Below are 122261 nucleotides of genomic sequence, written 5' to 3'. Positions count from 1 at the left end.
TAGTACATGTATATGTTTCATCGAGAACCCTATTGTAACCAAAATGGTAAACCTTCTCGCTCCCATCTTGGTATGTCCACTTGTGCTCATGGCAATCGAATGCAAAAGTATGAAATTTAAATTAGAAGAAGTGAAAAGGTTCAACGAGACTCTGGACATGTCTTTGCTGATCATGTGCAGGTACTTTTACTTTTGCACATAACAGATCGCTCTAATTTGGATTTCCCAATCACTTCTTAATAACGTATTCTCTTGATTAAAAGTCGAAACCTTTCTGTTAAATCAATCCATTCCGTTATCATATATTTTTCTTCAATTCATTTTGGATATACCTTGTAGGGAGCGTATGGAGAAGAACATGGCAGAGACGATGGAGAAGAAGATGGCAGAGATGATGGAGAAGAGGATGGCAGAGATGATGGAGAAGAAGATGACAGAGATGGTGGAGAAGTTGGCAGAGGAGAAGAAGTTGCAAGAGGAGAAGAGGTTGGGAGAGAAGAAGAATTTGCCAGAGATTAGGAAATTGGCAAAGGAAAGGTATAACTCCGTGCGCAGAAAATATTATGTATGGAGATTTGCGTAGCCTTGCAAGAGTTGGGCCAACTTCATCTGTTTACCATGTTTTCGGAGAATTGAGCTCGTGTAGAAAAGAATACTTCAATTCAAGGTTAATTCGATAATTCTATTCATCCTACAATGAGGGTATATATACAAGTACGAAGGAGTAGCCTAACTGTAATAGGAAACAATCTTTCCATAATTACAGGATATCCTAATTAAATAAAATCCTAATTGCATACAGATTTACAGCGATTCTACACTCCCCCTCAAGTTGGTGCATAGATATCTATCATGCCCAACTTGTCAACTGAGCTGTCAAATACCTTCCTGGACACTCCTTTAGTAAGAACATCAGCTAATTGCTCCTTTGAGTTTACAAATGGAAAGCGAATAACCTTTCTGTCAAGATTTTCTTTAATAAAATGACGGTCAACCTCCACATGCTTTGTTCTATCATGCTGAACTGGATTATGTGCAATCTCAATGGCAGCTGTATTATCACAATGCAAATCCATAGGCTTTTTAAGCTTGTAACCCAGGTCCTTCAAGACATTACGAATCCATAATATTTCACATACTCCATGTGCCATACCTCGGAACTCAGCTTCTGCACTTGATCTGGCAACTACTTTTTGCTTTTTGCTACGCCAAGTGACAAGGTTCCCTCCAACAAAAGTGAAGTACCCAGATGTAGAACGTCTGTCCGTTTTATCACTAGCCCAATCTGCATCTGTGTACCCAACAACTTCCAATTCATCTTTTTTCTGGAACAGTAACCCTTTACCTGGCGCCCTCTTCAAGTACCTCAAAATACGAAATACTGCATCCATATGCTCTTCACTAGGACAATGCATAAATTGACTAACAACACTCACAGCATAAGCAATATCAGGTCTAGTATGTGAAAGATAAATCAACCTTCCTACAAGACGTTGATACCTCCCTTTATCAGTTGGCACTTGATCAGGATAGATAGCAAGTCCGTGATTCATCTCAATGGGTGTCTCGATGGGTCTGCAGTCCAACATCCCCGTTTCAGCAAGTAAATCAAGAACATATTTCCTCTGTGAAAGTGAAATCCCCTTCTTAGACCTTGCAACTTCAATACCCAAAAAATACTTCAGTTGTCCCAGATCCTTCATTTCAAACTCCTTTGACAAATACTTTTGTAATTCATTTATCTCTTTTGGATCATCCCCTGTAACAATCATGTCATCAACATACACAATAAGAGCTGTAATCTTACCACTCTTGCGCTTGATGAACAAGGTATGGTCAGAATTGCTTTGTCTGTATCCAAAGGCTTTCATGGACTTTGAAAATCTTCCAAACCAAGCTCTTGGAGACTGCTTCAGGCCATACAAAGACTTCTTCAATTTACACACCTTGCCAACGTCACTTAGGTAATTCTTAACACCTGGGGGCACATCCATGTACACTTCTTCTTCCAAATTCCCATTAAGAAACGCATTCTTCACATCAAACTGGTGCAAGGGCCAATCTTTGTTTGCTGCAAGTGAGATTAGAATCCGGATAGTATTAATCTTTGCCACAGGTGCAAAAGTCTCCTCATAATCAATCCCATAGCGTTGTGTATATCCTTTGGCAACCAACCTCGCCTTGTATCTATTAATAGTTCCATCTGCATTAAGCTTCACAGTAAATACCCAACGACATCCTACAGTCTTCTTTCCAACCGGCATAGGTACTAGCTCCCATGTTGCATTCTTTTGGAGAGCTTCCAATTCTTCATTCATCGCCTTTGTCCATTTTGGATCCGCCAATGCATCCTGCACGTTACTAGGAATAGATACAGTAGATAATTGATCAACAACAAGTGCATGTGACCCAGAAATCCTATGGTTAGACATAAAATTAGCTATAGGGTATTTAGCTTTGGCTTTGATATCTGGTTCATATTGTTTCTTAGGAATTCCCTTGGTAACCCTTTGTGATTTCCTAGGTTCGACACTTTCTAACCCAGAAGACTCATTACAGTTTAGGGGTACCTGAGATGGATCATTCTGACCGGGATCTTCAGTTGGTGATGCAGAAGGGGAAATATCTTGTGTGTGAGCTTCAGATATGTCTTGATTTTGATTCAAACTATCCAAAAAAGTTGTCTCTTCCGTCTCGGAATTCACAACACTCTGTTCGGCAGTTACATTTTCTATTTCGGAATTCGGGACACTTCGTTCGGCAGTCGCATTCTGTTCGGCAGTCACATTTTCTGTTTCGGAATTCGCAACACTTCGTTCAGTAGTCGCATTGTCTATTTCGGAAATTACAATGCTCTGTTCGGCAGTCACATTGTCTGTTTCCGAATTTCTACCTTCAAATCTATCCTCCAAATTTTCCAAGTCTTCAAAGACATCAAAATCAATAATAGAACGAGAACGAGGATTCCCTTCACAACCTCTCTCCCCCTGAAGGGAAGACTGAGAAGCTCCCCCTGAGTAGTAAGGCTCGGATTCACGAAAAGCAACATCAAGAGAGACATGTATAGTGCCAGTAAGAGGATCATAACATCGATAACCCTTCTGGAAGTCAGCATAACCAACAAAGATACACTTACGGGCACATGGATCAAGCTTGCTGCGTTGAGGCTTGGGAATATGAACATAGGCTGTGCACCCAAACACCCGGGGCTCCAAATTAGGCATAGAAGGGATGGTCAAAAGTGTATGAAGCTTCTGATGAGGATTCTGAAACTCAATCACCCGTGAAGGAGTACGGTTGATAAGATATGCTGCTGATTTTACTGCTTCTCCCCAATAGGATCGAGGTACATTCATACCAAACAAGGAAGCACAAACAACTTCCATCAACTGCCTGTTCTTCCGTTCTGCTAAACCATTCTGTTGAGGAGTATAAGAATTGGAGGTTTGATGACGAATTCCATGTGACCGGCAAAACTCAATCATAGGGCCATTCACAAACTCTCCACCATTGTCAGACTGAAACACTCTGATGGATTGTTGATACTGAGTTGCCACCATTTTGTGAAATTCGGTAAACATTCCAAATACATCACTCTTATTCTTCAGTATTGACACCCATGTCATGCGAGTGCAATCATCAATAAACGTTACAAAATACCGAGCTCCAGAAAGAGAAGGAATTTTCGCAGGACCCCAGACATCGGAGTGAATCTTCATAAAAGGAACAGGACTTTTATTAAGACTTGGTGAATATGAAATACGGTGACTCTTGGCCAGTTCGCAGATGTCACAGTGGAAATCCAAATCACTAACAACTGAAAACAATTGAGGTTGCAGCTTCTTAAGATAACGAAAGGATAGATGACCTAAACGGCGATGCCATAACCATACAGCTTCCTTCGCATTCTCTACCCCGTTGATATGATTAGCCTGTCCCAAAAGATGCTTCTGTTTCTTTCCAGTCTCTGTCAAATCCAGATAGTATAATTTCCCCCTTCTAACACCATAACTAAGAATCCGTCGAGTCAGAATGTCTTGAAACACACAGAAAGACGGATAGAAGGTCACAATACATGCAAGAGCTAAAATAACTTGACCAACAGACAAGAGATTATAAGCTAGTGATGGAACAACTAAGATAGATTCAAGGGTTAAGGTATCAGATAAAGTAATAGAACCTTCTCCGGTGACCGGAGTTGGAGTACCATCAGCAGTAGAGACAATGTCTTGAGGGGAATGTCTAAGGTTTTTCACAAGACTTGGGTCATTGGTCATATGGTCAGATGCACCTGTATCAATTATCCATGTATTATTCAAAGTAGCCTTACCCTTCATACCTGACTGCGCTACATTAGCGGAGGCATTGTCGAGATGCTCTTCCTCTGTAGTAGCAATAGCCGCCTTGCCCGGATTCTTTCGCGGTTTCCTGGTGAAGTCCCACCAATCAGGGTAGCCAATCACTTCATAGCACCACTCCTTGGTATGACCTACTTCCCCACAGACAACACATTTTTTGTTTGCGTATGGGTTTGGTTTATCATGAGGACGGCGTGGAGAAGGACCTGAGAAGCCTGGAGGAGGACCTGGTCGGCGTTGAACGGCCATTGAGGAATTTGGGGTTTGTTTGTTTTTTTTTTTAGGTTTGGTTTTTCTAGGGTTTCAAAAATTCAGGGATGGCTTGATTTTAATGGTGGTGGTACGCAGCGGTTTGTGGTGTGCTTTGGGATTCAGGATTCAGGATTCAGGATTCAGGCAAGTTCAAAGGATTGAACCTGCTCTGATACCAAGTAGAAAAGAATACTTCAATTCAAGGTTAATTCGATAATTCTATTCATCCCACAATGAGGGTATATATACAAGTACGAAGGAGTAGCCTAACTGTAATAGGAAACAATCTTTCCATAATTACAGGATATCCTAATTAAATAAAATCCTAATTGCATACAGATTTACAGCGATTCTACAGTCTTGCTCCAATAAACTTCATTAGGGATTTGTTCTTCGTACAAGACCAAGACGAGTGCAATGTTCATTAACATTGCATAATTGTTTGCAGGAATTTATAGTTTTCCGCTATTTTTTTCAGAGGAATCATCGATTGCCATATGTTTACGTGTATGGTACGCTCATAATATATTAGTAGCAGAAAATCATATCAAGTTTCTGGCTGGAATGTTGATAGGTGTATAAACTATAAAGATCTTCGCTTTTGTAATTTAGAATGAAATGACCTTTTTTTTTTTCCCTCAAAAAGGGGTGTACTAAGGAAGTTCCTTAGGATTATTTTGCATAGAATCACTACAAGAAAATGACTCTTTTACCGCGCACATTTTACGGCGTGCATTAATGCATGCCGTAATAGGCACACATTTACGGCGCATTTTCACGCAGGCCGTTAATACCCTTTCTGATATGGTCTTTTACGGCGTGCATCTAATGCGTGCCGTAATAGACACACATTTACGGCGCATTTTAACGCAGGCCGTTAATACCCTTTCTGATATAGTCTTTTACGGCGTGCATGTAATGCATGCCGTTAATGTCATTGTTCATTTAGTCTTTTATGGCATGCATTGATGTGTGCCGTAAAAGTAAAAGGCCAAAAATTTTCACTAAAGTTTTTATTTCCCTCCATCTTTTCCCTCTACACTTTTCATTTTTATTTTTTTCATTTCATAACACAGCCTCGAGCCCTCGTTTCTCACTGCCTCACTTCCAGTCCACGACCCTATCTCATTTCAGTTTCTCTCTCTTCCTTTCGCTCTCTCTTTCTTCACTGGCCTCTCAGTTTTCTCTTCGTCATCGACAATTCGAGATCGCCAAGGAGACCGCCAAGGACTGGGTTAAGCTCTTCGTTTTCTCTACCTTCTTCCTTCACACATCTCTCAGCCGGAGCTTCCTCCTTTCCCTCCAGGTCCATCTCTGCTGTTACTCTTTTCTTCAATCTTGTTTTCGTCGGTTTGTTTTGACTTAATCTTGCTCAGTTATCATCGTTGTCGTTTATTCTTCTTAATTTCATATCCAGTTATGATTATTTCAGGAGCTATACTTGGAGAGATGCCCAAAATTTCAGGAGCTGTAAGTCTAAAAACAGATGATAAATTTTATTTGCCATGCACTAGGTTTGTGTTTGTGGTTTCATTTGCTTACTTGTTTTATGCTTACAGGTCGATGTATTTGGAACCATAGCCTATGTTTCTCAAACTTCTTGGATACAAAGTGGGATAGTTCGTGATAACATACTCTATGGGAAGCCAATGGACAAGAACAAATATGAGAAGATCATAAAAGCTTGTGCTTTGGTAAGGACATAAATAGTTTTGATCATGGTGATCTTACTGAAATAGGCCAGAGGGGAATTAACATGAGTGGACAGCAAAAGCAAAGGATTCAGCTGGCTTGAGCTGTCTATAGTGATGCTGATATCTACCTCCTAGATGACCCATTCAGTGCAGTAGATGCACACACTGCAGCAATTCTGTTTCATGTAAGAAAGATGTAGTCAGCGATATTTTGAGGCATAGTCTTATTGTAAAACAGGTCACATAATATGAATGGCTTATGTAGGATTGTGTCATGGATGCTCTAGCAAAGAAGACTGTGATTCTTGTGACTCATCAAGTAGAATTTCTGTCAGAAGTCGACAAAATTCTGGTATGCTTTGGCTTTTGTTAGAGATTAATGAAGACTTGACTTGTATTATTTATGAAATCACATGAATATTTTGTTAGAAAAATAAAAGACAAATGAACATTTTCCATGTATAATTTCATTTCCAGGTAATGGAGAGCGGACAAGTTACTCAATCCGGAATCATCGATTTGTATGGAACAAAAATCTTTTGGATGAACTTATCAAGTTCAAGGTAAGATTTTCCTACTGTGAGGTACGATTAGTTCAAGGTCCAAATTATGTCGTTTCAGTTCCTTTAGTGTACGAGACACTTTACAGGTATGCTCTTTTTTTTTTTTTTTTCCTCCCTCTTCCTTTTGGTGCTACTGCAGCTGTGCTTTTTATTGATGTAAAGGATTTCTATTGCATTTAGTTAAGTCCTTTGGAATATTAAGTAACAGTATCTAGCTTATCTAGATTTTGAACGACATACCTAACTTTTCATTTATTTTTTTGTATTATTGATCTGTTTCTCACTTGTATGACTGGTTTTCAATTCTGAAACTTTATACTGTAATAGTAGCAATAAGTGATGAACCCTGCTTGGGTTTGTTTATCCAGATCTTTAAGTGTTGCACTATTATCCACCCCGAGCTCTTCTCTCTCTCTCCTTTTTTTTTTTTGGTTTAAATTATTTATTTTCTCTTGCAGGGGGATCCAGAAACAGATTTCTACAAGTTCTAAAGCTTGTAAGCTTATTGCACTTTCATTCCTAAGGATCAGTTTGGCATACATGGAGTTTAAGAGAATTTATGAGGTTGAATTACTATGCATTTTTGTGTTGTTTAAATCAAGCTATTTTCTATTCTCACGGGTGATCTTAAGCACATAAAACTAAAACCATAAAAATATTTGGATATTAGCTCGTGCTGCGTTGAACAATTCTCACTTTAAGCCATACTGTTTCTTTTGTGTAATTGCATTTACTTAATCCGGACAGATTGCCCACCTCAAATTTATATTCCAGTTTTCCACACCACAGAGGTAAAGATCACAAGTTTTACTGAAGCCCAGATCTCCAAATGAAGAACCCTGGTTCTGCATTTGATATTATTTATGAACACTGCAGAGTCATGTTCCGTGGCATTGGTGTTCTGAAGTTTGCTGCTTTGTTAGGTAAAATCCATCTTCAATACTTATAATTCAGTGTTGCTTTTTATCTCAGAATTGAAGAAAATGTTGTAAATATTTGTGGATAATCATGTAAATAGATGATGAGTAATAGGTGCCTATCCCTATAGATTGGTGATTGATAGGTTGTAATTGTAGGAGTGATTGGATTGTAAATTAAGCATTACCCTTTTGTGTACACCATGTAGTCCTATATAAGGCTCCTCATGGTGAGATGAATAAGACACACAATCTGATTCTCTGTGTCCAAACTCTCTCTCTCTCTCAGAAATTTTTCTGTTTTACAACACGTTATCAGCACGAAGCTCTAACCAAAGCTCTAGCCAAGAAAAAAAAAAAACCCCCCTGCTGCAGCCTGTTTGCACGCCCTGAAACTTCTTGATCGAGACCTCAGATCAAAAACTTTCCTTCATCAAAGTTGTTCGTCTCTGCGTCTTCTCTTTGACCTCCAAATTTCAGCCCTATTGGAGTAGTTTTGAGACCTGTACACCATTTAAAGTGGGAGCTGTCCAGAAGAGGCGAATAGCTCTTGGATTGGCTGAGAAGACAACCTTCTCAGTTCTGCACACATAAACTGAAGATTTATCCATCCTTCATCAAGTAATGTTTTCCAAAACTAATTTTATATTTATGCTTCTTGCTTATTGAGCCTATTGATTGAATATGAAAAATCACCATAATGCATGAACCCTACCAAATCCTACATGATTTATTTACGTGGTATATGTATTTGTATATATTTGTTCATGTGTTTGGGATTGTTTGATTGGAAAACAAAAGAGAAAAATTTATGGACTGCAACTATATATCTGTAGTACTTGGTCCAGTAGTACCAAATCAATATCAGTAACATCAATTCAACAAGAAAAAAAAAAAACAGATTATGCAGTTGCTGGGATTCGAACCCAGCTAAAATAGGTACCAACTCAACATGTTGTCCGCTGTACCACTATGGCAAGTTAGTATGTGTTAACACTAATTAGTATTAATTCTGCCAGAAGCAGATTTGAGGCCAATTAGTTGGTGATTGATCAACCCGTGATTTGATTTTGATTGATTTTATCCAAAGCAATTACCATTGTAATTTATGCTCATTACCACACTCACTTCATTATCACATTGAGACAATTCTGAATTATTGCCTGAATTATGATAGAAGAATTATGGGCTTAAATTTTGGTTACACAAATTTGAATCTGCCATTATAATTATTTATGCTAGAAGCATTATGGGCTAAATTATTACGCGATTATTACATAAATATTGTGCCAGAAGCATTTGCTAAATTTATTACCTGTACGTAATGCCAGAAGCATTAATGGGATTTGAACCCATTTCCTTAGGTATATAACCGCTGCATTAATTTATTTATGTTACGATTTAATAACGTATATTGAATTTGGTTTTGTTATAATTGTGAATATTAATAGAGGCTGAGTCAGAAGCTCAAATCAAGCCCAAAGTCATAACAACAAATTCGAGCCAGAAGCTCAGGCCCAAGTTGCAAGGCCAGAATAGCAGCTCACTACATGTTACCATGACAAAAGTTATGAATCTTCTCAAAGTAGGCTCATCCAGTTGGATGCGATGTCTAGGTAAGGTTCAAATGAGGCTGTGTACTTAAGCGAGCCTCGCTCCACCTAAACCTCATCCTTCCTTACCTGGTCGTATTCAATTGGAGTTACCGAAAGGGTTGAGTAATAATTTTTTATTCCTTGGCAGACCAGCCTGAGCCCAGCAGGCCCACTCTCCCTCCGTGGGACCAAGCAGCCCAGCATGCCTCACACACCATTTGACTTACGCATGAAAGCCCGGGTCACGCCTGCAGACTAAGCCCGATAGGCTTCACTATCAAGCCCACTCCTTCTTTGGTCCAGCAGAATCAAAATAAAAATGATTTCATATTGTAAATAAATTCACCATATCTAATATGTGTAATTAATTGCCAGAAGCATTTATTCACATAATTGTGTGATAATTAATATGTTATTTTACTAGCATGCAATTAATATCTCAATTGATTTATGATTTCCATTTATCCAATTTGTGAGATATTATTACAATTTACCTTTTTCAATATTATTGTGTTACTTGTCTGAATTTTCGCACTAGAATATATGTGTAGAAAATGCAGGTACCTAATGAACTAGAAGTTCTAAATGAACCCGTAGTTCATATATAAATCGAACTTGTAGTTTCGATAATGCCGTTTAAGAAACTTGAAGTTTCCTTTCATAAATTCACCACATATGATAAAACCAGTAGATTTTACATGTCTAATCCGATTTTTCATACCATGTTATAGAACCTGAAGTTCTCATAACTTGCTTATGGATGATATTACCCAAAGCACTAATATTATTTGTTCATTTCCTGTAACAAATGTCAAATCTCAACATGTTTGACTTTGTTGCATTGGAGGTCTCCAGAAGAAACTATCTAAAGTGAACTCAAGATGTGAAAATTCATCTGACTGCAAAGAAGATGAGATCAACAATCGATATTGACAATGTCGTCACTGAGGCTTTTAAGGCGAGTGCCATAATGTTCATAAAGAAACATATGGAGACAGCACTCCAAGTTAAGTACCCGATTAAGAGGATACACAGACTCTTTGGGTTGCTCTGGAAGAGCACTTTCACCATCAGATGACCATTTTCTTGCTTGAAGCAAGACATGATTGGCAGAACAAAAAAAACCCATATGACCGTCATCCACGTGGCCAAGGCCCACGTTGTGGGAACCGTGATGCCCTAACTCAACAAGCCTGAGCTGAAAGGAACACTAGTCAGGCCTGTCGCCACCAGAATCAGCATGATCTTTGTTATCGATGTGGAGGAATTGACTGCTGGTCCCGCACCTGTTGTGCGATAGCCGAAGCAATAGATGAGTATTACGCCGGTCGCGGAACTCGAAATACCAACTTTATTAAAGGGTCATTTTCTATTGATTCCACACTAGAGATCACGAATTTTCAGGCAGTTACTGAACATACCGAGGATTAGAACTCGAAGACATGGGTATAATTGGCCCCTTGTGCCATATCTATTTCATCTTAATGAATGAAACATCTTCGGATTTTGGTGATTTATGTTTTCAATTATTTTTGGATTATAGAAATGTGGTTATGTTCGAATATATTTAATTCAATAAACTTATTCATACATGTGATCCATTGAATTAAATAAATGAATAGGCATATTCTGTGGGGAAGTTTGTTGTCTGGTTAAAAGTGCTATTATGCACACCATACTCCCAGATCGGAGATATTTTTCAAACTTATTGTCTATTCATACCTCTGTGACAACCGTATCAGGCCAATCCAACCTGATAGAGGATTATGGCAAAACCCACTATATGTTGTCCAATGGTACTGAACCTACCATTAATGAGGCATTATAATCTCCACGTTCCAGAAGAACGTTATTGAGTATTAAGGATATTCGAACCAACGGTTATCACGCTGAAACCACTGAGAAAAATGCGTGGAATATCTTTGTATAATCTCCGAGTGTGTAGCCAGAAGCGTACATTGGAGAAATTGAAATCTGTTAGCTAGAAGCTAACTAATTCAAGCAACTACTTGTTATGACATGACCTTTTGAGACACCCAGGTCAAAGTATGATGCACTGTATCCTCAACTCATCGTAGGTGCAACCCCTTCTGAATAAGGGTCCTGTATATAATGACACACTATGCCATACTCGTTAAGAATATTTAATACTAGACTATCATATGCAAAGACTAGTACATACACCACCATTTTTCTGCACAGAATGCAAGGGAAATTTGTGGACATATCCAACCACCATGTGGACCAGTTAAATATTAATGGTTTTGGTTGATGTATCGACAAAGTGATCACATGTTACACTACTGTCCATAAGAAAATACTGCTTTTGCTAAACTCTCACCCAGATCATGAAATTGAGGGTTCACCACTCGGATTATCCCATAAAGTCTATAAGACTTGATAATACCGGAGAGTTTACATCGAAGTCTTTCGATGATTATTGCATATCCCTTGGGATTGATGCTGAACATATAGTTCCCTATGTTCACACCCAAGATGGTCTCGCAAATAGAATCTTGGTAATGCGCACCAAGCTCCTAGTTTTTGTGTGGGGCTATGCAATCTTGCATGCAGCTATGTTGGTCCCGTTGAGGCCCACTGCTACCCAACCTTACTCCGCGTTACAGTTGGTGACTGGGTACGAACCTGATGTTTCGCACTTACGCGCATTTGGGTATGCAGTCCTTGTGCCAATTGTGCCGTCACAACGTACAAAATTGGGTCCTCAACAAAGGATGGGCATACATGTCGATTATGAATCCCATCCATTATGTGCTCTTTAGAGCCCTTGACAGGCGATCTCTTTACCGCTAGATTTGCGGATTGTCACTTTGATGAGACAGTCTTCCCGCCGTTAGGGGGAGATAAGAACGTTACCGTTCCTGATGAACGACGTGAATTGACGTGGAATGTCCCCACTATGTCTCATCTTGATCCCCGAACCGCACAATGTGATAATGAAGTGCGGAGAATTCTAGATCTACAGAGTGTAGCCCAAAATATGCCAGACGTTTTCTCTGATCTAGCTAAAGTGACGAGATCATATATACCTGCTGCAAATGTGCCTGCAAGGATAGACGTCCCTGTAGGATGTGTCGTCCCAGATGGACGAGGTACGACCATGGCGGCTAACCAATCATATGTCCCTGCCTAGAAGTGAGGTAGACCATTAGGTTTGAAGGATTCTTATCCCCAGAAGAAGGTAAACTTGGCACAAACGAATCCTCTTGACATCGCAATCTCAAACAGATTCATCTCACGAGATAAATCCGGATTATGGGTATGTCCTAGAAGAGACTATGTTGGGGGACGCTCTAACATTTGAACCCACTCCCGAGAATAGAGAAATCTCGGTAAATTTAGTGAGATTTGGAATCGGGTTGAGATTATCATCGATGATATATTAGTATTTGCGGTGGCCACCGAATCTATAATATGCGATGACCTCGAACCTTGCTTTGTTGATCAATATCAATGAAAAGACGACTGGCTAACAAGGAAATAAGCAATCCAGGTCAAAATAGATTCCTTGACAAAGAGAAAGGTGTTTGGACCTGTTGTTCCTACACCTCCCCATGTTAAACCCGTAGAATTTAAATGGGTATTTGTAAGGAAGCGTAATGAGAAAAACGAGATTGTGATACACAAGACTCGTCTAGTGGCGCAATAATTTTCTCAACGCCCTGTGGTTGATTACGAGGAGACGTATTCTCCCGTAATGGACGTCATAACGTTCCACTACCTTTTCAGTTTGGTAGTTTCCAAAAAAAAAAAACTGAATATGCAGCTTATGAATGTGGTCACAGCTTATCTCTATGGGGATCACGACACAGAGATATACATAAAAGTTCAAGAAGGACTTAATATACCCGATGCAAATAGTTCTAGACCACGGAACACGCTATTCATTAGTTTTGAGGCGTTCACTTTATGGATTGAAACAATCCAGACGGAGGTGGTATAACCGTCTAAGTGAATATTTAATCGGGATGGGATATGTGAATAATGAACTATGCCCATGCGTGTTTATTAAGGAAACAAGTCCCTAGTTTGGTATTGTGGTGGTATATGTCAATGACATGAATTTGATCGATACTCCTAAAGAGATCAAGGAAACCGCAAAGCACCTGAAGTTGGAATTTGAGATGAAAGGCCTTGGGAGAACAGATTATTGTCTCGACCTGGAGCTCGAGCACAGTGCAGATGAAAAATTTGGTCCATTAACCAAATTACATCTAGAAGATGTTAAGATGCTTTAATGAGGATAAAAGCAAGCGCACCCATGGTCGTCTAAAGTCTAGAGAGAACCGTATCGTCCTGCAAATGATAACGAAGAGATATTGGTGCCAGAAGTCCCATATCTAAGTGCAATAGGCGCATTATTGTACTTGGCTTAATTCCCTAGACAAGACATCTCATTCGATGTGAACTTGTTAGCTAGATATAGCTCTGCGCCAACACGCAGCCACCGGAATGGCATAAAAGACATTTTTCGCTACCTTAGAGGTACAGCGGATATGGGCTTATTCTATCCCTATGCATCAAGGAATGGATCAAACCCCCTTGATCCTCAGAATGATGCTCGCCTTGTTGGATATGCTGATATAGACTATCTATCAGACCCGCACAAGGCATGTTCCCAGATTGGTTATGTCATTGGGAATACTGCAATTTCTTGGAGGTCTACGAAATAGACACTTGTTGCTACCTCTTCGAATCATGCTAAGATACTAGCTCTTCACGAAGCAGTATGTGAATGTACATGGCTAAAAGCCGTTACAAAGCATGTTCGAAGCACATGTGGACTGATGTGGACTGCATTCCACCACTGATGAACCAACCATTATCTACGAGGATAATGCTGCTTACATAGAGCAGATAAAGACGAGTTTCATCAAAGGAGACAACACCAAACATATTGTACAGAAGTTCTCCTTCAATTATCAACAACAGGAGCATTAGAAGATTGAAGTTAAGCAGATTTGATTTGAAGACAATCGTGCAGACCTCTTTACCAAGTCACTACCAAAGTCTACATTCCAGAAGCATGTTCAAGGTATTGGTCTACGTAAACTATCTGAATTACCTAACATGTAATTTTCAGGAGGAGTCGAAATCAGGGGGAGTATCCTGAAGCATACCCACTTGACCATCGTGTACTCTTTTTGTCCTTCGTCCAGGGTTATTTTGTCCCACTGGGTTTTGTTACCTGGCAAGGTTTTAACGAGGCACATCTTTAGCATGGTCACCCCAATTATAGTACATCCTGAAGATGCTTTGATTTGACATATATGCATTTGCTCATCTTTTCCCTTCGACCACGGGTTTCTCCCACTGGGTTTACCGGGCAACGTTTTGGTGTAGCAACTCTAATGCATCCCTCTCGTAGACATACTACCTACTTATGGTGCTGATAAGAAGACTTCACCTATCTTTGAAGTTGTGATACTGCTACTCCACACTCAAGCGCGTTGTGCTCTTTTTCTCCTTCGACCAAGGTTGTTTTTTTTCCCACAGGGTTTTTATTACTTGGCAAGGTTTTTGACGAGGCAACTTAGAAGCGCTCAGCCTATGCAACACTATTGACATGGAATATCCAAGGGGGAGTGTTGTAAATATTTGTGGATAATCATGTAAATAGATGATGAGTAATAGGTGCCTATCCCTATAGATTGGTGATTGATAGGTTGTAATTGTAGGAGTGATTGGATTGTAAATTAAGCATTACCCTTTTGTGTACACCATGTAGTCCTATATAAGGCTCCTCATGGTGAGATGAATAAGACACACAATCTGATTCTCTGTGTCCAAACTCTCTCTCTCTCTCTGAAATTTTTCTGTTTTACAACAGAAAATACCATTATTTGGGAAATAACAGCTAGCTGGTATGTAATATAATAAGAAGAGTTAAAGTACTAAACTTTTATTTACTAAATCAAGTTGGGTTGTGTGATTCGATGTGTTTGTGTGTGTCTGCAAAATCTGTGTAGGGTAGTTGCATTTGTTAAAATGTATGTGCATTGTGACAGTAAATCATTTATTTAATTAAAGCAGAAATTTTCACTATATACCTTGAGAGGCTTAAGCAAGTCCCAAAATTTATAAGTTGTATTAGACATGAAGTTTTTTAGGATTTAGTTTGGCTTTCAGTAAGTTGGTGCTCTGTTTTGGCTTTGCTTATGTGTTTGGATTGTTGGTGCAGTACACATAATGGATTGAGAGGTATGTTTGATTTATACTTTTGATTTGCTTTCTGGTGATGATGAAGGTTATACATGTTGGTTTTGTGGTCGTAGTGGAGGACTAGACCTCACATTAATAGTTTTCTTACTTTATTCTCTAGGCAAGCCCAAACTAAACCATTTGATTTGTGCAGAACAAGAACTTTGAATTGATTAAAAAAAAAAAAAAATCTATATCAGTATGTGTTGTGTAGATATGCATTTTAATTGGCTTTTAGTCTTTCTGGATTTGCTTCTGCAATGTCTATCATTTCTTCTGTTTTGCACTTGTGAAAGAACGAAACACTCACTTCTCAATGCATGTTGCAGTTACTATTCTATGCATGGACATTTCAAGAAGCTGGATGAAGAGATTAAAAGGGGAGCTGCATCTTTGGAAGTAGAAGCCCAACTATCTCAGGTTTGCAATTGTCGATCACTTCAAAGTGGGACAGTTCGTGATAACATACTCTACTTGATTGATGTAATGACTACTGCTTCTTGTACATTTTTAATTGTCATTTTGTAAATTAAATTACTTATAACGATAATCTGATTGAAATGTTTCTCTTACATCTAATTTGTCATATGGATATGGTGATACAAATGTCAAATTGGTAAAAATATAATTTTTTTATTATTAAAAAAACCTTATTTACGGCGTGCAAGCTGCGCCTTAAAAAAGAACTCAATCACTCTTTTACGGCACACATTATACGCCTTAAATAGAAAGTCTTTTACGGCGTGCAACATGTGCCGTAAATAACATGAGTGACATTTCCGATATCACTTTGACGGCGTTCTTGGGTGCACTTTAACGGCGCATTTTAGTGTGCCGTAAATGTGGTACGTCTTTTACGGCTCCGGCATTTACAGCCTGCTTTTGTGTGCCGTAAATACCCTTTTACGGCACACATTGTGGGCAGTAAAAGACCATTTTTGGTGTAGTGAATGATTAGTGTGAATGGGAATAAAAAGAAAATTAAAGTCGGCAATTTGCTCAAATCGCCTTGTCCGAATTTAGGCATGCTTTAAAACAACATCCGAGATCAAAATACCTTTCCAAATTAACAGTAGGTGGATTAAGTGAGTGGTCGTCCAACAAATTGTCCGGCAATGTTTTTGTTTTTACTGTCAGATTAATTGACAAGCTAATTTTATTACCTTTTATTATTTAGAACTTTGAATAAGGTCAGTTTGTTCATACAACTTGCAGTTAATCAACTTGTTCATTTTGTTCATACAGCTGCAACTGCTGATTTGCTGTTTCTCACAACAAAATTAGCCAACCACCGTTTCACCCACACAAAAAACAAGAAAAAAGAAGAAGAAGAAGAAGAAAACATGCCAACCTCATAACTTTGAGATAGTACTTCATGAATTATAATTATAATAGAGTCATCCAGCTACTCAAATGAAAGATCATGTCAAGTGGGCTCTACACCAAATCTGCAAGTCTTCATCTTAACTCCATAAGTCACATTGGAGTTCATAACTACATTACTACAAAAGACAGCTTTATGCTCAACTACATAAGCCTATACTACTACATCTTTAGGTCGGGCTCTGTAATATTCATCACCTGTTACATGCAAATAACAGAAAAGCGTTAAGGCAATGAGAGGATCAATTAACATGTAATCAAAGGTAATCTTGCCATACATTGTCAATTTGCTGAAAGGGTAAAAGAAAGAAACGATGAAATTCACAGAGAAAAAAAAAATCAACGGCATGAACTTGGTTTCAGGTTTAATGTTTGAGTCGAACAAATCTCTCAGTAGTTTCCTCCTCTTCCTCTATTTCTCAAGTCTCCCCTGCACACTCTCCCTTCTAGAACTGTTATTGCTGCCTTGTGAGTTCACTGAAATGTTTTCGCATTTCATGTATTCTAAACTATATCAAGAACCATTTGTGCCTAAACATACATATCTTACAAATTGTAGACAACCAACCAAATTATGTCCTGCAATCTGCCAAAACAATACATTTCCACTGTCTGTGCTCTTTTGATATTCTTTTTGCTGCCAATTTAATCATAGTAAGTGGTAAACAACTACTTGCATGCCTATCTATACACTTAGGAGTTTCCAGCAGTAATAGGAGAGGAGAAAAGATGTTTCCTTTAGAGTGTGGGACAGTGGGAGGCACAACACTTGAGACATACGAAATGTTGAACAAAGTCAGACTGAGGTTTTGTTTTCCCAGATGTCAGCTTCTTACAGTACATCATGTCAACAAACAGAAATGTTATAACTGCGAAAGGCAACACTTTCTCCAAAGTAAAACAAGAACAGAGAGATACCGAAGAGACTATAGGATGAAACTAAAACTTAATCAGGTTTGGAAAGTCTTGATCATCCTCTGAATAAAATTGACCAACAAGGAGTTAGTAGGAACAATCAGGCATCTGAATCCCCTCTCTGTTGCAACCTAGCAATCTGATAGCCTTTTGTGTCGCCTTAGATTGAAGGGTTCGGCCTCAAAACCGGGTCCAAGAACCGGCTTTGAGAGATTTCAGGGGATAAAAGTACGATGAATTGCAGAAGTATGTGTTCCTAATATATAGCTTTCTGTTTCTCTCAAATACACCTATCATCAACCTAACGAGGATACTATTCCTAATATTTCATAAAAATGGAATCTTTCACTGTATTTCATGCTTTTTCCTAAGCACACAGTTGGCAACAGACACAAACCAACTTCAACTTCTTCTACAGAACTTCAAATATCTTAGAAAACCACAACACAGGTCTATCATAAAACTAAAAAATCCACAAACTTTCTCACAAATTCAAAAATTTTGATGCATTACAAAGCAGGAAACAAATAAATAAAAGAACGAGCTTTACCAAAAAAAAAGGCACATACCCAGAGATGAGGCTTCACTTATCTGAGAGCACCTCACGTCTCTCCTTCTCCATCAGCCTAAAACAACCAACAGCAAAAAGAGCACATAAAATGAGTGAAACTATTAAGAGAATCCAAATGACAGAGCTGACATTGTATTCTAGGTTCACCTGTTCAAATTTTCCTCAGCGCGTTGACGCCCTTGGATGGTGTTGATGTCATAATTTGGTTCGACAAATACTTTTGACTTTTCAACCCATTCCACGCGGTATGCGTTGAAATGTCAAAGAGTCCACGTAGGACTCTGACCTTTCAACGCACTTAAACCTTTCATCGAGAAAGAAAAAATAACCTTAAGATGGAAATAATCATGACTAGCGAGATGCCTCACTTTGGTACTCCAAGTCTCCAACCTTGGATCTCTACCTCTTAAGTCTTGGACGGTCACCATGTGATTGACTCACCATCTTGGATGGCAAGTCAAAAGCATATCACGACCTCACTACTAGAATAGCATAGTCCAAAGGAACCAAGAGTCTCAACCCCCAAGACCAAGAGTTCGACCCCCAAGCTTAGAAGCCTCGACCTCTAAGGATCATGACCACGAGCTCCAAGACTAAAGCCTCGACCTCCAAGCTCACGCACATGTAATCGTCATGATAAGACATGGAGCACCAATCAAGAAGCAAATCTTACCTAATTGGACAAGTGTCACAATCCCATGACCAGCATGGCCACGAACGTGGGTTGAAGATGATGTCATTAGAAGAGACCATAAAATGGTGACATCTGTCACCCACTCTGCCACCCACTCGACCAAACCCATGCTGATGGCATGTCAGAAAAGGAGCTGACACCCTTATTTTCAGGGCCAAGCCCATACTCCAAAAGTGTACCTCAACCACCTCCAAGCCCTATAAAAAGAAGGACTCTTCCTTCATTCGGGGTCTTGGAATCACTTTCCAAAAATACCAACAAAACTTCTCCTCCTTCTCACTTTCTGATTTGATCATCGGAGCCTGACAGGCCAGCACCATGTTGAATCGACCAGTCAACCCTATGGAGAGAAGATAAATCCCACATCCAAGATCTTACCCTACTACCCCACCTAGGACTTCAACTTTCTCTTCTCTCTGAAAGCTATGCCAAAATGCATAGTCCTTTCCATAGAGCTCCGCCAACATCAGGTGGAGGAAGCCCAACATCAGGTGAAGGAAGTCCGAGACGAGACTATCAGTTTCACCCAACAAGGAGCTTGGGAGCCCAACATCAGGTGGAGGAAGCCCAACATCAGGTGAAGGAAGTCCGAGACGGGATTATCAGTTTCACCCAACAAGGAGCTTGGGAGCCCAACATCAGGTGGAGGAAGCCCGTCGTGAGGCCATCAGTTCCACCCAAGAAAGGAGCTTGGAAGCCCAACATCAGGTGGAGGAAGCCTAACATCAGGTGAAAGAAGTCCCAGACGAGACTACCAGTTTCACCAAGAAAGGAGCTTGGAAGCCCAACATCAGGTGAAGGAAGCCCGAGACGAGACTATCAGTTTCACCCAACAAGGAGCTTGGGAGCCCAACATCAGGTGAAGGAAGTCCGAGACGAGACTATCAGTTTCACCCAACAAGGAGCTTGGGAGCCCAACATCAGGTGGAGGAAGCCCAACATCAGGTGAAAGAAGACCCAGACGAGACTACCCGTTTCACCAAACTAGGTAGCTTGGAGACCCAACATCAGGTGAAGGAAGCCCGAGGCCATACCTTCAGTAACAAGTGCACGACCAGGGCTACTCACGTAGTCAAACTAATCGAAGGAAAAGATAGGCCCACTTGAAGAAAACAACCCCACCACTTTACACTTGGATTTCAACGGAACTTCCGTTGACTCGTTGATGCCGAAATTGGCACCAACAGATGGAAACGAAGGTAATACACAGCGGAGGAAGATATGATGCAAACAGCAGCGACCTCAACACTTTCCCCATTTTATTTTTTATGACAGAGTGAGAAACCCTTCACTGAAAATGATCTACATATGAAGCAAGTAGAAATGGGCTTATTTCATTACAGAGTTGAGGTTTTGTCTTTTTATGGTTTTGCTTTTTACCTTCAAAAGTTAAGGTAAAAACACTTTTACTCTGAGATTTTATTCATCCTCTGGAGAACTGGGCAGAAAATGACATTCCTACGTAAAAATTGTTTCTACAAAAATTAGTCAATTTCATAACTATTATGTCATATGACTATGAGTAACCATGTCACTACTTTCTTCTTCGTCTTCCCTCTCTATTTAACTTCGTGCTTGGGAGTTGGGCACGTTACTTTTTCTTATTGTTGATAGTTGATACAATATCATATGGGAAAGAGGAGTTGGGCATGTTACTTTCTTAGAAAAACCAAGTGATCAATATCTACCATTCTTTTCAAGGTAAACGGAGTCCCGATGGGTTGCTTTGTTTATTCATTTAGGGTTCATCGCTTTGGGTCTGTTTAAATAGATATGTACACACGTCATTTAAAGAAAGTTAAAATTAAGGGATTTCGAGGTAATTGTTACAGGTGCTACTCAAATAGTCAGTTGATTTAGTACTCAGTCGTGCTCAACTGCCGTTGAAATTAGATCCAAGAGTGAAAAATCCATGCTTATTATTCTCTATCCGTGGATTTCATTTAAAGAGCAGTTGTGCGCAACTTATTATAAATTGCACTACTTAGTATAAATTAATTTACTATCAAAGCACGACTCATTGTTAAAAATACAATGAAGCTGGAGATAATGTATATTGTAGGAGCTTTTAAGTGTGTATGGGTGGAGAGTTGAAGGAGCATAATAACATGAGCCCCTCGAAGTATAAGTCTATTAGGGTTGTAGTCCAAGTTTAGGAGACGGATTTCTCAGGATCTGTTATTTTTTTTCCTTTTGATACTTTTCGCTGCACATTAATCACAATAAGTTGAAAACAACCATCAAATCAATGCAGAGATTTGAATTTCTTGTGTTTCCAGCAGTTCATAGGAAGGGATGGATTGGGGAAGATCATGATATTACACTACATAATGAAAAATATTGAAAAGAGTTTCTAAGGGAGTTGAAATTGAGCTGGATAGGAGTATCTTCCATTTCATAATAAACATCAATCAGGAGCGCAAAGAACCAGAATAAGTCTATGCTCGCCGGTCTAGTTGTGTACTGCCAAATCTGACATTGCTTAGTTGCTTGCTTGGGAAATATCGTGCTGAAATGGAATGGTTTAGTTCAATTTAATCTTCTTTCCCTTATCATTTACCTTTCTATATATAATACAATAATAGTCCAGTTCTTTCCCTCATCTTTGATGAATCCTTGATTTGGAAGATGGGATCCATTTGGGACTACTTAATAACTTTGACTTCAATCAAACTAAACCCATAGAACTGTCTATCAATATGGTAATCCATTCATCAATATATTTAATTGGTACTTTGTGGCCAAACAAACAAGAGAGCTTTTCCTTGACCAGAAATATTGAGGAACAGAGGCCATGTAGACTAATGAGGCAAAAAATGTCTACATAAGTACGTCTAAATGTTAATTAATTAAAAATAAAATTATTAATATGTCCCAGCTATATAAAGACCACTTGACATGGGAAGGACAACATGAGAGCTTACCAGAACAAAAGCCACCTGAGGCTTGCTTCAGTTGCCACTGGAGCTTCTCTGTAAATCAACTTGCTATGCATTCTGAAAAGATGACTTAACTATGCAAAGCTGGAAACTGCTGATTATCGCTACACACTCATGGTTCATGAAGTTCGTCAGTGTCTGAGCTCCATCTTTTGAAGCAAAACAACCCTTCAAACTCTTGCATAGTCATACCAAAAACAAATGGTATGAAGCTAAAAAAAAAAGGTAAGATAAACAAAATCGAGTTCCCTTAAACAACAACTGAAACTTTCCAACTTCCCTTAAAACAACATTATAGATAGGAACTTGGCTGTTATCCCGCCATTTTTCTGTCTTTAAGGGTATGTAGACTCTGGCTTTTTAGTTGGTCATCTAATGCAATGAACCTTCTATTTCAAAAAAAAAAAAAACATTACAGATAGGGAAAGACTCCATAGTAAACTATTTTGGACGTCGATTGGACAGCCCTATGACCTCTACTTTCTTCTCATGACATTACTGTGAAGTACGAGAGAAACTCAAGTGTTTGTAACAAAAGTCGGCTGGTTATTCTTATGTAATCTACTCTATGTTGAATCAAACATGTCAACAATTGACTCAAACTACGCATACATCATTAGACTCCAGATTTGAAGAGGGACAAAAATTTGCAAAATGCATATGACCACACACTTTCAACAGAGACATTTCATTTCAGGTTTCAGCACAAGCAACATTTCAAAACGATATTAACACCATAACGAGTCTTTGCACAAAAGTAAGCATTCATATCAGCCACATAAAGCACTTACTACATAACAAGTGTTTGCCCTCATATCAACCACATTAGTATTGTCCAGGTTTAAGCAGTTATCTAACAACTATTTCTGTCCTACATCTCTAAAGTTATGACTCGAAACAATTCACATCGAACACGCATCCAAGGCTTGAACCTTCATCACCTGTCACATGTTAATAACAAACAGGAAAACGTAAGTAAAGACTCTAAAAACAGTAAGAAAAATTATACCATACTTCCGAGCATTGTCCATGTTCTCATGACAATAAGTCTTGCCTATCAGACCTAATGCAGTATCAATATTCTGAGACTGTAAACAGCAAGTAAATTATATAACTTGGAATATTCAGAGCATAGAGTAAACACTTATATTACCTGGGTTCCTCAGATGCTTGTAACACCCCTAACAATTAAGCATAAAAAACCCGTATAAATTATAGCTTGGAAATTACATAAGATTTCACTAAAATCAATGGAATATTGAAAAAGAAGAGTAAAGAACTACCAGTGATCCCAAAATGAAGCTTCTGCCATTTCACTTGTTTCATCCTTTTCCAACTTCTCCTTAACATCCTCCAACATTCTAACATTCTCCAACATTCTAACACAGAAATACCAAAAGCATATCGAAATCTGTAAACTTTACTGAGAACTCAAACTAAAAAATCAATTTCAGATAAACCCATGTACGAATAATATGGAAAGATGAAAACTTTGTCAAGAAATTTGAGATTAAACGAACCATAGTACCATACCTCTCGTATTCCTCCTTACGAGCAACCAATCTGGTAGCTATTTCCATTTCTTGTTTCATCACTTCTTTGGTAAGATTTTGGAAATAGGACTGGAGCCAAAAAGATAGAGGAATCACAAAACTCCATTTTGACTTGAAAGAACTCATTTTTGAGGATGAGTGCTCTCTTCTCTACTCTACTCTGGAGTTTGGACACTGTGGAGACTGGCGTGAGAGACATAGTAATGAAGGAGCTGACATTAACTCATTAAGTATTGTTTTCATTGTTGACAAAGATTCTGAAATTATTTTAATACTTTGGATATATAATATTAATTTTGAATTTCCAATGCCTTCACATTTTCGGTCCATTTTATATGAGATAAATATGAGCATAAACATTGTGAAAGAGATTTTTTTTTTTTTTTGAGGAAAATGGAATATATTCCAATGATCGAAAAGATCATAACGACTGTACATGGTCAATTTAGGGGATCCAAAGATCATCCATTACATTTATTGCTCAACTAATTGCACAAGCAGTCAGACTAAAACCCGAAAGACTTTTTATTTTATCGTATGGGAAAGAATAATAGGGAGAAAGAAAAATTAAATTCGGCAATGTGCTTAAATCGCCTTGTTTGAATTTAGGCTTGTTTTTAAACAACTTCCGAGATCAAAATGCCTTTCCAAATTGACAATAAATTGCCCGGCAATGTTTTTGTTTTTCGACTCTCGAATTAAATGACTAGCCAATTTCATTCCCTTTTGTTATAGAACTTTGAATAAGGTCATTTTGTACATAGGCACTTGCCAAAAAAAAAAAAAAAAAAATTAAAAACCATGCCATCCTCATAACTTTGAGATAGTAGTTCATGAATTCGACTTATAATAGAGTCATCTAGTTAAATGAAAGATTAGGTCAAGTGGGCTCTGCATCCAGTTACTCTACACCAAATCTGCAAGTCTTCACCTTAACTCCATAGTTCACATAGAAGTTCATAACTACATTACTACAAAACACAGCTTCATGCTTAACTACATAAGCCTATACTACTAATCTTTAGGTCGGTGGCTCTGTAATATTCATCACCTGTTACATGCAAATAACAGAAAAGCGTTAAGACAATGATAGGATCAATTAACATGTAATCAAAGGTAATCTTGCCACACATTGTCAATTTGCTGAAAGGATAAAAGAAAGAAACAATGAAATTCACAGAGAGAAAAAAAAAATCAAGAGCTTGAGCTTGGTTTCAGGTTTAATATTTGAATCAATCAAATCTCTCAATAGTTTCCTCGTCTTCCTCTATTCTCAACTCTCCCCTGCACACTCACACTCTCTCTTCTAGAACTGTTACTGCTGCCTTGTGAGTTCACTGAAATGTTTTCGCACTTCATGAATTCCGAACTATATCAAGACCATTTGTGCCTAAACATACATATCTTACAAATTGTAGACAACCAATCAAATTATGTTCTGCAATCTGCCAAAACAATACATTTTCAGGGTCTATGCTCTTTTGATATTCTTTTTGCTACCAATTTAATCATAGTAACTGGAAAACAACTACTTGCATACCTATCTAGATTAATCTAACTTGAATCAATGTAACCCTAGACACTTTGGTGTTTCCAGCAGTAAATAGGAGAGAAGAAAAGATGTTTCCTTTAGAGTGTGGGACAGTGGAGGCACAACACTCGAGACATATGAAATGTTTAACAAAGTCGACAGAGGCCTTGTTTTCCCATATGTCAGCTTCTTACAGAGTATATCATGTCAACAATCTGACATGTTATTACTGTGAAAGGCGACACTTTCTCCTAAGCAAAACAAGAATAGAGAATACCGAAGAAACTATAGGATGAAACTAAAACTTAATCAGGTTTGGAAAGTCTTGATCATCCTCTAAATATGATGGAACAATAGGCCAAGGGTTAACGATCAGGAGTCTGAACCCTTTTCCCAGAACTACCGTAGAGTTTTGTGTAGCCTGAAATTGAAGTCTTCAGCATCAGACTTGTGAGTTCACTGAAATGATTTCTACAATTCTACTTCATGTTTTCAAAACTATATATAGAACAATTTGTGCCTAAACATACTTAATCTACAAATTGTAGGCAACCAACCAAGTTATATCCTGCAATCTGCAAAAACAGTGGATTTTAAGAATCTGTGCTTTTTCGATATATTTTCACTACCACTTTAATCACAGTAAGTGGAAAACAACTACTTGCATAAGCCTACAAATCAAATCCATGTAATCAAGAGACTTTGGGTTTTCCCAGCAGTAAATAAGAGGGTGAGACAGATTTGGAGAAAGATGTTTCCTTTTGAGTGTGGGACATTTGGGTTAATTGCGGTTTTGTTTACCCAGATGTCAGCTTCTTACTCTTAAAATTAAAGAAAGGGCCTTACCTAGTTCTTCTAGGAAAGCAGATGATGAAGAATATACTGGCTTAATTGATTCTTTTGGAAGTGCTCATATCGGCACTCTAAAAGTGCCAGCTCAGCTCACTCATTCAGTTACCATAAAGTTAGGAACTTGCTGAGCAAGTTAGGAAAGTTGTTAGAGACTGTGATTAGTGTGCTGATATCCTATTGGCTCCTAAATACTTGGACTGTTAAAATTAGTTAAGCTGTTAAAGGCATCGATATAAGAATAATGTAACAACACAGTTCATTCTCATAATACAAAGCTTAGAAAACTATTACTATTCTGTCAAGATTCTGTCATTTCATTCACAAATCCTTCAATTTTATGATTTACAGTATAAATGCAAAGGCAATACTTTCTTCTGAAATAGATCTTAATACAAGCAAAACAATAACAGAGAATCCTGAAGCAACTATAGCATGAAACTAAAACTTAATTAGGTTTGGAAAGTCTTGATCATTCTCTGAATAAAATTGACCAACAAGGAGTCAGTAGGAACAATCAGGCATCTGAATCCCCTCCCAACCATCTGATAGACTTTTATGTCGCCTTAGATTGAAGGGTTCGGCCTCAAAACCGGGTTTGAGAGACTTCAGGGGATAAAAGTATGACGAGATGCAGAAGTATGTGGTCCTAATAGCTTTCTGTTTCTCTCAAATGCTACCATCATCAACCTAACGAGGATATTATTCCTAAAATTTCATAAAAATGAAATCTTTCACTGTATTTCATGCTTTTTCCTAAGCACACATTTGGCAACAGACACAAACCAACTTCAACTTCTTCTACAGAACTTCAAATATCTTAGAAAACCACAACACAGGTCTATCATAAAACTAAAAAATCCACAAACTTTCTCACAAATTCAAAATCTTTGATGCATTACAAAGCAGGAAACAAGTAAATAAAAGCACAAGCTTTACCAAAAAAAAAAAAAAAAAAAACACATACCCAGAGATGAGGATGGGGCTTCACTTATCTGAGAGCACCTCACGTCTCACCTTCTCCATCACCCTAAAACACCAACACATAAAATGAGTAAAACTATTAGAAAATCCAAATTACAGAGCTGACATTGTATTCTAGGTTCACCTGTTTAAATTTTCCTCAGCAAGTTTCAACCTTTGGAGTTGAGCAACCAGTCTCCATTGTCGGAAGGAAGCGAAGGCAAGACACGGCGGGAGCATATACGATGCATACAGCAGCCACCTCGACGCTTTGTCCTTCATTTTTTTACGACAGTGTGAGAGACCCTTTACTGAAAATGATCTATGAACAAGAAGAAGAAGCCCCCCATTTCATTTCAGAGTTGAGGTTTTGTCTTTTTATGGTTTTGCTTTTTACCTTCAAAGTTTAGGTAAAAACGCTTTTACTTTGACCTTTTATTTATCTTCTGCACATAACTTTCCAACTATTTGTTTCTTTTCTTACACGCAAAAGCATGTAGTTGCAGACTAATTTATCTTATGGAACTCTGTAAAAAAATGTTTATTAACATTCCTATGCAAAAATTGTGAGGTTGCCTCCCTAGAAGCTACTGAGGAAGAAAAAGAAAATTAAATTCGACAATGTGCTCAAATCGCCTTATCCGAATTTAGCTTGCTTTTAATTTTTAAACAACCTCCGAGATCAAAATACCTTTCCAAATTAACAGTAGGTGCATTAAGTGAATAGTCTGACAATTTGTTGGACGGAATGTTTTTGTTTTTCGACTCTCGGATTAATTGACTAGCCAATTTCAACTTGGTCAATTTGTACATAGAACTTGCAGTTAATCAACTTGGTCATTTTGTTCATACAACTGCTAATTGCTGTTTCTCATAACAAAATTATCCAACCTTCTTTTCACCCAAAAAAAAATGCCAACCTTATAACTTTGAGAAAGTAGTACAGGAATTAAACTTATAATAGAGAGTCATCTAGTTGCTCAGATTAAAGATCAGATCAAGTGGATTCTGCATCCAGTTACTACTCTACACCAAATCTGCAAGTCTTCACCTTAACTCCATAATACACATGGCAGTTCATTAAGTACATTACTACAAAAGACAGCTTTATGCTTAACTACTAAGCCTGTACTACGTCTTTAGGTCAGTGGCTCTGAAATATTCATCACCTGTTACATGCAAATAACAGAAAAGCGTTAAGACAATGACAGGATCAATTAACATGTAAGCAAAGGTAATCTTGCCATACATTGTCCATTGGCTGAACGGGTAAAAGAAAGAAACAATGAAATTCACAGAGAGAGAAAAAAAAAAATCAACAGCATGAACTTGATTTCAGGTTTAATATTTGAATCGATCAAATCTCTCAATAGTTTCCTCTATTTCTCAACTCTCCCCTGCACACTCTCTCTTCTAGAACTGTTATTGCTGCCTTGTAAGTTCACTGAAATGTTTTGGCATTTCATATATTCTAAACTATATCAACAACCATTTGTACCTAAACATACATATCCTACAAATTGTAGTCAACCAACAAAATTATGTCCTGCAATCTGTCAAAACAGTACATTTTCAGGGTCTGTGCTCTTTTGATAATCCTTTTGCTAAAAATTTAATCATAGTAAGTGGAAAACAACTACTTGCATAACTATCTAGATTAATCTAAATTAAATCAATGTAACCCTAGACACTTAGGTGTTTCCTGCAGTAAATAGGAGAGGAGAAAAGATGCTTCCTTCAGTGTCGGACAGTGGGAGGTACAACACTTGGGAGTTGAGACATATGAAATGTTGAACAAAGTCAACTGAGGTTTTGTTATTCCAGACTTCAGCTTCTTACAGTATATCATGTCAACAAACTGACATTTTATAACTGCAAAAGGCAACACTTTCTCCTAAGCAAAACAAGAACAGAGAATACAGAAGATACTATAGGATGAAACTAAAACTTCATCAGGTTTGGGAAGTCTTGATCATCCTCTAAATATGGTGAAGCAATAGGCCGAGGGTTAACAATCAAGAGTCTGAACCCATTTCCCAGACCTACTGAAGAGTTTTGTGTAGCCTGAAATTGAAGGGTTCGGCATCAGGCTTGTGAGTTCACTAAATTGATTTCTACTCCACGTATTCAGAACTATATCTAGAACAATTTGTACCTAAACATACTTATCTCCTGCAATCTGCGAAAACAGTGGATTTTAGGCACAGATCCTGAAAATCCTGGCTCAATTGATTCTTTTGGAAGTGCTCATATCGGCACTCTAACAATGCCAGCTCAGCTCATTCATTCAGTTACCATAAAGTTAGGAACTTGCTGAGCAAGTTAGGAAAATTGTGAGACTGTGATTAGTGTGCTGAAATCCCACTGGCTCCTAAATACTTGGACCGTTAGAATTAGTTAAGCTGTTAAAGGCATCGATATAAGATCAATGTAACAACACAGTTCATTCTCATAATACAAAGCTTAGAAAACCATTAATCTTCTCTCAAGATTCTGTCAGTTTCATCCACAAATCCTTCAATTTCTTCAATTTTATGATTTACAGTATGTCATGTCAGCAAATTGACATGTTATAACTGTGTCAGCAAAATGACATGTTATGAATGCAAAGGCAATACTTTCTTCTGAAATAAGATCTTAATACATGCAAAACAAGAACAGAGAATCCTGAAGAGACTATAGCATGAAACTAAAACTTAATTAGGTCTGGAGAGTCTTGATCATCCTCTGAATATAATTAACCAACAAGGAGTTAGTAGGAACAATCAGTCATCTGAACACCCTTGCAGTTGCTACCAAGCTATCTGATAGAATTTCTTGTCGCGTTAGATTTCAGGGTTCGGCATCAGGCCTCAAAACCGGGTCCAAGAACTGGGTTTGAGAGATTTTAGGGGATACAAGTATGATGAATTGCAGAATTATGTGTTCCTAATAGCTTTCTGTTTCTCTCAAATACACCCATCATCAACCTAACGAGGATACTAGTCCTAATATTTCATAAAAATGGAATCTTTCACTGTATTTCATGCTTTTTCCTAAGCACACATTTGGCAACAGACGCAAACCAACATAAACTTCTTCTACAGAACTTCAAATATCTTAGAAAACCACAACACAGGTCTATCATAAAACTAAAAAATCCACAAACTTTCTCACAAATTCAAAATCTTTGATGCATTACAAAGCAGGAAACAAATAAATAAAAGCACAAGCTTTACCAACAAAAAAAAACACATACCCAGAGCTGAGGCTTCACTCATCTGAGAGCTCCTCACGTCTCTTCTTCTCCATCCGCCTAAAACAACCAACAGCAAAAAGAGCACATAAAATGAGTAAAACTACTAGAGAATCCATATTACAGAGCTGACATTGTATTGTATTCTAGGTTCACCTGTTCAAATTTTCCTCAGCACGTTTACACCCTTGGAAGGAAGCCAAGGTAAGACCCGGCGGAAGCAGAAATGACGCAAACAGCAGCGACCTGAACACTTTCCCCATTTTTTTTTTATGACAGAGTGAGAAACCCTTCACTGAAAATGATCTATGAAGAAGTAGAAATGGGCTTATTTCATTACAGGGTTGAGGTTTTGTCTTTTTATGGTTTTGCTTTTTACCTTCAAGTAAAAACACTTTTACTTTGAGATTTTATATTTATCCTCTGCAGAACCGGGCAGAAACTGACGTTTCTATGTAAAATTGTTTCTACAAAAAATTAGTCATTTTTGTAAATATTATGTTATATGACTGACCATGTCGATAACCATGTCACTGCTATTCTTCTTCGTCTTCCCTCTCTACTTATCTTTGTGCTTGGGAGATGGACATGTTACTCTTTTTTTTCTTTTTTTGGACAACATTGCAGTATTGCACATCAAGCTGTTGTTCTGATACAACTAGCTCTGCTTACTTTTGTTTATATTTTGATTGCCTTTTAATAATATTGTTTCTTCTAATCCCCTATTTAAATGCTATTTTTTTATTTAATAAATTTCCTCATTTGTGAAAAAAAAAACTGCTAAAAAAAAGAGGCTTTTTATTTTTTCTTTTAATTTGTAAGAGCATAATCACATTGTCTTTCACAAGATTAGCATACAAATCTGACAAGAAAACCAAAAAAAAAAAAAAAAAGACTAGTATACAACAAATCGAAATCAGCTCATTTAAGAGGAATACATAGTCACTCCAAAATCAGTCACTAAAAATCATTCTCCCGCTAGCATTAGGAATATATGATGACTACCTAAGCTAAAGAGCCTATACATATTTCCCCCTGTACTTTGGCTTTGCCTCTCTGGTGGCTTTGGCATCAGCAGCCCCATTTAATTGAGCATCGGCGGGACTGAAAACTGCGGAATGAAGGTTTCCATCTTCTAACCACTTTACATGGTTCTCCTTGAAGTCGATGTGTTTAATTCTGGCTGCTTCTGCAACTTCTTCAGTGTATTGACTTGTCTTAACCATGGTTAGTAACACTCGACTGTAACGTGAGCTCAGAATCTGCTCAGAAGAAGCAATCAATTTGAAACACGGGTGCTCTGGGAAATGGGTTTCTGCATTATCGTCTTCTCTCAAAACAGGATAAAAGAACACAAGCCTTCCACCCATTACAAGCATCCTGGCGGCTAGGTCAAGCAAATCGTGTACACACTCGACCAAGGTGTAAGCGCCAGTTGATGGTATGTGGCCTGTCCTCTTGTCATCAGGCACAATGTAAGGGCCGACAACCCCTTTAAGCAACTTCCGGCCACCGGATTTGCGCCCACCAGCACGAACACCATAAGGAGGGTCACAGATTATGGCATCAAATACCTACAGCAACCAAACAAATAAAGACACCAAACATGGCAACTATTATTCTTCAGAGCAAGAACCATATGATTTAAATGCTTAATCACCTTACACAGTGTATGTATATGTAACAACTAACAAGTATTTAGAAAATAAGCCATCTTCCTTTGAATATCAAACAGATCAACATAACTACCCCTTCTAACATAGCCATTTCTCTCCCCAACATCAAAGGGAGAGGTGAAGGATATGATATTTATTGTTGTAGGTTGTCAAACCCAAGTCTGGGGAATGCAAAGGAAGATAATATTACTTTTAGAAGACAAAAAATCGCTGAGAACAAGTTATCAATAAATAAACAACATGGATGGGGAGCTACTACATAACTAGTTAACTACTACATTGTCACCAATAATGTACTAACAACAATTGACAGTTCTGAAATAAAAGAAAAGCAGAATGCTAGTTCAGTTAAGCTTGTAAATGAATATGAAATAGGAAAAACATTAACATTTGCAACACGAACCCAAAATAGAGAGTACCTCTTTCAGCCCAGAACGCCAAGGAGGAAGATTATTATCTGCCCTTAGCAAAGCAATCGGCATGGGTAGTCCATACTGCAAAAGGTTGTGGCTAATAAGTACAATCGCTCGTAGTTTATTCAAGAAACAAAAACCACAATTAATAACTTCCCACCAAAGAAGTTTTCATATATAGCTCATCATCATAAGCACAGTGGTGCTGATGGAATTTATAATTCAGTAATACTTAAAGAAACAGAACATTGCAAGCCAAAAACTCAATTTCATAAAGCAGATTCACCTGCTTGAAATTGCTCCAAACATTACAGTCAGGGCCGCGCCCATCGCGTACCACCCTGATATCAATATCTGCACCCTGAAAAATTTGAAAGTTCATATAAAACGATAGTTATATGCATGCCTGGCATAAAAGTATCAACTGCAACATAACTCAGAATTGACTCTATGTAGAGAGAGAAGTGTGAACCATTGTCATTGCTCCATAATGAGCAGCGGCTATAAGAATACTCCCAGTGCCAACAAAAGGGTCATAAACAAGCTTCCCTGGTGTGGCTAATGCTTGGTTTGCCATTAGGAATGCGATTTCTGCATCCATGGCTGTTGGGCCAAGATAAGTGCGGCTTTTCAGTTGATAAGTTGGTAATAGCTTTCTATCAGCACCACCAATCTCTCGACCAAAAAATATTCTTTTTTCTACTATTGGTGGAAGACCATTATTAGCTCCATAATCATCAGTTTCCATGAGCCAGAATTTGTGCTCTGGATTTCTCAAATTAACTCGACCCTGCCAGAAATTAATCAGAAGCAACCCCCACCATTAGTGAGAATGGAGAATGATTTGAAATCAATATCTACAGCCAAAATGTGGATGTCTATACTGCTCAAAATAGTCCAAGAACATATCATTGCAGAGATGACAGCTTGATCATGTAATGGAAACTCTATCCTAAATAACATCCAAAGAACAAAGCTTCATTAAGAATCTCACCTTGAAAGGGATGTAGTTAAACCCCTGAATGCGTTGGGTTTGCTCCTGGAGGCTGATGACCTTACCAAAGGTATCCACATTAATCTTGAAAGTACTGTCTGACTCTAGATACGGCAACTTCCGCTCATCTGGATAATTTCGTATAGACTCTTCCAGCTCCTCATAGTTACCTCCTTCTCCCCAAAGTTCATACATTCCTTTCACTAGTATGCCTGCCACATAGCAAGTTCAACGTATAAAATTCACTGCAATGACCTTTCTTAAAGAACTGTTTTGTCTAAGTGTATCACCATAAGCTATTAAGAAACCCAACAAGTTGGACGCATTTCTACTAAATGAGATCAGCAGAATATAATTTTACGGCATTGTTGCATTATCCGACAAAGCTACTACGAAACTTTTCATTTAAAAGTTGATAGATGACTATTTGATGTGTTAGTGGAACTCTAAATTTGTTAAATTGTTAAAGAAATAACACAACTTCAAAAGCTAGCTTCTTTACAGAAGAACAGAGACCATGATGATTAAGACTATGATATTCAAATCGCTATGATGATGCACAGCCAAAAGTTTAAAAATTTGACCACTACAGGGGTAAACACAAACCAGTTACACAATTTCTACACATTAGAAATCGATTACGCGTCCGTAAACGAAATCCCCTAAACATCAAGCAATAGTGTTCAAGAGAGTAAAGCTAATCAAAGAAAACAACAGAATGTGCCAAAACAATCCAAAAATCAAACTTTAAAGCTAAAGTACTAATCTCATCTGGGTTTGATACAAATTACTAATCCACCAATCTGGGTCTTGCCTAAAACCTCAAATAATCATACCATAGCGTTCAAGAGAGTAAAGTTAACCAAACAAAACAACACAAAGCGCCAAAATTCAAACTTTGAAGCTAAGCACTAATCTCAGCAATGATACTGATCTGGGTTTGATACAAAACTACTAATTCACCAATCTGGGTTCTGCCTAAACCCTCACTTAAACCTCCATTTTAGCTTCAAACAAACCAAACCCAACCCAACCCAACCCGCAAAAACGCAATGAGAACAAAATGAAGGAGGAGCTGAACTGACTGCGATTGGCGATTTTGGTGGCGACTTCCTGGGAGGGGAGATTGACGAAGTGAAAGGGAGAGTCTTGGTGGTGATGCAGAGGCAGCCTCCATTGCAAATCGTTTAGTTCGTCTTCGGAGCAGAAGAGTTGGGCTAATGATTCGACCTCGGCTTTTCTGTAGTCTAGTAGTCTGTGGAAAAAGAAGCAAAGGTACCACATCGTTTTTTTCTTCTTGGCTTTGGGTGCAATGGAAACAAGAGGGAAAACCCTAAGCTAAACCCTGAAGGGCGGTAGAAAAGTACTGAGATTTTGGGTACACAGGCTAGTGTACACTACAGAGTGCATCCCTTGAAAACGACATCGTTTGCAATAATATTATACCATATATTAGGAAATTAGGACTTTGGAGTTGGGAATATTAAAGCACCGAATAAAAAATAAATAAAAATTTTAATTTTCTCTCTTTTTTTTTATAGTTTTTTTTTTATAACTTGATAGTATGCGTAACGAAATATTGACGCTCATTCTCAAAAAAAAAGAAATGAAATATTGACGCTCGTATTTTGCAAATAAAGAAAAACGAGAGACAAGTGTATGCACTGCAATTTAAAGACCTAATACTCCCTAATAGATAAGCTATTATTGAATTTGGATAAACAAGAAAAAGCTCTTATGACATGTCGTTTCTCCATGGCCGGTCAATTGAATATCAAGAGAAGGTTCAACATGAATTCTTTTTTGAGAGTGTGACATATTCTTAGACATTATATGTGAGAGATTAGATACATGAGTATGTCAAGGTAGCGATTTGTCGAACTAAAGTAACCAATCCCTATAAAATTAAAAGCTCCATATTAGGAATGTAAGATTATCAATGTCAACAACAATATTTCTAAATTAGTATATCAAGGGATTCTACCAATCTCTACTACTATAATTGGAGACCCTATTTTGGTGTCAACGGCTTCACCAAATTTTGAAAATGCCTATAATACTCTTCAATAACATAATTATCAAATTAAGTTAATAAAATATACATAAATAAAAGAGCAAATTGAAAAAATACCCAAACCATCACTATTTTATGTCTAAAAAATAAATAGTCCGATCTATTTTCCATTAACACCATATTATCACCCGCGAGAAACGCGGGCACGTAACTAGTATTTTTAACAGTAGCGACACGCTTTTGATTGAAGAATGTCTTAGTAGTGTGCTCAATCTAGATAATACTTTCATCATATCGAGTTATCGACGATCATCGTAGACAAAATAACGAAATTCAAAAAATACTAAAAAAAGTAAAAAAAAAGAAAAAAAATCAAAAGATAATATCCTACCGTACCCGACACGTGGACCAATGCAACACCGCGTAGGCGAACAAATAAAAAGTAAACCCTACGCGGACCCGTTGACCCGGTTCCCCATCCCCTCCCACCCTTCTTCTACTATTTTTCTCTATTAGGTCTTCTTCTTGTTTTCGAAGCCGAACCCAAAAGAAAGAAAACCCCCAAACCTTCTCTCTCTCTCACACAAGTCTTGAGATCTAGCCCTAAATCGCTCTTCGCTGGTATGAAATTTCAACCCTTTCAAACTTTAATTGATTTGCAATTCGCAGTTTTCAATTAGATAATCTCGAAAGTTTCATGCTTTAATTTAATTTCTGTGAGTTTTGTGAGAAATTCAACCCTTTTAATTGCTTCAATTGATTGGTTTCGGTTTCGTAGCTCTCTCGTTTAATTAGCGAATTGGGTGAATTTCTGTGCTTGGGTTTCTGTTGGTTTAGCTCTGCGTGTTCTCCGTGGTATGAAGTTTTTTTTTTTTTTTTTCAGATCTTGATATTTTTACTATTTGTATACTGTGGATTGGTAATTAGGGTTTACTGTTGAAAGCCTGCGATTTGTTGAAGAAGAAAAGGCCGATACTTGTTTGATATGTTGAAGTTTTATGGTTGTATTGAGATGTATTGTACAGATGAACAAGGCCCTGAATTGGGTTTTTGGTTGTTGTTAACTGGGATATTGATATGATAGTGAATTAGTGATTCTTTTTATTTTTGTTGTAATTGATTGAGACAGATTGATGAACTTTTTTGAATTGCAGTTTATAAAATGTCGGAAGAACCCGAGTATCGTTGCTTTATTGGTGGCCTTGCCTGGTCAACGTCTGATAGGAGTCTAAAAGAAGCTTTTGACAAGTATGGGAAGCTTGTTGAAGCCAAGGTATGTATTTGTTTTTGTTATGTACATGATAAACAGACATGTAGTTTCATCAGGCATTTGTTTATGACAACATTGTTCTACCTTAATGATGGCATCTGGTCTTGGTTTCCGAGGATAATACTTCTTTGTGGAATCAATTAATTTGAATGATCATTGTGTTTCATGAGGATTTTGTGATTCAGAAGGGAAATTGGCAATGGGTAGGACTAACATGTTTTGATATTGTATAATATGGGAAAATATGATTGTGATTTGGTTTGATTGAAGTCAAGTTCTAATTATCCATGCCTTGCTCAATATGGTATTTCTTTTTCTATATTTGTAACAGATGACAGTTAAATTTCTATCTTGCTTTGACATAGGTTGTTGTTGATAAGTTCTCGGGGCGCTCTCGTGGATTTGGGTTTGTCACTTTTGATGATAAAAAAGCAATGGAAGAGGCAATTGAGGAAATGAACGGAATCGATTTAGATGGACGAACTATCACTGTTGATAAAGCTCAGCCTCACCAAGGTTCAGGTAGAGATTATGATGGTGACCGCAGCCGTGATCGTGGCGGCCGCGATCGTGACCGTGGTCGTGATTATGGAGGTGGCGGACGTGGATCTGGTGGTGGGGGAGATTGCTTCAAGTGTGGCAAGCCAGGACATTTTGCAAGGGAGTGTCCTAGTGGTGAAGTTTCAAGAGGAGGTGGCGGCAGGTATGGTGGTAGGGATGATAAGTACAGTGGAGGAGGTGGTGGTGGTGGTAGCCGCTATGGAGACCGAAATGGAGGAGGAGGAGGGCCTGATCGAAATGGAGACCGATACAGCGGGCGCAGCAGGGATTCTGGTTCTGGTGGTCGTTCAAGCTCTGGAAGCGATCGTTTCAGTCGTGACCGCTCTGGTCCATATGAGCGTCGGGGGACAGGAGGTTTCCGTTCTGGATAGAATCGGTGCTTTGGACAGTGGTATGTCGCATAAAATTTACTCAAGTTTACATAACTATTTCTTCTCACCACAGTTGGTTTGGTACTTACAGAATTTTGTTAATGTGCTATTGCAGCTCCCGATGGAAGGTGCTGCTCAACTGGCTTTCACCGTCTGCACTGCATTGAAGTTTCTTCTGGATATGTTCTGATGATGTCTGAGTGGACTAATTTCGTTAGACCAGTGTTTTGAAAGTGCGAATATTGCATAGATATTCTCCTGTTTTTTGTTGCTAAATGCTCGACCGAATGTTTTGATCCGATGGAATTTTATGCTTGCTTGATAATCACATTTCAATTTGGCCTTATACTCCGTGAGTTCCATTATAGCTGGTGGTTATCTGTGACTTTCATGCATTGGTGAGTTCAAATGCTATGCTTGATGCCCGTTCTGTTGACTATTTGCTTGGGAAATTGCAATATTGGAAGTTTGCTTTCGTGTTCGATCTTTCGGAGTATAGATTGTGAGGGGTCCGCTATTGGGAGTTTGGTTCTTCTCACTTGGAAGTAAAGTGGTTCTATAAGTAGAATGCCCATTTTGGCTGCCCTGTTTTCTGTATCTTACCATTAAATGGGAGTCAGGCGGTAATGTTTCTCTTATAAGCTACTTTCACGCATGCTATCTCTTATTTATGATTCCTGCTATATTAATATTCTCAACCTTTTGGCAGGAATCTTCGCTAATTGTGGTCTTTTTCGGTTCATGATTGGGTTACTGTGTTACTAATTGGGCATGCATTGTTTTAAACTTAAAATCTTGATAGTCTTTTCGGCCTGAACAAGCCATCTGCAATTTAAGTGCACATGAGCCTCGCTCTTTCTCCACAGCACACCGGTGGAAGAGTTCCATTCTGCGTTAACTTGTGCTAGTTGTTGTTTGGAAGTTCATGATGAGTTCAATAACTGCTCCATTGTTTTTCCTTCTGGTCTCCATATCACATTGCACTTGGGGGGAAGGTTCTTGGTCTTGCCTGAGTTTTCAGTTTATCAGATTCTCCTTCGTGGTTTGTTTGCTGAGATCAGAAGTTGAAGTCTTCCTGTTTTTGGTTCTGTTGTTGGTGGCTCCCCAGTCAGTTTTGTTTTGCAGAATCTCATTTAGTACACAATTAGATTTTTTTTTTTTTTTTCACAATTTGATATCTTGTTAAAAGGATTTTTCTACTGCCTAGTCCAGTGAAAGATGACTTAAGATTAACGGAGATTATACATGAATATCATCTGTAGTAATCCCCTTTGTTTCCTTGCTTTGAAATAAATCCGTGGTCATTTTTCTCCCATGGATCGGATGCTTTTTGTTTTTAAGTTGGTAGTGTACTCATGTTGATGCTAAACAAGTCTAGTCATTATCCGTCAAGATGGACAAGCTACTCTGTGATAAGAACACGATTCACTGCTTAGAAAGTTTGTTACAAAAACCAATGCTCAGGGTATCTAGACTTCGTTATATATGTCAATTTTATCAATCTAAATTTAATTATGTTGGTAGTGACTTTGATATCATGTAGAGCTGAAGAACTTTGATATTCATGGTGTTCATAGCTTATAGCCTCATAGAACTATGCAGGGTTCATGAGCTCATTTACTGCGCATCACAACCCAAATATAGTCAAATACTGAGAATACAAAGCTACCAACATTATTATACATAAGTTCAAATATGTTACATCACCGTAGCCGGTGAAACACCCCCACAAGAAAGACGAGATTAAACAAAGGGCGGGAAGAACAAAAGCAAATTAGTCACATTTCTAGACCCGCAGAGCCAATCAACTTCGTGAGTCCAAAGGTGATAGCCATAGCCATCCATCCTCCAATGAGTACTCTAACACAAGACTTGATCATGGGTGTCCTCCCCAACCTTGCTCCGATCCCTCCGAACACTACTAGTGCAATACTTGCCAAAAGAGCCACCACCAGCATCCTCACCTTATGCTCTCCTATAAATGCAGCTCCCAACAAAGGCACCACTGCACCTATAGAAAACGCAATCGCGGATGCTATGGCAGCCTGTGCCGGGCTTGGCAGCTTCTTCTTCTTTGCTTCTTCCGCATTCTCGTTACCACCATTCCCTTTCATCATCTCTCTTTTCATTTGGGATATCTCTATGTCATATTGAGTGTACACAGAGACAAATTCCCCTATTGCCATGCTGCATGCCCCTGCTACTAGCCCAGCAAACCCGGCCAGGAGCATCACTTTCACGTCTTGTTTGACAGCTCCAACACCCATCATTAGTGATGCAACAGAGACCAAACCATCATTAGCTCCCAAAACAGCTGCACGAATCCATTGTGTTCTTTCAGAGTAGTCAAAACTGTCATCTTCTTCAGGCACTTGGGGTAGTCTGTTTTGGTCTGTAGCTAATGGAAATGAAACTGGAATCTCTATGTGGCCAATGGGAGTTAGGTCACGAGCTCCTTGGGCAGCCATAAGGTTCAAAAATGTATAGAAAAGCTACTGCGTTGGATGAAAGAAGAGATAGTTGGATGATTGCTTGTGGAAGACACACGCCCCATTACAGGTATTTATAGTGGCTAATGAATCGATCAATAGTGCTTAGTGCACTTGTGATGGAGTTGGACCATTGGATCCTAGTAGTGATAGAAAGGATGTGACTGTGGAAGCGCGCACTAGACATTTGGAATGGCTTTACTCGTCAAAATCGATGATTAGAGCGGACCTCCCAAAAAAAAAATTATTGCACTTATTCGGAACAATAACAATATCATCATGACATCACGACTTACATTTTTTCCGAATAATGCAAAGTGTGTGAACAACATTGTCCCTTAAAAAAATGAAACTCGCATATCATGAAACTTGCATTTTCTCTAGAAAGTTGGAATTGCATACAAAGTTAGAAGTAAAATGCTGAAAAGGTAAGAGCACTAGGGAGTGTTTTGGAAAGAGTAGTAAATTATACCCTAGTGTGGATTCAACACACAGGCCACCACCACATTGCCCATTAAAGAATGCAAAAATGTCCAGAAAAATCCATCTTTTGAAGATTTTGGTGAGAAAGATCATTAATCAATTAAGTGGAGGGTGCATTCCACACGAAAGCTTGTGGCAGCTGACTATTATAATGAACAAAGATTAGGCCAATTTGACAGCTCGACCAACACTTTACACCAAGATGCAAGAGCAGTAGTTATATATAGGGTTTTTATCATAGGTGGGGTCTGAACTATGTCTGACCGGACTGAATGGTACCTGGACTTTTAAAATGATCAAATAGGTACCTGAACTTCCAAAACCACATCATTAAGGTACTTCCGTCTATATTCCGTTAATCCTCCGTTAATTGCAGGGATAAATCAGACATTTCACCCAAATTGACCACTAAAATGACTGTTATAACCTCATCTGACATTTTGTCCATTTCCCTCCTTTCTATCTTAATTTCCCTCTAAAAAAATTGACTCTTCCCCCAACACTATTCATGTAAAACTTTTCATCAAATTTTACTTCCAATTATTGTTTTTCGATAAATAATAATCAACATCTCAACATCAAGTTTTCTTGAATAATTTTTATTGTTCTTCAAAAATTAGTCTAACATAATGCAATACCAAATTATTCAAGTTTTACCTCCAATTATTGTCTTTCGATAATAAAATTAGCCTAACATAATGACATACCAAAATTAGCCTAACATAATAAAACTTTTCATCAAATTTTACCTCCAATTATTGTCTTTCGATAAATAATAATCAACATCTCAACATCAAGTTTTCTTGAATAATTTTTATTGTTCTTCAAAAATTAGCCTAACATAATGAAATACCAAAATAATTTTTATGTTAGGCTAATTTTATTATCGAAAGACAATAATTGGAGGTAAAACTTGAATAATTTGGTATTTCATTATGTTAGGCTAATTTTTGAAGAACAATAAAAATTATTCAAGAAAATTTGATGTTGAGATGTTGATTATTATTTATCGAAAGACAATAATTGGAGGTAAAATTTGATGAAAAGTTTTACATGAATAGTGTTGGGGGAAGAGTCAATTTTTTTGGAGGGAAATTAAGATAGAAAGGAGAGGGAAATGGACAAAATGTCAGATGAGGTTATAACAGTCATTTTAGTGGTCAATTTGGGTGAAATGTCTGATTTATCCCTGCAATTAACGGAGGATTAACGGAATATAGACGGAAGTACCTTAATGATGTGGTTTTGGAAGTTCAGGTACCTATTTGATCATTTTAAAAGTCCAGGTACCATTTAGTCCGGTCAGACATAGTTCAGACCCCACCTATGATAAAAACCCTTATATATATGGGGTATGAGTTTTTAATTATCCCACTAATTTAAGAATATACACTGCTTTTAGTAATTCAACTTTCATAACATAGAAAGATTGTGAGAAGTATGGTTTCTGAATGAGGAAAAAGTAATTTTTCACAAACAAGGTGAGAAAAATATGGGAAGGGAGTGACTGGTTTGGATGCCAACAAGTAAAATGGTGATTTCTCATTCCTCAGTCAGATCACTTCGTTCACTCCCGGCCGTCCTTCAGTTGTACCAACGTTAAATTCGTGGTAGAACGGGAGTGAACGCAGAACTAGATAGAGTTTATGTTATGCTTCAGTATGATACGAGGAGATTTTAATGTACTTCAAATCTTCAATGGTCTATTTTAGGGTTGTCATACTTGTTTACTCTATAAGAGTATCAACACTTGCAAATGAAATTAATGATGTGGTTACAGGTAGCTTTCTAGCACATGTTCTGAAACAATAATCCACTCCTATTACCAGATATGTTGAGTGTTCCTGTCATCTAAATGTCAAAATCTCAGTCTTTCAGTACCTTTTCGGTGATTTGAAAGAATTGGTAAAGCTTCCAGTAAAGCACTTCAGTATGGACTGAGTTGGATGAGCAAAAGAAGAACTTATTTATTGCAGCATCATGGTACAACTTGTTTGTAACAATAGCAATAGAGCTTACAAAAGCAAAGTTGTTCATTTTGAGTTCTCCCTAAAAAGAAAGAAAATGAAATTACAAAAGCAATAATGTATTGCACATCATCTGTATCAACTACAATTGGGCTGTTTGAGAGAATTGGTTCTTTTATTCATTTCTTTCACAGAAGCTCTAGTCATTACCACCAACGCACCAAGAGATTCTCTTATCCATTGCTAATTACAGTTTACAACCTGTCATTAAAGATAAGCGAAAGACAATTTTTTTGAGTATCATGCAGTGTGTAACAAAAACTAAGACGATATTACGAATTTGGCTAGCGGATAGCTGATGAAAATGAATCAGACACTGACCCTTTGAAACAATAATCATCACTTTTCATGATAGGTTGGTATTGGCACCCCAGACTCTGCTGTCAGCTGTTTGTAAGCATTTTGCAATCTTCGGGTCACGGGCCCCACTTTTCCGTCACCAACTAGACGCCCATCAATCTTCACAACCTGGTAAACACAATCTCATCACATAAGTAATTGATTCTTGTAAGGAGGAAACAATTACAATGTAGATAACAGGAATTAAACTGGCACAATCGAGGCATAGTTTTGATCCTGTTATACTTGAGGCACTTACAGGACTGAGTTCTCCCATTGTTCCGGTTGTCCATACCTGCATCCATTATAGCAGAAAGTCGATATATTAGACTAACCTAAAGAAATATGTGACATTATGCTCTTAAAGAATTTTTATAATTATACTGTTATATTGTGTAACCATCTATACATATCATGCAAGTATTCCTCTAGTATTCATATAAGCGAACCTCATCTGCAGTATGGAACTCTGATAGGCTGATATTTCTCTCCTGTAGGGGAAACTTCTCCTGCACCACAAGGTCCATAACCTGAAACCACAAAAGTATAAGCAAGTCAGCCGAACACTGAAGTGCATAATGTTATCTTCCAGTCAAATATCTGTTCTTGTATATGGGTGTGTCAGGATGTTGCAATCTTTAGTAGCACTTTCCCCAACAGGGATGAAAGCAGATTGATTGATAGGATTCATATAAAATGGATTTTTTTTTTCTTTCATCTTAATTTGGTGTACCTGATTATATCATTCTTACAAATTAAACAACGTGAAGTTCAATTTAGGGAGTACGGTACTATATGTTGCAATAAGATGGGAATGACTACTTACAGTTGCTCGAGTCACACCAGGAAGGCAGTAATCAGCATGAGGTGTCAATACACGACCTTTCTTCACTAAAAACTGCATCAGTAATAGTGCAAATGTCAAAGAAATTTACATAGAGTTGAAGGAACTGATTTCCTTCAATGACAATATATCAAAGGAAATGACGAAATGATAGGACTACATGTGAAAAGGGAACCTAGAACTGCCTAGTTTTCATACCAAACCTGAAAAGCAAAACCAGAGACTTACAATGTTTGTAGCATTTGTCTCAGATACATAACCATCCTTGTCAAGCATGATTGCATCATCAGCGCTTGCATTATTGCCTTCTATCTGCACTATTCAAGTGACTTCATCAAAGCGTGTCAAAATTCTACAAGATCATATACATGGGAAGTGGCACTAGCATTCCAAAACATGAACATCTGTGAGACTAAGAGTTGACCGTATTTATAAAAAAATTAAAAATAAAAAAAAATCCACCTGCATGATATGTGAGAAGAAGAATGACTGTTCTAAATATCAATAGGACAAACCTTTGCAAGGATATTGTTGAGCAGGTTATTGTGGTGAATCTTTGAATCCAAATTCTGGTACCAACAGCAGAAGAAAAGAAAGTCAATTACTTGGAGTAAACATCAATCAGATAAAGCACGTTGGTACTACAAAAAAAGTTGGGTGGTTTTTTATTTATTTATTTAATTTTTTTTATGCCTTCATTATCAAAGTATATGCAGGCAAATAATAAGCAAAAGAGAAAATAAGAAATTAGAACATTACATTCGGTGAATTACGACGTGTTGTAGCTGTAACAAGAGTTATACCCTTTGTATTGTCATACACGGGGGGTTTCCATTCAGCAAGCACTGCATGTTTAGAAGAAATAGAAAGTATAACATATGAAATAAAACTCGTTTTACTAGTGCACTATGCAGTCAAGAAGGAGTTAGTGCAGTGTAGCCTAGACTTGTTTTGTTTTTTGTAGGCTTAGGCAGTTAGGCTGATGCCATTAATTGGGTAATTGATTTTTTGCCCAGTTTCAATGAGTGGCCACAAACCAACTACTTGTATGTAGTGTAAAGATGTAGAGTATCAAAAGTGGAAGATTAAGAATTTATTTTACCAATCAAGGTGCATCCGTAAAGATTGAATGCTGGGCTCATGCCAGAAGTAACCTGAAGAAGACGACAATGATAAAAATCAGTAGATGTATAAAGACTGCACCAGACAACTACATCAAAAAGAAATTTCAATTTAAAACTTGGCTTAATTCAATGACAAGCAACTAAAGCAGAAACACTAGCAACTTCCCACTCCCTGGATGCATTTTACCACGATCAATTGATTAACAATCACATCACAATAACAAGAGCCACAACATAAAAGGAAGGATACAGAAAAATTTCAGAGTGGAAGATAATATAATGTTAAGAGCCATTATGCTTAAGATAATCAAAAGAGCCTACTGATTTGCTGAACCCTTGTGATACTTTTGATGGGGTCTTACAAAATACCATTAGTGTAAGGATTTTTATTCAAGGAAAAAGTACACGAACTCTACAAAGAGAGGAAATAACTTAACAATCTATGCCATGGTTCACATGTACTATTGCTGCCTTGCACCTGGCTGTGAACTATGATAAATAATACAACCCAACAATGAAAAAGTATAACAAGTTTTGAGAAAAGCTGATATGGGGGCCAGAAACAATGCACCTTTTTGCCACGAGTTAAACTTAGTCGGATGTGTGAATTGTCAAACATTCCATTCCGAATAAGAGTTCTGAATATGGCTTCTTTAACCTGCAAAGATGAAAATCCAATAGGGTACAAGGATGAGCCGAACTCCTTCCTAAACTAGCAAAGTCCACTGAAGCAAAAATCTCTGGATATTAGACCCAATACAGTGAATTCAGCAACTCTCACCTCTTCACGAGTAGGAACATTGTTGAATGCCAAAGCCTTTGCTGAGTCAAATAACCTATTGATATGAAAACAATGTTGATTAGGACTTGTCAATAAATGAAAAGATATATATTAACAGGAAAAAGTATTAAAAAACAAACTATAGCAGAACATTGTAAATCACAAGTTTTTCTACAACTTCTTCACTGACCTATCCAAATGTTCTTCAAGCTTAAATATTTTCCCCTGGTAAACTCGAAGTCCCTCCCAAACTGAATCACCACCTTGGACAACCGAGTCGAACACAGAAACCTTAGACAGAGGTTACACAATAGAAAGTAAATATCTTCGAACACTTTTAACATTATAACAAAGACTGAAGGGCTGATTATCTCACTGGAGATCATCAAATGTCCCATGTACAAGTACCTTTGCACTCTCTCGTGGAACAATCTCATCACCAACCCATGCAAGTAACTTCTCATTTTCTGGAACTGGGAGTTCGGGTTCAGGCAAACCAGACTTCATAAGGCATGATGTCTGCCTCATATGGCGCCGAAGGAAGTTGTAGAAGGGTAGACTTTGCTCAAGTACATCATACAGAGGAAAAGGAAATGGCTGAAATACATGCACAGAGCATAAACATACACTTTTAGTGAAGATTTATTTGTGGAAAAAATGGCTAGTTCCTTGATCAAATTTAAAATTCTCATAATTTGAACATATGATAAACCTAATGTAATGAAATGCAGAAACAACATACCATGGGATATTTTTTTGCTGGCTGAAAGCATGTTGATTTATGCACACTCTCATACCACCATGGAGCCCAAATGCCATCTACTGGTTTCGGACCAGCCTCCCACCTATAAGTTTTACATAGGAACCTTGTCATGTACACACTAACAGACGTAATGTTGGAGAAGAGCAATTTATGACATCTAATTATCTAAATAATACACATACTTTTAAGCATAACTTTCATTGCTCAAAACAGTAATTCTCAGTGAAAGAAGATTAGTTATAGACAACTCCTTGAAAAGAGAGTAATCACATTACTTCAAATCACATATATGACAATGAGCAAGGCCAAGAGACACTTGCATTAGGCACGGACTTCTGATTAGATAGAAATTATGTTTCAAATTATGGAAGAATGGCAAAAGTGAACCCTTATGCAAAACCAAACTCAGAGTTGTGCCATGACATGATTTAGAAAGCATAACAATCAAAATTGGTCTTCATTTTGCACATTGACGCCAAACCTAGAAAAAATGTTCTTCCATGTTATACATCATATCATATCATTCTTTTTTTTGGGGGGTCACAATATCATATCATATTTACATTCTACTAAAAAAGACCAGAGTACTATCACACTACAATACTTTCAATCTTAATGGGATATGCCGAAAAGCTTTTGCATACTTGAGCATTGTGGACTGAAAAGGGATATCCAAGTCTTCACAAAGTCCGCGCAGTGTACACTACATTACAAACCAGATGACGTAAGAAACCAAAAATAGAAGATTGAGAACTTTCTCCAAAATAATTTACCGGAAAAAGAAGAAGAGAGAGAACGCTGAACAAGCTATTGACTCAAAAAAGTTGCCTTCCTTTTAGTAGCTGAGATATTCCTGGCAATGCGTTTGTGAATAGAAGATAATATTCATATTCTTTCTTTTTCCTTTTTTGAATTAATAACAACTTAACAAGTAGATTTACTTCATGAGAGAAATGTTTGACTTGGACCAAGTCAGCAAACATGATATTCTTCAGACAAATATGTATCAAATCTCAAGGTTATAAAGAAGAGTTTCTTTTCTTATATGCCCAAAAAAGGTTTAGACCGAAAACAGATCATGACAACACTAAATGATGAAAGTATGAAACTTCATAGCTCAAATGCTCTTAACACCTCAGGATCTTCTTGAAGTTCAGCTGCAACAATGACAGGTGGGGGCTTCCCCAATTGGGAGAGCTCACTGTATATACAGACCAGATCTGCGAAACCTAACTCAACAAGGGTTGGAGGCACAACCTTGCCAAAGGATGGCTGAAAAGAGATAAAATAGTGGAGTCAGTAAAGCTCAGCTATGTTAAATAGTGGAGGCACTAGCTTCATTGCTGTAAATGTTGGTTAACAATTGCAAGTATAAGCAGGTCCAAAAGAGCAGGTGCCAAGACCATGGAAGAGATTTTAAACTGTTATTGAAGATAGACAACTGACCAACTAAAAGTTTTCAACAATATCTTACCAATATATCAAGGGGATTCCTCGTCAAAATGACATGCTTTCCTTTCTTCATTAGATCAATTGGTAAGCCAGGGACACGTTGCTTTGCTATATGCTGTAGATTACAAGAGATACGACAGTATTATAAAGCCACCAATACATAGAAAGAATAGTTTGAACTGATTCAGTTAAGATAAAAGAACCAATATGCTTTAATTGGATACTAAAGCAGATACTAATGATAGATATAAGGTTTGTGCTTTCAAGTAAAACTGCATACACATTTCGGTACATTTTGTGTTTTATGCAAGAAATGAGATCTTAGAAAAATCTCATAGATCTGCACTGAATATTGGGATTCTCATGTTAATACATCTTTAAGAAATCTACTTTCTTCATGCTGTTAAAGACTTAATTAGCTTGAGAAAAGAAATTCACAACATGAATTGAAAGGAGAAAGCCTGACATTTTAGGTAACATAGACATGCAATATACTTAATTACAGAAAACAGCTTATCACCTTACAGAAGCGATACTTCTTGCTTCCTGGACCAAGAATGATATCATTTACGACTTTATTTCCATCAGGTTCCTGGTACACACAATACAAAAGTTGAAAGTGCGAAATAGGGACAAAGAGAATCACAGATGATAAAACAAAATGGTGATGTTTACAACTACAGATCAGAAGAACTGAATGCAAATGGTAACATATTAAAAAAATTGACCAATGCAGATAGTAGCAAAGTTGTCCTCTAGCAGCAAGAAAAGCTCGTAGAAATCAAGAGATGGAATTTCAGTGACATACCATTTGGGAAAGTACTTCCTCCCTGTAGGGCCTATCGAAACCTGTCACCCGAAGGAAAGTTGCGTAAAGCGGTTCATCAAGCACTTCTATGTCATCCCTCTATAAACAGAAACAAAACAATAAATGCCTCAATTACTAATACTTCATCACTAAAAAGAAGATGCATTACTGAACCAATCTTAGTAAAAACTTCAAGGTCAAGTAGCTTAACCTACCAACCAATGCACAATAATGATGAACACACCAGAACAACACTGGTAATCAATACTGTTAACTTCATCAAGTCTCACCAAAACCCAAAATTCTGGTCAAAGGCTTGTTAGAGTTCATAAATCTTTTTCTTTTTCTTTTCCTTCTTTTCTCCAAACTCCATTGTTGTCAACACTTCATGTCTAGCTTTCATTCAAAGAAAACAAAAGATCTATCTAACAGTAGCCAGAATTAGAATATCAAAGAAATTGGAATGGCACCTGAGCAAAAGAGTACATGAGGCTTGTACTCAGTGATCTTGGGGTAGCCCATAAATGAATCGGCTCCACTGCAACCTCTCCTTGGTTCTTCAGCTCTGCCATGGTGAGTTGGTGACTTTGATTTATGGGTTTGGAATGGTATTCAAAAACTTTGATAAAGTAACTGGGATTTGAGCCTCGGAGCCTCAGAGTTCAGTGCATACAATGCTCTACTGATAGCTCTGCAACTGAACGTGAAGTCTGATTGAATGCTTGGATTTTGGCTCTGGCCTACTTAGTTTTTGTCAGAGCAAAAGGACAGCAGAGTTGGAACTGCACCAATCTCAATGGTCGTCAGTACAAAAGGAACTTACAGAACTAACTGCAGTTAAATAGTTATTAACTGCAGTACGTGCTGACTTAACCATTTTCAGACCAAAGCTTTTGTTATTTCCAGGCGAGATCAAGATTCCTAGTAACAGGGAAACGAGTGATCCCAACGTGTCCTTGGGATGTTGACTTATCCAAAATTGACCTTTGATGTTGAGATTAAGATAAGGGAGGATAAAGTGGTTAAATTTCATAGTTAAAAGGGAAAAGAATCAAGCTTTCATGCGTGCACGAGAATCGAACTGTGTTATTGGGGTATGACTTGACACCCTCTTTTAACCATGATATGACTTTTTTCGAATAAGGGAGTGAAAGCTCATCAATTACTGTATTTAGAATACAATTCAGTGATTAACAAGTCAGAATGCTACAAAATTCTTTAACAATAAATGGGATGGTGTTGAACAATTGATGGCTCTAGGTTATTTACATGAGATGGAAAACAGTCGTACGGTGCTGCGATCATATGACTTCAAGTAAGGAAGAAAATTTAGAGGCCTATGCGATTCAGTTAGGTCTTCGATCGTAAGGTTGGCCTCGTCTAGCAAAGTGAGAAACTTATTGAATGTGTCGACATTGCGAATGACAGAAGCAATTAAAGCTGTCGGACGTTTCTTCAATCCAACATGTGATGCACCATTGTCTGTTCTTTTGCATAGAGAAGCAACGGATTCATCACCATTGCTAGCATTTGCTTGATGAGTTGCATTGACTTTAGCATCACTACTACATTTACTTCCCAATGAAAAGCCGGGATGATTATTACTGCACTGGTCAGGATATGGTTTTTCCTGGTTCAGAAGAAGGGTAAGTACTCGAACAAGATGAGGGAGGCACACGGGATCATATATTACATCTGCACCCAAACTGTAGAATGAAGAAAAGGATTAGCATGCTTGTAAGGATTCATTCGGCCATATTCTAAACAACTAAAACTAAACACACTGCAGCGTTCCATAACAAATCTAACTTCAATCTAATTAATAAAGGACAACTTAAAGCAGCCTAAACCCTGGACTCTTATAGCCTGCTAGACTCACATTATATCTGGCTTGTGGTTTTGAAGCTCCTTCTCTGACACAGATTCCCATGGCAGATGAATGCATTTTACCTGACATCATTAAGTTTTTCAGATTAGAATTCATGTGACTCTCATACGCTACCATTAATTTCTTTACCGACTAATTTGATATCATTGCCGGAGTCTTACCATATTTGGATCTTCAGTAGTTTCTGACATATCAGTTTCAACGCTCAAGCGGTTCAGTTCCAGATTAAGCTTCATGTTTGCTAGAGTTGACAGGTCACCATCACTTAGTATGACCTATATCAAACACAAAAGTTTTCCAAAGTGATTCACAATATGAAGATTGACATCATTTGCCTTGGTGAAATAAGTGATAAATATGTCTCCTTATATGCATGTAAGTACTAAAAGTTTCAAGACTATACATGGCATGGTCAATCACCCTCGACACCATAAAGAACCAAATGGTGTTGACTATGTATGTGTTTCATCACTTCATTATAAATGACATGCTTTGTGGTCAAAGAACACATCTCCTAGAACATTGACTTAGAGAAGTAGTACCAACAATTTGATAACATACCTTGGATGCTTTCACATGGGCAAGACAGATGCCAACCAAACCAACACCTGAACCAACCTATTTTTAAGTTCATGGTAAACACAATCAAAATGTAGAATTCAAATAGGCCATCATAGTTGGCTGAATTCTTGAAATTGTAACATACCTCAAAGCACGACTTATTAGAGAACAATTCTGGAAATGAAAGTATGCACTCTGACAAGAGAAGACTTGATGGCCAGACTGAACACCTACATCAAACAAGCCAATACTAATTTTAGTTAGCTAAACAAAAGAACCATGTAGTAGATCTAACTGAAATGATTATTTATATATTAGTACAAACTAATCAAACATAAAAATTAGAGCAGGTAGCACATAAAAATTAGAAATTTTCCCCTTAATGCATAAACAGGTCTTAATCAACAACAGAGATATGGATTTATAGGGGTCACTGTATACCATATGTACTAATGGGTTAGCTACAAAGAGCAAACCATTGGAGTTGGTAACTTCTTTTACAATAAATGACTTGTATTTGGCAAAGTCATCAATTATCTGGTTGATTAGATATCAATTAGAAGACAAAAGATATGAACGGTGAAACATACCCAGTATCTCCTTCAAGCATGTTGAGAGAACATTGCAGCTGCACCATCAGTTTCCTTGATTCCAAACATCTTGAAAGTTCAAGACAACCTAGAAGCACCAAGTCATTCAATAATCTGCTACCAAGAATAAGAAACACCACACACAACCTCAAGTGGAACTGAAACTATTACCATCAGGAAAAAGAAATGAAATGTACTTGAAGACCCTTGCATTATCTTTCTCCAAATCATTCTCCTAATGAACAAAACAGCTTGTTAGTTTCGAGTTTCGACTGAAAACAAATGAATAACCTGACCAAATAACAGCATTATACCACTATTTTTTCATTCATTAGCTATACCTTCAAAGTAGTCATGTAATGTGCATAATGTTCGTATAACTCATCAATCACATCACCGTGGTTCAACTCAACTTCAGCAATAAGCTTCTTCAGAAACTTCCTCAGATAAGGCGCATGTAGTTTCCCCGCCTGCATTCACCATTCAACTGAACCAAACTTCATAATCAAGAAAAGTAATATCTCAAATCGCATATATAAAAACTTTAACTTCATATTAAACAACCACTAACTAATTGTTATTATTTACCCTGCTTTACTATCAACCTCAAATTCACATACTTTTCGCTTCCAACTACACATGCATAAGGGTATAAAGATTAACAACTCAATTTTGATACAAATATCTATAGAAATATAAAACCAACATTGAAACTCTATATAATAAAAGGCATTAGAAATTTACATATTTGGTTATGCAATGCTCCCAAATAAACCTCTGAACTCTCTCAGTGACCGACCCTCCACCGCATTCCCTACACAAATTCACAAACACAAAAAGCATTGATCAGCTGCTAACATGCGCCACCAGACGCTAAAATGCGCCGGATTGGCAAAGGATTCTTCTGCAATTGATTTTGAATATTTGATTCCAATAAGTTAAAGTGCGCCGCTTTGCGCTAACGTGCGCCGGTGGGTTACCTGGCCAGGCCGATCAGAGAGTCTGTGGGCTCCATAGCCAGGAAAGCTGAGAGCAGATGGAGCTCCTGGTCCGCCATGGTCCGTCGTCTGTTGACCGTTAAGAGTCTTCTAGGGTTTTTAGCAATCCCCAATTTCTATTTAACGCCTCCACGAAACGACGTCGCAGTGCTTGACTTTGCTGAAATGCGACATGTCACATACGAGCGTGCCTATATAAAAAGCTCACTGGCTCACACATTGCAGCGACTCGTTTCATTTCTCTCTTTTTTTTTTCGCGGGAAAAAACCCAGAGTACTCTCTCTAACCTCCTCTTTGATTATTTCTGCAAATTTCAATTTCCTCCTTCAGATTTCTGAGTAGCCAAAACAGATCTCGAAGCTCATGAGCTACTGAGACGTTGAATCTCTTCGCTGAGAAACTGAACCGACGTCGTTTCAGTTTTTGATCGAATTTTCGGTTTTCTAAGCTGAGCTTGATCCGAATCGATCAGCTCAGAAATCCGGTTCTGTTTGGATTTCTAGTAGAGTCGAACAGATCGTGTGTGAAATTTTCGTTTTGATTTTCGCGTTTGAATTTTTGCAGGTTTGATTTGATTAGAAATGTCGAGCATAACAGCTTGCGTTCGGTTCAGGCCTTTGAGCTCCGGAGAGAGAAGAGATCACGGCGATTCGGTCTGCATTCACTGTGTAGATTCGCAGATTTTCGTCCTCAAGGTTTTATCTCCTCGCTAATTTAAGCACTAGTCGTTAGATTATATATATATATATATATATATATATATATATATTAATGAATGTGAATTTTTCTATGGTAGGATGAGAAGGAAGAAGAATTTACGTTTAGCTTTGATAAGGTGTTCTACGAAAACTCGGAGCAAGCTCAGGTCTACGAATTTCTAGCTCTGCCGATTGTGAAAGGTATATCTTACAAACAATGGACTTTGTTAGCTGCACAGGAAAGATTGTACTAATTGGAAATAATGTGGTTTGTTATATTAATTTTTTGGCGATCATGATACAGATGCTGTTGATGCTATCAACGGCACGATCATCACTTATGGACAGGTAACTTTTCCTCCTTACGGTGGTGGCTTGTTTGCGTGTCTGCGTGTTAAGTTCCTGTCCCATCATGCCTTAATTATCTTGTCGATTCTAATTTGCAACTTTGTTCAAACTAATGACAGACTGGAGCTGGGAAGACGTATAGTATGGAGGTGATGTTTTGATATCACAATGATCGTTAGTTGTTTGCTAATAGTTGTTAAGGTCATGGAGCTTACACATGGTGATGCTTGCATTATTGGTCCAGGGGCCTAGCATAATGGTATGCGATGAGCAAAAGAGAGGATTAGTTCCGAGAATAGTTGATGGACTGTTTGATTGCATTAAGTCTTCTGAAGGAACAGTGAAGCACTCGATCAAATTGTCAATGGTATTGATATACTTATCTTTCACAGGAGTATTATTCGGTTGCAACATCTCTGTGTATGTAATTTTCTCTTTCTGTTTGTGTCTCTTACAGGTGGAGATCTACATGGAAAAAGTAAGGTATGTGGAACCAGAATGATTCAAATGCATTACCGTTTGGGACATAGACAAAGTAAGCTGAATATGATGACATTCTGTTAACTGTACTTCTTACACAGGGACCTCTTTGATTTGTCCAAAGACAACATACAGATCAAGGAGAGTAAAGCTCAGGGCATAGTGTTAAATGGAGTGACAGAGGTCTGCTTATCTTTTGAAATTATTTCTAGTCTCTTGTCCACAGTGGCTGTCGTGATTATATAGTCTACATTATATTCCTAGACAAGCTGTTAGTTTATGCTGTCAATTATTCAGTTGGCTTAAATACCCCATCTTCGCTAGCTCATTTCTACTAACATGATAGTGTCAGTGTGCACACACGATAGCTCTTCTGATGCTTGTCTTGTTCACATGTCCATTGTAAATATTAGTCCTTGGTGACAGGATTTGTTATATAAGGATTGAATCATCCTGGCAGTGTATCAAAATTCAAAATTTTTGTTTGTTGAAACCTCTCTATATTCAAAATAGTTTTTGAGACTAAGGAAACTCAGATGGCTATAACTTGAGTTCATATTATGTATGATGTAGATGTTGAGTAATTCTGCAATGCATATTGTAATATGCTATCCCACTGAGAAATAGTCTCATGTGTTCCCTTTCCCAGATCTCTGTATCGGATCCTGCAGAAGCATTACAGACCCTATCTGTAAGATAAGTTTACTTTGGATTCTGTGTCAATGTATGGTTTATGTTTATGTTCTAATTCTGATGTATAACTCCAGAGTGGGATAGCTAACAGAACTGTTGGAGAGACCCGTATCCTTCTTTTCTCTTTTTTAACAAAACATCCAGTTCTGTTTATTTCCTAATTTCACAGTATGATGATAGCATTCTTTTGGCTGGGAATATTGTTCACTTTCTGTTAGTGTGTTCAAGCCTCAACAACTGTATAGAGATGAACATGTCCAGCAGCAGAAGTCATTGTATTTACCTATTCACAGTTCAGCAAGAATTAAAAAAAGATAACAGGTAAAATAATTCATATTTTGATATTGGTTTTATAGATTTGATGTGCGAATCTTGAACATTCTGAATCTATGGACAGGTTGAAAACTGGCAAATTGATTCTTGTTGACTTGGCTGGTTCTGAGAAAGCAGAGAAAACTGGAGCCGAGGGAAAAGTTCTTGAAGAAGCCAAGACCATCAACAAATCCCTCTCAGCTCTTGGAAATGTGATAAATGCTCTCACATGTGGTTCACCAGGCAAAGCATACCATATCCCGTATCGTGATTCCAAACTCACTCGGCTTTTACAAGATGCACTGGTTAGTTTTCCCTCCCTTTAATCCTTCTTGCCATTGAATGATCAATATGTATTAAAGATTTAATTCTCTTTGTATTACAGGGAGGAAACTCCCGTACTGCATTGTTGTGCTGCTGCTCACCAAGCCCTTCAAATGCATCGGAGAGTCTGTCCACTCTTCGCTTTGGAATGAGGTACATTACGCATACCCCATAATATCTATGTATTGCTTGTTCAATATAAAGGTGTTGATGGGAAATAAGATATGCTTGATCGATTACAATAACACATGGAATCTCCTTTTCAAGATTCTCGCAAGTAGAAGGGCATTGCATCAGATAATTTCAGCATCAGTTTATCCGTTTTCAGTTGTCTACCCATTTGGACTCAAAACAATTCTTGTGTTCTTATTTTTAATTCCATTTTGGCTTTGGCATCTTGGCAGGGCAAAGCACATAAAGATGTCACTGCATGCGAAGTCCAGTGAGGATAAGTATGCTAAAAAGGATGGATCCCCCTCTTCAAGTAAAAACCAGGCCTGTGAGAGAATTTTGGACCAGGTAAGGGTTATCTTGTGAAGTTGTCGATTTGACCTTTCGATTATCATTCCAGTTAAGTTCTAAGACAACCTTCATGATGTATATAGTTGAGGGAAAGATTTGATGTTGAAGATGTGGTGTTACTTGAGGAGTTGTTCAGATTGAGTGGAATTCTCTATGATCCTGGTTCACCTGAAGATTTGGATTCAGCATTTGAGGATGTCACTTCACAGACAATTATCCAATTGCAGCACATGGTGGAAGAGCTTGTATCAACTGTAGAGGAGGTATGTATGAGCTGAAGTTTACTGATACATATTGTTCTAGCATAAGTAGTTAAGTCTCTTGAATGTGCTCCATTTTAATTGGTATTCGAAATGTAAAATCCTTGGTCATCTATCTGTTTTCAAACGAATTATATTTGACGTTGTACGCTGTTACAGCTCAAGAACGAGAATATGACTCTGAAGGACAGACTGGCAGCTGGTGAAAGATCCGATACACAACGCAAAGAAGCTGGAGGCCATATTTCAAGCCTTCTGCATAGAGTTTCGGGCACTCTCGGTTCCTTTCTACCCTGGTTCTGACCACTCTCGTCTACAAAGTTGCTGAAATGAAGACAATAATCCGACTCGCACCAGAATCTGAATTGCATCTCATTTGAGGTTCCTACCGTTCTGAAACTTCTTGTTCAGGTTTTGCTTACATGTTAGCTTGTAAGGAATATTCAAAGTCCTTGCTTGCTCAGCTGCTCTACGGTGCTTCATGTACAGTCGCTTGAAGATCCCCATTACTATTCTCTATTCCGATAATGCCCTTAGAGTCACGTTCTAAGTTCTAACATCTGGATGCTAAACGCGCTAGCTTTTGCGGGGACTCATTAACTAACATAGCTATGATTGTTGGTTTTGTGTGTACATAATCTGCTTTAACTAACTTGGACTCATCATAATCTACTATCATTGGAGGCTAAGATAGTAATTGAACATACAAACTTGGCCTTTTGGCTTCATTCTGGAAAGGCTGAATTCAAAGCAAAACTAAAGTTTTCTTTCTTTGGTAAGAAAAGCAAACTTTCTCTGTGCACACAAATTACTACTTCCAACCTTGGTACCATGGTATGATCTATACGGAATTTAGTGGTTGGTACTTGGTACATTAAGGTATGGGGTCAGTATTGGTATTTCCCGTATTGTTAATGCTTATATATAGTTCTGTGAGCTTGAGCTTTTATTATATTCAGTAGTTACAACTTTGATAAGATTGTAGTCGAGCCTTTATCCACCCATGGCTTCCAATACCATTCTCCAGATTGTCACCTTACTGTCCATATTTTTGCCTAATGCAAAGTCAGTTCAGTTCAACTATCCTGCCGTTTTCAACTTTGGTGATTCAAACTCCGACACAGGTGAACTTGCTGCTGGCCTTGGTTTCGAGCTCCCACCTCCATATGGACAGACTTACCCCAAGCTTTCACCAATTGGAAGGGCTTGTGATGGCCGTCTTATCGTAGACTTTCTAAGTAAATTTCTAACCATTACTCAAATGTTTCCTGTGTTATTACTTTTTTTACTCCATAACTTCTCAATGCACTACATGTTATGTTCACAACATTTAGGCATGATCTCAATTGTGCACATTTAGATTCATTCAAACTATGAAATTATGCATGCACAAGGATAACATGACAATCATGCCGTGGATGTACATGTAAGATTGTAAAGCGAGAGATCATAAATTCTACTTTTTTTATTACTATGCAATGTAATTTAATAATCGAAGCAATTTAAAATGGGTCGCTGTATATTATTATTTTATTTTTTATAAATAAACTTCAATAACAAATGAATTCAATAATTTCCACTACCTAATGACGAAGTCATAGATTCGAGTCATCATGAGAGTATGAGTGAAATCCTTTGATCCTCTTTTAAAAATGAAGAAGAAGAAAAAAATGAATTCAATCATTCAATTACTTAATGCAATCCAAAGATCTGAAAATGAGAAACACACCTTCATCTAAACAAGCCTTCTTGGTCTGATAGCGATATTTCGTTGTAACAGAGCAAAGATAAAAAAGATTTTTGTTTTTGGCGTTTCCGAATATGAAAGCAAACCAACAACTTATACAGGACTATGACCCCCACAGCTCACCAAACAAAAACTTATCATTAAAGGTTTCCCAATCTACACATCTTGCTGGTAGAGTTTCATATAAGTACAGAAATACACATCCCCAATAATTAAGATCCTGTCTTGCATTATTTGCCATGGCTGCCAAGACCTGCATTCTCCAAATCTCCATCTTCTTCCTATTACCTCTTGCCAATTCTATCCACTTCAAGTATCCAACTGTCTTCAACTTTGGTGACTCAAATTCCGACACCGGAAACCTTGTGTCCGCCGGCATTGAGACCCTTGCCCCTCCCAATGGCCAGAGCTACTTCAAAACCCCATCTGGCAGATACTGTGATGGCCGTCTCATCGTCGATTTTCTTAGTAATTCTGACACTTTTGTTTCCCATGGTTTTTCGATTTATGGTCTGTTTTTTGTTGCTTATCTAGTGTTTATGTAAATGCTGCAGTGGATGCAATGAACCTGCCATTTCTAAATGCCTACTTAGATTCAGTTGGAGTGCCGAGTTTCCAAAGAGGGTGTAACTTTGCTGCTGCAGGGTCTACTATACTTCCAGCTTCTCCAACATCTGTGAGCCCATTTTCATTTGCTGTCCAAGTCTCTCAGTTTCTTAGATTCAAAGCCAGGGTTCTTGAAATTCTAGCTAAAGGTATCATCTTCATCAATATTGTTAGTACTATGAAGCTTTCACTGCAAGAAAGATTTGGACACTTGTCTAACCATACTCTCCTTTTTAGGTAAGAAATTTGAAAAGTATCTTCCCACAGAAGATTTTTTTGGGAAGGGGCTTTATATGTTTGACATTGGCCAAAATGACATTGCTGGTGGATTTTACTCTAAGACATTAGAACAGATTCTCGCTTCAATTCCAACAATTCTGGCAGAATTCGAAACAGGAATAAAGGTCAGTCTAGTGATACTGAACAAGAATGACACATTTCTCTGCTTGCTTTATACAAATGTGGGTATCTTTTCGATTTTTCAGAGACTATATGATCAAGGGGCTAGGAACTTTTGGATACACAATACAGGTCCTGTGGGATGCTTGACTCAGAATGTTGCCAAATTCGGAACAGACCCCTCAAAGCTTGATGATCAAGGATGTGTTAGAGCACACAACCAAGCTGCCAAAACTTTTAACCTGCAGCTTCATGCTCTCACCAAAAAGTTGCAAGGCCAATATACTGATGCAAATGTCACATTTGTTGATATCTTCTCTATAAAATCTAACCTCATTGCAAACTATTCAAAAAATGGTTAGTCCACTTCAATACTTTACTAGTTTGACTGGCATTAACAATTAGGCGATTCTTGATTTTGTGTGAGCTTAATATGCAGGATTCGAACAACCTATTATGGCTTGCTGTGGATATGGAGGTCCACCTTTGAACTATGACAGTCAGATAAGCTGTGGGCAAACGAAGGTCTTGAATGGGAGCTCTGTCACAGCCAAAGGGTGCAGTGAAAGTAGTGCCTATGTTAGTTGGGATGGGATTCATTACACTGAGGCTGCAAATCAGTTTGTCTCATCACAGATACTCACCGGAATATATTCTGATCCACCCTTTTCAGACCAAATGCCTTTCCTTCTGGACCTCAAGTTCTGATGCTCCTTTGTGCTTTATTATTGACTATGTCACCTGTGCTGTGTAGCAGTAATGCTAAGCTATTAACATTTGAATGTCAATGTTTGAACGCCGCGTCAACTACCACATCGTTTCGTTTAATTATGGCACGAGAAAATGTGATATCTTCAAAATACTAACTAAATTCAACATCACCTGGGATCCTCACGAATTTGGATTTCTTCTTCCTTGTGTTTCCCACTTGCATCATCTTGTGATCCTATGTAGTCTTCAATCTAGCTTTCAGTCTCTCAAAAATCTGCTCAGAGATACTTTACTGGACTTAATTTTTTAACTGGGCTCCGGGTACCACTTTGCAATGTCAACTCTTTTGACCAACCCATGGTGCCCAACGTAAAAGAAGCTCTACTATGTCACTAAAACTTCCAACCCGATTAAGTTTGCCTTGGACAAACAAATCCCTATTTGGTTGCGTCATCATATCGCAAATGGTATCGGAATTACACCTGCACGAATTATTGAGTACCTATATAGAGTTCAACCGATGTTGATTGAACATGTCTCCACTCTCCGCTCTCTATCACACAGTTGATACCTCTGTCCAGTCTCCGCTACACATATGGTTTTTTAGTGCTATCGGATTTTCAACATTCAAGTTATGATTGATTAGAAAACAAAAATAGATGGTGAAATTTTTGGTTACACGTTTGAATCCCATTTAAGGTGGCTACAGTCAATCACCAACCAGCTCCAAGCACCTAACTTCCATTTCTTTCAAAATTCACTGAACACAAGAGGATGGAAATTTCTATCCACAAATCTACACAAAGGACACAATGTTGTCACGTGCAGCTTAATTGTAGAGTCACGTGTTTCATGAACTATTGGAAAATCTAACTCAGCCGGCTGTGTAACAGAACCACTTTAGATATCGACAATTACAAACCAGTTCGATTTGATTGGTCTTCACACTTTCATCCATGGCTGCCAAGAATCTCAATGCTTTTCGTATTCTCACCTTACTCTGCTTCGTTCTTTTACGTTTTGCAAACTCACTGAACTATCCCGCCGTTTTCAACTTTGGTGATTCGAACTCCGACACCGGCGAGCTGACCGCCGGCGTAGGTTTCCGGCTTCCTCATCCTTATGGAAAGCTTTACTTCAATGCTTCGTTGTCATCGGGTGGGAGGTTTTCCGATGGCCGTCTCATCATAGATTTTCTCAGTACGTAAACTTATCCAACAGTATTGTTGAATGTTTTTAACTTTTACTCCATGCAGTAACTCCTTAGATACTTTTACCTTGATTGCAGTCCTATGTGCTCAAGTAAATTTCTCACCACTACTCAATGCTATGGAAAGACCGAAAGAACAACGGAGAATAGTGTTTCTGACTTTCTAGTGATTTGATCCATGTGTTTTGGTTTTTTTTTGTCCGGAATTTTAAATTTTTTTATTTTGGTCTTGGTGTATGAAAATATTTGTAACGTACGTATGTACCATAATTAGAGTCTAGTAAATCCTTCAGGACTGAAAATTAAATTGTCTTGGAATATCAAGGACCCTCTTAATGGACAGATTTATTTCAAACCCATTTTGGGGATACACTGATTGTAATCTCAATGCTAGATCTGTAGATCATCAATTTTCTTAGTAAGCTCCCATGTTAATTTGTTAAATATCTTGTTTTACTTGTACATCTTTGTGAGTTATGATGGCTGCTGTGACAATGTATGTACTTATTTGTTCAGAGAATGTTGTTGCTTGCAGTGGGTGCAATGAACCTTCCATTTCTAAATCCCTATTTAGATTCAGTTGGAATGCCAAGTTTCCGAAATGGGTGCAATTTTGCTGCTGGAGGGGCTACTACACATCCAGCAACTGCATCATCTGTCTGCCCTTTTTCATTTGGGGTTCAGGTCTCTCAGTTTTCGCGATTCAAATCCAGGGCTCTTCAATTGCTAGCTGCTAAAGGTATAGTCATGAACTTTCTTGAGTACTAGAGCTTTGTTCTTTGAAAAGAAGAAAACCTCATTTCACTCGATGCATATATATTGTGTGCAGCAAAATACTAGCATGCAATATTTTGAAATAACTTTCCCTTTTGTTCTAGGTAAAAAACTTGAAAATTATCTACCCTCGGAAGATTCCTTTCAGAAGGGGCTTTACGTGTTTGATATAGGCCAAAATGATCTTGCTGGTGCATTTTATTCTAAAACACTGGATCAGATTCTTGCTTTTATTCCAACAATTTTGGCACAGTTTGAATCAGGAATAAAGGTCAGTTCAGCAACATTAAACAATGAAGACATGTTTCAATGTTAAATTCTGAAGTAAGAATACTGAAGATTCCTTCTTTGCTTTTTTCTTCAGAGATTATATGATCAAGGTGCTAGGAACTTTTGGGTACACAACACAGGTCCTCTGGGGTGCTTGACTCAGAACGTGGCCACATTTGGAACCAACCCATCAAAGCTTGATGAGCATGGATGTGTTAGCGCACACAACCAAGCAGCTAAAACTTTCAACCTGCAGCTTCATGATCTCAGTAAAAAGTTGCAAGGCCAATACTCTGATGCACGTGTCTCATATGTTGATATCTTCTCTATAAAATATGACCTTATTGCAAATTATTCTCGATACGGTTGGTACATCTTTGCTCCTTAATTCTATGACTTTGCCTCTGCACTTGGCTGTTACAGTTTACCTAATTGATTGTGAATGAATGTATTCTGCAGGGTTTCAGCAACCTATTATGGCTTGCTGTGGGTATGGAGGTACACCTTTGAACTATGACAGTCGGGTTTCTTGTGGATCAACAAGGGTCTTGAATGGCACGTCTGTCACATCCAAAGGGTGTAGCAATAGTGCTGTGTACGTTAATTGGGATGGAATTCATTACACAGAAGCTGCAAATCAATTTGTCTCATCAAAGATACTCACCGGAAAGTATTCTGATCCTCCTTTGCCGAACAACATTTCTTTCCTCTCAAGTTTTAAAACCCCAAGGTGGTGATTTTTGAATTGTTCTAATCTTGTTTTTCCACCTATTTGAGCATTCATATGTACTCAACCAAGCCTTAATCCCAACACACAGTAAAACGATGCAGATAGCTGAATTTAGTCTTATAGTCTGAAGTAGAACTTAATTCCATTACATACTTTACAATTATTGACAAAAACTCTGTTCTCCTCTGTCTGCAAGTTTCATCAACCGCTCGAATATGATCGGTTCTATAACTGCATGTTATACATGTTCTTGTGAAACTCATCACAAATAATTCAAAGATGAATCTAACTACAGAGATTCCACCCTTACTTCCTAGAGACATAAGCATAGTATTGTGCCATGGGAACAACAAAGGCAATCACTAACAATCCTCCAACTACAAGAGTGAACTGTCCTCGTTTCTCTTCTGTCTCTTCCTTGGTTTTGAAGTTGGATTCACGCTTGTTTTCGTTAAGCTTTGGTCCACCAGGATCTGGAAGTCCATCAATGGCAGCGACTATCCGTTTTGCGCTACTGTAAATAGCTTCATTGTACTTCTCCTCAGTAGCCAAGACTGCAATCAGAAATTCAAAAATCCCATTACCCTAGTTAGCTACGAACTCTAAAAGAATAACAAGACAATGGCTTATGATGCAAGTAACTGTGCAATCTGTACTCCTTGAGATAAATGTTGGGTAAATCTTAGGACTTCTTTAGTACAAACAAGGACTAATATGCCGCTTCTGTAAAATAGTACGACATTACCACCCTACATTTTTCTCACTAAATTTACTCTCAATTTTCTCATACATCTGCAATTCTCATTTGAACATCAATGTGGTTTGACTCGTGCATACTCATAAGCATAAATTGGTTCCCAAAAAAGTATTAGAATCCAAAAATTGTTGCTTGAAGAATGTGAAGTGAAGGCATAGTTTACCAGGAAGGTTCTCTGATACAGTTGCATCAAGGACACCTTCTCCCACAGCTTGAACAAATGCAGGTCCACCTGTGATTGCTCCTTCTTTTTGACTGGTGACAAGGACAACAATGCCCTTGTTGTTGCCCTCCTCAACTGAAGGGTACCACTTCTCTAAAACTTGGTCAGCATACTCAAAAGCATCAGCTTTGCTCTGCAACCAAATCAAACCAATGCTCACTACCAAAACCTCAAACCTTTTCAATTCTTCAATCTTTGTTCCCATTGTTAGAACTAAGATATGATCAAAAGGGTGTTACATAAAAGTTACAAAATTTACAAAATTCTTATAATGAACTATATCAAATAGAAAGAAACTTACAGTGAGCTTTCTGACAGTGATGAAATTGATGTGGAAGTTCTTCCTATCTTCCAAGTCTTGTAACAATCGCTTCACATCAGATTTGGTCACCCGGCTAAGCACACCTGCATCATCAACAACATAGGAGCCTTTGGGTGGCCCCTCATTGATCACATCAAACTCAGAAGCTAGTGCATTGCCACTAGTCAAGACTGGGGAAAAGCTTAGAGCCAACGAAAGTGCAAGAGCAGCTAGTCCTTGTTGAGCATGAGAAAACCAGCTTGTGGGTATTATTGGTGAAGATGCTTTAATGGATTGGACAGAGTGCTTTTTGAGGCTTGAATTGATGATGGGTTTTGTGAGGAACAGGGACTTTGAATTGGGTGGGAGAGAGGAGAGTTTTGGGTTGAAGAGCGGAGAGAGTGAGGGAGAAGAAAGAATGGTTTCCATGGGAGAGAGAGCAGAGTATTAGCAATGGTGAATCATGAGAGAAAGAAGAGAGCTGTGAACTTGTGATTTTGTATATGTTGTTCCTGGTTTTTTGGGTGGTTTGGATTTGTTTAATTTTGGATTTTGGTTGGTTGAATTTGAATACGGATAATGTGTAGGCTCAGTCTCCCTTATAGTTGGGATATGCTGCATCCAAGAACAAGGGTAAAAGTGGGACTTTAAAAATGAAATCAGACCCACATATGCCAACAAGGCTAGTATATAGCATATACACTGAAAGAGTGGAAGAATTTCAGTTTAAAAGACTAAAAAGACCCTTTTGGTGTATCCAAATACCTAAAGCTAACCTCTTTCCCAATCCTGACATACAAAAACCCCAGGTTGTGTGTCCCCACATTATCTCCCTCCAAATTTTCAACAGCCATGAATACAATCCTCATTCTCTCATGGCCATTCTTCTCCTCTCCCTCCCTCCCAACCCACTAAACCCTAAACCCAAAATCGCCAACCCCACAACCCCAAAGCTTACTTCAAAGCTCACCATCACCAACAACACACCCATCTCCAAAAGAGACTTAATCCTCAAGACCACTTCCATCTTTCTCATTTCTTTGATCCCTCAGCAATACCCAACTGCCCATTCTTCAACAGAAGAAGCTTCACCTCCTCCAAAATCGATTCTTTCCGGCATTGCCAACACCAAAAGCTGGTTCCAGTTCTATGGTGATGGGTTTTCCATTAGGGTCCCTCCTCAGTTTGAGGACATTATGGAGCCTGAGGTAACCTTGATGAACATATAAATTCTAATAGCTCACTCTTGTATCAGTTTTATTGTTTTTTATTGTCAAAGAATTGGTTGGGTATTGCATTAGTTGTAGAGGGGTTTCATCCTTCATTGTTAATTATGATTGTGGGATATACATAGATGCTTCATTTCTCTGTAGGTTTCTTATTGGTAACTTTACTGCCTTTTAATGGTAAATGTAAAGCCTTGTTCTCATTGTTGACCTACTTGGTTACTTTTGGGGTTACTTTTGGGGTATTTTTTGCTCTTGACTGTTGGACCTCAGTAAGATGATTATGTTGAAAAAGTTAGGAACTTTCTATTTGTAAAAACACTAGTTTCTGACATCAGAAGGTTCAGATATAGATACTCCAGAATTCATTTTTGTTTCTTCAAGTTCAGTTTTTGCTTGAGAGAATGCTAGAATTTGGTAAATAACTTATATCATAGCATTTATACACACTTTAATTGGCTGCACTGTTTGTTTGAACTGTAGGATTACAATGCTGGATTGTCCCTTTATGGAGATAAGGCAAAGCCCAAGATCTTTTCGGCACGTTTTGCATCTTCTGATGGGTATGCCCTTTATCTCAATATGGTCTCAGTTTACATCTTTAATTCTTTTTCAACCAACTGTTTAGAATGCTTCTTTGGTTGTTAAGTACCGTTTGTGATTATGCGATTGGCACTCTATGTCATTGTCGGTTGATTTTTCTCCTTGTTATTGACTGATGCAGATCTGAGGTAGTGAATGTTGTTATTAAACCTTCCAATCAGTTCAAGATCACCTTTTTAGAGGTTTGTAGTGACAGTCATTATCTTTTGATATTATTTGTGATGAACTCAATTATACATATTATACAGTAGTGAACTAATGATATTATTAGTAGACTACCTCAGTGGTGAGAACATGTAATTCACGGTAACACTCTGTAGTGATGACTGGTAATTTATTTTCCTAGAGTCATTGGATGCTGTATATACCAAGCTACCAGCTATTGAGGAGTCAATGTCATAGTGACTGATACACTTTATAACATGTTGGGGGAAATCAGTAGTTGCTCATGTTTTTTTGTGTTCAATTGTGTGTGTGTGTGTGTGACTTAACAATCATACTGCTTTAATTTGGTGGTGATTATGCTTTTTCTCTCTTCTTGCTCTTTCTTCTGAATTCCTTGTTTTGTGGAAACTATGCTGGTTAAGTTGGTGGCTGGCCTTATTCAGGGAATTACTGTTGGACAGTTACGTCTTTTACTGTTCTTTCTGTTAGGAAAATGATTAATCGGGAGGTGTTGAGCTTCTGTTGTTCTGTTCTATGGATTTGGTAGGCAGTTTTTCTTTTCTTTGGTTTTTAGAGTTAGCTTCTCTGCTGTAATATTCAACAGATGTTGGCTTCTTGAAATATAAACTTTGCAATATGTATTATCTTGGAGTGAAGTCACTACATTGTCAATGACTGATCAGCTTTGAAGCATTTATCTTGCATTATGCAATCAGAAATTTGTACTGTTTCTAAATTGCTTGAAAGTACGATGACAATTTATCTAATATATACTAACTTTGACAGGCCAAAGACATAACAGATTTAGGCTCCTTGAAGGAGGTGGCAAAAATCTTCGTTCCATGTAATGAGTGGTTTCTGTTTTCTCAATTTCTCTGATTCTGTAAAAGTAGAAATTAATCTTGCTAGAAGCATTATATAAAATTACACTTCCTTTGCCCTTTCAACTAGTTTCTGGGAACAGAGGCCTCTACTTTGCTTCTTTCCTTATCCTCCTTCAGCTATATCTGTTATTGATTCTTGATCTTAAATCAATGACAGTTGGGTCAACTTTATACTCTGCCCGAACACTGAAAATAAAGGAAGAAGAAGGTTTTAGGTGAGTTCAATCTCATTCTCTCCCAATAAAGAAGCCATGCCTTTTATTTTATCAATCAAACTGCCTTCATTCCTTCATTCCCTACGTCGTTTTAAATCCCACAAATGCACACTCCGTGTAATAGTATGCCTCTTTTGGGCACCTTTTACAAGTTGTATTTGCCATATCTATACTGATGTGTGCTACTCCGATGTTTTGGTATGTTACAGGACCTATTATTTCTACGAGTTTGGTAGAGAAGGACAACATGCAGCACTAGTAGCTGCTGTTAGCAGCGGAAGGGTTCGTTATTACACTCTCAAAACACTTATTACTTGCCAAGAACTTTGAAATGATAATATTTTATTTTTCTCAATAGTCTGTGATGAGCAAATATATAGCAGACTTAGATTCACAATGAATCTTTATTGAGTATCCTGTGCTGAAGCAGCCAAGTCATACTTCAAAATCTCACCTTTAAACTTGAATATTGACATGTGACAATTCGATTTTATGACTTTGTCTATTTCTGTTTCATCAAGTTAACCCTTTTTCCCTATTTCTGTTGTAGACATACATTGCTGGAGCAACAGCCCCACAGTCCAAGTGGGATGAGGACGGCGTGAAGCTTCGTTCCGCTGCTATATCAATGACTGTTTTATAGTGTCTCTTAAGCAGGCTGAAAGGCGGGTTGCAGCTTAAAATTTTGAGCGGTATACAATTCTAGAGTCCGCGGTATGGTTTAAAACCAACTCCCATGTTAGACGGATAGCTTGAATTTCAAATTCAGTTGAGAACCTTATATCATTGTTCAGAACTTCAGATTTGTACGAGGGCATTCCTTGTCGAATTCGATAGAAAAGCAGACTTAAGAAGAATCAATGTCTGCGCACATAAAATACGTCTAGAAATTTTTTCTTCAATGGAAAGTTTTGGATGGAGGAGATGCATTCAGAGCCATATTTGGTGAATGAATGAAATAAAATTACAGTGCCATCTACAATGTCATGTTGATCATTCCATTACTTTTTGTATCCATGTTTATTAGATAAGGAATAGATTTTATATCGAGTTAAATCCGCTCCAACCTAGCAGCTATTTTGAAAAATATGTTGGTGATTGCAACATCATGATGATATATAACATGGGATATGCTGTATCTATTTGTAGACCTTAACAAAAACAAGTGTTAGAACTTAGAAGTCTCGAACAGGAAAGATACGCAACTTTTCAGATATGGAAAGATCAAGTTCATTTATTTTAATTTGTTTGGCCAGATTATGTCCGTGTCATGTGCAACAAACCTTGCTGTGTTTCTCTGTATTTATATAGTGAACACATGGATATAAGTGGCTGGCCACAACTGAAAGTAGGTTTACGTTTTCAGATCTGATCGATAACCAATTCGAATGATCTCGTATCATAGCTCTCACTTATTATATAGTAAATAAACTGATTTGGAATGAAACTTATTTAGACACGATTGTTTTCTAATTCGTAGTCTACCAACAGGGCATACGAGCTTTTATTTAGCCAAAGAAACAAAGGGTTGTGTTTTTAACCTAAACTAGTCATCTTCGTGATAAGGACAAATCTATACTATTATTGAGAAAAAATGCTTTGTTAGCCAAAACTGATTTTTTTTTTCACCTTTTCAACCCTCAAAGATTAAAATATCATGAATAACATCTTATTCATCCGGGAGGACCGGGACAACAGTGTCAATACATAATAAAAAAAATAAAAAACTAATTAAAAATATTTCGTAAAACTACCCACTCTAAACATAACTACCCACTACTCCCACACCCATCGGAACATCGGCACATCGGGTGTAGTCAATTTCTAGTTTAAATAAGCAAATGTTATAAGCATAAACCAATTCCACTTAATTGACCAGCACTACTTAATTGACCAGCACTAATGCAAATCCAAATCCAAATCCCACGACTCAGCTTCTAATAAATTATTGAATAATCTTCGACAAGAAACTTGTAGTATTAAAATAAGAAAAAAACTGATCAAACCACGTTCGATCGAGCTGATCGATAGTTAAGAAATGTTTGTTATTTGTAGTTGTAGAGCATGTTCTTTCCTCTGAAACCCACAAATTGATCCTTCTAATTAATTAATATCAAAGATTGCAGAGGTGTGATGAGGTAGATATATAACTAGTGGAGATATGATGATCAGGGGGCACCAGTTTATATACATCAGGTGGAGGTATGATATGTTCATGCATAGATTGCAGAGGCAGATAACTTGATAGTGATTAATTAGGTAGAGGCAACGTTCTAGGTAATTACGCATCCATGCAATTTGTGCTCCTTGATTAAGTAGTCTCCATCATCCAGATGTAAATCCATATATAAACAGCTGATGAAATAACTGCAACTACGGTAGGTACTAATGCTTGTTTTTATCTAGTGTGAGAGTCCAGCAAGCAACAAATTATAAGTTTGAAAAAGATCATGCAAAGAGATGATAGATAACCTTAGATAGACGCAATGTAATAATCGTATCACGTATGGTAGTATCTATCTTACTATCTTATAGAAGTGTAGTTCTTGGTTGGCCAAAAGGAACTTTCATCATTTAGAGATATAAAATATTAATCTTACATTCTTACTAATTGAGCCCAAAGGGACTGACTAAGAAGACATCTCCAATAATTTTATCTAAAGTTCTCTTTCTTTTTAAAGTTAAAAAATATTTGCTGCTAGCTCCAACAATATTAATTAAAATTGGCTATATTTGATAAATTATTTTATTTTTGATGATTAATAATACAAAATTAGTTATTAATTGCAATTGCGCATTAAAAAAATAATTAATTACATGTCATAATTATATTAGCTATTGACTTTACTTATGCTCTCATTTTTTGGTATATGAATAGGAGAAACCATTAACTAGAGTGGAAAAACCTTCATACTTTTGATAAAAATATCGTGTAGAAAAATTGTTAGAGATCGCTCTAAAATATGAAATTAGTATACCAAATTATCACCTACAGACAAAGATAAAAGGAATCAGTATAGCCACTAAAACTAATTAGACAAAGATGAAAGGAATCAGTATAGCCACTAACACTAATTAGGGTGAAGATGAGGTTTTGACTTGTAACAATTGTGGCAATTATTGTGACTTATATGAGACTTTGTTCATGAGTACTTATATATAATTTCTTTAATTAACTCGATAATATAGTAAAAACTCAAAAGTAATCTTGAAAGTGAAGGAAATGGTTGTCACAAGGGGACAAACAAATACTCGAAGAAGGATCTTGATGTTCCCAGGCTCACAGCTTTGTTGCGAGATTAATTTAAAGAGATGTGTCCCTATTTTTTGTTTTTTTTTTTTTGGTTTGAGATCCATCATAATCAATCAACCCCATGTACATGTTTGTTTGAACAACTGAAGCTTGGAATTTATGTAAGATCCAATCGAGGAAGGACCGCCTCAGACTCTCCCAAATCTGGCACCTTTGAACATACTATATGCGCTGCAGAGAGTGCTCCCAAAGCCATGTTAGTCTGTGTGAAGATTCAGGGTTTTGAGTTTGAGGATCCCAATTAAGTCGATAATTGGTCTCCATTATAGTACGTATTCGATCATTATTGCACATGCATGTTTAATTCTCCGGTCTGTTGCCTTTCTCGATCTGTGAAGCTGGGGTTCTCGAAGGTGACATAACAATAACATAAACAATGTACGTGTTCTAACTTCTCTTAATTAGTTTTGACTAACTGTCACCAACTTCTCACGTGAATCATGAATATTATTGGCTTTAATATATTGCATAGTTGTTAAAATATACCGTAAATGTGATAATAATTGTCAATTTACTCCGTCAATTTGTAATTGTGAAAATTAACCCTCTAAACTTAGCAAAAACTGTCGATTTACAACTCCTAAGTCAAACTCGACAAACGCATGGCTTGTTCTTGGTCTGGATCGATGCTTTGGATCTCTGTTCCTGTTCGACAACCGTGGCTTCTTCCTGGTTCTGATGGTTGAGGAAATGATGTTGTTGTGAGGGATCTTATCCCTTTGGTTGTTGGTTCTCTTTTGATTTGTGAATTGGGAGTTGAATGGCATCAGTTCATCATTACCAAATTTATGGTTGTTCTGTTTACCTACTTCGGCGAAGGGTCGTGGTTGGCAGAGCGGTTTGGACGGCAATTGCTAGGGTTTCAGTAGTGGGCTAGGCCTCTTATTGGGTCTATGGCTTTATGCTTTAGTTTTTATTGTTTTAAGGATTAATTTCCCGATACTGGCTCTTTTGGAGCCCAGGAGGATTAATTTCCTTTCTAGTTCCTGTCTGTTTGGGACTGTCCAACAGACTCGTTAAGTGTTTTTTTTATCAACCCATTTGGCTAGCTTTGGGGCAGCTTAATTGATTCCCTTGTCCAAAAAAAAAAAATCGAACTCAACATTTTTAATCCAAATATGAGAGGTAATATGATCATTTTATATTTATTTCTTTGAATAATAAAAAAAAACTAAATACTGTTTAGTTCCCTGTGGTATAGGTCCAACATCGTTTCAGTCTTTCAACTTTCAATTTCATCAAAAACACCTCCACAATATCATATTCTCTTCTAATAGGTCATTCCGTCAGGATTCTAGTCAATTTCAGACATTAAGTGGGGCCCACACAGAAGTGAAATTCCCAAAATGACCCTGACTCTTCATTGTCAGTTATGCCCTTCTCTTTCTTCTTCCTCTCTCCACTTCTGCAAAAACAATTTCTTCTCTGTCTTCTAACAACGACGGAGCTCAGCTTCCCGTTTCGATCAGAGACTTCAGTCTCGCATGTGCTTAATGTTCTCCTCTCAATCCTCAACCCACGAGCTTCTCTCGTATATCCCCTGTGATGACCTGGATTTTCGTTATTTAATTTTGGTAATTAATAATGGATCAGTTGTACGAATAATTGCTATTGTGCTTTATTTGTAAGTTGTATGTAAAGTGGAATGGTTTTCGTACGTATAATTATTCGAATTTCACATTTTAGGGGGTCGTGCGAAGTTTGACTTTTTATACGTTGGGATTCTCGGAAAACTTCCTTCACAAAAGTTGTAGAGCAGGTCGATACGAGTTTGTGGACATGCAGAACTCGTCAATCGAAGTTCGTATGAGGAAGTTATGTCTTTCGGAAAAAGTTTCCATTTTAGTATAAATAGAGAAAATCCGAAAATTCTGTAATAATTCCATTTTCCTTTTCCGGAAAGCTTTCTTCTCTCTCGGCTACACCTTCAGTATTGAAGATATCCGTCTGACCCTACCCGACCAGACCCAACCCGACTTTTCCGGTGAGCTCCGGTGGTCTCCGGCAGTGAAACTCTCCAGATCAGATCTCCTCCTTGCTCCGGTCATCCCTCTGGCATCCTCTAGCTGCAATTCTCGACGGTGGCGGCGATAGAAGGCGATGAAAATCTGTGCATTCGAACCCGATCAGTTCTCCGATCTCCGACGTCGGCGAAACTTCAAATCAGGCTTGGGAAGCTCGCAACAACCTCCTGGATTGATCTGTAGTGGTTGTTTGGATCGATTCACGTGAAACTTGGTTCAACTCGGATTGAACAGTAATCCATGGCTTGCGAGGTATTTTTCGACCCTTTACGCTTAGTTTCTGACTTCGTGCTAGTTGTGAAAATTGATAAGCATGCTGAGATGAACATTTTTTATGTTAGAAGTTTTGTAAAATATTGAGTTTTGGCAGGTGGCTGTGCGCCACCGTCTGTGGAGGCATTCTAGAGGCGTTCTGGCCATGTAAGGGACTGTTTCTGGTATTATATATCTTCTACTCATCGATACGAGTGTTTCGATATATAATATGCAATTTTTGAAGTTCGTATGAATTTGTTATGATTTTTACGGTTTCATACCGGTTGATTTATTCAATCCGTGAGGATCCGAGCTTCCGATCGACTTGTGGTTTGGACATATCGATCGTGGAAGTATTCCTGAGACTTTGGGAGGTCTCAGAAGTAGTTTCGCCTCAATTGGCGATACTTTGAGATTTTAGTTCGATTTGGGGATTCGAACTTTATTTAATTGTGATTCGTTGATTGAATCAAGGCTGTACTTCCTTAGGTACTTGACGAAGTATTTTTGGACGGTTATTTTGTGGATTGGCTGCTCTGTTCTATATTGAAGATGCAGTGAGAATTTCGAGGTGAGTAATCTCACATGGTTCATTTACGAACGGAATACCCTTATTGTTTTGAGAGTTATTTATTAACTACAAACTATAGTTGGTATTAGTAGGCATTCCTGAGCGGATGACTACACACATATATATATATATATATATATATATATATATTTACGTGAAATATATATGTTTTAAACTTTTGTTGGATTTTGTTGATTTATGAAAACAATATGCATGAATGATGCTTTTTATTGTTTTGTGTTATGGATTTTCGGAAAACAAATGATTGTGGAATTGCTTATTCGATTTGTTTTGAAAAGCGTTGAGATTTGTGTAACATTTTGAGTCATGTGCGACTTTTTTAATGTTTTATTCCGAGGTACTGAGAAGTTCGAGGAATGAAGGTCTATGACCTTGGACAGAATATCAAGTACTCACGTCTTTGGCCGGACGAGTGGTTACAAATTCAGTTAGAGCTCTAGTTTGTCTGCCATTTGTGATTCATGGGGTAACGGGGTAAGGTTATATATAACTCATGAGATTACGTGTTTTTAGGGAACAAGGTGTGAGTTGCTTCCTTATTAACGGTTTTGAAGGGGACAAGGTGCAAGTTATTTTCCTTATTAACGATTTGATAGAAATCAAGGAGTGAGTTGCTTTCGATGGTACGATTTGATAGAATTCAAGGTGTGAGTTGCTTTCTATGTTACGCTTTGATAGAAACCAATGAATGAGTTGTTTTCTATGTTGCGTGTTTTTAAGGAATCAAAGTGTGAGTTGTTTTCCATATTTCCTGTGTAAGTTATATTGATTATCTTGAGTTACTCATACCGGCTTGCAAAAACTTATCAGGTTTGTTGAGTGGCAACCCGGTGCACCATTCAAACGGTGTAGGGGTTAATCTTGCAGGGTAGGATAATCGGGGTTGAAGCTGAGATCGATATCGCCTTTGAAGTTTTATGGTAGGAAGCCATTTTTATGACTTTACCATTATTTAGACTTCCATTATAGTAAGCTCTGAGAAGCATTTACGTTTTATTTTGTTGTTGACAATTTAATTCGTAAGCTTATGTATATAAGACTCTATAGAGCGGGTCAATATTGACATAGTGGGTTCAGGGCATCAATATGCATGTAGTTTAAAGGGAAAAAGTTTCCAGGTATTTGGTATTTGGTCTTGATGACTGAACGATCACGCATGTATAATTATGAGATTATATATCGATTTTTATTTGTGTTAAAAATTAGGGCCGTGACATCCCCAAACACTTCCCAGTTGCCACCGACTAGGTCTTGAATTCTTGAAAGCTTATTCTGATTACGGCGAGTAATTTGTTGATGGTTTGTTGGCTGAGGAGAAGGGGTCGCTGTTGAAATTGATGCCTGAGGTGATGTCGTTGCTGGAGGATAAAGGAGAGCTCAATTTCCCCACCGATCTTCTGTCAAAGTTTGCTTCTTTCTTCTGTTTCTGAATTTGGGCTTTCAAAGTTCGATTCTTTGTTCTGTTTCTGAATTTGGGCTTTGGCGAATGTGGGTGGATTTGGCAATGCGATTGTGAGATTGGAGTTGCATTTGAATTGGTTTTCTGTTTTTGATTTTTGATGAAGTTGCGGCGATGTGGTGTGTGAAAGAGGGATGGAGTTTAGATTTGAGGGTGTACATGTGCGGTGCGATAAGCTTCCGTCACCGGTGATTTAGTTGTCCAAGCTTCCAGCGCAGGTGATTCCGTCGCCAGGGATTCAGTTGTCCAAGCTTCCAGCGCAGGTGATTCCGTCGCCAGGGATTGGGAGGACGCGTTTGCAGGTGTGGTTCATACGGTTGTGCAGCTTGTTTGTTTGGACTTGTTTGGTTCGTTTACAGGTGTGGAATTCACTTTGTTGATGAAATTTAAAATTTGCGATTATGACGAATCCAATTTTGAATGCTTGCAGCTCTGAGAACTCGAAGTTTACAGAATAGAGAGAGAGAGAGAGAGAGAGAGAATTGGGAGGGAATTAATTATTAAAGAGCCAGAGTCATTTTGGAAATTTCACTTCCATGTGAGCCCCACTTAATGTCTGAAATTGACGGAATCCCGACGGAGGGACCTATTGGACGAGAAGATAGACTTAATCGATGTTTGGCGTATACCACAGGGAACTAAACAATATTTAGCCCTAAAAAATAAAGCTTTTTTATTTTTTATTTTTATGATTCAAATAAATAAATATAAATTAAATGGTCAGTTAACCCTTATATATGGATTAAAAATAGTCATATTACCCCCTAAATTAAATATGCATATCAGCAGTTTTCACCAAGTTTAGGGGGTTAATTTTTGCAATTGCAAGTTCAGAATGTATATGTATATTGACAATAGTTGTTAATTTTAGGATGTATTTTAACAATTATACGTTTGAAGATGAGAGCTTTCTCCAAACTACAGATATCTCAAATGCATTTTCTCACCAAATATAATGTATTGTACTTCTCTCTTCTTTTTATTAGTTTATATTAAAGAGAGAAAGGGTCCCAGATGATCAAGGTAGATAAATTTATGATTCTTTTTTAATGAATAAAGGATTAGGCGATATTAGCTTCTCAAAGGCAAACGATGTAGGGAACAAGTCTCACCCTCTATCCCGAAGGAGAGGGGTTTGCCACACTCTGGGAACCCACCGCCTGTCCCCTTATTTTTATTTTATTAATAATATAAAAAGAAAATACAACCTAAAGAAGGGGGGACATAAACCTTACCCCAAAAGCTAGAAGAAAGACAAAACGAAGTGAAAAAATTGAAGCAGAACCTCAAATTTTTCCAACTTCCAAATAATTATAAACAACTTGCAAAGCAAAACAATGGAAGAAAAAACAAAAATTGCACTATCTGCCAAGAGAAGCCATGCATCAGCACCCAGCTTCGTAATGAAACCAATGTCCAAGTAATAGCGACCAACATTTGCATTATAAGGAATGTAGAAAATATAGTAGCCAATGTTAAAACAAGCCCAACACCAACCTATGCAAGAAAGAGAATTAAACATGGCGAAGGTAAGGGAATCCCAGATCATCCATACGAAGATAAGGAGATATATTAGGCGGAGGAGAAACATGCCATATCAGGGATGGAGAAAGTAAGCCCATGTTTGCCATTCTATCAGCCACTGTATTTCCTTCCCGAAGAATATGAGAACAATGAAAGGTCATTGCTTTAATACGTGCTAAGCAAGTAAGCCATACAATTCGAAGCGGCCAAGGTAGAACAAAAGATGAGGATTTGATGCATGCAATTACGCTAGTCGAATCACATTCAAGCCAGAGACATCGCCAACCATGCTGGAAGGCATATTCAATCCCAATGATCACACCCATAAGCTCTGAGTAGAAGGTAAATTTGTGTCCCAATTCTTGACAGTAACTGCCAATGTAATGACCATGGGTGTCACGAAACACACCACCACAAGCTGCAGGTCCTGAATTATCCTTTGCAAGACCATCAATATTCAACTTAATCCAAAGAAAAATTGGAGGGTGCCAGAGAACTAATCGAGGCGCTAGTCGATTTTTAGGAATTGGGTGGATGTAAATTTATGGTTCTTTCTTTCTGCATGCAAGATGTAAAAGTTTGCATGCTTTAGTTTTCTTGTTAGGATTGTTAATACCTCGGATTATTTGAGGCGATCGACATTTGTGAATAATAACAAACTACTCCACAGTTGAACGGAAATTGGAGTAGCCTTGGAGGGGAGTACGTTGCATTGTGGCCAATAATATGATTAAGCGCAAACTAATTGTACTTGGAAAGCACTATTGCAAATCCAAATCCCTTGATTTAGTTTCTAATATTGGTAAACTAATATTTAAAAAAAAAAAAATTGCGATCCACATCTTCGATTGAGCTTATAAATAAGATATATTTGTTTGTTGACTTGTAGTTGTTGAGCATCTTCATTCTTCAAACCCACAAATTGATCTAAAAGAATATAATTAGTTATGATATTATAAAGAAGCTCTGTATGATTTGATTTGAGATCACTGAATTGCTCTGTATGATTTGATTTGAGATCACTGAATTGATCGACACTTCATTTGAGATCGTTGAACTAATTTATATTTTTCTTTTCAGAAACAAATATAAGCATGACTGTATGAATCAGGGTCTCCATTTCCAACAATGACTAGCAAAATTCGAGACTTGTATCAATCAGAAATTATTCTAGCCAATGAAATTACTGTAGCTCAAGCTTGTTTTTATGTATTATGTATGATTGTATGTCTACCAAACGAAACCAAACCTCAAGGCTTTGAGCGATGAGCAATCTAGGTAGGTAGCCCTAGCCACATGACGTGTGGGACTTTGTTGAATCCATCTTCTAATTTGAGAAGATATTTAAGAGAGTGAAATTAAGTTAAGTCCTCAATTTTTTTCGATTAGTAAAAGTACATTTAAAAAAAAAACCCCTAAAATAACATAAACCATGAAAATCAAAATTAAAGGCACATGAATAGAGCAGATAGCTAGCTAAGTCCTTAGTTTTGATGCTTTGAGGACGAGATCGATATAACCATCGTAATCATTCATGAACAGAGAGTAAGTAAGATCCAATGAAGGCGGGACCTGCAAATCTGGCACATGCTGATTTGATTTGAAATATTCTACGGCGACCTAGCTAGAGTCGCCTGGCTGGAGCCATGAGCGTCTATGTGAAGCTCAAGGGTTTCTGGTACGAGTAGCATCCCAACAGATATACCATGCATGTCCTCATGTCTGGGGTCTGGCTGGCTACCTATCATAAGGGTGATAGCGCCTCAGTTTTTAAGAGCCGTCTTTTTCAAGCTCAACAAAAGCTGTGGCTCTCTCTAGGATAGAGTACGTATAGATGTGATGCGTTCTGTTTGACTTCCAATTTTTTGATCGATCCATACGAGTCGCAGGTTCAAGTCCTGCTATACCCAGACCTACACTGGTCGGGACAAACTGGAAACGAGGGGCACTCCAGGATAGAAGGTATACACTATACATAGATTACCCAAAGCCAGGAGTTGGGAAGGTGTCTTACTCGCCCTAAATTTTTTATTTTGATACCCCTAGAATATTAAATAAGTTTATATATATATATATATATTTTTTTTTTTTTACTATGGACGACAATATAACTCTCAACCCCATCCCATCCCTGATGTCAGTGAGATTTGAACCCGTGACCTCTACAGTATTAGTTAGGCTAGCTAACCAACAAGTCACGGATCACCGACAAGTTTATATATATTTCTAATTGTCAGGAATAAAATTGTCAAAAATTAAATAAATATAAATAATTAATTAGAAAACTTATTATATTCAGAAATTAACTACCTACTTCTCCTGATAAAATTTAAAAGTATGATCTCCTAAATGTAAAAATTTAAGTATTTTTAACTGAATGCTCAAAATAATTTTCATTTTCAGATATGAGATCCTATTATTCAATACTACTCTCACATGTATCACAGCTCATGTAGATTGTACATCAACCTGTACCTAACTAATCTAACAACAAGGCATTAGGAAGCATAATGGGGAAATTCCAACTAAATGACCATCTTGAGCAATAATTTTCTAAACTACATGAAGTGTGACATAACCTATCCACATCGATCATAATTCAAATCAGACAAATCTAGAAAGGTATCCAACTTCTTTCATCAATTAACACGTCTTTTTGTCATAAAAAAAAATTAACACATCTTTTTTCTAAAAATGTGTAGTAATTTTGGATTTATATTATTTGAATAGATGTTTTTTTTTCTTAGTTATGAAACAAGAAAAGAAGACTCCGAGGCAAATCTCCTAAGGAATGCAACCTGCACCTAACTAATCTAACAGCAAGGCATTACAAGCAGAAGGGGGAAATACAATCTTCCCAAAATTTGTTTCCAACTAAATGACCATTTGAGCAACAATTTTCTAGCAAAAAAAAAAAGCTTCTAAATACATGTCGATATGTGATATGAGCACATCTTAAAGCAAAGTTAAAAATGCCTTAGATAATAAAGTTTATTGTCAAGGAGTTGTAATTTTGACAACTTAATCGAGGAGCTGGGATAATGTCTCGTTTGGTTCGTGAAAAATAAAATAATTTCTTTGTCTTTTCATTCTGATTTTTTTTTAATTCTAATGACAATGTAACTCGCAACCCCACCTCTGATGTCAGTGAGATTTGAACTCATGACATTTACGGTGTTAGACTAGCTAATAAACAGGCTACGGCTCACCGACGTAACATGCCACGGCCCCTAATGTAACTTTATGTTCGGATGTTTGGTTACATGTGAAAAATTATTAAAAACTTTATAATTAATGGAAATTATTTATGTGTCGTGAGTAATAAATGAAAGGAAATAGAGGGAAAATGATTCGTTATATTTTCCCTCATATTTTTCTTTATTTTAGAAAAATATTTTATTTTCTATTACATTCCAAACGCAAAAAATAAACGACTTTTCTTTCTTAATACTTAATTTCTGTGAAGCAAACTAGGTCGAAGAGTAGGTTATATGGTTCTTCAGTTAGTATGTCACAAAAAAAAAACAAAAACACCAACATCAGTTGGAATTTGCAAATTGCAACCCTCTTGAAGTCACTGATGGTGTAGTCCACTTGGCAGGGTGCAGCAGTAAAGGTAGATGTGCTTGCACAGAGCCCAAACCTCATCAACTACCATTCTTCCCTCCAATTTTTTAAGGTACAGACTCCGGGTCTTAAATTCAAAGCAAAAAATCATCCACGTACTTCATTCTTTCTTCAAGAACCTTCAACATATTCTCGGTCCAATCTGTCTCTTTTCCCGTACCCACAAACGTGAATGCCAAACTCAGCTACCCAAATCCAGAAATGGCAGTTCTTGAAACCATTCAGAAACTCAAGGATACATTTCTCGACACCTCCACCGTGATTGCACTCACTGTCTTCTTCGCACTCCTCTGCCTCTGTATCATAATCGGTCATTTGTTGGAAGAGCATCGTTGGGCTAATGAATCCATCACCGCCCTTCTTTTGGTCAGTAAATGCATACCCTTTATGCATAAACACACACACATGCACACACACACACACGCACTCTAACAGAATTCTGGGTTTCTTTCTTTTAATTTGTTAAGTTTACAGGGCTTGATTGCTGGACTAGTGGTGTTGCTGGTTACTCAGTTCGAGAGTTCACAAATTTTGATCTTCAATGAGGACTTGTTCTTCCTTTATTTACTTCCTCCAATCATTTTCAATGCTGGGTATGAACTCGATCTCAATTCTACGCAGGTCCAATTTCAAGGCAATGCTCAATGAAGATACGCATAATATCTGATTTGGGTTTTGAAATTTCTATAATGAAAGTTCGAGATCTTTGAATTGCTTGAATTTTGACTGCAAAACTTGAAATTCGTTATGGTTTTTCCCTTTATTTCGAGATATGATCAGAATTGGCTCCTAATCATCAGAATTTTTAATTGTGGTTCAGTTTTCAGGTCAAGAAAAAGCAATTTTTCAAGAATTTCACAACAATTTTGCTGTTTGGTATAGTTGGTACAGTAATTTCTTTCTGCCTCATATCACTAGGTAAGAGTGTAAGACCTCCATATCATTGAATATTTACTTGATTTGTTTAACTGAATTCTCTTATGAAGTTATAATAAATGTCTGGAAAAATTTGCAGGTGCCTCTTTAGTTTTCAGTAGATTTGGTTTCACAACTCTGACCATTCGAGATTACCTAGGTAACAAAAATTTATCTTACTATTTTTATCTTGATGGTTCTGTGATTGTCGTTTTTGAAATTTTCTGCTTTCTTATGTGTGCAGCTGTTGGTGCCATATTGTCAGCAACGGATTCAGTTTGTACACTGCAGGTAACCTTATAATCTCAGTCTAAATACATGTTTCATGAACTGACTTGTAACTGGCGTGATGGTTTTTCTCATGTTAAAGGTTCTTAGTCAAGATGACACTCCCTTTCTCTACAGTGTCGTATTCGGGGAGGGAGTAGTGAATGATGCTACCTCTATCGTGCTCTTCAATGCAGTACAATCACTAGACGTGAGGAACGTCAGTGGTCTTACAGCCTTGAAATTATTAGGCACTTTTCTTTACCTCTTCTTCACCAGCACTCTTCTTGGTATAGCAGTAAGTTGTAGATTATTGGTTGTTTTGCTTATACCTTGATTTGAGAACTCACTTTGGACTAAATCATGAAATTGAAGCTCAATTTTCTACTAATGATGTTATGATTGGGAGAAAATTGAGCACTTATTACTAAGTTTGGGATGTTCTAACTTGCTTCGTTACTATGTTTCAGGCTGGTCTTATGAGCGCTTTTATCATAAAAACGCTTTACTTTGGAAGGTATAAGGAAATACTTCTAGAATGTTGACCCAGTGTTTGGTGCTGCATTCATTTGTGTATATATAAACTGTATATATTCCACGACTAATAGTCACTTATGGTCCAGTCAACTGAGATAGATTTTTAATTGTAATAGAAATACAGATACAAAGAATAGGAAGAAAATGAATTTATAGAGGATAATTAAGCTCAGCATATGCATTTACATTTACCATTATAGTTTCTGGCTTTTACTTGACATCAGCAAGATTAGAATCTGCTAAAATTATAATGGCAGCTGAGTTCTTGTGCTTATCATAAATTTAAGCAAAAGCTAAGCTTATCAAAATATGACCATCTGAGAAGTTAGCAAATTTGAATAGCAATCGGATGGAAAGACTTGTACTGTGGAAGTGGTGGAACTATACTTAACCAATTTCCCTGACATTATGAATTTATGATTCTCTTGGCAACAGGCATTCTACAGATCGTGAAGTTGCTCTCATGATGCTTATGGCTTATTTGTCATACATGTTGGCTGAGGTACCCTAAAACAGAATATGGATAACTACAACTTCTACTTGGACCTTATGAAGGTTTTAAGTAAATGCAGAAGACTATTACAAAGGAACTGATTTATGACTTAATAAATTTGTTTGTTTGCAGCTTTTGAGTCTCAGTGGAATTTTGACAGTTTTCTTTTGTGGCATAGTAATGTCACATTACACATGGCACAATGTTACAGAAAGCTCAAGGATAACAACCAAGTAAGAACAGAACCCACTTTTCATTGTTTTGGTATCAGAATCATTTCTGTTAGCAGAAACAGTGGCCTACAAGCTCGAAACTAGCTGGTTGAAACCACTAATCTCATCATAAGTATGAGTTTGAAAAGATAAATCTATTTTTTCCAATATTTAGATTGTAATCTGCATATTGTTTGATGGTTTCAGGCATGCATTTGCAACAATGTCATTCATTTCAGAAACCTTTATATTCCTCTATGTTGGTATGGATGCCATGGACATTGACAAATGGAAATCCAGCAAAGCAAGGTATATCGGTCTTTATTGCTAACTACTCTTACTATACGTCGAAAACTTCAAAAATAAGTTGTAATATTAAAAACTACTTGCCTGACTTGTAAAGTTCTCTTTGGTTCAGTCCAGGAATTTCAATTGGTGTCAGTTCGATTTTGTTTGCACTTGTATTAATCGGAAGGGCAGCATTCATATTCCCGATCGCAAACATTTCAAATTGCTGCAAGAAGAGAGAAAGCACTAAAATCAAATTCCGTCAACAGGTTTAATCACTTTAGAACTTGGTTAAGCACCTTACTTCTCCCCCAAATTCACCATGTGTTTCCTAACTACTTGAACATCTCAGTTCATAATGTGGTGGGCAGGCCTAATGAGAGGTGCAGTTACTATTGCTTTGTCATACAACCAAGTAAGTTCTGCTTATCCTTCTTCAAGTCCTAAAAACTCAAGATATTTGGTTCATATACTGATGTACCGACTTTGTACAATCTACAATTGTAGTTTTCAGAGTCCACGACGTCATCAGTGCAAGATAATGCACGGATGATCACCTCCACAATAATTGTTGTTCTATTCAGCACAGTGGTATGTATGCTTAAGTTTATTTATGCGACTTGGTCATTGAGCTTGTCAAATTAGTGACTTAACGTTCTTTTCCCCATTGAAACAGGTATTTGGCTCGATAACAAAGCCGTTAATTGAAGCTGTACTGCCGAGACATGCAAACCACAATATTTCGGATGCAACTGATAGTCCAAGTCTAGAAGACTTGAGGCTATTGTTCCTAGAAACCGGTGATCCAAGCGAAGAAGGCAACAGTCAGCCAAGTCAAAGGAAAAGTAGCTTCAGGTTGCTGATGACTCATACGACTTATACTGTGCACCATTTTTGGAGAAAATTTGATGACAAGTTCATGAGACCGGTGTTTGGTGGACGGGGATTTGTTCCCTTCGTTCCTGGTTCACCGAGTGGTGCAAATGAAGAAGAACAAACTACTTGAAACCAACGGTTAAATATATATTTAACTGTCATATGAACAACATTCATATTGATGCGAAATTTAAATTACATATATTAGTAGAGTTTCCATGTTCTTAATTTGTAAAGATCGGAGTACATGGCTGATGCTGGTAGTCAAAATATACGCGTGAGATCTGTGATGCAATATAAAATTTCAATATATCAACTATCCAAAAGGGCCTCATCATTCAAATATAAGATGTAGCTCTTTGCTATTGGTGCATGTTTGAAAATATTGTTGTTGTAGAGACTCCTGTTATTATTCGGGAGGTCCTCTTGCTGCGTATTGTAATATGGGCTTTAGGCACTATATCCCCTCTCTGTGTATTCATCAGTTTCATCAATTAAGGCTTGAGGGCAGCCATACAGCCCTTATTTTAAAAAAGAAAAAAAGGGTAGCTCCTAACAACACTTAAGCAGATCAATATAATAGCTTTATCCATATTCTTGTAATTAAGCATGAAAAAATTTGAGTTAAATACGGTGACCTCCTTGTATACTTGAATATTTCAAAATTTTCAAGCAAAGAATATCTCATTATTGAGAGATTCTATCCAAAGTTCTAAAACGTTTCATTTACTTATAACTAGTAAGTTTGTTATATATATTATCTATAGCTATCATCCTTCATTAACAAGATTATTTGCCCGAATTCTCTTCACTATTGTTACCAGATGAAGAAGTACAACAGATTCATGCTTCTTGCGTTCTTAAAAGGTTCATCGATTTCTTACAAAAATTTCCCACAGTGACATTTGCATGAGAATGATTTCAACCAGCCCAAGCTACTCAGCCCAAAATAAGAAGCCCCAATTAACAAAGCCCAGAGATACCCAGGATATCCATCCCCACTGCGAAGCACCATATAGTTCCTCCTTAAACCTTAAACGAAACACCAAAAACCTCTCTCTCAGTTTTGTCGATCTCCATGTTCGTTTATACAAAATCAAATTGGGGTCTTGAAGATTTGTGATGAATGATGGCTTTCAGAAGCTCAAACACGATTCGTGTTCTCTTGCGTGCGACCCAGATTCAAGAATCTTCGTATCCGTGAGTATAATGAAATGGGTTAATGCCCGGCTCTGAAATAGTTTGGATGAAATGAAGGAAATTTGACTTAAAGATTTCATCTTTCTTATCGAAAATGAATGAAAATGCCTCTGTTTAGTATTTGAGGTTGTTATTTATGTGACCCAATTAGCTTTATGATGATGGTATTGTTAAATTTTCAGTCTTGGATGCTCAAGAAGCTACGGAACTGGTATTTCAAATGGTAATTTTCTATTAGAGATGTTCATGAATTGATTACTTACTGTAAATTTCTGGCTTGGCATTTAAAAGTTAAAATAGTTTACTTTGTGATCAGTGGCCGAACTTAATAGCCGGAACATGTACTCAAGCTTATATAAGGGCAATGGAGCACTTCCTTGGACTTGTAGAAATGCTATGACGCTGCGTTCTGCAATGGTAAATTTCTAGAGTTTATAACTTGAACAATTTGATTGAAAATGCTAGTTTTTGATTATGTGTCTGTAACGAACGTGTTGGTGCGCCTGAAATGATTTATGAAATGATGAATGTTACAAGTCATTGATCATTTCTTTTCGTTATGTGTTTTTCTTGTATTCAGGCTGTCGAGTTGCCAATCTTCTTGAATGATAAAAGGTTGCTATCCACACAAGTAAAAGCACCTGCCCAAGCAAGACAAATGGTATGTTTATCGATTTGCCCGGTTCACACCGCAAATCTTCCAATTCAGTTTTTCTTGTTAGTATATTTTCCATTAGTACTTTACTGAAGGAACTGGTGAACTTCACTGTAAAGGGTTAGAGGTGTGATTGTCATCTTGTGCTATTATTCAAGAGAACCACTGAACTTCTAGTTGTCTAGTCTGTCTCGTATTCCAGACAAGCAACCATGACATGTATGCTTACCTTATGATATATGCAGGGAGCACTTAGAGTTTCCATGACAAGCCCAGGATTTATCTATGAGCCTTATGCACCTCGTGAAAAGGTTCCATTTTTCCAGAGGTTAGTAATTTCTTTTATTGATCTTCAAAATTGTTGTAATTAGAGTAAGCCTTCATGGTAATGGAACTCAACTGAGAGTTGGTAGCAGTTTTATGTAGTTTTGTTTTCACTAGGTTGGAGATAGAATCTCTTTTATTTAGTAACCATCAAATTTTAGTTGTACTACCAGAACTTGTTGTATGCTGTCTCTCTTCCCCGTGCTTATTCAGGTAATGGAAACCGGTTTTGGTTATCTTGAGTTGTCTTATTTCTTTATGCTATATGTATACTCACACACACACACACACACACACACACTCACACAGACGTTTGTGGTCCAATTTGCTTTCTTTTTAAAGAATATGGTTGTAGAATTTCACTGAACTCTCTCAGCTTCAGTTTCCCTATGCAACTGTCAAATTTGATTACTTGTCATTTTTCATGAACTACCTGATGTTGTATGTATCAGATGGTTCACTAGAAGTGGCTGGAGAAGAACAAAAGAAGATATAATTTTAGAGGTGATGCTCTAGATTCAGCTTAAAATGAACAACCTTGTTTCATTGATTATAACACTTATATTTATGAAAGCTTTTCTCTTCTAATCTTTCATGGATGTCCTCCATCCCCTCTCTTTTGTTTTGAAAATCCATCCCACTCCATTTCATGTTCTGGTTTGATGCCTGTACTACTGTTTGTTTGCTTAGATGACTATATCTTGCCATTCTCTGTCATTTATTTAGGTTACTGTGGTATTGGAGGAATGCGAGCCATCAAGAATTTAGATGCAGATTAAAAACACTTAATTATTACTACTTTGGTCAGTTGAGGCCTAATTTCTTTTCTTGACATCTTAGATTCTGATACTTTTGTTTTTCCAATTTTCAGCTTAAAAGTGCTTATGCTATTAATAAATTAAGAAAGTCGGGATATTCAAAGAATCTATTCTACAAAGAAGCAATCAATGTATACAAGGAGGTATGTTCATCTTCTGTTCTCGCTTTTCAATTTTCAATTTTTTATTGCTTCTTTCAGTTGGGCTGTACTCTTACTTCCTTTCACTCATTAATTAACCTTCTTATCCAGATAAATACTCTATTGGCAACTGGAGACAAAAACACTTTAAGGAAAGCAGTTACGGAGAAAATGTATTCTGTATGCTTCTGTTCTTTTGATTTACTGTTAAGCTTTCTGTTCGAAATACTATCTGCTGTATCACTGCTTTCTTGATGTAAAGGAAATGGCATTAAAGTTCTGAGACATTATCTATATCTTTCCATTTTCCAGGAACTAAAGAATGAAATAAAACAGAGAGAATCCATATGGAGTAAGGTTTATTGGGAAATGGTGGAGCCAATTGTAAAAATACGCACCTTGCGAGCACGACTGGCAAGTTTCTGTCAAACTTATTATATTTTTTATTCTATCTAAGCACTTTAATAAAATAGAAAAGAAGATTCAAAATGCTGGGATGGCTTACTTATCTGCATGTATATTGTTAGCATCTAGATCTACTCTAAATCTTCCAAAATGAGTGAATTCTTAATGCTGACTTCTAGATTAGGAGCTTGAGAAATGTTCCTTATGGTTGCACTTCTGTTGGCCTTCTCCGCATTCCCAGCTATCTTCTTTGCCTTATCCCTTTTCTCCTCATTACAGATTGGTGTTGATCCAAAAGATCTTGAAAAGGTGTTTATACAGCTTACACTTGAGTTTCTGTCAAAGCAGGTAAACTGACCACCGCAATCTTTTCTTCTTTGATCAGCTGTCCTATATGTTTTGAATGAGTTACATATTCAGAACCAGTGTTCAGGATTAAGTGCTCCCACTCACTATAGTTTAACATTCTGTGGCCATTCAACGTTGTCGGCAGAGCAGTGAGTTGTGAGAGTTAGGTATCTGGCAAGAATATAAAGCATATGGAATGAGGAATAGTGTATGTATTATCATGTGTAATTCAATATTAATATGATGTATGCTAATGCTTTGAAGATAAGGTTGCTGGAATATATAGGTAACATCATAATCATTTAACAAAGGGATTTACATGTAAAGTAGGATCAGGAGGAAACAGTGGGATAGAAGAAAGAGGGAGGAGGAGAGCAAGGGCTGCAGTATTCTCTCTATTGATCAACCACCTACAGGAGTTGCCTCATGGGCTATTTCTAAAGATCAGATAAGGAAACTGGGTTCAAATCCAAAAGGAAACTGTACCTTTATGAAATCTTCACAATCAAGACGGACCAAATAAAAGCTCTAAAATAATCAAAACAAAATAAATTCCGAAAAATCCTAATTTTACCTAGGTGGTTAGGCTTCGTCTACGTCAGTTTTGTTAAATGATCGCTACCATGTTTTATCTTCTTGATGGTACTTCCTCTCATTGTATGGTTGAACTTGGGGTTTGTGTTTGTCTGTTCATAACTAGCTGCTTTTAATTCGAAGATTTATCTAATGATAATTCTACTTCCTTTTGTTCTTGGCAGAAGTTTGAAGCATATGACTCAAAGGGTTCTGTTGTTGCTGGAGATAAATCTAAGGAGGTATTAATATTGATGTCCTTGGTTATCTAGCTTATTTCATATTTATGTCATCGGACATTTTCTTATGCTGAGACTTGTTCAACCTCTGTTTCTACGCCTTCCTCTTCTTATTCCAATGCCACTTGAGCTAGAGCTCATTGCCTGACAGAGCACCACACTTGTAATATAGCAGTCCTATGCATGAGATGTATTTATCAGCAACACCAAAACTACTATGGCGTAACTCATTCTTTTACTGTGCTTTGTAGGTTCTTGTCCGTGATATCTGGGTATTTGAAAAGTCTCTCTTCCATCCTAAATCTTTCTGGCGTCTTTGTGGGAGGATTACTCTCTAAGCAAGTTATACTTCCCTAAAAGATCTACCATGTTGATGATAAAATAAATGCGTGTTGCCCAGTTTCGTCAACTGTTGATATGATTGATATCTCAGTTTTGATTTGAGTATTTGGATTCAAATCTTAACCCAACTAGCACTTACAGCTTTCCCTTTAGAAAAATCTAACAGTCATTTTTGTACCATTTGTGGAAAAATCTAACAGTCATTTTTGTACCATTTGTCTGCAATTCTTCAGAAATCATTGTTTTTGTTTTGGAAGCAGTACTGTTCATTATCCTCAGGTATATGCTATGATAGGTTTGTACAAGGGGAGTTCATTTCATTAAGTAAACCCTCTACAGTAGTTGAAAATAACTTGCAAGCAATGCCTTGGTTGGTATTTTCTTTCATGTCGCATTAAGTTTTTCAGTAGCTTTGTGACAGGGTAATCCCACTTTTGGTATTATTCATTCCAAAAACTTTGTGAGAGATTTTGATTGTTTGTTTGTTCTTTTAAGAATAGGATACCTTACTTCAAACTTCAAAATTACAACTCGTAAGAATAGAATCCACATACAGACACCATTCTCTTCATCATAGTTTCAAATTATGGTACTCATAGTTTGTGTTCGTATTACATCGCTCAAAATTATTTTAGAGGGAAAGAAATTCAACAAATGGATGGCAGAGAAGAGCATCTTCAATCGCTAGGCATTTGCAAAAGGCTCTACAACTTCATCATGAGAAGCCTAGCCTCACCAGCCTTCAAGAGTGTGAATTTAGGCCCTCCAATGATTCAAGGCTTACCCTCAATTCCTCCTGAGGATGCTGTTCTTAATGAAGCTGGAACTAAATGCAATGGAAAAGTACACCCGAATCCCCCGTCTTCTTGTCCAGATGTTATTAAAGAGGAAATAGAAGATCAAATATCATCAATTGCTTCTCAAGAAAAACCTCTAAGGAAAACAGTCAGCATAAATGATGAAGTCGAGGATATGGAAAAAACTCTGAAGTTGAAAAGAAAAAAGAGCAAATCAAACGAAAAGTGGAATTCGTTAGAGCCACCAAGCAATGAGCAAATCCCTCTGAGATCATCAATTCTGAAGGTGGGTTCTGATTTGAGCAAGAAGATGGCTACATTTGTGAATCATAACTACAACTGATGGTGCTGCTGTGCTAGATTGTTCTCTGTTCTATCTGTAATTATTTAGCTATTGGGTGTTGTGAAGAAACATAGTTTCATTGTAGATATTGCATCAGTAATTATTTAGCTATTGGGTGTTGTGAAGAAACATAGTTTCATTGTAGATGTTGCATCGGATATGACTTCGTTGCAAAACTAATGGTGTGGTTGAATGACATTATATCTTAGTGTAATTGGATATGATCTGCTACAGTCTACTCATTGCTAATTGAAAATCTATTCGATTGTAACAAATGGATGAATTATTGATCATAAGCTGCAGTCACACCAGATCACACCTCATGAAGGCAAAGAAAATGTGATCCACAGCTCCAGTCACTCTGTTATAGCTTCTTCTAGAAAACCATAGCAATTCTGTTATTCCTTCTAGAATTATGTAAATGGTTTTAGCCTTTTAGGAATTAGGTTACAGATATTTTGTGTATATATATATACGATCTGTTGTAACAGATTTTAGAGTGGAATGAAAAATATCTCCTGAGCTCTCTCTCTTTTCAATTCTCTCTGGTTTTCTTCATAAATGAGATGCTTCTCTTTATTGCAGTTTTTATGGGCGCAATGAGGGGGTTAATGATTTTTTTTTTTTTTTAAGCAAAGGAAAGGAAAATGCTAAAACTTCAGAAAATGCCAATGGACCTCCTTCCCTTGCAAGCTAAGGCTAAGGGTGTGCTTTCTATGCGTGTTACTCTTCCACTTTAGTTTAGTGCCACAATGAAGATGAAGATCTTCTTTGACAAGGATATGCATACATTTAAAAAATAAAAAATAAAAAAAAAAAATAAAAAAGGATATGCATACATTTTTGGAATGTGAGAGTGTTCATCTTTATTTTTCGAGTAAATGGTGTCATCTTTTCGTAAAGTATCAAAAAAATGATATTTCTTGAGTACCAAAAACTCCCTTTGCTTCATGAAAAACATGATACATTACAAAAGAAAGAAACTCACATTCTAAACAATGTTTTAAGAAAATGGACGGTGAAAGCGTGTGAATGTGTAAAATGTGATGTTTTCCCTATATAACATGTTTCTGCCACGTTCATATAAATAGGATTGAAACCCACATTTCCAAATTGCCTCAAGTTATTTGGTGTACTCACATAAGCAATCAGCACTCTCTCATTTCAGATTAGAAGATTGGGAAGATATGGATGCAAGACCATTCCAGCAACCGCTATCATCATCTTCATCTTCATCATCAGCAGGAATTTGCCACAGGCTCTGCAATTTGGTATTGAAAATTATAGCAGAACAATCCCACAAGACTGTTACACTAGGCCGATCCGAGGAGTACTCGCGCTCCAGCAGCCAAAGTATCCGATCTGATGGCTTCTACGGTTGAAATGATCTGATGGTCAAGAAATTCTGTCGGTGGATGCAGTTTCAGAAAAGCCATGCTAAATATGTAGGAACTCTCTCTCTTTTTTTTATTTTATTTTTATTTTTTTATCTGTGTTTCTGGTTACCATGATAAACTCAAATCAAGAATGTATGAACAAGAAATGTAAAGAAAGCTGAAAACTACGACATAATTAAACGCTGTATTGGAAATTAGCTAGATTATATTGTACACAACAAGATCCCGTCTTAATTTTTCTGTACCCCTAGAACAAAAGACTAGTGCAAAGAAATAAGGAATCTAAAAGAGCAAAGCAAGTCTCTTCTTCTTCTTGTTGTTGGAAGACACGACCCACTTTCCACCGCGCCAGTCTTGATGAACTCTCAGATTCCAGAGTGGGTAAGAAATCTTCTCCCCGGTTGTTTCGAAAAACACAGCGTGAAAACCATACACATTGTTCTCAGAAGAAATGGTACCAACCCACCACCCGTCGAGGTCGTACGCATCAACCCTGTTACCAATATGAAACTCAGGAGCCTCAGTAACTTCCGGCGGCATAGGGCGGACCTCGTCCGCCATTACGGTCTCTTTCAAAGGTACAGACTCGTCGTATTCCTCCACTAGGCTCTTGTACTGAACCACATAGTTGCTGCCCATGTTTGCTACTACGGTTGCCTCAAAGTAAGAGCCAATATATCCCGGAACTTTGCTACATACTTCTACCTTATCGCCTCGTCGGAACGAAATCTCTGAGTGTAACACCATTATTTTACTGTATAATGGCAAGGAATGAAGCAATGAATTGAAGAAGAGATTATATATATGCCATAGAACACTCTAGCTCTCTTTATATAGATTCTGAAGTCTTACTCTATGAATAGGGAAAACTCACATTCGCCCAATCCAATCAGGATTTAATTTCCTATTTCTATTAGGTCTCCTCCAAAAGCCAGAATCAATGCCCTCAAATGTTAAAGAAATTGGTTTTGGGCCTTGGGCTCCATTCATCCCAAAATTAACATTAATTTTCAGAACTGTGACACTGCAAAAGCTGAATCCACTTTAAAAGCGTGTGTGGAGTGAAGATTGAGCTTCTCTTGCTTGTTGTTTAAGTGTGCGCTTTCTATGCGTGTTGATCATGGAGACGAACTTTTTGACTCTAACTCTAAGTCGGTGACACATTTTGAAAGCCAGGGTTTAGAAAATGTGATGGAATATATGTACTTTTCTGCCATGTACATATATATCTTTGTAGGAATGAAACCTATTGTTCTAGTCCTCAAGTTATCTAGTGATTCACATAACCAAGCAAAGCATCAGTGGTTCCACATCAGAAGAGTGTGGAAAGATGGATAGAAGAGAGAACCAGCAACCCCAATCATCATTTTCACTAGGGATTTGCCGATGGCTTTTCAACTTGGTGATGAACATTGCAATAGCACAATCCCTCAAGACAGTGACTCTAGGCCAATCCGATGAGCACTCATGCTGCAGCAGCCAAAGCATCGGAACCAGTATGCTTAGACGATTGAAGTGACGCTCATCTAATAGTCAAGAAATTCTGTCCGGTGAGTGCAGCTTGAGAAAGGCCATGCTTCTTGTAGGTGTCATTCTCTATTTTCTTTCATATACTATTTAGTTATAGTCAGATGTGGTCAATACTCATAAATCTTATATAACGAATTGAATCCAATTTACAAGTTCATTTTATTTCCTCCATGGACTTCTTGATAATGGATTGCTCTGGCAATTGGCCGGATCTTTATGGTATACTTTCAGTGTTAGCGCTAGCGTCAACTGACTATGGACCAAAATTATATGTAGATATGGAAACACCTTATATAACATTCCCGCTCAGCAAAGTGTATCGTATGGAAAGAGCTGTATACATGAAAACTCACCTATAATTTCGTCGGCAAGGTGTATGTATTTATGAAATGTGGACAAAGGTTCCGCCAAAATAGTGCATATAACCTCTGCCGACTAAATCTCGTCAGCAAAAGATACATCTGAAATGCTAAATGCAGTATATATCGCAACACCTCTAGTGACAAAATATTCATCAGCAAGGTGTTTGATAACATATCGACTCAATTCTTTCAGCAAGAAGTGTGTATGTGGAGAGTTTTTAATGAGGACTACTAAAATGAGAACTTCGTAAGGAACACTCATGCAACAACACTCAAAGTATCCGATTTGATGGCTGTTGGCTTAGACAACTGAAACATTGAACATTTGAAGTGACCTTGATCTGATTGATGCTCAACAAATTCTGTTTAGTGGGTGCAATAATACTGCAATCTCACAAAGCCATCTCATTCTTTTGTTTGTTTCATATAATATTTAGATTAGTGTTAAAAAAACGGATTAAATACTGCTTACTCCCTATAGTTTCATCGTTTCAGTCCCTAAAAGTCCTGAACTCCCAATTTCCTCCCAATTGGTCCCTACCGTCGCATCCGTCAAAAACTCCGTTACCTTTCCCTAAAAAGTCTATTATACCCTCATTTACTTAAAAAATATATATATTTCTCTTCCTAATTTTCTTTCCTTCTTTTTTCTTATTTTTCTTTTTCTTTTTACCTCTTTTTCTTCCGGCTCTTTCACCTCCTTCTGTTCATCTCCTCATCAAGATGGTTTCAATCCATAGACCTTCAAGAGGTGAAATGACAAAAAAGAAATAAAAAAAAGAAAAAATAAATTAAAAAAAAAGTAAGTGAGGGCATAATAGACATTTTCAGCAACTTTAACAGAAAATTTTGACCGCAGAGAGCCAGATACCAATTGGGAGGAAATTGAGAGTTCATGGACTTTTTAGGTAAACTTCGAAGGTCATAGACTGAAACGATGAAATCCTATAAGTATAGGGAGTAAACAATATTTAATCCTAAAAACACCAAACGTATGGCCAGAGATGATTGCTTTTAAGCTTGGCATCACCAGAACCTGGTCACTAATGTTAATCAATGGCTTCATAATTCTGTTTTATAACTCTAAATTGGTTCCTAATGATGCACGATCGACCAATTTCTAGTCCCCCATTCACAAGCGGGGTTCCTGTGAATAAATAACAATATCTCTTTAAAATGTGAATATATTTTTCAGAATAAGCAAGTAAAAAGAGAATATATATTGTAAATAAAATTTATCGATTTAGAGAGTGTAACAATTGAGTATGATTTTTACAATTGAGGTTTAATGAAGAGAATTTTAAAAAATCTTTGATGAAAATATTGGATTTGTTACATGTTTTGAAATATTTACTAAATCACTTTAATCTTTCGGAATCATCATACTATTTAATTTTAAATCAATACACTCCTTATTAGGCAAACAAACTTGATCTCACAATTGAATTAAAAGGTAACTTTCCAAAGTTTTCATAAAACTTTCATTACATTGAAATTGAAATTGAAATTGAAATCTTCCTTCTTCTTTTTTGAAAGAGATTTGAAACCTAACCTAACTGGGAGGCTCAATCTCATGCCGGAATATTGTTATTATTTAAAGAAAAATTGCACAACGAGCCTCCTTTAATCAACACTCATCTAAATAAGAGAAATCGTGGGAATCTTATTTCTTATTTTAAACAACATTGTACACTCCAGATATAGAAATTAGTGAAATGCCACATAATATTAATGACAGATTGGACCTACTCCATGTCCCAAACATTAACAAATACAATCGTAGTACAAATTGAACGCTAGTTCTTTCCAAATGAAGATACCGATTTGCCCATTGGCAAACCAGAGGCTGCTATAGTTTTAGTTTTATGTATAAAAGCCACTTTAAAGGAGTGATGGGTGCTTCACATTCCATCCCTCTCACCACTGATGCCATCACCCTTCTTCACTCAAATCCCAGAACAACCTTGTTTTCTCAGTCAACACAGTCGAGATTACAAAACCCAGTATTCAAATCAAACCCCACCAACCAAATCTTCAAGGCCCAGTTGAAGACCATGTCTCAACCCTCTCAAGTTGTGCCTGTCAATGGTGGCAAAGTTGTAGTTAGGGAGACCCAAGATGAAAGTAGCACATGGCCAATTAATGTTGATGGGATTGATCAGGAAGTGGTTGACAAGATGGTATATGATGCTCTTGTTTGGAGCTCAATTCATGGCCTTGTTGTTGGTGACAGGTCTGTTCAGGTAAGTGTGCTATTGCTTATCTACCTCTTTTCAACTGATGACAACCAGAAAAGACTGGAAATTTAAGTTTCTGTTCTCGAGTAGTTTAGTGAAAAATGAATACTTGAATCAGCATATGGTTGTAGAGTGTTGGGTTGAGATTGGCCTGAGAATGAATGGTGGAATTGTTGCATATGATTAAATACGTTTTGTGCATTGACTATGGTGGATAAAAAGTGGTGATGTAAAAACATCTACTTTTTCATTAGTTTCAGAACAATTCAAAAGCTTTTAGTTGTTGAAGCTTTGTGCTTTATTCGATATTCATGTAAAAGATTATGGCTTGAACTCTTAAACTTGATGTTGACTGCTCCAAATTACAGAGGTCATCAACAGTACCTGGAGTAGGATTGGTACACGCCCCGTTCGCTTTACTTCCGATGCCGTTTCCAGCAACTCAGTTGAATCAAGCGAATGAGTTAGCCCCCATATTCAATGAACTTGTTGATCGAGTGAGTTTGGATGCCAAATTCCTGCAGGATTCATTGTCCAGGTGCTTTTGCAGTTCCCTTTTTGATTGTGTATTTGGTAGTGAAAATGAGGATGCAGATATTATGGTTAAAAAGAGCATAGGACACAGCTTAATCCTTTCTTGATTTGGGTGTATCAGATGAGATCAGTGCCTTGCACTGAAATTGTGGTTTATATAGATTTCTCAACCTCAATAGGGAGACACTAAGTGCTAGTAGTCTGAGTCTAAACGGAAATAAGTTGTATATAAGGATAACAGGGAAGGTGTTGATACATGCTAGCCAGCTTTACCTATTCCCTAGAGGCTACCGCTATTTCTGAACTGATGCATTATAATCTTATATTTCAGAACGAAGAAAGCAGATCCTTTTACATCTAGACTTCTAGATATTCATGCCAAGATGCTAGAGATTAACAAGAAAGAGGTAACTGTATGATTGTATATCAATAGGGCATTCAAGCACTAATTATTCTGAGAGGAGAAATTTGTGTTCAATGTGATCTAGTTGAATGGTTCCGGATTTGGATAATTGTCGTTCAGTAACTATTGTTTACAAGTTTACATAGCATTTGCTGGATGCTTATTTATAGCTATTTTAGTAAATCATATAAAATTTACACTACCTGCAATAGACAAGGAGGAATGCTGCATTATTTTCTAGTTTAAATTGTATGCTTTAATTTAGTTGTTTGGTATTTTCATTGATTGAGCATGAAGATGCTAAACTGAACTTTTTTAACCACTTGAACAGGAGATACGCTTGGGTTTACATCGGTCAGATTATATGCTTGATGAACAAACTAAATTACTCCTTCAAATAGAGATGAACACAATTTCATCTTCATTTGCAGGCCTCAGTGGTCTTGTCGGCAAACTTCACAGGTTAAGTAAAATAAACATTTATCGATAACGATTCTATTACAATTTGTTGACTAATTAGTCATTGTCATACTGGATTTGACTTATTAAATGCTCCAACCTCCAATTCTGCTGCTCATGGTTTTAAAATTCACCTAAGTCAGTAGTTTAATGGTTAGTTTGCGTATTTTTGTATTGCAATATGTAAATACGCAAACTGAGTTAGAATTACCAAGTTTTTCACTCTTGTCGCTCATTTTCAGGAGCTTACTTAGTAACTATGGAGAATTTCTTGGATTAGATTCCAAAAGGATTCCTGATAATGCTGCAGTCAGTCAATTTTCAATGGCTTTGGCTAGAGCTTGGACTGAATACAACAACCCCAGGTTAGACTTGAATGTTTCTTTTGTTTCATTCCTTTGCTGCTACTTAGTGTGATATGATTAAAGTTGGATTTAACTCCAAGTATATACAGGGCGGTAGTTCTGTTTGTGGTTCAGGCTGAAGAACGCAACATGTACGACCAGCATTGGCTCTCTACTACATTGAAAGAAAAATATCCTTTGTAGCTAGCTCTATGACAAATCCCCCCCCCCCCCCCCCCAGGTTGGAAACACTAGTTGTATGACCCGTATCTCTAGGAAAATATCTAATCTTTCATAAAATAGTATATGCTGCTCATGGAGGGGGTGGTGGGATATGGGGGACTGTGCCTTATGTTGCAGATTTCATTTTCCTTTATTATTTTTGTTGCCTCATTTTTGTGATTCTAGATGTACTACTTTAGATTATTCTCAATTTACTGCATAAAGAAGTTTGTCTGTTATGGAACTCTTATTAGTATATGTCCATGTGAAACTGAAGATAATAAATATAAAAGCTTTTGTATTGGTTTCATTGAAACTTCAAGTTAAAAGGCTTATAGACAAAAAGTTCTAGACTGAATTACTTCTAAAAGAATTTGTGCTGGTTTAATTTTCAAAGAATTAATTGCATATATCTTTGAACTAGAAGCTCGTTTGCAGAATTCATGATTAGTCATGTTCCTTAACTATATAACACATATAATGTATCAACTCTTCGAAAAACTTTGGCAGAAATTGATGCTGAGGCGGAGCTTCTACCAGATGGAACACTTGTTATGTATGTACCTTTAGCCATGGAAAATTCATTATACTATAGATATATGAATTTGTCACATCCTTGATTTATTGTCTGAAAAAGCTTTTAATTTGCAGGGGTGGCCAAGTAATTGGAATAGTTTATTTCAGAGCTGGGTATACCCCAAATGATTATCCTTCTGAAGCAGTGAGCCTCTATTTTCCTTTTACTTGTATTTAGTCGATTAAAGAAGAATGAGATGTTCTTTCTCATGGTGAATATCTGTTCAGTGGCAAAAGAAGGCAGCTGTTTTGGTTGGCTATTCGCAAGTGTATAAAGGCTTGTGTAGTGTCAAGCTTCTTTTGTGGGTCACTTTAGTTGGCTTATCCTGCAATGTGCTATTAAGTACTATTCCTTACTCTTTAAGCGCAGGTCATGTTAATGCTGCCTTGATTTGGTATACCTGATTTGGAAAAAAAATATGTAGAATGTACATGTACAAACTGTCCCCAACTTCATCCCAAACTATTCTCTGGCTCCCCTTGGTTCAGAACTTCTGTTTCATATGAATATTCTGAGGATGGTACTTAGAAGGCTACTTGCGAAGGCACCAGTTGGTAAAAAGTTAACCTCAGAATATGATGTCTACAATGTCGCTTTAACTCTGTGGTTGTTTCATTTGTAGGAGTGGAGAGCTAGGTTACTTATGGAGCAGTCGTCCGCCATCAAGTGCCCATCAATATCTTATCATTTAGTAGGGACGAAAAAGGTTCAACAGGAACTTGCTAAGCCTAATGTTCTTGAGAGGTATTGCTGAATTCAAGCAGCATCAATTGTCACATTATCGCAAGTTATGAATTTAGTACTCTCCCTTTGTAGCTACTTAATTAGACTATGATTACTGGTAGCTAGATGTATGACTAGTGTAAATAATATATTTCCTTGAGATAACAACTGAATCTGAGCTTTGTGGATTTTAGGGAAGTTCAGTTACAATTGTTGCAATTGGTAACCTGAAATGTTTTTACTGTTCATGTGAGGCAGGTTCCTTGACGATAAAGAGGACATTGCAAAATTACGGAAATGCTTTGCAGGATTGTGGAGTTTGGATGACTCAGATATTGTCAAAAAAGCAATAGAAAAGCCAGAGTTATTTGTCATGAAGCCCCAAAGAGAAGGCGGAGGTCCGTGTTTCTAAAACTTTGATCTGCCATTATTATAATGACAAGTATTAACAAATCGTCATTGCACTTCAGGGAACAATATCTATGGCAATGATGTTAGGGAGACCCTCATTAAATTGCAGAAGGAAGGGTCAGAAGCAGAGGCTGCTTATATCCTGATGCAGAGGTTATTCCCTGCTGTTTCTACCACATTCTTGATGCGAGAGGGCATTTGTTATAAAGACGATACTATATCTGAGCTTGGGGTATATGGTGCCTACTTGAGGTATTTGACTCTTATGACTAAACTTTTGGGTTCGTTTTGTTGGTATCTTTGTACAAAGTTGTAGCCGAAGCATAGCATCATGTCCCAATTTTTCATTGGTGCAGGAACAACGAGAAAGTGATTTTGAATGACCAGTGTGGCTACCTGATGCGAACCAAGGTTTCATCATCGGATGAAGGTGGAGTTGCCGCTGGATTTGCGGTCTTAGATAGTTTATATTTAACTTGAGAAGCCGACTTCCTAGTACCTAACTGGGTTTATCAATAGAGCCAAACAGTTCGTGATTGATTCTCTTACAGTCTTACTAAAGCTTATTTTCTCCTTTTCCCCATTTACTCTTCATTGTTACAAAGGGAAAGAGTGACAGTTTTCTTGAAAGTTTTTGTAAATGTATTAGCACTACAGTTTATCCTTCAACATTTTCTCAATGGTATCGAAACTTTTGAAAGAAACTTCATTCTCAAAACAATAGAACATCTTAGAAAACAGAGTGCTAATTATTTGTATTCACAACAATGGCCTCCGAGCACTAGCTTTACATGCAATCCGGCAAATGAAGGCCAAACATTCCAACGTTAAAGAACAACAGGTTAACAAGTACGTTCATCAGTATAGTCTCATATCTTCCCACCCAAGCTCCCGAGCTCGTCTCTCCCATACTTCTGAAGCCTTTAGCTCTTCTGCAAGTTGCGCTTGAGCCCTCTCCCTTGCTTCTTCACAAGTTTCCACTCCTGCAGTGCATTTTTCTGCTTCTTTTTGGTAGTGTGAAGAGACTTTCCTAGCACTCATCAACAGTGCTTCGCTCTGTTGCAAGGTTTCATTGGCAACAGTCTGCTGCAAACTTAGCTCTTCGGACATCAATGCTATGATATCCTTCTCCATTTCCTCTTTCATTTCTGGTTCATGTTTACCACAATCTGCATCACAGTAAAGTCATAAAGAAATTATCAAGTTTATAACATCTTTTCAAATGCAGTGACTTGTTGAGCCAAACACCTAATTGAAGAATTTGATCGTTTTCATGAAAAACTGAAGCACCAAGTTTTAGAATTTTAAGTAACAAAAATGGATGCAAGGCAGATTGAACTGACCTGTAAATGAGTCGTTGATAATATCTGCTAAAGTGACATAGGAAACGTGGTTAATGAATGTGGCTTCCAAAAAAAAATTTCATTATATAATCATGCTTTAGATAAAGACAGTAACAAAAGATTAGCAGAATATCACATTAATGATAACAAGTATGCTTCTTGATCAGAATTTCAGACTTTAAACATGATAAAGGGTAAAACTCTAACACTAATTAACTTATCAAAAAACTTTAACACTAATTAATTTTTTTTTCAGTAAATCCAAATGGACTGAAGCATAACATGCCCTGCCAAAATCAGAAACATTACCTTCCAAAGCAATTGGTTCATCAGACATTTCTATATTTGGTAAACGCATACATTTGCAATCATTGAAAAGTGAATCTCACCTATAGGTACGAGGACAGAGTCCTCTGAACAATCACAGTGACATGAAGGGCATGAACTACCCTCCTTAAAGCGCCAATAAAATGATTGACGTACGGTGTAACCAACCAAACACACACCTATCATAACCAAAGCCAGCCTCACAGCACTGTTGGAACAAAAGCCATGGTCTTGTGGATGAGCCATCAATCTATGCTGTAAAAGAAACAAAACCCAACTCTGGTTTGATCCCAAAAATGCAGGCTGCCAAGATCAGAAATCAAACACCCATTTCAGAGATCTGGGTTACACTCTCAAAATTGCAGTAAAAATCTGATCTTTGGAAGTTTGGAAGCAATTTAGTAACCTATAAAAATGAAGAATACCTGGGACACAAAATGAAAATCTGACTGTAGCTCAATTCTGGAAGAAGCACATTGTGGAGCTTTTGTTTCAGTCTTTCAGATAGGAGTTCAAGTTTGTGTGAAAGACAATCTCTGCGTTTTCACAAAAACAAAGGTCACTCGGATCCCGGGAAAGTGTAAAAGAAGTGATATACGTGTTGCAGAGAGAGAGATATTCTTGTTTGGCTTAGTCAAGAATGTTGCTTTAATGATCGTCTCTGCTTTAAAACAGAGGACCTTGTTTTCTGAAGGACTGCTTGGCCTGTCATTTTCTCACACTCGACCACCCCACTCAAATATCTCGGTTTGTTTTTTCGGTCCAAGCAAAGTGAAATTAGACATTGTGTTACCGATTTTTCTACCATTAGATCCACATTTTTACCTTGACCGATGGTGAACAAACTCGGAATATATCATTTCGGAGTATCACAGAAACGAATAGGCGAAACGAAAAGAGATTGAACATTGTATAATATTGCACAATACACAAGAACAAATCTTCAGTTTTAGATCAGTATGCATCCAAGAAATGAAGGGGCATAACTATTCTGTATACTGATCTTCAGACATCAGAGAACTGATAACAAAAGTAACAAAAGCCGGAGTACTTTCCTATGCATTTTGAACAACAATTAATGTGTTAATCTCCTATTTTCATTTTTCAACACTCAAGAGAGACTATGAACATGCAACTATCAAGTACATATCAGATCAAAAGAATTCCCAACCCAATTGCTAGGCAGCCTATGTTCATATGCTAAAAGAATCAGTCTACTTTATGATTTGCATAATCAATTTGATTGCTGAACTTTGTCATTGGTTTCATGCCAAACATCGTCACTGTCTGTGTCGTCAGAGTCGGCTAGCTTGTCAAAGAATGAATCAACGAACCAGGGGCAACGGTCAGTCCCACCCTTGCCCGAATGCGCTCGCCACTTTTGGTCATCTATCATTTCACGTGAAAGACCCCATTCTATTAGCTCTTCCTCTGTGTGATGGACTGCTAAGCTATACTCTCCGCAAGCTCCTAATTGCATCACTCGAAATTCACAGTTTCCAAAGTTGTTTAGGTGCTCGAATTGCTCTACCGTCCACTTGAACCACTTCATGAGGAAGACACGCGATGTTAACCCATGTGATACAATTACAAGATTAAGGTCATGGCAAGGATTGTGGCGAAGCCTGTTCATGTCTATGTCCCTCCATAAAGATTCAAGAAAACCTGCAATCATCTGTGTTATTAGCTCTACATTCAATTCTGTAGACAAAAGGCAGTAAAACTAAAACCACTATGCAACAATCGAATTTTGTAAGTTAAAACACTTCCACAATGTGTAAAACCACAATATATACTCTCGTCAGCAATATTTCTGTCATATTGATCTCAGATTCTAAAGTTAGTAGAACTCTGGCTCTTACAAGCAGAGTTAAGTATTGGAAGTCAATTTAGAGTTCTCGTCATTCACCATTATCCTTACCTTTTGTATAACCCCCTAATAAAGTCTAAAACTCTACAAAGCATATATCACTACTTCAATCATCATTTCAATTTCTAAAACAGCGATTTTCCACGTCAAGTTTTGGTTCTAAAGAAGCATAAGTTACAGATCTCATTTCTATTCGAAGCACAAAGCCAGATTTCAGACACTACTTGACTCACCCTCTTTCTGATAGATCCAAAGCTAACATAAACATCAAGCCAAGTCTATAAGCACATTCAAGAATCAAGCTCACACTCAATATCTAACTCAACCCTCAACTCACCATTACCCCAGTTCAAGTACCAAATCGAAAATCACAGAACAAAACTGACCCAATACTCAAGACCAAAAAACTACCAAGTAAGCAAATGCACAATATAATATACAACAAAGAAACTAACTTTTGGACCTTGCTACAAACACAAACAAACAAGTTCATCTGCGTACTTCCAAATCTCCAACCTTTCAATCTCTTTATGCAACATATTCACACACACACACACAAAATGCCAATCAAAACCAAACCAAGAATCAACAACTTACTGGAAACACGATCGTAAACATCAGCGGCGGACTCCCCCTCCGGAAACCGATAGAAGAATCTGCCGAACTTCTGCCTCGTCTGCTTAATGGCCTTCATTCTCTCCTCCACCTGAAAATTCCCGAAATCCTGCTCCCTTATCCGGCACTCCTCTCGGACGCCGATGACACGTTTCCGGGAGAAGGACCGTCCGATCTGGGAGAGCGTGGAGCGGGTGCGCTCGTAAGGGGAGACGTAGAAGTAGACGCGCCACTCGGGGTGGTTGGAGTCGTTGTCGGCGGAGACGACGCGGCGGAGTTGGGCCCCCGCGAGCTGGGCCTGGGCCAGGCCCTGTTCGGTGAGCGGGATTTTGTTGTCCGGGGTGCTCGTGTAGGCCGCCATGTCCAGATTGCCTTGGGATTCGGCGTGACGCATTAGGATTATCCGTTTCGGGAGACATGGTTGGAGAGAAGAAGAAGACGTAGAAGACGAAGAAGATGGTCTCCCATGCATCTTTCCAAATCTGATCGGAGATTTCTCACTTTCTGGAATTTCACTCTCTCACTGTGGAAATGTGTACCGGTGGTGCTCTCGTTGTTTTGGTCTCTCTACAAATTTTATTTTGGGTCATGGGTTTCTTTCTCACCCCCCATTATTTATAGGCTTCCCTAATCCAGTTTCATCATGGGTCCTTTCCCATTTCATATTCTTACTAATCAAGTTTTAGGATGTGTGTTACTCTTCTAAGCTAACACAGTCATTTTAACTTTCCTTTTACGAACGACTTGGAAAATAATTGGTTATGTCATAACACTACACACAAACAAAATGTATGTAATTCGAAAAAGTTTGAACGAGAGAGTATCAATAAATATGTAACAAAAAGACAATATTTGATAATGACCGAGACACTAGCTACTGGTTTCGAGCACAGTTTGAGTCCGAGGATGAAAATGAGAAAAGAGATTACCAAACCAATTGTCGTGATGGCGAAATGGATTGATTGCGATGCTCAGGCATAGGGGGGCCGATTTGTTGTAATAAGTTTTACTCAATCCCAAAGTATCTTATCTGATATGAAACGCGCGTGTGATATAATGTGATAAGACCATGACAAAAGCTATCATCTACATATATAATTTCATAATGAATCATTTCCCATTTTATATTTTTATTACTAATAATACTTTCGTCCAAAACTTCATCAGTGATCTGAAGGCGGTGTGAAGAGAATAATAGAAACTTGATGGAAACTAGAATCTAATAAAGGTTGAAGGACGGTTGCCCACGAAGCAAGAAATGTTCCACTCTGTGAAGCTGTGAGCTTTGACCTATGACTAGGAATGGGGATGGCATATATTATCCATCTAGACGTCGAGTTTGGCTCATCACCAACCCTTTTTGCAAGTTGATTAAGAATTTAAGAGGATCAAACAGTTTGACATGATTGGCTAATGGTTTGGATATATAATTACTTTAGGTTGGTTTAGGAGTAGTGGATGGGGCTGGGGTGGCTTTGCTAACACGGCTACGCCTTCGTGTTGGGACTCACACGGTTTATACCTTTACATTTGGTATCGAGCTGGTTTGAGATTGCTGGTGATGAGTTGGTACTTATTCATAATAAAAAAGGGATGGTTTAGCCACACACAAAAAATAAAAAATAAAAAATAAAAATGAGGGAGGAAAAAATTGCAGAAAATAATGTAAATAAAAATGGAGACGCGGGGAATCGAACCCCGTGCCTCTCGCATGCGAAGCGAGCGCTCTACCATATGAGCTACGTCCCCGAACTGGTTAGTTATTGTTCTAACCTTTTTCTATTTGTTTCTACCAGCCTTTCACTCCAAAGCTGAGTTGTGGGCCTTCCACTTGGGAATATAAATTAACTTTTTTTTCCCGCAGAAGAAGAAAAACAAATGCCATATATACCAAGCTGTACAGAAGGTTTCATGTGTCGATATGTCCGAGTGGTTAAGGAGACAGACTTGAAATCTGTTGGGCTTCGCCCGCGCAGGTTCGAACCCTGCTGTCGACGTTTTATTGCTCTTTCACTTTTTCTCTTTTTTTCCTTTCTTCACTACAGAATACAGATCTAGAACCACAGTATGCATCAACTTATTTGTTCCTTCTCAGAAGACTAGGATAGAGCTTATTATAATTAGTTCATGCATATACTTTAAGAAGAGTAGGATAGACCTTATTATAATTAGTTCATGCATATACTTTTGTTGATCTATTCAAAGTGAAACTTAAACATGTACGTAGTTGGCATGTGGTTAACTAGGTTAACTAGCATACAAGTTAGTTGTATTCCATTATATCTCCTTCTTGTATATGTTTAGCTAATGATGGAAGATACGGTGAACGAATGATACACAGGACCCCAACTTTCGCAACAGCCCAACTCTTTTGATGCATGGAATCAACAGTCGGATCTCAATTAGCTTCCCATGCACTAATTACAAGGTCAAAATAACTCTTAATTCATTAATCAATTGTTACTCGTTAAGTCGCCGGAATTGGAGTCTTTGACGGATCTCATTTGCTTTGCTCTCTGCTTGATCGAAGACCATTGGATAAAATTCGGTTTAGGAGAGGTTTCGAAGGGAAGAAATTAAGGGAGGCAAATCGTTAGGAAGTCTATTAAGTTGTTACTGTTACAGAAAACTTTTGCTAAAGATGGACTTTCCGGCACTGAGATTCCAAGAGGCCGACGTAGCTATTTAGCCAGCTAACTCAAAGGCCGATCTAGCTAGCTAGCTACTTTAGCAGTTTCGGACTCCCAAGATGTATCATGGACAAGCCCTATTTGGTTTTGCATATGTATTGATGTGGTGGCTGGTCTACGATTTATCTCAAGGTAGCATGAAAGCGAAGTTTGTGCTAGTATAAAACTTAGACGTCAATTACTTGGACACTTTTTCCTAATTGATGAATATCAGTTCGATCAATTAATCACAGAACCCGCGTTTATGATGCATCATTAATAAATAGTCTATGCTGATTATTGAACCACAGCATACTCTAAAAGGACGTCATCGATGATTATATATGTAAACTTTCTCAGCATTTCTAGCTGGCAAAGACTTAAATCGAAGTCTTCGATCGAATTGAGCCACCTTTTGATGGTAGCAGCAGGCAGTCAACAACAACCACCCAAATCCCAGAAAACCTCACCCTTTTCCTCACCTTTAATTTCTTTAGTTTTATCTCGATTTAGAATATGCATCACCTTCATAATAGTCCCTCTCAATTCCTTTTTGAGTTGACTGGTGATACCAATATTACCTGAAGCTTATCTCATCAATCATCATGCATGTACAAGATACAAAGATCTATCGGATCAACTACTTGTCACCCCATTTATTATTTGACTTGCCAGGCTCGCATTATTATGCGAATATATATCGTATCCACTTCAAACAAAAATCCCATGAAGCTCATGATGAGCTAGTTACAACTTCAATAAGTTTAGCCAGAAATTCAACCCACAAACCATGACTATCTTCCCATTACTTATCTATACTACAATTCTATATTGCTTCGACGCGCTCTTATATTTCTAGCTAGACTGACTTCATAAAGAGGTAAACGAGGTTAGACCGCTAGAATGATAACAAATGCAAAATATCAGGTGTAGTAACCACGCATAGAAATCAAACTCGTGTTAATGTATTAATGCACTGATGTGTTATTTATAACTTAATTTAAGCATATTTCAGTGTGTATGATTGGATTTTCAATAAGTTAAATATTGGGGTCGTGACCACTTACCCAATTTTAGCTTAAAAATTGCCCACTTACTCCACTAAGAGTTTTTTAACCCCATTTACCCAATCAAACAATATTTGACAGTATTGCCCTCTTTCTCTCTCGACTCCCCTTCTCCCAGACTCTCTCTCTCTGAATTGTTCAACCACGGCTCTGAGATGTCCACCTCCGGCAGCCAGCCTCAGAAACTCCACCTCATACTCCTTCAGCGACCTCTTCTGCTCCAAATTACACACGGTGGCGATGAATCGACCACGGCGAACTCGCCGGGTGCCGAGACTCATACCAGCAGAACCAGGGGCTCGCGTCGCCGCGCAAGCTAGTGGTGGCGATCTTGACTAGGTCGGCGGCGGGGATGTCGAGGTAGGCAAAGTGGCAATCGGTGGCGGTGAGCTAGTGGACGACGTTATCGTTGCCGTGGAAGACGGGTTCTCGAGGGCGATGAGTTTGTGGAGATGAGACTGTGAGGTCTGGAACTCGGTTTGCTTGGTGGAGATGAAGAGTGCGGCGATCTGAATCTCATGGATCTGAGAAGGAAAGATTGAAGCTTGGTTTGCTTGCCCAATTTTGCTTGCTCGGTTTGCTTCACCGTAATCCTTTTTTTTTTTTTTTTTTTTTTTGCTCATGGATCTGAGAAGGAAAGATTAAAGCTCGGTTTGCTTGCCCCAATTTTGCTTGCTCGGTTTGCTTCACCGTAATTTTTTTTTTTTTGGGTAAAATTTGGGCAGAATGCCCAGAAGGAAAGAAAACGTATAAAAGTAAGAGTATTGTGAGGCAATAATATGATTACTGGGGGGCAGTAGACACATTATTGGCCCCCAGTAGACTTTGATACGAGGGACATGGATCACTATAGTGTGGTGTTTTGATAAGTTACATGTTGTTTTCTGTGTATTAAAGTCAAATTATCTGTGAATCCTACAAAAAGGTGCATTTTTGGTGGTCTATTGGGAGGCAGTAGAAACATTAGACTTTGTATTGGGGGGCAATAATATGATTACTGGGGGCAGTAATATGATTATAAATTGATCAATTGTTCCTGTAGTGTATTCATTTTGGTTTTGGGAGTTCATACAATTCACTGGACGTCAATAATATGATTTTTGGGAGGCAATAATATGATTACTGGGGGGCAGTAATATGATTACTGGGGGGCAATAATAGCCGGAATCCGGTCACCGTTCGCCGGAGTCCGGTCACCGGTTGCCGGAGTCTGGTCGCCGGAGACTGCGCCGGCCACTAGTCACCGTAGCACAGCAAGGTGGAAGGTGAGTTCTCTCTCTAAGTGAGAAAGAAGGAGAGGGCAAAAAAGTCTCAAAAAAAAGAAAAAATAATTAATTGGGTAAAGGGGAAATAATCCCTTAGAGTGTTTTGGGTAAATGGGGTTAAAAAACAGTTGGTGGAGCAAGTGGGCAATTTTTAGCCTAAAATCGGGTAAATGATCATTTTCCCTTAAATATTTTTACTTTTTTTCGCATGCAATTATTCTTGCACATAAATGTTAAAAGTAGTTAAACAATTTTGATAATTAACTTATACGTTGTACGTGGTGGTCGAGTAGAATTAGCACTACCGTTTTTGTGGACGGATATATATATTTGGGTTTTTGTCCATTTACACCATTTTTAGAGATTTTTTTCCCACTTACCCCACTAAGTTTTTTTAATTCCCCCTTACCCAAAACACTCTAAGGAGGTCTTCCCTAATACCCCATTAAGATTTTTTTTTGTTTTTATTATTTTTTTAATACCATTTTACCCTCACCTTTATTACTTAGAGAGAGAGAGAGAGAGAGAATGGAAGAGAGAGAAACCATAGGGGACTTCGCCGGAGTCCGATCACCGGCAGCCGGATTCCGGTCACCGGCCGCCGGAATCCGGCCAATTTTCGCCGGAATCCGGTCACCGGCCGCCGGATTCCGATCACCGGCTACCACCCACCGGAAAGTTTTTTTGCCCCCAATAGACGTCTATTGCCCCCCAATAGACGACTATCAGCCATGTATTGCCCCCCAATAGACGACTATCAGCCATGTATTGCCCCCCAATAGACGTCTATTGCCCCCCTAATAGAGGGACAATAAATGTCTATTATCCCCCAATAGACGTCTATTGCCCCCCAATAGACGTTTTAATTACCGAAATGGGAACTAATCTTCATAAAATTAGACAAATAAAACTTTGATTAAAGAAAAAAATGAAGAAATTATATCAATTCAAAACGTCTATTGCCCCCCAATAGACGTCTATCAGCCATGTATTGCCCCCAATAGACGACTATCAGCCATGTATTGCCCCTCAATAGACGTATATTTCTCACTAATAGGACTTTCAGTAGCCAGAATGAGAACTAATTTCCCTAAATTTAGACAAATAAAACTTTGATTACAAAAATAAACAAGGAGATTATATCAATTCAAAATGTCTATTGCCCCCAATAGATCTTTAACATGCCTCTATTGCCCTAATAGAACTTTCTTTTCTTTCTTTTTTCTTTTTTTTCATTTTTCTTTCATTTTTGGCTTCTAAACCAATTTACCAAAAAAAAAAAACACAGAAAAATTTGATTTGGGCACCCAAGTCTTCTACCTTTTCTCCCTTCGCCAGTTGCAGACCTGGATTGTGAGACGTGAAGAGATGGACGCCTCATAGACCAAGTTCCATCTGATCCATCTATCTGTTACTTTATTTTGCAAACTTCTAATTCAAAATACAATCGAATTCATCAGGCACATGGTATCGGAGCTGGTCAGTCTTGACCCCGAGGAGAGCAAATGGTATTGGAGCTCCGGCGTCGTCCAAGAGAGCCCCGGCTTTGTCACGTGTCTGCTTCACCAGGCACAAGGTGAACAAGGCTTTGATTATGATTTTCAGAGCCCGTGGGTGAACAAGGTTTCGGAGTCACCCCTTGATGGATTGCGCTCGGAGCTCCGCCGTCCGTGACTTGGCCAGGAGGTTCTCGATACACGCTGCCGAGTTGACTCGAACCTCCATCTAATTGTGGAACAGAAGACCGGCCAAGAACTCGAGCGGGTCTGGGTTCGACGCCACCACAACACAGTCGAACTCTGAGAGAGAGAGTTTTCTCCGATCTGCTTTGGAGGATGTGAGAGAGAGAGAGAGAGCGTTTTGGTTTCATAGAGAGAGAAAGTGAGAGTCTGGAGAGAGAGACAGAGAGGAGAGAGAGACTACCGTAGCTGTAGTTATTTAATTAGGAAGTGGGCAGAATAGTCATTTCATTTTAAATTGGGTTAGTGGGAATAAAAATTTGTTGCTGGGGTAAGTGGGATAACTTTGGCTCATTTTGGGGCTTTTGGTCAAGGACCCATATATATATATATATATATCCTTCAATTCCATGATCACCAAGAGAATCCCAATCCATCTAAATTTTGTAGCAACTAGCAGAGATAAGGTATGCACATATGGTAGAATGGAAATAGAACCTAAATATCTTCATAAATTAACTTATCCCATAGGCCGGCCAGTTGAGTAACCATACAAAAATTCTAGTAAGCATTGGAAACATAAAAGGGCAACTAGTTAGCTCTCGTTTTACATTTCGTAACAGGAACCTCCTTATTTTGGCAAACACAACCGATCATCGATCCCACTGTGCATAGTACTGTTGCATGTGTTTGTTTGCAGGTCCTGAATCGCCTGCTTTTTTGGTTCCTTCCTTCAATCTGGGCCAGCTTTCAGTGCCCTCCACCTTTTCTCTAATATTGCAGAGATAAGAGATTCCACATGCACTGTCCTGTTGACATACATCATCAACCCTAAATTTCACTACACATAGTACTACTATCACATTACCTTCTTGTGATTGATCGATAGTACTGTAAACTGACGAGGAGAACACTATTTCTGAGTTCTAAGCGATATTCTTCGTACAAATGAGGCAGACATAAAAGCTACTCTCACAAACAATGCACCTAAATGATAGGTTGCTTCTATCCAATCAATTTAATTTAGTAGATCAATTTGTTTAATAGCTAATCAAGCCTACTAGACTTACGTACTAGCTAGCTAATTTAAACTACGTACAGTTGTCTCATTCTCAAAGCGGCCACTTGACTTGAACACACATCAATCTTGCTATTCTAGCTAAAAGTGCTAACCTCACCCTCATCACCAATCTCATCACACATTCACACCACACAATGCTGCTGGCTCCACACAGGGTGGGTGTTGTGGTGGTGGTGATGGTGGTACACATGGTGGCTACTCCCGGCCACATCCTGACACCGCCTAAACCCTTCTCCTCCAGCCAACCCCATCTTCCACTGATCCCCAACATTCACACTACTTTCTATTTCTACATTCTCTTTCCCTTCCTCGACATTATTAATATCTTCAACATCAACTCCTTCCTCTTCAATTTCTTCTTCTTGCTCTTCTTCTATTAAGTCTTCTTCTTGGTCATGGGTAATAAGATGCAACGTCAACCGTCCATCTTCGCGATGAGCGCGTAGAACCTCTGGCCTATGAATCTTCACCTCTGTGAGTTCCAACCTCCCGTCTTTCCTCACCGGCCGGAGATAGAAATTCGGGTGTCCGTTCTTATTCAAGGAAGAGATCGGCGGCGGAAACTTATTGTTGACCTTATCCACCGACGATCTCTTATCTCTCATCCTCCTCCATTTGGTCCTCTTGTTCTCAGACTGCCTCATCAACCTGAGCTCATCCTTCTCGTCATCCTGCTCAACCTGATCGTCCACTCGCATGATCTCATCCGAGCTCTCAAACCCTAGACTCTCGGTGCATGACACAAACCCGTCCACGCCGCCACCGACTTCGTCTAGGAAGCCGAACCCGCCGATGTCACCGCCTCCTACAGCCTTGGTTGCAGGAGGCGGTAAAAACGATGGGAGAGATGACAACGAGATCTGTTTCTTTACGGAGGAAGATTCCAAAACAAGAGGATGACGCTGCGTGACGTCATTGGCGGTTGCAGTAACTAACCCTAATAGTCCTCCCGTCAGAGAAGGAATGTAGTGGTGGAGGTTTTCATTGGTGGTGGAAGGAGTTGCGGTGGTTGTGGTGGTGGCGGTGAGGCCGAGAAGAGAGTGAGGGGTGATTTTTCTACAGAAGCTCATCATGATTGGGAGATTAAGAAGCTTGTAATAAGCCGCAGGAGAGAGGAAGAGAAAAGTCAGTAGTGGAACGATTAGAACAAAAAGGGTCATGAAAAATGTTGGATACGTTTTTGCGGGGATGAAAAATGGAGAGGAGGGAGTGGAGGAAGAGGAGGTATTAATAGGGAGGGAGGAGAGTGGTCTGAGGCCTAAAGATAGGGATAGAAAATGAGAGAGAGAGAGGTAGAGGAGAGAGAGGAGTGGGTTATGGTGGAGGAGAGTGCCAGCATTGCATGAAAAAAGTGGTGAAAAATAATGAGCTGGAGTGATAGAAGGAAAGGGTGCCGGGTCCCATGTAAGATGGCCTGAGAATTCGCTCTAACATCTGCCTCTGCCCTCCACTAGTCTTTCACTTCTGTTACACGATCCTCATGATTGTGCGTATTCAATTTTTTTCTCTCTTTTTTTTTTTCCTTTGCATTTGTTCTTGTTTGGAATTTTCTGGGCTGGGGTGTCAATTAAGGCTTTCAACTTTGAAATGAGGGACGGCAGAGATCAGATTATTTTGGCGGCGTGGATGTGCTTCTGTTACCTGGCATGAGTCGCAGTGCCAACTGGGGGCTTTGGCCCTTGTGCATCTTCTTCATTTATAATATATATTTCTTTGTCGTAGCGGAAAAGAATTGATCTAATGATCTAAATGAGCAATACGTTAGAAAGAGAAAGAGTAATTAACCAAGTAACTTCTTCTACTAAACTAATAATATTATGAAGATAGACAATAAATATGAATTCGCTATCATATCAATCAAATATCAAAACTGTAGATATCAACCAACGACAAGTTAGAGTTTCTTTTTCCCTCTCGCCTGATAAATTTATGTATCATTAATTAGCACGTACGCTATTAAGTGTACCAGGATTTCATGGTACATGCATAGAATGGAGCTATTTTTGGTGTATGTATTGCACTTTTGAGATCGTGTTATTAAAATTCTCTATTACTTGGTATTAAAATTTTTGGTCTTTTGGTGAGCAAGGCTCTAGAATTTACATTTACTCCATCTGGCCGATTTTTTTTCAACATCCGCTCTAGAGATTTGTAATTATCGTTCATGTCAGTTTTGCTTCTAAATTCAGGCACGATATTAATTAACTAATTACATTACATTAGCTTTTAACATTTAATAGTAAGCATTGCATGCAATGTGGCGATTAACTACAAGTTAATGAAGTTAATGGTGTCCATGTTTAATGAGGTTAATTGTGTCCTCTGTTTAGTGAAGCTAAGAATGGCCACATTCATGTAAACAAACGAAGCTAATAGTGTTTCCTTAAACGAGGCTAAACACATCAAAATATCTCGTATGTTTTGCTGACCCTATGGAAATCAATCCTCAAACTTTGTCAAACAAAAAAAATAATAGGGAAAAATTCACTAACAGTGTCTGGACACTTTGGTGACTTTTAGAATGATACCTAAACTCTGAATGTTATCAATGTGATACCTAGACTTTACTTTTCGTATTATCGTCGTACCTCTGGCGAACTTCCGTCACGTCTCCTCTAACTGTGAGCACGTGAGCCCAAAAATGAGCGCAAAAAAGACATTTTGCCCTCAGTTTGTTTTAGGAAAAAATTCACCAACGGTGTCTGGACACTTAGGAGACTTTCAGAATGATATCTAAACTTATAAAGTTATCAATGTGATACCTGGACTAATTTTTTCGCATCAACGTCGTACCTATGACCAATTTCCTTCACGGAGCCGTTAAATTTTGCATGTGAGTAACTTGATGAAGATAAAAAGACCGATTTACCCTCAAAAGTTTTTTCTTTTCTTTTCTTTCTTTCTTTCTTTTTTGTTTTCTTCTTCCCTTGATTTGAATCATGAAGATTCAAATCATCTTGCTCAGCCGATTCCCACCGCCAATCGCCGATCAAACACCGTTGTTACGTCTCAATCCACCTTCATGCACCGCAGATGCTTCTGGTTCCTCCCACTTCAAATCTTACAGCAAATTGAAATTGTGCATTGAGGCTTCACCGCTCACTCCGAGTTCATCCCCGCCGCCGACGACTTAGCCACCACCATTCTTGTTCTCTCCTCCGACCCATTTTTATACTCCATTGATCAGAAACACAGACCCTGCCAGCCCTCCACTCTCAAATCACAGCTCCAATCCCACCCCGCCATCCTCTCCGTAATTCCCGACATGCAACACCACCTCCACACCATCCTCACCTGCAACTTCACCGGTCTAGCCAATAACTTCGGCCTCTAGCCCAACTTCGATCAGAGGCAATTGTAGGCAGACAAAGATTAACATTAACTTCGGCCTCCACACCATCCTCACTTGCAGAAAATTCAAGCTTTTTTGATTCACCAGCTCCGCCACTCTGCTGCTGCCCACCATTGCGCCTCGCCGATTAGCAAACAAAGAACTCGGAGCCTCCACCATGGAGAAATGGAGGCTCACATTCTGCGTGTCCTGCGCCGCGGATATCGACACCATTCGAGAAGATGTTGTCTGAACAGAAATTGAGTTCGGGTTTCACGGCGGCAGCTCGTCTATTGCGGCCTTGGCTTTCTTGATGAGCCAATCGACAGCCATGCTGGGCCGGTCATATCCGAGCCGGTCTTGCACGTCGTAGAATTGATTGGCGGTGTGGGCGGCAAGCCGGGCGGGGTGGTCCTTGGGGCCTTTGGCGGTGCAAACCTTGCTATGGCGGTCCTTCCGGTAGGTGGCCCTTAGAATGTGGTCTCGAGCCTCCACGATTTCGCTAGAGGTGGAGGAAGAAGCAATCCTTATCCCCAAACCCAATCAAGAAGAAGCGGAGGACGACGTCATTGGGCGGTGGTTGAGGTTGTTGTGGCTCTCCCCCATTTTTCTTCCTGCATATTCGATGGTGGGTTCTCCGAAAGCGGTAGTGTTGGCAGGGAGAGAACAAAGAATCCGAAAAAGAAGAAGAAGAAGAATAAAGAAAGAAAGAAAGAAAGAAAAGAAAAGAAAAGGAAAAAAAACAAAACTTTTGAGGGTAAATCGGTCTTTTTGTCTTCATTAAGTGACTCACGTGCATCGCAAGTGCAAAATTTAACGGCTCCGTGACAGAAATTGGTCGTAGGTACGACGTTGATATGAAAAAATGAGTCCAGGTATCACATTGATAACTTTGTAAGTTCAAGTATCATTCTGAAAGTCTCCTAAGTGTCTAGACACCATTAGTGAATTTTTTTTCAAAAAATTTTGAGGGTAAATCGGTCTTTTTATCTTCATTAAGTGACTCACGTGCATCGCACGAGCAAAATTTAACGACTCCGTGACTGAAACTGTTCGTAGGTACTATGTTGATATGAAAAAATGAGTCCAGGTATCACATTGATAACTTTGTAAGTTCAGGTATCATTCTGAAAGTCTCCTAAGTGTCCAGACACCGTTGGTGAATTTTTCCCTTTATTTTTTATGCAAAGTTTCATGATTGATTTTCTAGGTTAAAAACAGTTTCCTAGTTTTTTTACATATCATGGCATGTCATGTCAAGAGTGCTACAATAATATACGGCAATGTTTAATAAGACATGTGTCAGCATTAAAGCCACCCTCAAGTGCAAGAGGTACAAGTTATAGAATAGGGGATTAAGAAAGGATGTCGAACCCACGATGATTGGTAAATCCTTTCCTAGCTAAGGAAAACCTAAGGAAAAACTAGAAGAATATGCAAATATACAATCACAAACAAAGGCTCACAAGTGAACCAAAGTTCATGGTGAGTATGTGCAAGATGGTGTGTAGAGATTTGATTTTGATTTTGAAATTGGTTTCTATTCAAATTGAAACAATGAAAGCAATTAATATAAACTAACCTAAACAAAACAAGTTGTTATCAAATGGATGGGAGTTAAGGCATCGGGTTTCACCTTTTGCCTCCCTTGCAAGCATTAAAGCAATTGAATATGAATGATGCAAAGCTAATTGTCCAACTACCCTCTTTGTAACGTCCCGAACCTAAATCCACGTGTTTACTAGTCATTTGGACGGTAAACGACCTTTACTTTCACTTTTACTTTCAGTTTAGTACTTTTAGTGGCCCTAAAAGTTGACTTTTTGTTCGGATCAAAATTTGAGAAACAGTTCTTCATGGAAGTTGTAGAGGACGTTAAACCGAGAGCGTGCATATGTGGTACGTAAAAATCGGAGTTCGTATGCAAAAGTTATAAGCGAAATACTAAAGTTACTGTTCATGTAGTAAGTTTCTATAAATAGCCGAGTTACTGTGGTAAGTTTCCATTTTCGGAAACTTACCGAGCTCTCTCTTCTCTCTCCCCGATTCTCTCTTCCTCTCCGACCTCTTCACCTTCTTCCGGCCATATCTCCTCCATCCGGCGACGGATTTTGACGTGTAAGGTGTCGTTGGAAAGCTCTCTTCATTCTCTTGATTTCTGGGTTCGTTTGGTAGCCTAATATGAACTGTGGAAGGTGCAGCAATGAGAAGAAGAGGACGGTCACTGTAGCCGAACGGAGGTTTCATCGTTTTCCGGCGATTCCGGCCACCTCCGGTCCCCATTTCGCCATCGAAGGTTCGGTTTTCATCACTGATCATTTCCCCTATGGCCTTGTATCACGATTTATTGTGTAGATGCCGAATCGACGAATTGAAATTCTAGGGTTCTTGAGGATTTCTGGGTTTTTGTTCATTAATTGATTTCGACTGTTTCTAGTTGTTATTTGGAATTGTTGTAGTTATGAAGTTGAATCAGTGTGTTGAGAAGATGCTACTGTCAAATTTTGGTGGCCATCGGAGATGGTGGCGGCGGCGCCGCCACTGTGGGCGGCGGTAGCGGCGGCTAGGGTAGTTTATAAATTTCAATTTTTAGCTAGTTAAATTCTATAATTATCATAGAGCTTATATGTGAAGTTTGGTGAATTTTGGAGGAGTTTGGAATTGTTTGTGAATTTTCGAAGTTTGGAGTTTTGTGGTGGACATATGGGAAATCCGGCCGTCGGATTTCCCTCGTTTTCATTATGGAATATGTAAATTGAGGAATTAGAATTGTGGAAGAGATTTGGGTTGAATTTGAGAAGTATTGGAGATAGGGATTTTCGGATTTCGTTTAAGTTCGTAATTATTTTATCGGATTGCCGTTTACGGAAATATAATTGTGTACAGGGGAATGTCGCGAGCTACGGTTAGATGAAGGAACTCGTTTGCGTGGTTGCCAATAGTACTGTGAGTGGACTTTTGTTTTCAAACAAGTGATGCGTGCGTTTATTTATTAAAGCATGTTTTATTTTATTAACGTATTTACCGAGCATATAAAGATAATTGTGAATTATCTTATGGAATTACTTTTAAATAATGATTCTCATGAAGTATTTAAGTTTTATACTGGTTGTGAGTTTTGGTTATGAAATTGTTATGCTCGGATTCGAATTTATAAATGATGTTGATTTTCGACGAATTATTTTCCGAGGTGATTTCCGGAACTTCATATTATATTTTCATTCGTCGATTTGAGTTTTTTTTAAAGGATTTTTGAAATGGGATTTCGATGGAGTAAGTCTCCATATTTATTTACCGACTTTCGGTTTGGCATTGGGAATGCCTCATTGACAACTCATTCATTTATTCAGCGTGGGACATGGGGAAGTCTAAAGGATTTACTGGAATTTATCGGTTTTTAACCACCATACCCAGGGTCGTTCTATATATATTATATTACTGGCTAGCCTATTATTACTCCTCCCTACTTACTATGTGTTCGTAGGTGAGTAGAGGAGAGCATGGGATGCTCAAGAGTGTGGGACACTCCGACCCGAGCTAATAAGGCTCCCTTCTTTCGTATGGTGAACGTCCTTCCCCATATTTTATTATGATTTGACTAGCGGGGCTATTCCGATTTATTTTATCCAGCAGGGCTGGAATGGTTTGCACGAGATTTGAGTTTAAAGAAATACGTTTTATAAACGTTGCATGCATTGAGACTTTATATTGTAAACTTGTGGGAAAGTATGACATCATTTTTCCTTTAAATTGTTTATTTTTGTCCACTCACGCTAACGTTTTTCGTCTACTTTCCCCTGGGCTTTTCGGTTTCTAATGCCCAGTTTGCAGGCGAATTAGTGGAGGTCGGGCGTACATGACATTTGAGGCATAGTTGTCACTATTTCCGCAGTGTAGGATCACTTGATCCTTTACTCATCTGTTATATCCCTGTGTATAGTAGTATTGCTCTGCATAACCTTGGGATTAGTATTTTGAGTTTTGTGTTTTGTGAAAGTGGAGTTGTTGGTGATTGGGAGCAGGGTGGCTCCAGGAGTATAAGGTTGGTTTGCTTGAAGTGTTTAGTGTGTTTTACAGGTTTTTGGGTAGTCCATTTTAGAGGTGACTCTGCCGAATTTTTTGTAGAGTTATCCCTAAGGTGGGCCCCACAGGGCCACCTCGGATTTCAGGGTGTAATTCGGGGCGGGTCCTGTCAATTTGGTATCAGAGCATTAGGTTGTTAGGTTCTGTAGACTCGTTTCTATTCTGTTACCTTATATACTCGGTGTTGCCCAGTACCTCTCGAGTGATGGCCCGACTGCAGCGGTTCCCCATCGTGTGCTCTTCGGTGCTGTGGTATTCATCAAGTGTGTAAGGTACAAAGTCAGTTGGTTTTCTTCTGGTGCTATGCCTCTTGTACGCCGACCTCCTAGGACTTTCTTTGCGTATTCGATTGGTTAACTGTCTTACGCCTATCTCTGGTGATGGTAGAGTAAAACTACTCTACAGTTTCGAATTGTGCTACGAAATGTGATTCGCGGAAAATGTTGTGGTTGTCTTTTCCTTGATGTCAACAAGTTCGTTGGGGCAGGGATTAAGGTGCGGAAACCAGAGTTCGAGTTGTGTTGAGTGTCTGAGACGAGCGACAATAGCTTTGGGCTGTCTCTAGATGATATGATTGCTTCGGGAATCAGGATTGTGGGTAGAAATGGACTTGGTAATAATGGTGGTTTGACTTTGAACCAAGTTTCGGGAAGGATGTTTTGTGATGTGATTCGTTGTTAAGTAGCATTTGAAATATTATTGAAACTTTTTGGTGGTTCTTTGGGAACCTCAATGTTGGAAACCATTTACAGAGAAAATTGAATAATTATTCTGGGTTGTTATGGCTAGAGTCTTTGTTTTCAAGTGACTTTGGTCACTGATGATGGCAAGTGAGAAGTGATGATAGTAATTGAGAGATATAAGTAGGACGAGATTTTTAGAATTGTCATTTTGGGTCGTTGACCTAACCAAGGTGTATGAGCATAGTTTTGCTCGAAATAAAAGAGATTGATTTTTGATACCATGACTTATAGTTTTGTCTATCTGAGTCTTGTATGGTAGCGAGTAGGGAGATTAACAAGAGTGGGCTTTTGCAGTTATGTGCTTGAAGTGCAAGAATTGGAAGAATGCTTAAGGTTTTATAATAGAGTTACAACTTTGGTCGGTAAATAATTGGGAGAGTTGGAATCAACTCTTCGTATGTGGTATTATGCAAATGGATTCCTTTGCTTATCCATTTATGAGTGAAACGGTGATACGTAAATTTGGGGAATAGTGATAGTGTTATAGTTGGGTGTTCTTAGAAATTTGAACGGAATTACTTTGTGATACGGAATCTGATTCGAATTTTGAATCACGGAGTCTTGAAGGTTGAATTGTGATAGACTCTTAGTGGAAGTTTGCCGGACGAATGGGTTGTGATATTATATTAGTGGATGGTGGAAGGTATTGTAGTCTGTTTTAAGTGACGTACTTCAGTGATGATTATTTGAGCAAATTGGATCATTATTGTGGTGGGACCACGTTCGGATCCGGATATCGATTGGTGTGACACAAGCTGTTGGACGGGTGTCCTTTGTCTTATATTAAGGATTGTTCGGAAAAGAGCTTGTGAATTGTGTTAGCTACCTTGAGGAGATTGAGGTTTTGTGTAAGTGTCGGAGACAATATTTTTGGATTGTCTCTGAGTGTTTTAATTGTTTTGAAATCAGGGTTGTTGGTAGGAACGGAACTAGTGATAAGTTTTTGTTGAAACAATTGTTTGATGAATTAGTGGAGATTTTATATGTGTTGTAAGTGTAACTCTAAGGTGTGGGTTTTCCTAGTTAACTCAGGAAGCGCTTAATTTTATTAATTCCTAATTCTAGCAACGGAATTGTTTGTGTTTGGTTTGACTCAAATAATGCTAGCTAGACCTTTGTGTGACTTAATTGATTGATAGATATTGAATATTGTTTGTGATACATTATTATGAATGAGGCGTGCAGCATAGTTGACGAAGGTTTTGAACGAGCAAGGATTGACCAAGGTTCGACCCTTGGTGTCGTTGTTAGTTGTTTAAAGAAAGTACGACATGCATTCAATCTTATTGATTTAGTTAGATTACAAAATAAACAAACAAAGGACTGCACTATTCTAAGCTAGGTCAGCGGCTCCGAATGGATTGAGGCTGAGCTCAAGAGAAACAGGTGAACCACTGTTGTAACCGCCTGAGCCACCTGAATAGTAACCAAATGTGTTAACTTCCTCGGATGTAGTCTTCGGGTTACCAAGGATGTCTTCACCGTGCTCAGGGAACAGAGGAAGAGTCTCGACCTCTTGGTGATCTCCTCCTCGTCGTTCCATGAATGATCGTAACCCAAGGGTTAGATCGATCAATCCATCATCACCAGTGGAATCGGTGGAACCGAAGTTGAGATCGATGGATCTGCCACCTTCAGTAGAACTTGTGGATCCAAATTTGAGATCGAGGGATCCACCAACCCGTACGTTCCGGATTTCTTTCAACTTCTGACTCTCACGAGCCTTGAGGTTCTGGAACCAATAGAAAACGTTTTTGTTCTCGATCTGCCCATACGGCTTCAGATGGAGACAGATCCCTTGAATCTGCTCTGGAGTTGGGTTTTTAAGCGCCCTGTCGTAGTAAAGCTCCTGGAGGATTCTCAGTTGAGCTGGTGTGGGAGCCCACCGGTTATTAGTTGGCCTGATAGGCGTGTTGGCACTACTCCCGGCTGCTTGGTTGCTTCCTCCCTCCTCAGTTGGTTGCTGTTGTTGTAGTTCCATGTGTTGTTGGGTTTGAAGCTCCATTAGTTGCAGAGTTCGTGGTTCCATGGTGTTGGGTTGAAAGGAAGTGAAAAGTGAAGATCAACAGAGTGATTGAGTGTTTGTGGCGGATTGATCTTAGAAGGACTGAGGTTGATGATGGGGTGTTGGAGATTTGAAAGCTCAGAGGAAAGAAGTGATTGAATCAACTAGATGGGAGAGAAGATTTGGAAGGAGAAGGATTGAATCGAAGAAGAAAGGATTGAGTTTTGAAAGAAGGGGAAAGCTGAAGAGTTGAGAGAGAAGGGTTGGAACTCAGGAGAGATTTTTCTTTCCTTTGGAGTGAACAGTTGCGCCCTCAGAATGCACCTATTTATAGAACGAGGTGAGCAGATCTCCACCGTTGGATGCACGATCTCAGAGATTAAATCTACGCGTTGGATTAAAGTCGCCCTGAAACCCGGAAAAATGGTTGACGCGTGTAGAGCGCGTAGGGGGACAGGATGGATCTCGAGGCGCTGTGGCAGACCGCTTTAGCCGAAAGTGATTTTGACTGCCGTAAATCACGGAAGGGATAAGCCGTGGCAAGTGGGCCGTACCTGCGTTTTTTTCTGATCAAGGCCCTCACTGTAGCTGTGGGTGGAGGCCCGATGGGCCGAGTTCTGAAATACTTTTGGCGAAATTCATTGGGCCGAGTTTTTGAAACAGTAGTGGATATGTTGGGCCGAGTTTCTGAAACAGTTTTGGATATGTTGGGCTGGATTTCTGCAACAGTTTGGGGTGTTTTGGGCCGCATTGTTGAAACAGTTTGAAACAGTTGGTTTAAATAAAAGGTTTGGTATGGATAGTAACGTGAGCAGCTCGTGCTCTAGTGGTTGAGTGTGGAGTTTGTGTACAAGAGGTCTGAGGTTCGAACCTCGCCTCTCGTTTATTTTTTATTATGTTCGTTTATGACATAATAAGTATAAAATTTGTACACATTATATTAAGCACAGCTTGTGCTCCAGTGGTTGGGAGCAAAGCTTTTGTACAACAGGTTAAGGGTTCGAAACCTTGCATCCCCTTGTATTTATTTTATGTCGTTTTTGACATAATATATATAATAAGTGAGCATATATATTATAGAGAGCAGCTCCTGCTTCAGTGGTTGGGAGCAAAGCCATGGTGTAGGAGGTCTGGAGTTCGAACCTTACCTTCTATAAATATTTTTGGATCTCGTATATGCTCGATATACGGATGTGTATATGGTCGGTACTGTATACTTACAGTAGGTTCATACTGTAGCCGAGCCGAGTAGAAGGTTAGTGGGCCGAGTTTTTGGCCCA

General features: G+C 38.1%; 16 protein-coding genes, 5 long non-coding RNA genes and 2 other non-coding genes across 31 annotated transcripts; 10 read left to right on the top strand and 13 right to left on the bottom strand.

Annotated features, from left to right (window-relative positions):
- The first annotated feature begins 7116 nt into the window (after positions 1-7116).
- LOC121052010 lies at positions 7117-16094 on the top strand. The gene is made up of 3 exons (XR_005807768.1): positions 7117-7431; positions 7744-7790; positions 15931-16094. It is a non-coding gene; the product is annotated as an uncharacterized LOC121052010 (long non-coding RNA).
- A 948-nt stretch (positions 16095-17042) lies between these two features.
- On the bottom strand, positions 17043-18657 carry LOC112195275. The gene is made up of 3 exons (XR_005807969.1): positions 18618-18657; positions 18469-18525; positions 17043-17182 (listed from the first exon to the last, which is right to left on the bottom strand). It is a non-coding gene; the product is annotated as an uncharacterized LOC112195275 (long non-coding RNA).
- Positions 18658-21749: 3092 nt separating this feature from the next.
- Positions 21750-23849, bottom strand: LOC112195223. The gene is made up of 4 exons (XR_005807968.1): positions 23637-23849; positions 23387-23482; positions 23257-23284; positions 21750-23044 (listed from the first exon to the last, which is right to left on the bottom strand). It is a non-coding gene; the product is annotated as an uncharacterized LOC112195223 (long non-coding RNA).
- Positions 23850-24403: 554 nt separating this feature from the next.
- LOC112191771 lies at positions 24404-27368 on the bottom strand. The gene is made up of 3 exons (XR_002933115.2): positions 27145-27368; positions 27004-27066; positions 24404-24707 (listed from the first exon to the last, which is right to left on the bottom strand). It is a non-coding gene; the product is annotated as an uncharacterized LOC112191771 (long non-coding RNA).
- Positions 27369-27894: 526 nt separating this feature from the next.
- Positions 27895-30539, bottom strand: LOC112191259. The gene is made up of 3 exons (XR_002932894.2): positions 30391-30539; positions 30238-30294; positions 27895-28168 (listed from the first exon to the last, which is right to left on the bottom strand). It is a non-coding gene; the product is annotated as an uncharacterized LOC112191259 (long non-coding RNA).
- A 502-nt stretch (positions 30540-31041) lies between these two features.
- Positions 31042-34681, bottom strand: LOC112192963 (tRNA (guanine(10)-N2)-methyltransferase homolog). The gene is made up of 6 exons (XM_024332916.2): positions 34403-34681; positions 33318-33529; positions 32796-33113; positions 32610-32684; positions 32330-32404; positions 31042-31808 (listed from the first exon to the last, which is right to left on the bottom strand). Exons 1-6 carry the CDS (start codon positions 34599-34601, stop codon positions 31254-31256), a joined length of 1434 nt encoding a protein of 477 aa, XP_024188684.1. The 5' UTR covers positions 34602-34681; the 3' UTR covers positions 31042-31253.
- A 1112-nt stretch (positions 34682-35793) lies between these two features.
- Positions 35794-37881, top strand: LOC112193080 (glycine-rich RNA-binding protein RZ1A). 2 transcript variants are annotated; one of them, XM_040516510.1, is made up of 5 exons: positions 35833-35952; positions 36110-36186; positions 36486-36604; positions 36967-37553; positions 37649-37881. In XM_040516510.1, the coding sequence occupies exons 3-4, from the start codon at positions 36494-36496 to the stop codon at positions 37531-37533; spliced, it is 678 nt and encodes a 225-aa protein (XP_040372444.1). In that variant the 5' UTR covers positions 35833-35952; positions 36110-36186; positions 36486-36493; the 3' UTR covers positions 37534-37553; positions 37649-37881. The 2 variants fall into 2 exon arrangements, with proteins under 2 accessions (XP_024188877.1, XP_040372444.1); XM_024333109.2 differs by lacking the exon at positions 36110-36186 and having other exon boundaries at positions 35794-35952.
- Positions 37882-39191: 1310 nt separating this feature from the next.
- Positions 39192-40143, bottom strand: LOC112193079 (vacuolar iron transporter homolog 4). The gene has a single exon (XM_024333108.2). The coding sequence runs from the start codon at positions 39999-40001 to the stop codon at positions 39312-39314; it is 690 nt and encodes a 229-aa protein (XP_024188876.1). The 5' UTR covers positions 40002-40143; the 3' UTR covers positions 39192-39311.
- A 2304-nt stretch (positions 40144-42447) lies between these two features.
- On the bottom strand, positions 42448-52810 carry LOC112193951 (branched-chain-amino-acid aminotransferase-like protein 1). The gene is made up of 30 exons (XM_024334216.2): positions 52663-52810; positions 52427-52496; positions 52024-52152; positions 51854-51917; positions 51683-51770; positions 51238-51322; positions 51093-51149; positions 50693-50806; positions 50523-50593; positions 49908-50349; positions 49114-49305; positions 48644-48742; positions 48356-48427; positions 47858-47950; positions 47518-47655; positions 47028-47086; positions 46363-46465; positions 46029-46217; positions 45811-45911; positions 45621-45675; positions 45411-45497; positions 44818-44869; positions 44475-44560; positions 44231-44284; positions 43944-44027; positions 43698-43769; positions 43321-43401; positions 43131-43166; positions 42854-43000; positions 42448-42733 (listed from the first exon to the last, which is right to left on the bottom strand). Exons 1-29 carry the CDS (start codon positions 52737-52739, stop codon positions 42872-42874), a joined length of 2979 nt encoding a protein of 992 aa, XP_024189984.1. The 5' UTR covers positions 52740-52810; the 3' UTR covers positions 42448-42733; positions 42854-42871.
- LOC112193076 (kinesin-like protein KIN-1) lies at positions 52693-56986 on the top strand. 3 transcript variants are annotated; one of them, XM_040516202.1, is made up of 16 exons: positions 52693-52954; positions 53244-53375; positions 53477-53579; positions 53683-53726; positions 53846-53875; positions 53971-54093; positions 54184-54209; positions 54308-54389; positions 54856-54897; positions 54974-55007; positions 55145-55220; positions 55297-55516; positions 55597-55688; positions 55940-56054; positions 56141-56320; positions 56477-56986. In XM_040516202.1, exons 2-16 carry the CDS (start codon positions 53262-53264, stop codon positions 56618-56620), a joined length of 1425 nt encoding a protein of 474 aa, XP_040372136.1. In that variant the 5' UTR covers positions 52693-52954; positions 53244-53261; the 3' UTR covers positions 56621-56986. The 3 variants fall into 3 exon arrangements, with proteins under 3 accessions (XP_040372136.1, XP_024188867.1, XP_024188868.1); XM_024333099.2 differs by having other exon boundaries at positions 52697-52954; positions 56471-56986; XM_024333100.2 differs by having other exon boundaries at positions 52697-53164; positions 53245-53375; positions 56471-56986.
- Positions 56987-57151: 165 nt separating this feature from the next.
- Positions 57152-59967, top strand: LOC112193078 (GDSL esterase/lipase At1g54790). 3 transcript variants are annotated; one of them, XM_024333107.2, is made up of 6 exons: positions 57152-57580; positions 58282-58532; positions 58619-58819; positions 58908-59074; positions 59156-59426; positions 59509-59948. In XM_024333107.2, the coding sequence occupies exons 1-6, from the start codon at positions 57321-57323 to the stop codon at positions 59775-59777; spliced, it is 1419 nt and encodes a 472-aa protein (XP_024188875.1). In that variant the 5' UTR covers positions 57152-57320; the 3' UTR covers positions 59778-59948. The 3 variants fall into 3 exon arrangements, with proteins under 3 accessions (XP_024188875.1, XP_024188870.1, XP_024188871.1); XM_024333102.2 differs by lacking the exon at positions 58282-58532 and having other exon boundaries at positions 57174-57555; positions 59509-59882; XM_024333103.2 differs by lacking the exon at positions 57152-57580 and having other exon boundaries at positions 58108-58532; positions 59509-59967.
- Positions 59968-60649: 682 nt separating this feature from the next.
- Positions 60650-62950, top strand: LOC112193018 (GDSL esterase/lipase At1g54790). The gene is made up of 5 exons (XM_024333019.2): positions 60650-60980; positions 61526-61729; positions 61869-62035; positions 62129-62399; positions 62494-62950. Exons 1-5 carry the CDS (start codon positions 60737-60739, stop codon positions 62769-62771), a joined length of 1164 nt encoding a protein of 387 aa, XP_024188787.1. The 5' UTR covers positions 60650-60736; the 3' UTR covers positions 62772-62950.
- Positions 62885-64597, bottom strand: LOC112193019 (UPF0603 protein At1g54780, chloroplastic). The gene is made up of 3 exons (XM_024333020.2): positions 64046-64597; positions 63685-63877; positions 62885-63318 (listed from the first exon to the last, which is right to left on the bottom strand). The coding sequence occupies exons 1-3, from the start codon at positions 64472-64474 to the stop codon at positions 63071-63073; spliced, it is 870 nt and encodes a 289-aa protein (XP_024188788.1). The 5' UTR covers positions 64475-64597; the 3' UTR covers positions 62885-63070.
- Positions 64598-64798: 201 nt separating this feature from the next.
- Positions 64799-68194, top strand: LOC112193020. 2 transcript variants are annotated; one of them, XM_040516614.1, is made up of 7 exons: positions 64799-65253; positions 65755-65834; positions 65996-66002; positions 66826-66883; positions 67081-67138; positions 67348-67420; positions 67689-68194. In XM_040516614.1, exons 1-7 carry the CDS (start codon positions 64921-64923, stop codon positions 67779-67781), a joined length of 702 nt encoding a protein of 233 aa, XP_040372548.1. In that variant the 5' UTR covers positions 64799-64920; the 3' UTR covers positions 67782-68194. The 2 variants fall into 2 exon arrangements, with proteins under 2 accessions (XP_040372548.1, XP_024188789.1); XM_024333021.2 differs by having other exon boundaries at positions 64808-65253; positions 65996-66056.
- Positions 68195-79912: 11718 nt separating this feature from the next.
- LOC112195340 (sodium/hydrogen exchanger 1) lies at positions 79913-83994 on the top strand. The gene is made up of 14 exons (XM_024335758.2): positions 79913-80298; positions 80407-80525; positions 80753-80850; positions 80948-81007; positions 81092-81138; positions 81218-81412; positions 81585-81631; positions 82087-82153; positions 82277-82377; positions 82564-82665; positions 82775-82913; positions 82997-83059; positions 83152-83235; positions 83321-83994. The coding sequence occupies exons 1-14, from the start codon at positions 80134-80136 to the stop codon at positions 83648-83650; spliced, it is 1617 nt and encodes a 538-aa protein (XP_024191526.1). The 5' UTR covers positions 79913-80133; the 3' UTR covers positions 83651-83994.
- A 535-nt stretch (positions 83995-84529) lies between these two features.
- On the top strand, positions 84530-88916 carry LOC112191705 (39S ribosomal protein L45, mitochondrial). 2 transcript variants are annotated; one of them, XM_024331108.2, is made up of 12 exons: positions 84530-84720; positions 84903-84943; positions 85037-85137; positions 85301-85381; positions 85621-85703; positions 86152-86203; positions 86571-86660; positions 86769-86837; positions 86970-87071; positions 87342-87410; positions 88169-88225; positions 88474-88916. In XM_024331108.2, the coding sequence occupies exons 1-12, from the start codon at positions 84647-84649 to the stop codon at positions 88558-88560; spliced, it is 906 nt and encodes a 301-aa protein (XP_024186876.1). In that variant the 5' UTR covers positions 84530-84646; the 3' UTR covers positions 88561-88916. The 2 variants fall into 2 exon arrangements, with proteins under 2 accessions (XP_024186876.1, XP_040371832.1); XM_040515898.1 differs by lacking the exons at positions 88169-88225; positions 88474-88916 and adding an exon at positions 87741-88130.
- A 2467-nt stretch (positions 88917-91383) lies between these two features.
- LOC112193950 (protein AGENET DOMAIN (AGD)-CONTAINING P1) lies at positions 91384-91740 on the bottom strand. Its single transcript, XM_024334215.1, has one exon. It carries the CDS (start codon positions 91738-91740, stop codon positions 91384-91386), a length of 357 nt encoding a protein of 118 aa, XP_024189983.1.
- Positions 91741-94799: 3059 nt separating this feature from the next.
- LOC112192282 (glutathione synthetase, chloroplastic) lies at positions 94800-99607 on the top strand. The gene is made up of 12 exons (XM_024331936.2): positions 94800-95236; positions 95599-95768; positions 96096-96171; positions 96499-96629; positions 96869-96991; positions 97081-97161; positions 97668-97748; positions 97844-97913; positions 98392-98513; positions 98751-98890; positions 98963-99155; positions 99260-99607. The coding sequence occupies exons 1-12, from the start codon at positions 94859-94861 to the stop codon at positions 99381-99383; spliced, it is 1689 nt and encodes a 562-aa protein (XP_024187704.1). The 5' UTR covers positions 94800-94858; the 3' UTR covers positions 99384-99607.
- LOC112193949 lies at positions 99584-101323 on the bottom strand. Of its 2 annotated transcripts, none has more exons than XM_040516453.1 (4): positions 100999-101323; positions 100636-100876; positions 100247-100273; positions 99584-100072 (listed from the first exon to the last, which is right to left on the bottom strand). In XM_040516453.1, exons 2-4 carry the CDS (start codon positions 100817-100819, stop codon positions 99762-99764), a joined length of 522 nt encoding a protein of 173 aa, XP_040372387.1. In that variant the 5' UTR covers positions 100820-100876; positions 100999-101323; the 3' UTR covers positions 99584-99761. The 2 variants fall into 2 exon arrangements, with proteins under 2 accessions (XP_040372387.1, XP_040372388.1); XM_040516454.1 differs by having other exon boundaries at positions 100247-100270.
- Positions 101324-101654: 331 nt separating this feature from the next.
- On the bottom strand, positions 101655-103669 carry LOC112192283 (phosphoglycerate mutase-like protein AT74H). Its single transcript, XM_024331937.2, has 2 exons — positions 103041-103669; positions 101655-102238 (listed from the first exon to the last, which is right to left on the bottom strand). The coding sequence occupies exons 1-2, from the start codon at positions 103528-103530 to the stop codon at positions 101808-101810; spliced, it is 921 nt and encodes a 306-aa protein (XP_024187705.1). The 5' UTR covers positions 103531-103669; the 3' UTR covers positions 101655-101807.
- A 1065-nt stretch (positions 103670-104734) lies between these two features.
- Positions 104735-104807, bottom strand: TRNAA-CGC. Its single transcript has one exon. It is a non-coding gene; the product is annotated as a tRNA-Ala (tRNA).
- Positions 104808-104973: 166 nt separating this feature from the next.
- TRNAS-UGA lies at positions 104974-105055 on the top strand. The gene has a single exon. It is a non-coding gene; the product is annotated as a tRNA-Ser (tRNA).
- Positions 105056-110219: 5164 nt separating this feature from the next.
- On the bottom strand, positions 110220-112100 carry LOC112191729. The gene has a single exon (XM_024331130.2). It carries the CDS (start codon positions 111977-111979, stop codon positions 110942-110944), a length of 1038 nt encoding a protein of 345 aa, XP_024186898.1. The 5' UTR covers positions 111980-112100; the 3' UTR covers positions 110220-110941.
- Between the last annotated feature and the right edge of the window lie 10161 nt (positions 112101-122261).

The sequence above is a fragment of the Rosa chinensis genome, chromosome 3, assembly GCF_002994745.2.
Source record: "Rosa chinensis cultivar Old Blush chromosome 3, RchiOBHm-V2, whole genome shotgun sequence".
NCBI lineage: Eukaryota > Viridiplantae > Streptophyta > Magnoliopsida > Rosales > Rosaceae > Rosa > Rosa chinensis.
Note: the sequence above shows the minus strand (reverse complement) of the source record. Positions and strands in the feature narration are given on the sequence as shown.

Excerpts from the sequence above, each read along its gene's own strand:
- LOC112192963 (XM_024332916.2), bottom strand. The coding sequence starts at position 34,601 with ATGTGGTACCTTTGCTTCTTTTTCCACAGACTACTAGACTACAGAAAA. Across the intron at positions 32,685-32,795 it reads ATTATGGAGCAATGACAATG|GGTGCAGATATTGATATCAG; the intron begins GTTCACACTTCT and ends CAAATTTTTCAG. Across the intron at positions 31,809-32,329 it reads GGCGTTCTGGGCTGAAAGAG|GTATTTGATGCCATAATCTG; the intron begins GTACTCTCTATT and ends TGGTTGCTGTAG.
- LOC112193080 (XM_024333109.2), top strand. The coding sequence starts at position 36,494 with ATGTCGGAAGAACCCGAGTATCGTTGCTTTATTGGTGGCCTTGCCTGG. Across the intron at positions 36,605-36,966 it reads GGAAGCTTGTTGAAGCCAAG|GTTGTTGTTGATAAGTTCTC; the intron begins GTATGTATTTGT and ends GCTTTGACATAG.
- LOC112193079 (XM_024333108.2), bottom strand. The coding sequence starts at position 40,001 with ATGGCTGCCCAAGGAGCTCGTGACCTAACTCCCATTGGCCACATAGAG.
- LOC112193951 (XM_024334216.2), bottom strand. The coding sequence starts at position 52,739 with ATGGCGGACCAGGAGCTCCATCTGCTCTCAGCTTTCCTGGCTATGGAG. Across the intron at positions 50,807-51,092 it reads CCCATGTGAAAGCATCCAAG|GTCATACTAAGTGATGGTGA; the intron begins GTATGTTATCAA and ends TGTTTGATATAG. Across the intron at positions 45,498-45,620 it reads ATGTTCCTACTCGTGAAGAG|GTTAAAGAAGCCATATTCAG; the intron begins GTGAGAGTTGCT and ends TCATCTTTGCAG.
- LOC112193076 (XM_024333099.2), top strand. The coding sequence starts at position 53,262 with ATGTCGAGCATAACAGCTTGCGTTCGGTTCAGGCCTTTGAGCTCCGGA. Across the intron at positions 55,008-55,144 it reads CAGAACTGTTGGAGAGACCC|AGATGAACATGTCCAGCAGC; the intron begins GTATCCTTCTTT and ends ACAACTGTATAG. Across the intron at positions 55,689-55,939 it reads ACTCTTCGCTTTGGAATGAG|GGCAAAGCACATAAAGATGT; the intron begins GTACATTACGCA and ends GCATCTTGGCAG.
- LOC112193078 (XM_024333107.2), top strand. The coding sequence starts at position 57,321 with ATGGCTTCCAATACCATTCTCCAGATTGTCACCTTACTGTCCATATTT. Across the intron at positions 57,581-58,281 it reads TTTCTAACCATTACTCAAAT|ATCCTGTCTTGCATTATTTG; the intron begins GTTTCCTGTGTT and ends CCAATAATTAAG. Across the intron at positions 58,533-58,618 it reads TCTCATCGTCGATTTTCTTA|TGGATGCAATGAACCTGCCA; the intron begins GTAATTCTGACA and ends TAAATGCTGCAG.
- LOC112193018 (XM_024333019.2), top strand. The coding sequence starts at position 60,737 with ATGGCTGCCAAGAATCTCAATGCTTTTCGTATTCTCACCTTACTCTGC. Across the intron at positions 60,981-61,525 it reads TCTCATCATAGATTTTCTCA|TGGGTGCAATGAACCTTCCA; the intron begins GTACGTAAACTT and ends TGTTGCTTGCAG. Across the intron at positions 62,036-62,128 it reads AGTTTGAATCAGGAATAAAG|AGATTATATGATCAAGGTGC; the intron begins GTCAGTTCAGCA and ends TTTTTTCTTCAG.
- LOC112193019 (XM_024333020.2), bottom strand. The coding sequence starts at position 64,474 with ATGGAAACCATTCTTTCTTCTCCCTCACTCTCTCCGCTCTTCAACCCA. Across the intron at positions 63,878-64,045 it reads TCACTGTCAGAAAGCTCACT|AGCAAAGCTGATGCTTTTGA; the intron begins GTAAGTTTCTTT and ends ATTTGGTTGCAG. Across the intron at positions 63,319-63,684 it reads TGTATCAGAGAACCTTCCTG|TCTTGGCTACTGAGGAGAAG; the intron begins GTAAACTATGCC and ends TTCTGATTGCAG.
- LOC112193020 (XM_024333021.2), top strand. The coding sequence starts at position 64,921 with ATGGCCATTCTTCTCCTCTCCCTCCCTCCCAACCCACTAAACCCTAAA. Across the intron at positions 65,835-65,995 it reads CGTTTTGCATCTTCTGATGG|ATCTGAGGTAGTGAATGTTG; the intron begins GTATGCCCTTTA and ends TGACTGATGCAG. Across the intron at positions 66,057-66,825 it reads TCAAGATCACCTTTTTAGAG|GCCAAAGACATAACAGATTT; the intron begins GTTTGTAGTGAC and ends TAACTTTGACAG.
- LOC112195340 (XM_024335758.2), top strand. The coding sequence starts at position 80,134 with ATGGCAGTTCTTGAAACCATTCAGAAACTCAAGGATACATTTCTCGAC. Across the intron at positions 82,378-82,563 it reads AGCTCAAGGATAACAACCAA|GCATGCATTTGCAACAATGT; the intron begins GTAAGAACAGAA and ends TGATGGTTTCAG. Across the intron at positions 82,914-82,996 it reads AAATCAAATTCCGTCAACAG|TTCATAATGTGGTGGGCAGG; the intron begins GTTTAATCACTT and ends TGAACATCTCAG.
- LOC112191705 (XM_024331108.2), top strand. The coding sequence starts at position 84,647 with ATGATGGCTTTCAGAAGCTCAAACACGATTCGTGTTCTCTTGCGTGCG. Across the intron at positions 84,721-84,902 it reads ATTCAAGAATCTTCGTATCC|TCTTGGATGCTCAAGAAGCT; the intron begins GTGAGTATAATG and ends TTAAATTTTCAG. Across the intron at positions 86,838-86,969 it reads TTACGGAGAAAATGTATTCT|GAACTAAAGAATGAAATAAA; the intron begins GTATGCTTCTGT and ends TCCATTTTCCAG.
- LOC112193950 (XM_024334215.1), bottom strand. The coding sequence starts at position 91,740 with ATGGGCAGCAACTATGTGGTTCAGTACAAGAGCCTAGTGGAGGAATAC.
- LOC112192282 (XM_024331936.2), top strand. The coding sequence starts at position 94,859 with ATGTATAAAAGCCACTTTAAAGGAGTGATGGGTGCTTCACATTCCATC. Across the intron at positions 95,237-95,598 it reads TTGGTGACAGGTCTGTTCAG|AGGTCATCAACAGTACCTGG; the intron begins GTAAGTGTGCTA and ends TCCAAATTACAG. Across the intron at positions 96,630-96,868 it reads CTTGTCGGCAAACTTCACAG|GAGCTTACTTAGTAACTATG; the intron begins GTTAAGTAAAAT and ends GCTCATTTTCAG.
- LOC112193949 (XM_040516453.1), bottom strand. The coding sequence starts at position 100,819 with ATGGCTCATCCACAAGACCATGGCTTTTGTTCCAACAGTGCTGTGAGG. Across the intron at positions 100,274-100,635 it reads CTCTGTCCTCGTACCTATAG|CAGATATTATCAACGACTCA; the intron begins GTGAGATTCACT and ends ATGTCACTTTAG. Across the intron at positions 100,073-100,246 it reads TATCAACGACTCATTTACAG|ATTGTGGTAAACATGAACCA; the intron begins GTCAGTTCAATC and ends ACTGTGATGCAG.
- LOC112192283 (XM_024331937.2), bottom strand. The coding sequence starts at position 103,530 with ATGCATGGGAGACCATCTTCTTCGTCTTCTACGTCTTCTTCTTCTCTC. Across the intron at positions 102,239-103,040 it reads TGTTTACGATCGTGTTTCCA|GTTTTCTTGAATCTTTATGG; the intron begins GTAAGTTGTTGA and ends AGATGATTGCAG.
- LOC112191729 (XM_024331130.2), bottom strand. The coding sequence starts at position 111,979 with ATGACCCTTTTTGTTCTAATCGTTCCACTACTGACTTTTCTCTTCCTC.